This window comes from Heterodontus francisci, chromosome 42, assembly GCF_036365525.1.
Source record: "Heterodontus francisci isolate sHetFra1 chromosome 42, sHetFra1.hap1, whole genome shotgun sequence".
In the NCBI taxonomy this organism is placed as follows: domain Eukaryota; kingdom Metazoa; phylum Chordata; class Chondrichthyes; order Heterodontiformes; family Heterodontidae; genus Heterodontus; species Heterodontus francisci.
The window spans coordinates 17,542,693-17,686,871 of NC_090412.1; the positions used below are offsets into that span (position 1 = coordinate 17,542,693).

The 144,179-nt window shown below is 40.9% G+C and overlaps 3 protein-coding genes across 5 annotated transcripts in view; all 3 read left to right on the forward strand.

The window, feature by feature from the left end:
* The first annotated feature begins 31,718 nt into the window (after positions 1–31,718).
* On the forward strand, positions 31,719–87,220 carry ercc6 (excision repair cross-complementation group 6). 3 transcript variants are annotated; one of them, XM_068020679.1, is made up of 21 exons: positions 31,719–31,854; positions 33,406–33,840; positions 34,983–35,103; positions 35,678–35,783; positions 36,624–37,323; positions 51,963–52,097; positions 53,028–53,186; positions 53,947–54,082; positions 55,748–55,918; positions 62,271–62,447; positions 63,822–63,938; positions 70,599–70,694; positions 71,126–71,344; positions 71,988–72,098; positions 72,269–72,388; positions 73,156–73,250; positions 74,765–74,910; positions 77,879–78,682; positions 79,413–79,614; positions 79,894–79,972; positions 82,593–87,220. In XM_068020679.1, the coding sequence occupies exons 2-21, from the start codon at positions 33,416–33,418 to the stop codon at positions 83,007–83,009; spliced, it is 4,536 nt and encodes a 1,511-aa protein (XP_067876780.1). In that variant the 5' UTR covers positions 31,719–31,854; positions 33,406–33,415; the 3' UTR covers positions 83,010–87,220. The 3 variants fall into 3 exon arrangements, with proteins under 3 accessions (XP_067876780.1, XP_067876779.1, XP_067876778.1); XM_068020678.1 differs by having other exon boundaries at positions 31,719–31,850; XM_068020677.1 differs by having other exon boundaries at positions 31,719–31,818.
* On the forward strand, positions 86,557–98,420 carry LOC137355366 (bone morphogenetic protein 2-like). Its single transcript, XM_068020359.1, has 8 exons — positions 86,557–86,685; positions 93,880–93,956; positions 94,325–94,400; positions 95,644–95,917; positions 96,448–96,575; positions 96,721–96,840; positions 97,355–97,487; positions 97,969–98,420. Exons 1-8 carry the CDS (start codon positions 86,557–86,559, stop codon positions 98,418–98,420), a joined length of 1,389 nt encoding a protein of 462 aa, XP_067876460.1.
* A 38,857-nt stretch (positions 98,421–137,277) lies between these two features.
* Positions 137,278–144,179, forward strand: part of drgx (dorsal root ganglia homeobox) — a 10,803-nt gene continuing 3,901 nt past the window's right edge. Inside the window, exons 1-5 of the mRNA XM_068020329.1 lie at positions 137,278–137,333; positions 138,768–138,855; positions 139,307–139,408; positions 141,381–141,553; positions 141,680–141,792. Of these exons, the coding sequence (XP_067876430.1) occupies positions 137,278–137,333; positions 138,768–138,855; positions 139,307–139,408; positions 141,381–141,553; positions 141,680–141,792 (532 nt within the window). The remainder of the gene's footprint in view (positions 137,334–138,767; positions 138,856–139,306; positions 139,409–141,380; positions 141,554–141,679; positions 141,793–144,179) is intronic.

A 144,179-nucleotide genomic window follows, 5' to 3' on the forward strand; every position in this document is an offset into this window, starting at 1 on the left:
GAAGATGCAATGTTTCCCACGTTCTCAGTTGGCCAATATTTCCTGTCCCCTGTCCCTGTTAATCAATCTCAGTTGCCAAGATAAATGAATAAAGAAAGAAATTCAGAGCTGACATGTCTGTTAAGAGCACAGGACCACCTAGATCCAGATCTGTGAGGCCCACCTCCCCTGCAGTGTGATTAAATCAACATGTGTCAAAGCTTAAGTACCAACTTAGAGCCATGACCGAAAATGTTAACCTCATAGCAATTACAGAGCAGGTACAGACTGGTCTGAGCATCACCTGGTCACTTAGTCCCGATCTGGACTAATAAGATGCAATGATATCACTCACTTAAACAAATTTATTCTGTAGGCGCGGTTTAAGTTTTACACTTAACTGCGGCTTGAATAAGTTATGATCATATCAGCCACAGGTTAAGTAGAACATGCATTTGCTGCATGGTTCTATTCAGGCTTCCATAACGTAGTTTTATCCACCGCTTTCTTGTGATGATTATAAATCTAGAATAAATTGTAACTGGTACTGGTGACCTCAGCTTCTGAAGAGTCCTTTATTTAAAACAGAAAGAACAACCTTTGCATTTATATAGCACCTTTCACATCCCTCCCCAAAGTGCTTCACAGACAATGAAGTACTTTTGAAGCGTAGTCGCTGTTGTAATGTAGAGAAACGCGGGAGCCAAATTTTGCAGAGCAAGGTCCCAAAAGCAGTAATGAAATTATTTACCAAATAATCTGTTTTAGTGATGTTGGTTGAATGATAAATGTTGGTTGGGACTCTTTGTGGGGCCTGGAGGAGTAGAGAGAATGTGACTACTTCCCCTGCCTCCAACACCACTCTTTGCTCCCACACGAACCTCCCAAGACCCTCTCTCCTACCTTAATGAGATATAACGCATTATAGAAACCAAATATTTCTGTATTGGTTTCAATATAAGATTCCCAACCTGAAACCATCACATTTTAACGAATTACTAGTCTTAGCAGAAAAGTTACAATGAGAAAATGAGAATGACAATCAGAGGATGAAAAAAAGAGGAAAGTTGACGGGGTGGAAGGGGAACGGTCGGGGATGTAAAAGAGAGACAAGTGGGATGATTTCTGACAGAGGCAGCAGAATCATTGGACCACCCCATATAGGAATTGTCTCTGTCATTAGTACTCTGCCTGGCCTCTTCTTCTAGAAGCCCTGGAACTTAAAAGATCTCACACTCTTTTGTCAATCAAACTCTATCACAGAGGTGTCTGCAAAGCTGCACCCTTTCTGCAGCGAGCAAATCTAATGTATAACTATACTAACGGGTGAGGGGGTTGGGGGGTGCAGCTGTAATTCTACTGGGGAAAGGTGTGTACTGTGGGGAGGTGACCTGACTAAAAGGGTGAGATTATTGGAAATCTCACAAGTGGCCATTTGGAATAACCGAATTTCAGGTTCTCTTCAATATAATGTTCAGGGAGATCTTTAACCTTGGAATTGTGCAACAATAAAAACAGATTGCCTTTCATGTAGCAAAACATCACAGAAGCATTAGCAGACAAAATATGACACGAACCACATAAGGGGATGTTAGGGTAGATGACCAATAGCTTGGTCAAAGCAGTAGATTTTAAAGAAAGTCATAAAGGAGAAGAGAGAGGTAGAGAGGCAGAGAGGTATAGGGAGGGAACTCTAGTGCTTAGGGTTTAGGCAGGGGAAAACCAATCACCTCAGTCACACTGTAATGGTGGGAAGTGTGCCTGTAATTTCCTGATAAGTGCTTTTGCTGGGCTAGGTTGCATACCAAGAACGTACAACTGGAAAATCAGACCCATTATGTTTATAGAGTCCAAATGAAAGGAGGCTGATTTAAAATTAGAAGTGTCATAATGTTGTGAATTAACTGATAGTCAAATGAATGAGTATGCAAGTATTTAATTCACAACAAGAGTCAGTCAACTCTTCAAGTTCATGAGTTGAAGTTGCACTGTCCTAATTTTGGACAGCATACACGGATTGACACACCTTACATGGCTTTTAACAATTCTCATGAAGGCAGGGGCTCCCAAGAAATGAATGAATGGCAAAGGCAGTGATCAGGTGCACACTTTAATTTATCAAAGTGAGTGTTTTCTTGCAACTCAAAGAACTTTGTGCTGTAGATTGTAGAAGCAGGAAATGGCAACTTATTGGTTCAAGCAATTGTTCCAGAGCACTTGCTTTCCTTGCAGAGATTTGACAAACAGGGACAATTTGGAGCTGCAATGAAAATACCAAAGAGTGTATTTTACAGTTCCCATCTAACAGTAGTTGGGTCAGGCAGGTTAGCTCGGCAGCTGGAGCCAGGGTCAGGTCTCAGAAAGCGGGGCGTGCAGCACAGCAGAGGTCAGGTCTCCCAACAGGGCCCTGTTTGACAGTGGAAGTAAGGGTCAAGTCTGAGAGCAGGGCCAGGTCAGATCTAAGAGCAACTTAGGTTTAAGAACATTTCAGGCAGCCATTGACAAAACAACAACAATTGTACACTGTAAATGGATGTGCTACTAGTTCAGCAGGTTGCTGACGTGGGAGTTTGCTGTGCTCAAATTAACCACTGCATTTTCTACATTACAACAGTAACTACATTTCAAAAAGGTATTTAATTGGTTGTAAAGTGCTTTAAAGTGCTGCAAAGCCCTGCGAGGCACTATATAAACACAGTTTATTTCTTTGTATTTTCTGAGCTTTCGTACTAACCCAGTTCATCCTCATTACCATTTTGATGCAGTTTTATAGAATGTAAATACACCTGTCTGCTACTATGCATGTTCCTAAATTAGCGATCCTTAGCAAAGATATCCTTTACAATGCAATTGAATGCCTTCTGTTTATCTTTGGATCTGTGGCACAATAATTCAGTTTACTTAGAGATGGCTGTTTTGGAAATGAACCAAGAGCCCTTCATTCCATTTAAGCCTGCAGTTAACTCCTTCACATGACATTCTTTGGCATAGACTTGGTTTGTATGTTTGGGTGCTGCAGCTAATCTCTATTTGTTCAGAAGTTGCATCAGCTAAACTTTACACCCCTTTTAACAGTCACAACCTAGAGGCTACTGTCTGTCATATTAGAAGGCTAGAGCAGGTTACAGAAGGAATGCCTAGACTCACCATCACGACTTGATATTTTGAAGCTTTCTTTTGGCTGCGTGAAGTAGTTGAGGGGGGCTAGAACAAGGAGCAATAGATACAAGATTAAATGTAAGAAACTTACCAGAGAGCCAGAGAACTTACTTTATTTCCAGGTTTCATGTTGAGTGAGAAACCATGTCAACATCCAAAAATAGATTGAATAAAGGGACAAAAGTGATATGGGAACTGGGCAAGTAAATGTGAGTCGGACTATAAACTCATATATGGGGTAAAGGTTAACGTGGATTGGTTAGACTGAAAAGCTGATTTCCGCATTGCAAACAGAGGAATGTCATACAATGTGTTATTGGTGTTTGCTGTTATTGCTGACAGTAGCGTCAAGGCTACAGAGAATAATATCAGCGGTTTTAAGTTTACCAAACATTAATGTATTTTTCTTTTTTTGCACCTTGTTGCAGTAAGTGACTATGGAAGCAGTAACAGCAACAGTTGTGGAAGGAGTTTGGTTTGCTGGCACCTTTCATATGAGACAGATTTTCCAGGAGACAGCAGCAAGAGTAGCTGCCTCACAAACGGGCACTGAAGGAAATTAAATGGCAACAGCAGAAATGGGACTTAATTTTCATATTCCCATCTTACTTCAAGCATGGTGTTGCTAGGGTGAAATTTTAATTTAGTTTAGGAGGTAGCACTAGTTACGGTGATATGTATATCAGTGAAATAGGGGTATGTGGTACAGTTGCTGCTACATTTGGGTAGGTGAGAGATAACAAGGAAATGTACAATTCCTACATTGCAACAGTGACTACACTTCAACAGTACTTCATTGGTTGAAAAGTGCTTTGCGACCTTCTGAGATCATGCAAGGTGCTATATAAATGCAAGTTCTATTGGGAACCATGGTATCTTATATATTTTTAATTGTTCATGTAGTACACAGCGATTGAGATAATGGCCCTTACCCACAAGTAAAGGCTACATTTCACACAGACTAGCTATAAAATGTTGACAAACATTTCACACTGACTTAAAAAAGACAGTATTTCAAAAAGTCAATTGGCTAAAACATATTGTACAGCTTTCGGTTTTTAGGTCTTTTGCCCAAGTATTCTCTTTCCCTCCCTTGTGTTACAATTTATCATGGATCAAACACAATTATTATGACAGGGAGTTTCCACCATGAAAGGTATTATGATTATGTAATTATTTTTCCCTCCTAGATTTGACCATCTTGGGATGTTGAGTGGGCCAAGAATTTTACAATACTATTTATAAATGAGCACCAGATGCTGAGAAATTCCATACAAATGCCGCAGGTGAAGTTAGAAAAGTGACTCACAATGCAAGAGTTGGAGAGAAAATATCAAAGAGAGTGCAAAGTTACCAAAAAGAATTGGTAACCAATACAGGAGGTGTCTTCGGGGTCACAAGATGGGGTGTCTGAGAGAAGCCCAGAAAAATATCTAATTTGGGATCACACTTCACAGCTAAGGAGTGAGCCTTGGCTCTGTGACAGCACTCTTGTCTCTGAGTCAGAAAGTTGTGGATTCAAATCCCAGACTTGAATGCAGAACCTAGGCTGACACATCTGTGGGGTACTGAGCAAAGTGTGCCACTCTTTGAGAAGAGACGTCAAACGGAGGCCCCGTCTTTCCTCTCAGGTGGACATAAAAGATTGCATGACACGATTGGAAGAAGAGCAGGGGAGTTCTCCCCAGTGGCTTGACCAATATTGATCCCTCAATCATCATCATTAAATAAATTATCTGGTCATTAACTCTTAATGCTTGTGGGAGATTGCGGTGTAAAACTGGCTGCTGCGTTTCCTCCATTTCAGCTGCAACTTCACTCCAAAGGTACTGTTGTGATATTGCTTTAAAGGAATATGAAAACAGTGAGTGTGTATCATCACTGCAGGAAGTGATGTCATACAGCATGTGACACAGGAGTAGGAGAAGTGCTGATCCCATGTAAGATGAGCATGTAGCACTCTCCTGTAAACTTGTATATAGTATTGTGAGTCTTCAATAAAAACTAACCCAAAGTATTTGTTACCATCCATCAGTGTGTGATTTAAGTTTGTGTGAAGAACCCAGTAGCACAACAACCAATTTTACACAGCAATCTCCCACAAGCATTAATGAGTTAATGACCAGATAATTTATTTAATTGGTTTTAAAGCACTTTGGAGATCCTGCGGTCATGAAAGACGCTGTATAAATAGAAATCATTCTTCTTTTTGCCACTTCTCGGAGAAAAAGACATTGGGGATGATATAGTAATCAAAATCAATGCTATTTCCCAAGTAGAAAGGGGCACTCAGCAAAGCCAAGAAAAGTTTAGCTATATCTAGAAATAGGTTGAGTAAAAGTTGGCCATCACATCATGAATTTCCCCTCCATCACAGCACTCCTCATCTGACTTCCAACACTCTAACTCAGTCTATGTGACAGGCAGCAGAATCTCAGCTCCAAAGCAGATGGGAAATGTGAAAAAGGCCTCTCCAAAAATAAAAACATCTTGAGATGCCAAGACTGGAACACTGGGCTTCTCTTCCAGCAGGTCCCTGGACATCAAAGAGGAAAGATCTGAGGCTGAGCGTTCCAATTTGGCTGTGATTCAGGGAGCCATTCAGTCTGGAATGGAAACCACCTAAGTCACCATCCAGACGTGAATAGACTCTGTAGTCAGTATCTCAGCACCTTTGTGAATATTAGTGCTTCTTTCAATATAATTTCTAAAATTTCTGTTTATTTATTAACCAGAAATATTTGATATCAATATGCTCATAAGCCCTATCAGTTGATAATTTTGTTGTAATATTCTAAAAAGCTTAATTTGTAGAAAGAAAGATTTGCATTTACATAGTGCCTTTCACAATCTCAGGTCATCACAGAGCGCTTTACAGCCAATCAAATGCCCTTGAAGTGTAGTTAATGTAGGAAACACAACAGCCAGTTTGTGCACAGCAAGCCCCCGTAAACAGTAATGTGATCACAACTAGGTAATCTGTTTTTCTTAGTGATGTTAATTGAAGAATAAATATTGGCGAGGACACCAGGGCTAACGCTGCTGTGATTTTTCAAATAGTGCCATGGAATCTTTTATATCCACTGGGAGAGAGCAAACAGGGCCTTAGTTTAACATCTCATCTGAAAGACGGCACCTCCGACAGTGTAGCGCTCCTTCAGTATGGCACTGAAGTGTCAACCTAGAGTTTTATGCTCAGATCTATGAAGTGTGACCTGAACCCACAACCTTCCAACTCAGAAATAAGATGAATACCGGCTGAGCCACAGCTGACACACACACACACACACACGCACACACACACAGAGTGTTTTATGTATTTACTAAACCCCAACCTCTGAAAAAATGTCCAAAGGTTACTGTCTGTGATATTAGGGGACTTTACACATGAGGGGCAGTTTACCAACATTGTGCTCCAGACAGGGAACATCTGGAAGAGAATATCGGAAACGTTTGGCAAATCATGGCTGCACCGGAATTTCCAATATGGACTTCTGATGGGAGAGATTCCCCATGGGGAGTGTGAAGTTGAAAATTACCTGTTTGGTGTGAATATTCCTCTAACAGAGGAGTCAACTACAACTGAAATAGTGGACAGAAGAATGTCAAGTGAAGGCTTTAGGCATTTTACCACTGATATCACAAATGATCATTGTTAATTTATGGGATTTGTGTTTTGTTGTTGTTAGGTTCGGGATTGTTCTGCTAGGGATGGAACATTTCATTCACTTTGGTTACCCAATGCCGGCCTCAGGCACTCCCAGGCTATGTATAGTTCATGTACAGAGCAACATTGCCAATTTGTGTTGAACTATGATGTTGGGGACTAGGTTGAAGCTCCCCAAATTAACTAGATTAATATTATGGCACAAGCCTCATAAAACCAACTGACAAATTTATCCCATCAATCTTGGCTTGATTCATATCTTGGTCCCAGAGATCACCAGGGAACATGCTCAGTCGCTGCACCAAGCAATACTCCTATCAAACTACAGGGGCAGGATTTTCACCTCGATATGGGGGCAAGCAGGGAGGCAGTGGGCAGTAATTTTACACCGGCACCATCTTGCACCCGAACCATTTTGCTGGAGGCCGGATTGGGGACAGAATGACTACCTGCGGCGGTAGCTACTTAAGCTAATTTAAAGGCCAATTAAGGCCAATTAGCAGAGGCCGAGTGGAGCACAGCAGCTGCCTGGAGGCAGCCTTATGACGGCACTCCAGGATACCTTTGAGGGCCCTCCTCCACCTGCATACCTGGCCACAGTCGTAGTTCTCCCTGCACACTGGTGGCCCGACAGCTGAGGCCATTTTTTTTTACTGTAAAGGTTGCTGAGGGAGAGCCTCAATGTGGAGGAACCCTCTCTCTCCCTTACCTGCAATGGCAGGCTGCAGCTTCTTCCTTGCTGGAGGGCTGCCCATTGGCCTTACAGCTTCGAGAGCCCCCCACTGCCCTTAATTAGATGGCGAGCATGCCCTCTGGCCACTAATTGGCCAATTCAGGGAAAATCATTGTCGGGTGCATGCTCCCAACACAGTGCAGGGTCGTGACCCCCTTTTGACCCTGACGTCGGGGTCCTGACCCAAAACCAAAATCCTACCCAGGTATTTTGTTGGTGTTTAATACCTTTGAAAGAGTGTCAGTGTAGCTCCAAGTCACCAACAACTTGCATCAATAGAATGTCCTTAACACAGTAAAGGTGCTTCACAGAAGTGTTATCAAACAGAATTTGACATTTAGCCATGTAAGGAGGTACTGGGGTAGGTGACCAAATGTTTGATCAAAGAGATAGATTTTAAGGAGTGTCTTAAAGGAGGAAAGAGAGGTAGAGAGATGGAGAGGTTTAAGGAGGGATTGTGGAGCTAGGGCCTTGGCAGCTGAAAGCACATCAGGGGGTGTTCAAGAGGCCAGAACTGGAGTAGCGTAGATATTTCATACGATGTAGGGCTGGATGATGTTACAGAGCTAGGGAGGGGCAAGGCCGTGGAGGGGTTTGAAAACTAAGGTGAGAGTTGTCTTCAGAAGATTGTAGATTCAAACTCCGCTCGAAGAGCTGAGCACAGTTAAGGTCAACATGTCATTATGGCCCTAAGAGAGTCTGCATTATAAAATTACATTTCAGATTGGACTTTAAACAGAGGCTCCCTTTGCCTTTTTAGGTGAATTTAAAAGATTAAATAGCATTGTTTAAGAAGAGCAGGGAGTTTGTCTGTTGTCCTTGTTTGATTTTGTGTAAGATTCTAGCTGATACCTTGTCTTACTAATTAATAGGTCTGAGAGTCTAGTGTCACCAACTTTAATATTTTATTAAGAAATATAAATTGTGTCATATATTTGTACATCAATCATAGTAACCATGCAAGTCTCTCACGTCCCAGTAACTCAGGTCACCTCAGATAGAATCTTGGTCTCTTAAGTTTGAGCTGCTTCTTCACACCAGGATGTTCTCACCTTTTATACTCTTCAGTGAGCAATCTATGTCAACTGACAGATCGTTGACTTCATACTTGGTTACAGCACAGAATAACTGTAACTTAACCATTTGTTATCTATGCTTCACAAGGACACATTCCTTGGTACCTAACAGCCTTCAATTGCTTGTTTTCAGTAATTTTCTCATTATCTTTAAACTAATTTGCCAACTATTAATCATAGCTATAAATGTCACATATGATACATGTTATAATCTAATCTATTTTGTCACGCACTGTGGCTTAAACTTTTATTGTGGTTAATACCAGACACAGCCCTGTCCTTTTCCTTATCTCATTTAAAGATTTCCAGTTATCTGACCACAAAGACTGCCTTATCAGTGTTCGCAATGCAAAGGACCTAATGCTTGCTTCAGGTGTGGGTAAAGAATGCTTCTTGTTTGTCCTTACCCAATATGGCAGGTGGCACATTTACGCTCAGACGTGTGTGCACGCTTCCTGCCCGCCATTTTGGGGACGAAGGAGGCCGCAGAAATGGGTGCTGGAACCTCGTCCTTTCATAAAAAAACAGCTTCTGTTTTCTTCATACATATTATGCCAGCTGTTGCATGCCAATGTATTTAGCCATGTTAATATAAATTAGCCTTGTGATATGATTACCCCACAAAACCTGAAGTCCTGGACTACTATCTTCTCATTTACTGTGTACAACTTAACTGGTGTATTTGTATAAGTAATAATAGAGACTATAAGTCAAAAGTAATTCATTTTGGCTGAAGTGCTTTGTGAAGATGTGATAAGGTGTTTTATAAATGCAACATTGGGATGTTCTATAGATGCGATAAGTGCTATATCGGTGGTTGAAGTTTCAGTAGGGGACTACTTTGGGAATAGTGATCACAATTCCGTAAGCTTTAAAATACTCATGGACAAAGACGAGAGTGGTCCTAAAGGAAGAGTGCTAAATTGGGGGAAGGCCAACTATACCAAAATTCGGCAGGAGCTGGGGAATGTAGATTGGGAGCAGCTGTTTGAAGGTAAATCCACATGTGATATGTGGGAGGCTTTTAAAGAGAGGTTGATTAGCGTGCAGGAGAGACATGTTCCTGTGAAAATGAGGGATAGAAATGGCAAGATTAGGGAACCATGGATGACAGGTGAAATTGTGAGACTAGCTAAGAGGAAAAAGGAAGCATACATAAGGTCTAGGTGGCTGAAGAAAGACGAAGCTTTGAAAGAATATCGGGAATGTAGGACCAATCTGAAACGAGGAATTAAGAGGGCTAAAAGGGGTCATGAAATATCTTTAGCAAACAGGGTTAAGGAAAATCCCAAAGCCTTTTATTCATATATAAGGAGCAAGAGGGTAACTAGAGAAAGGATTGGCTCACTCAAGGACAAAGGAGGAAAGTTATGCGTGGAGTCAGAGAAAATGGGTCAGATTCTAAACGAGTACTTTGCATCGGTATTCACCGAGGAGAGGGACATGAAGGATGTTGAGGTTAGGAACAGATGTTTGATTACTCTAGGTCAAGTCAGCATAAGGAGGGAGGAAGTGTTGGGTATTCTAAAAGGCATTAAGGTGGACAAGTCCCCAGGTCCGGTTGGGATCTATCCCAGGTTACTGTGGGAAGCGAGAGAGGAAATAGCTGGGGCCTTAACAGATATCTTTGCAGCATCCTTAAACACGGGTGAGGTCCCGGAGGACTGGAGAATTGCTAATGTTGTCCCCTTGTTTAAGAAGGGTAGCAGGGATAATCCAGGTAATTATAGACCGGTGAGCCTGACGTCAGTGGTAGGGAAGCTGCTGGAGAAGTTACTGAGGGATAGGATCTATTCCCATTTGGAAGAAAATGGGCTTATCAGTGATAGGCAACATGGTTTTGTGCAGGGAAGGTCATGTCTTACCAACTTAATAGAATTCTTTGAGGAAGTGACAAAGTTGATTGATGAGGGAAGGGCTGTAGATGTCATATACATGGACTTCAGTAAGGCGTTTGATAAGGTTCCCCATGGTAGGCTGATGGAGAAAGTAAAGGCGCATGGGGTCCAAGGTGTACTAGCTAGATGGATAAAGAACTGGCTGGGCAACAGGAGACAGAGAGTAGCAGTGGAAGGGAGTTTCTCAAAATGGAGACGTGTGACCAGTGGTGTTCCACAGGGATCCGTGCTGGGACCACTGTTGTTTGTGATATACATAAATGATTTGGAGGAAAGTATAGGTGGTCTGATTAGCAAGTTTGCAGACGACACTAAGATTGGTGGAGTAGCAGATAGTGAAGGGGACTGTCAGAGAATACAGCAGAATATAGATAGACTGGAGAGTTGGGCAGAGAAATGGCAGATGGAGTACAATCAGGGCAAATGCGAGGTGATGCATTTTGGAAGATCCAATTCAAGAGTGAACTATACAGTAAATGGAAAAGTCCTGGGGAAAATTGATGTACAGAGAGATTTGGGTGTTCAAGTCCATTGTTCCCTGAAGGTGGCAACGCAGGTCAATAGAGTGGTCAAGAAGGCATACGGCATGCTTTCCTTCATCGGACGGGGTATTGACTACAAGAGTTGGCAGGTCATGTTACAGTTGTATAGGATTTTGGTTCGGCCACATTTGGAATACTGCATGCAGTTCTGGTCGCCACATTACCAAAAGGATGTGGATGCTTTGGAGACGGTGCAGAGGAGGTTCACCAGGATGTTGCCTGGTATGGAGGGCACTAGCTATGAAGAGAGGTTGAGTAGATTAGGATTATTTTCATTAGAAAGACGGAGGTTGTGGGGGGACCTGATTGAGGTGTACAAAATCATGAGAGGTATAGACAGGTTGGATAGCAAGAAGCTTTTTCCCAGAGTGGGGGATTCAATTACTAGGGGTCACGAGTTCAAAGTGAAAGGGGAAAAGTTTAGGGGGGATATGCGTGGAAAGTTCTTTACGCAGAGGGTGGTGGGTGCCTGGAACGCGTTGCCAGTGGAGGTGGTAGACGCGGGCACGATAGCGTCTTTTAAGATGTATCTAGACAGATACATGAATGGGCAGGAAGTAAAGAGATACAGACCCTTAGAAAATAGGCGTCATGTTTAGATAGAGGATCTGAATCGGCGCAGGCTTGGAGGGCCGAAGGGCCTGTTCCTGTGCTGTAATTTTCTTTGTTCTTTGTTCTTATATAAATGCAGGTTTGCTTTTTCACTTTTGCTGGTTGCAGAGATATTAATAATAGTGCTAACAGGCTTACAGCCCATTACACATGGTTAGTTGACCCATGAATACTAACACATTTGTAATAAATGTCCCTTGTAGACTTCTTATTTGATATGAACTGTGGAAAACCAGATGCTATTCTTCTCAAACTTTGAATAGTCCCAGTACAGTGTTCACACATGCCAAAACTCCACATCCTCTCATTCCTCAAGTTGAAGTCCATCAACAAAAAGCAGCTGTGTGAATCCTAGCCTTTTGCAAGCTACAACAGAGCTCTTATATTCTGGGATGCAGTAGTTTTGCAGCAGCTCCTGATATGATGATCACTGGGTTAGAAACCAGGCAGCTAGGACTGCTTATGTCTTCTGACTTCACAAGCAGGCAAAATGGCAATGGATATGGTCTTTCTCCTAAGAGCAATAGGCAAGACCTCATTAAATACTCTGTGAGGAAATATCAGGATGGGGGAGTTATTGGAGGGAATTGAAAACTGGTTGGGTGCTTTATCCTTGCAGAAGCCCAGGTTAATTTACTTCCTCTACCACAATTCTGGGCCCACTGCTTTTCTTCGCAATAGGCTCGAGGGGCTGAATGGCCTAATCCTCTTCCTATGTTCCAATCCCAAGAATTCTTCTTGGATTTCATGCTGCTGTTTCCATGGCGTAAAACTTAAAGGTACACTGCATATTATATTCCAGAAAGCCAGTTAGTGAAGGATAGAACTGGAGCCAATCTTTGCACACTTTTATAATCATTTATTTACAGAGATACACATTACAAACATGCGCTTCCTCGCTCAACCACAGTTCCAATCTGTTCCTTTTCATTGGGCACAGATGAATCTGCAGTTAATGCCCATAACCTGAATACAATTAAATACAATTAATGTACATTTAACACTGCAGACTTGCCACTGATTTTTTGTGTTTTATGTAAGTGGAATTGAAGCCCAAGATCAACCATGATCGTATTGAATTGCGGTGCAGGCTCGATGGGCCATATGGTCTACTTCTGCTCCTATTTCCTGTGTTCAAGCCACACATATTTGCATGCTGCCAAAAATGACTTCAGCCCAGTAATCAGTTTATGAATAGCACTAAGCACTTTCCCTCCATAAATAAAAAAATAATATGTTTATATTTGTATTTAAATATGTTTATATTTATATTCATTACTATGAACAACCATATAAACAGTAGCAATTTTTCATATGTTTCAGCAGCAACTATACTTCACATTGGTTGTCAAGTGCTTTGGGATGTCCTGAGGTTGTGAAGGAAACAACATAAATCCAAGTCTTACTTTCAAATTTTTGAAAGGTTGTGCCATTATTCAAGTTCAGAGAGAGGACTAAATAAAAGTCCTAAATTTAGCTAATTTACTTTTGGCGACACCAAGCACTGCTTCAAAGATATTTGGTAAAGAGTGAAATAATTTCCGAAGAAGCATAGAATCATGGAATGATACAGCAGAGTAAAGCTATTTAACCCAGCGTGCCTGTTCCAGCTCTTTGAAGGCACTCTCCAATTAGTCCCATTCTCCTGTCCTTCCCTATAGACTTGGAAATTTTCCCCTTCAAGTATTTATCCAATTCCCTTTTGAAAGTTATTGTTGAATCTAATTCCACCATCCCTTCAGGCAATGCATTCCAGATTTTAACAACTCACTGTTTAAAAAAAAACTCTCCTCAACTCGCCTCTGGTTCTTTTAGCAATTACCTTAATTACATAAAGCTTTATATAATTTTGGCTTTATAAAAGCCTTCATCTTAAACAGATGGATGCCCCCATATTACACACAGCGATTTGTTCGTGTGTCTAGCAATGCTATGTCACAAAACACAAGTACATATTTCTCTGGGTATAGTAGTTGAGGAAAATACGATGAAGGGGATCTTCTGCTCTCTGGTTTGGTGCATCTGTGGTGGGAAGACGGAATTTCTACCTGACTACACAAGTCCCTTATCCTTTGAGGAGGTGATATGTCTACCATAGGATCATACACATTTTGGAAGCGTGCTCCCAGGTGTCTCAGATTTTTTTTTTTTATTTCCAAAATATACTTTATTCATAAAAATCTGTAAAAATTACATTGCCAAACAGTTTCCAAACAGCACCAAAAAATACAAACATTGCAAGGGAGATCAGTTTCCTTCAATACTGTCATGAGTTTCTTCCCAACCCTTCCGTTTCACATTTGTCATGTCAATTACAGTTTTACATTTACAGCAATTGAGAATATTAACGATACAGTTCGAGGGGTTTCCCATGGATCCAGCCCCTCAGTCCAGCTTGGTGGGGGAACCTTACACTGTGGTCTTTCCCCATTGAGCCTTTGCATGCGGCTGCCCCAAGCTTTAGTGCGTCCCTCAGCACGTAGTCCTGGACCTTGGAATGTGCCAGTCTGCAACATTCGGTGGTGGACAACTCTTTGCGCTGGAAGACCAGCAAGTTTCGGGCAGACCAAAGGGCGTCTTTCACCGAATTGATAGTCCTCCAGCAGCAGTTGATGTTTGTCTCGGTGTGCGTCCCTGGGAACAGCCCGTAGAGCACAGACTCCTGTGTTACAGAGCTGCTTGGGATGAACCTTGACAAAAACCACTGCATCTCTTTCCACACCTGCTTTGCAAAGGCACATTCCAGGAGGAGGTGGGTGACCGTCTCTTCCCCACCACAGCCAACGCGGGGGCACTGTGCGGAGGGGGCGAGACTTCGGGTGTGCATGAAGGATCTGACGGGGAGGGCCCTTCTCACCACCAGCCAAGCTACGTCTTGGTGCTTGTTTGAAAGTTCTGGTGATGAGGCATTCCGCCAAATGACTTTGACGGTCTGCTCGGGGAACCATCCGACAGGATCCACCGTTTCCTTTTCCCGTAGGGCCTTGAGGACATTCCGTGCAGACCACTGCCTGATGGACCGGTGGTCAAAGGTGTTTTCCCGCAGAAACTGCTCCACGAAGGATAGGTGGTACGGCGCCGCCCAACTGCATGGTGCGTTCCGCGGCAATGTGACCAGGCCCATCCTTCGCAACACCGGGGACAGATAGAACCTCAGCACGTAGTGACACTTGGAGTTTGCGTACTGGGGATCTACACATAGCTTGATGCAGCCGCACACGAAGGTGGTCATCAGGATGAGGGCCACGTTGGGTACATTTTTCCCGCCCATGTCCAGAGATTTGAACATCGTGTCCCTCCGGACCCGGTCCATTTTAGATCCCCAGACGAAGCGGAAAATGGCTCGGGTGACTGCCACGGCGCAGGAGTGGGGTATGGGCCAGACCTGCGCCACGTAGAGCAACAACGTGAGCGCCTCGCACCTGATGACCAGGTTCTTACCCACAATGGAGAGAGATCGCTGCCCCCACATGCCCAACTTTTGTCGTACCTTGGCTACTCGCTCCTCCCATGTTTTGGTGCACGCCCCGGCCCTTCCGAACCATATCCCCAGCACCTTCAGGTAATCTGACCTGACGGTGAAGGGGACAAAGGATCGGTTAGCCCAGTTCCCAAAGAACATGGCCTCGCTCTTGCCGTGGTTAACTTTGGCTCCCGAGGCCAGTTCGAACTGGTCGCAGATGCTCATCAGTCTGCGCACGGACACCGGATCCGAGCAGAAGACGGCGACGTCATCCATGTACAGGGAGGTTTTGACCTGAGTGCCTTCGCTGCCTGGGATTGTCACCCCTCTTATGCTCGCATCCTTCCTAATAGACTCAGCAAAGGGTTCAATACAGCAAACAAACAAGACCGGGGACAGAGGGCAGCCCTGCCTGACTCCAGATTTGATCGGGAAACTTTCCGATTCCCATCCGTTGATTGAGACTGCGCTACTGATGTTTGTGTAGAGCAGTTGGATCCAATTGCAGATTCCCTCCCCAAACCCCATTTTGGAAAGCACGCCCATCATGTAGGTGTGCGATATCCTGTCAAAAGCCTTCTCCTGGTCCAGGCTGATGAGGCAGGTGTCCACCCTCCTGTCCCGTACGTAGGCGATCGTATCCCTGAGTAGCGCGAGACTATCAGAGATCTTCCTGCCGGGTACAGTACAGGTCTGATCGGGGTGAATCACCAACTCCAGAGCAGACTTGACTCGACTGGCTATGACTTTGGACAGAATCTTGTAGTCAACATTAAGCAGTGAGATGGGCCGCCAATTTCTGATTTCTGCCCTCTCCCCCTTCTGCTTGTAAATGAGGGTGATGATGCCTTTTCTCATGGATTCTGACATGCTGCCGGCCAGGAGCATACTCTCGTATACTTCCAGCAGGTCCCAGGTGTCTCAGATGGGTGATTGGGGGATGAGCTTTGCTCCAGCAGGCCTCAGTTTGGCTGCAGTTCGGCCTGTGCAAGGCAACATCTGGAGAGTGCTTGTATAGTTCCTGGCTGACCAACAATTTTCTGGGCCTCAACCACCAACCTTAGAACAATGGTCACTGAGACATAAAAAGGTGTCCCTTGTATCCAGCATTCAAATGGCGCAAATAGAGGGAAATATGTTCACAGGGATAATTCCTCATTTGCATGCCAATATAGGGGTGGGCCTACTGTATGATGCTCAGTCCAGGAGCAGTAAGTGCAGGAGACACGCAGCAGGATGGGGGAACATGGTAGAGCATATCACTAATCTTCCAGCCCTACTTGCACCCAATCAAACAAAAAAGAAATCAGCAAAAGGCCAAGGAGGGCCAATTTAATTATTTTCCAGGAACCAATCAAAAGTATGTTATGTCACAGACTCTGGGAAGATCTCGTAAGTACTTTTTGAGATACATTCAATAGAAATGCATGGTCCTCTACTGCTTCCATCCCCATTACCCTCACCCACCTTTCAAGACATAATTTGCTTTTTGCTTCTTTTGTTTGCCTTGTCAACCCATCTAATTTCACGGACTTACATCTTTAGGTGTTCACTGAGGTTCTGTGGCAGAGGAAGAACTGCTTCATCTGTCAGCAACTAGTCAACTTCATCCTTTGAATCAGACTTTCCTCCAGGGTCTCAAATCAGTGACTGAGGTTTGTGTCTTAATCAGTTGCACCACCTTGCCTTAAGTCATGGTTACTGCATCTATGGATGGTGGTGTTCTCAAACTGCAATAGGCAACACAATGTAACTTGACCATAGCATGGTTTATTTCACATGTGTGTACACTTCATATATTCTGGGCATATAATTACTTTACTTTGCAGCTCTAAGCTGGTTTTTGAAATGTGACCTATTGAAAGAAAGCTAACTACATCCAGGTGTTATATCCAGCATTATCTAAATTAAGTTACACACTACAAATCATTTTGCTTAGAATAAACTTCATATTAATTGATGGCAAAGGTGAATTTATTGGCCTTTTATCACCGAGGAATTGTATAGAAATTCCTCCTAAATATTTATTTGATCTGTCAGCAGTTATCTTATATTTATGCCCTTTTTATGAAGCCAATCACAAGTGGAAAGTCTCTCCACGTTCACCTTCTCAAATCCCTTCAGGATGTTAAAAGTGTCTGTGAAGTCTTCTCTTGGTCTTCTCTTTTCTGAATCTTTTCTGAGGAAGGGTAGGGGTGAGGGGCCTGACTAGGAGACCATACTTTGAACCTCACATTGAGGAAGAATAGGCTAGGCTTGCACAGCACTCAATGAGGTGGAGGGGAGAGGGAGGCAGACTGTGCTATGCAGATCGGAGAAAGTGTTTTTGGTTATGGACTGGGTGTGAGGGATAAAAAAAAACAGCTTAGGGGAATAAGCACAATTCCTTAATGTTAGACGTAGACTGTAACAGCAACCTTGGCATTACTTCCGAAGGAAGACAGGTAAAGCTAGGTATGCATGTTGAAGCTGACCACATGCTCCTGGATGATACCCTGAGCGATGGAATGTAAGTATTGAAGAGGAAGGACTAAGGATGGAGGAGATACACTGGAAGTAATGTGTCATCTTTGTTGTGACAGGTATGATTGGAGGCAGTGGAGAGTAGTGCCATGGACTGCAGAGGATGATCCCCAGGAGCCCTTGGCTAAATCCTCCCATTAGTTGATTATTAAATAACTGTTTACACAGATCTAAGTCTGTGCTAGGTGGATAGCAGGAACCACGAGCTCCTCATTATCAAAATGGTAAGCCATGCAACCCACTCTAGTCATACTCCTAACCACAGCATATCCCACAGAAAGGTGGCTCCTCCAGTTGGAGGCATGAAGCTTCAGCAGCAGCTGTTTGCCTGACTACGATGCAATAATGATAGTTACTGAACCTTAGATATATCAATGTGTACTCTCATACCTTCAATTACACATTGTCCCGAGTTGCAAACATCACAAGCTTAACATGCACTGCAGCTACACTTCTGATTGCAATGAATTTGAGTCATAAATCTGTCACAGTGGGACTGAAGCTTTTCCTTGAATTGGATAAAATCCTTCGTTTGATTATCATTGTGAATTAATATTAAAACGCAACCTTGGGGATATGAATCTTACTCTTTAAAGAGGAGAAAAACAAATTCTTTAAGTTACTGAAACAGTGAATCTCTGGACAAATATTATGAAATCCAAAGTGGTTCTCAAAACACCTTAAGGTACTCATTAGGAGAAACATGGGCACAACAGGAATGATGAATGGAAAAAAATAGGTTGTAATACACTGTCATAAAGACAAAGCGGACTGAGCAGCTGAGATAGGTCAAGAGTAGATCTGTTAGGCCATTAGGGTTGAGTTTATCTTTCTTAGCAGAGGTGGTGGAGGTTTAGTTGTTCCTTTAACTGCAATCAAATCCTTGTTGGGGAAGTCATAGTCCTTTATATCCATTCTGTTCTCATACTTCAGGGAGAATAAAACTGCCAGACAACACAATACAACTCACTTTAATTCTCCTTGCTAACATTGCACACCAGGCATTAATTGCCACGCACCCAACGTTATTACTGAATATCTGCAACATAATGAGCGGCATCTCTGAGCATTTACTTCTTTCTCCTTCCACGCGACCACAGACTGAACTGCGGACATTCAATTTTGTCAAGAATGACATATGGAGGAGAATGTGAAGATCACTGATTAATCATGATTATTCATATGTGCCTTAATTGTCTCTTTAAGATTTGCCAAGAACATTCATTTCTACTAAGTTGGGAACAACACAGCGATCAGTGCCTCTTGGGCAATGAATTTTCAAGCTAATACCTCCTTGGCCCCCTGCATTAATTTCTCTCAAGTTACCCCAAGGGGCCGATATGTTAAAGCGTCACTTTTCCAGTCATGAAGAAGTTGTTTTTCTCCTCTTTAAATGAGAGTAAACAAATTATTTTTAATCATTCTTAACCTGTTAAATTGTTTTCCGAAGCAAATGTGGTAAATATGCTCCTCTTTCACTTTTTCAGATTTAAATGGTGATTTATTTCTCCAGGTAGTTCCAACAAAGGTAGAACCCATCATTTTGTCACAAGCAATTTGATGGGAAGCTAGCACAATTTGGTGCAGCTCTGAAGAGAGTTTATCTTAGCAGCACTGAATTTCATTTAAAGGAATATAGTCTTGTCAACATAGAGACAGCCGATTCAACCATCTCCTCATCCATTTGTATGGGGTGTTTTCTCTGATTTTTTTTTATTGTTGGGAGCACAAATGCTCCATATGCTCATTGATTAGTTTTAATTAAACCCCTCACATTCATACAATCATGCACTAATTAACAGGATGCCAAACACAACTCAGAGGCTTTGCTGAGAGAGGAACTTCAGCTTGCCAAATGGTGAGATTTTATAAGGTGCAGACTCTAATGCTGTTAGATGCTAGTAAGCTATCTTTATTAGTGGGTGTCTCTGGGGATAACTGTTCATTTTCAGTCATGTTTTTTTCTACAGTCACTAACTCCCCCTAGTGTTACTATCAAGAATATTGATAGTTTTGACGGCAGTACAGAAAATACATTTTTCCATCTAGGGGAAGCAACATATAGGATCATTTCTCTGTAAAAATCAAGAGTACAAACTGTGTTATTAACATCAGTTAAGTCGCATGAAGTTTTGCGTCAGACGGTGTTTGAGTTTAATACGGAAACATGGTAATTAACCACACTTAGGATTAATAAAGAACTCTTAATAAAACAGCAGGGTCCTGAGACATTTTCTAATCTGAATTATGCTAATCATTATCCACTCAGATGTCTCTAACTTGGTTCAGAGCAGATCAGTTAAGAATGTGGAACTCGCTAACACAGGAAGTGGTTGAGGTGAAAAGTATAGATGCTAGGGAAGCGAGATAAGCACACAAGGGAGGAAGGAATGGGATATGATGATAGACTGAGATTAAGAAGGGTAGGAGGAGGATCATGTGGAGCATGAACACTGTCCTAGACCAGTTGGGCTGAATAGCTAATAGTACTTGGTAACTTTGTAACAAGAGACTAGGAATTAGACATTGCCCTCATCACCATGGTAGTTTGAAATTTTTAGAATAAATCTGAAAACAAAATATTGATACCAGTAAAAGTGATCGGATTGTTGTAAAAACCCAACTGGTTCACGAATGTCCTTTAGGGAAAGAAATCGGTCATCTTTACCCAGTCTGCTACTTCCTACACCCCCAACATGATTGACTCTTACCTACCCTCTGAAGTAGTCTAGTAACCACTCGTTTGTACCCAAAATGCTATCAGGGGTTCAGTAAGAAGGTGCAACAACACCTTCGCAGGGATAACTGGGAATGGGCAATCAATGACATACATTCTGAGAATTAAGAAAAAAATTACTTTTTTTTAATAAAAGGGCAGCATCCATTCCTGAGTTCCTTACACTTGGTGAAGTAAAAGAAAGAACTTGCACCTACATAGTGAATTTCATATCCTCAGAATATCCCCAGGTGCTTTGCAGCTAACAAATTGTTTCTGAGGAGTAGTCATCATTGTTTTGTAGGCAAATGTGACTGCCAATTTGCACACAAAAGCACCCACAAAGAGAATATTAGACACGTGATGAATTGGTCTATTTTGGCGATGTTAATTGAGGGATAAATGCTGGCCAGGGTAGCAGGACAACTCCGCTGATCTTCTTCAAATAATGCCATGAGCAAGCAGATGGGATCTCAGTTTAACACCTCACCAGAAGAAGGATTCCTGACAATGCAGCACTCTCTCCGTATTGTATTAAAATGTCAGCCTAGATTGTGTACTTAAGTCCTGCACTGAGTCTTGAACCCACAACCTAGTTACTGATGTATTAGCTCATTCTAGGTTTGTTAATAATACTTCCAGCAAAACCTTTCTGTTACTGGTCACTGAATTCTGAGCAACTGGTTTAAGCATGAGTACAATAAATTACCATAATTATGTATTAATCTAATAATAAACAACACTACAGCTATTTAATGTTGGAAATTTGGTGAGAACCTTGAGGAATGACAAATGTTGTTCTAAAATGGCAGCTACTGGACACCAGTACAAAGTACCCTTCTCTGATGCAGCCCCTCAAATATTTACAACAAACATTACAGATTACAGAGGACAGTTTTGAGTGTTCATCAGTATGACAGCACCAATGTGAAGATGGTGAGCATCTATTGGCCGTGAATGGTTTTGAGTGATTGTTGAATTCAGAGCCAGTATCCAGTATAGGACACTGTTAAATAACCTTAGTGAGGTCAGAGTGTAAATGACATTTTATGTGTCTAGCTTCAGGTAGTGAGCAAAACAAAGCATAGGCTGTTCCTTCTGTGCCTTGATGGCATGTAATACTGAAAATGTACATGAAAACTACATGATCCTTGCATTGGTTCCAATGGCTATTTAGAAGGGGAAGCTAGACAGGATTTTGTTGCTAATGATGGGCTGTAAGATAAGGAGAAGTGCAGAGAAACAACCATGTTGTTTCAGACACAACAGTAAGGCTCGATGAATACATAACAAGCAATTGTTCTTAATTAAAAGCAAAATATTGCGGATGCTGGAAATCTGAAATAAAAACAAGAAATGCTGATAATACTCAGCAGGTCTGGCAGCATCTGTGGAGAGAGAAGCAGAGTTAACGTCTCGGGTCAGTGACCCTTCTTCGGAATTTCGGCAATTGTTCTTGTTCCCTCTGCAGGAGAGGCTGCCTTTCAATTAAAAGTAAAGCAAACATATTGGAGATGACCTAGGGCCACCAGCATCCATGAACATTATAGGGGTTGATGGCCTTGGATAGTGTGGGTGAGCCAGATGTTGAAGGATGGCACAAACCATTAGTTTGGTGCATGCTCGAACGTACATCACAACTGGGAGATAATCAAACATATGCTGAGCACCAGTGGTGAAAATTATTTAAGTTGTAATCATTTGGAGCAACCTCTGTATATATTAATACCGAGCTCCCTTTAGTTTACATAGAAATGCTGGAATGCAAAGATGCTGCAAAAGGATCTTCCACTGGCAATGCTTCATCACATCCTACGGTGATCACATCACATCCTGCAAGAATTAACACAGAGATGAACACTCATTAGCTGCAGGTTGTGATATTGGAAAAGAATTTCCAAATGAGTTACTGGCTCACCAGTGTCCTCACTAAATATGATGCTGCACCCTATGAAGCGTGCAGCAGATCACAAGTTTGTTGTGAGATTCCTTCTTCAGGTATGAGGATCAAAAACTCTCTTGTAACATCTCGAAACTTGGCTTGGTGACTGTTTCAGTCCTTACTTGTGCCGCGTTCTAAATGACCAAAGGTCACAGACTGAAATCTGAATTCATAGAATTGAAAAGCAGAGATGACAATCTAACCCAAATTCAGAATATTGCGACCAAAACTAAACTTGAAGTGAAAGAGAGCTTGAAATCAGGATCCAGTAATCAGGGTTAAATTGCACATCCAAATTCAAATCCAATTGTTTGTCTTAATCTTCAAATCCTAATCTTGGATTAAACATGATTTAGTCTGTTAACAATGCAATATCAGTTGAATGGTTACACAACCAGTAAGAGAACATTTGGAGGACCAAAGTAGGATGATGAATCACTTGTGGAATATATGCATATGCTTGTGACAGCATTGTCCTTTCACCTATCCGGAGAGATGGAATGAGAGTCTGCTGCCTCTGACAATTGTGAAGCATCCTAAGTGAAATTAATTGGGGCACGTTCAGCCATAACCATGATCTATTACTCTTATGTACCTGAGGTGCACTGCGGCCTTGAAAGGTGCAATGTTAATAGGAATTCATGGTGCAGTTTAGTCATTCCTGTTAAACGTTGGATAGCAGAAAATGTATTTCACTGACTTTACTCTTACACTTACGTATGTAACATTCATCACATTTTATTTTGTGTTAAATAATGTTCATGCTCTTGCTGGGATGCAGCAGTTTTTTTCTCACCGTCACTGAATTACTTTTAATTGGGGTTACCAACTCTGTTCAAAAAGCAGACAGAAGAGTTTAGGGATTTGTTAGAATTATGCTAGGGATGAGGGACTTCAGTTATGTAGAGAGACTAGAGAAACTGGAATTGTTCTCCTTACAGCAGAGAAGGTTAAGGGGAGATTTAATAGAGTTGTTCAAAATTACTAAGAGTTTTGAGCGGGTAGATAGGGCGAAACTGTTTTCACTGGCAAGATGGTCAATAACCAAAGGACACAGATTTCAGATAATGGCAAAAGAACCAAGGAAAAGATGAGGAGAAATGTTTTTATGTAGCGAGTTGTTATGATCTGAAATGGGCTGAATGAAAGAGTGGTGGAAGTGGATTCAATAGTAATTTCAAAAGGGAATTAGATAAATACTTGAAAAGAAAAAATTGTCAGGGCTATGGGAAAGAGCTGGAGAGTGGAACTAATTGGATAGCTCTTTCAAAGAGGTCTTTGAGCTTTTTTATAGGCTCAAATGATGTCATAACTGTTAAGCATTTCACCGTTAATATTGTCAACACTAATTTCTAGTTAGTACTGTCAAAATCTTACTTACTTTTGAAAATGGCTGTGATTAATTAAAAACCAAATAGTTACAAGTGGAATAGACACCAGTGTTTGTCACAATTATTTGTTTTGTAAAATATACGACATCCAGAAGATTTTCCAGTATCGTCTTCATGTTTTTCTGTCAACATAACTTCAATGTAGGTCTATGGATCAGTAAATGGCTAAATGTAATAGGAGTCATAATTCCCACTTCATTTGTTTCTGATGACTAGCTATCATTTAAAAAAATCTTATATCTCCATGCACTTCCTGTCTACAAAATCCTACAGGTTGAATTGTATTCAATAACAGTCTGTAACCTCAGAAAGAGGCCAAGATGGATTATTCACTCGGCACTTCTGGCTGAAGATGGTTGCAAATGCTTCAGCCTTGTCTTTTGCACTGACGAGCTAGACACCACCATCAATGAGGAAAGGAATGTTTGTGGACCATTCTCCTCCTGTCAGTTGTTCAATTGTCTGCCACTATTCACAACTAGATGTAACAGGATTAGCTTTGTCTAGAAAGTCCCTCACTCTACCGTTACCATCAAGCCAGGGTACCAACCCTGGTTCAATGAAGAGTATAGGAATACATGCCAGGAGCAGCACCAGGCATATGTACAAATTAGATGCCAACATCAAGCTACAACACAGGATGAATTTCTCCTTATTTATTCTAACAAAACTATTCATGATTTTGAACACCTCTATCAACTTTCCTCTTGACCTTCTCTGCTCTAAGGAGTACAACCCCGGCTTCTCCAGTTTCTTCACATGACTGAAGTCCCTTATCCCTGATACCATTCTAGTAAACCTCTTCTGTGCCCTCTCCAAGACCTTGACGTCCTTTCTAAAGGGTGATGCCCAGAATCGAACACTCCAGCTGAGGACTTGGAGCTGGGACTGAGAGTCCCAATATTTGGTGATGGCAACACATGTGAAACTAACCTATTTTTTACTGATTAATATTGCAGGGTAGTTTCATGAAAAGAGGGCTGGGCTTGGGAAGTGGTCTTGGCGATGTTGGCACATGGGGCGGCACAGTGGCGCAGTGGTTAGCACTGCAGCCTCACAGCTGCAGGGACCTGGGTTCGATTCTGGGTACTGCCTGTGTGGAGTTTGCAAGTTCTCCCTGTGTCTGCGTGGGTTTTCTCCGGGTGCTCCGGTTTCCTCCCACAAGCCAAAAGACTTGCAGGTTGGTAGGTAAATTGGCCATTATAACTTGTCACTAGTATAGGTAGGTGGTAGGAAAATATAGGGACAGGTGGGGATGTTTGGTAGGAATATGGGATTAGTGTAGGATTAGTATAAATGGGTGGTTGATGGTCGGCACAGACTCGGTGGGCCGAAGGGCCTGTTTCAGTGCTGTATCTCTAATCTAAAATCTAATCATGATCATTGCCTGCTCACCTGGCCCTCACTCTTACCTTAAACCAAGTTCCTTTGCTCAATACATTAAATGCAGCTGAAAAGAATTGGCAAATTTGGGTATAAATGGAGACATCTAAATATGTCAAAGTTGCTGAGGCTGATATAAGTTGGGGGAGGGAGAATACTGTTTGTGGAGCTCGGCAGACTAGGGTTGAAAATGGAAAATGTGATGATTGATATTCAAGAGTGTTCCTTGACTTTATTCTCACACCTGGGAATATTCAATCTCCTTGAGGGAAAATTCTATATAAATTGATTAGGGTTGATGACAGATTAGGCTCTATGTGATCTGTACAAGGCATGGACTTGATGGATGAAATTATATTTTCTTGTTCCATGCTTTCTTAAGGTCTACAAGGAAGTAAGAAGAGCTTAACAAGAGGTAGAAATGAAATCTGAACACATGTGCCAAAAGATAGATCTTAAACGTATGTTGGCTAATGCATTTTTTCCCCGATATTTCACAATGTATTTTGCTTTAGTAAGAAGACTAGCAGTTCCTTTTTTTCATGCAACATTTATCATTAAATATACACGAAAAACAATGTTTGTTTTGTGGGAAATAATGGATACCTGAGGTGGTTGTATGGAGAATAATAGTTAATTGATCACAAGTTGCTAATGTCAAGAGAAGTTTATACAGACATGATTGGATTATGACAACAAAACTTGGGCAGTTTATAACTATCGTCTGCATTCCCAGAATGGCATTATGTTCCGCCTCTGGATTCACTGCTTTGAGCTTGCTGGGTTGATTTTAATATGGTTTCGGACCTGCTACTTTGTGCTGGCAGCAACTGTCAGTGCTGAGGCTGATAGTCAAAGTGCTTCCTATTATTGAGCCATAATGGCATCCACTCTACTGAAAAATTAACGACAGTGAGCCATTCAGTACAGATTTACTGAGTGATAATCAGCATATAACTACCAGGGTATAATAGGGTCAGTATATATTGCAACACAATGATCAGGTTTGAGAAGCTTGAGTGACTTAAACCACAAGAGTCCAGGTAGTTTAGAACTGTGATATGAACCTTTAAATCTATTCTTTAAAAACTATTTCCTGCAGTGGACATTATAAGGTGGCTTAATTGAATTCTTTGGGTGCACAAAGTGACTTTCAGTTTCACTGATGGCGAAGCACATGTGTTATTGTCCAATGGCACCCACATGATAAAGTGAGGACAATGACATGATTGCTACAATTTTACCAGCTAAAAATAATACTCAATTACAGGGAAATAAGATTAAGTGTGGGTGTTGATCTTTGTTGTCAAGTTTACAGATTCTTTCCTAATTTCCAAATCTAGTTATTCAACAACTGGCAATCTGATTTTATTTTACGCCAATTTTCTCATCTCCCTCCCACTAGATTGCATTAATTCTCTCAGATCGGCTTTATTTTATAGCTTCACTTTAATACATTTCACTACCCAGTTTTCATTACTTCTCACGGCTCAGTTTTATTTTATTTTACAGCCTAATTTTACAGCATTTCAATGACTGATTTAATTACATTCCATCGCCCGATTTATATATTTCATAACCCAATTTTATTACTTCTTACACAGTCTGTTTCTGATTGCATCACATTCACATGAATTATTCCAAATGCTGGATGACCCAAAATTGCTAAAATTAAACCTCACTTGTAGTTGAAGTAAAGCAGTTTGGTGCACTGACTTCTTTTTTATTTATTCATTTGTAGCTTGTGCATGTCACTGGCAAGACCAGCATTTATTGTCCATCCCTCATTACTCTCGAGAAACACATTGAAACATATAAGATTCTGAGAGGGTGTGACAGGGTAGATGTTGAGAGGCTGTTTCCCCCTGGCTGGAGTGTCGAGAACCAGGGGTCGCCTTCCCAGGATAAGGGAACGATCATTTCGAGATGAGGAGGAATTTCTTCACTCAGAAGGTTGTGAATCTTTGGAATTCTTCACTCCAAATTCTTGTAGATGCTCAGCCGATGAGTATATTCAAGACAGAGATATATACATTTTTGGACTCTGAGGGAATCAAGAAACATGGGGATCGGGCAGGAAAGTGGAGTTGAGGCCAAGGTAATCCATGATCTTATTAAATGGTGGAGCAGCCTTGAGGAGCCATATGACCTACTCCTACTCCTATTTCTTATGTTCTTATGAGAAGGTGATGGTGAGCCACCTTGTTAAACCTTTGCAGTCTGTGTGGTGAAGGTACTCCCACAGTGTTGTTTGGTAGCGAGTTCCAGGATTTTGACCCAGCAGCGATGAAGGAATGGTGATATAGTTCCAAGTCAAGATGGAGTGTGACTTTGAGGGGAACTTGCAGGTGGTGCTGTTCCCATGTGCCTGCTGCCCTTGTCCTTTGTGAGTCTGGAAGGTGCAGTCAAAGCAGCCATGGTGTGTTGCATCCTGCAGATGGTATAAACTGCAGCCACAATGCGCCAATGGTGGAGGGAGAGAATGTTTAAGATGGTAATTGAGGTGCTGATAATTATCAAATCTGGCATATGTGTTGATTATAAATTTGTATCAAAACAGTTCAACTGGGCACATCTCATTTGCTAGTTGTGGGACCTTGCTGTGCATAAATTGGCAGCTGTATTTGCCTTCATAACCATAGTGACTATATCACGAAAGTAACTCAATGGCTCTGTAGTGCTTTTTGGTATCCTGAGGATGAATAGGATCAATTATATCATTCCAATCTTTCAAACTTTATTATAAGATATATTTACTAAAGAGTGTCAATTGTGGTTCAGTGGGTAGCATGTTTGTCTCTGAGTCAGAAGGTTGAGTTCAAGTCCCACTCCAGAAACTTAACCACAAAACCTAGTCCAGCACTCTACTGCAGCACTGAGGGAGTGCTACATTGTCAGAGATGCTGTCTTTTGAATTAGATGTTAAACGGAGGCCTGCCTGCCTGCTCGGGTGGACGCAAAAGATCACACAGCATTATTTTTAAGAAGAGCAGGGGAGTTGTTCCAACGTCCTGGCCAGCATTTATCTTTGAAATGGTATCCGTAAAACAGATTAAGTGATCATTTATCATATTGCTGTTTGTGGGAGCTTGCTGTGTGTAAATTGGCTGATGTATTTCTATGTTACAACAGTGATTACACTCCAAAAGTACGCCCTTGGTGGTAAAGCACTTTAGGATGGCCTGTGTTCATGAAAGACATTATAGAAATGCAAGTTTCTCTTTCTTGAACACCCTCGTCTGTATAGTTCAGTACCACGCTGTGCTTTGCAGTTATCCATTGAGTCTTTGTGGAGCTTGTGTTGAGTATCTTAAAGCTGTGAAAAAGAAGAGAACTTAGTAAATGTCACCAAAGGATGTAGAATCATAAAAAATACCCCTTACTGGGCTTGTACTGCTCTGTAAACCCTCCACAGAACCGACTCAGTGCTGTCAGGTAAAGCATCCACTATTAACTTACTTGCACTTTCATTTAATAAGAGTTATGAATATATTTCAAAATTGAGATAGAGACTGTTCCTTGAAGCTTCTGTATTACAATATTAATTAATGCAAGACTATCTCCTCTCCTGTAATGAACCAGTTGAAGCATTCGGTCCAATGGTGAAGTCATTAAGATAATAAACACCTGATTATTGATTATGTGGCTGACCTGGGGAAGTCTATCAATTTCTACAAAATAGATAAAATCTACCTCCCGCCAAACAACCACATCCAAATTTTCCAAAATGTCTAGTTTGCAATCAACAGAAATAGTGTTGGTCACACCTTATAAAACCTGATCGATGGAAGGGGTGTAAGTTTCAACAAGTGACAATAGAGGGCAGCAGAATGTCAATCGTTATCTTGCAGTTGACATAATTGTGCTGAGGTATTTTCCACTGAGTGGACTGAGTAACAGTTACACAGAAGGTTAAAGAAAATAACGATAATGTTTGCTGCTTTCCACTCAAATAAAATAAGAGTTATGAAGACAGGCGAAACTGATGAGAAATAAATTCCTTATATGGTCTTTAGAATTGTAGAATCTCACTCTATTGTGCGTTAATGCTACAAGAGAATAATGGTGAACGCTGCCTCACTGAATTCCTTCGAAATGATTTCTCCTTTTTCCCCCCTGATCAGCCTGGATTTTTACAATGTATTCTTTTGCCTCTTGCAGGAGAGTATATGGCTCTAAGCAGGTGGGGGGTGCAGAAGGCATCAAATCTGTGGGACCAGTAGGTCTTTTTTGTCTACAATTTTCATATGTAGAAGATGTAATTAGCTACCAAATTGTGTAGATGTGTGAGTGCAGGGAGGATTGTTTTAATGATGTCTGCATTGGTTAGAAACATGACAGGAATCAGAGGGACACACGGAGATTGGGAATGAAAAGCATTAACGTAAAAATTTGCACTGAATTTTACAGCATCCTACACATCCCATCAGCATGTCCTGCTGTTTTTTTCTCCCGCATGTACTTTCCTCTCAAAGGCACCTATGCTATCAAAAGACTGCGAATGGCTGACAGCAAGGCCAACAGAGAACAGCTGATGAGAAATGTGGAAATCGGGAATGCACAACACCATGACCAATTAAAAGCCTAGCAAAACATATTCTAGGGTAAGTATGTGACGGGTTAAAAATAAAAGATTAAATAAAATATATTTAGAGGAGGCCAATGTTCCCTCTTATGCTGCAGTGGTGTGCGGCCACGCAAAAATCTTGAATGTAGCAATAAACAGGCCGCGCATTTTAACAAAAATTAGAGGGAATATTAGTAGAGACTCTGTCAGAACAATAGGGGAGTTCGAGAAGTGTCAATACAGTGTAGGCAGATAATATTTAAAGTAATACCTAAATTGCCTTAGGGAGACTTGCAGCAAATAAGTAAGAGCAGCAGAGAGTATCAGAGCAAGTTAGCGGCAAACACAAAGATGAAACGCCAGTGGAAGGACAGTCGATACCGACAGGGAAAGAGGATAATGACTGTGAAAGGGAACTAGTCATCGTTAGCAGCAAGAATAAGTGTTGGAGATAGCGGTGGTTTAGCGATCCAGCAATCCCAGAGGAAAGCAGTGCTCCTAGGGAGTGCATCTCAGGAAATGGATGGAGCATTACCGGTTGGGTGCCTGCGACTTCCTGAGATGCAAACACTGCTTTCAGCCTGGAACACCAAATGTGCCATTTACCCTAATATTTACAAAATGGATAAAGACTGTATAGTGAAGATCTATATACAGACTTATGAGCAACACCATATCTGTGAGTTAATTGTGCCAAGGTCAATAAACTAGTACAGCTGATCTGAGGAAATGTGCCACAGATATAACAAACATTTTCTTTATTTGGAATTTTTGGTGATTTTGCATTCAACAAGAAGCATGGAACATCATTCCTTTACATTTTGGATACCCAATGTCAGGATCAAGCATAAACGAGGCCAAATCCAAAGTAACCTTCCCAAGAGTTTATTCTGATAATCAGCCTTAACCCAGAAGATGACTCCCCTACCTCCTGCACCAGTTGGAAATTTTCCTCTTCCTCTGTTAATTATATCTGCCATCGGAGAGTACAGGGTTTATTCCCAATTTATGTTGGATTATGAGCAGTTTGGTGCTGTGAGTTTATGAACTGAGTATAGATTCCTCAAACCCAATGTAAAGGGGATCTTCAGAGTGATCATAGAAGGGAGACTTTTCAGCTGCCTGCCTCAGGATGGGGCTGGGCGGCGGGTGTAGAAAATTATGTGGGGCTTCTATTATGGTATGTTGTGTAATTCTTTGTGACATACTGAGAAAGATCATTAGTGTCGGGTTGGCAATGGGTTACCTACCCCACCCAGTCCTGGCCACAGGACGTCTATGATTGCATGGTTGCCAACCCAGGTTGGAGGTATTCCTGGAGGTTTCATCCTCTTATCTCCTGCCTGCAACTGCCCCACCGGGCATGTCCATCTTCACAGAACCTCGCATGCCCACACCAACTGAAAAATGAATAAACTCTTTATTAGCCAATTGGATGATTCCTGTCAAGCAGTCAAACAGCCTTTTTCTCCATCTCCACTATTTTTATAACGAGTAAGCAACAGTGTTCAAAGTGAATGAAAATAAAACAATTCTTAATGCCCTAACAATTCTACTCTCCTGTTGCATGCAGCAAAATCCAGGTGATTGATCTTCAATTCCTGGTAACTCCAGGGCAATCCTGAAGAGCTGGTAAAGCTACTGTGAACCGATGTAGTTTATAAAGGGAGAGGAACAAACATTTCAGCGCCCTATTTTTAAATGTCCTTGTCATAAGATTAGGATGGTCAACATTAGGAGTCAGTTTTCTTACAAAGAGTAAGAAAGGCTGAAATCTAATTTACACAAATAGAGATTTGTTTACCAGTGAAGTACATCAAAATAAATCATATTTTTAAATCGAATGAATAGTTTTTTTTACATTCTATTGAGTGACATTGTGGACAGATCTGAATCCAGCTGGAGGAGATATCTCCGGCCCAGAACAATGTCAATGTTTGTTCACTGTGGATTGTCCTCCCGTCCTGCAGGTGTCGCTGTGGTTGCGGATTGTCCTCCCGTCCTGCAGGTGTCGCTGTGGTTGCGGATTGTCCTCCCATCCTGCAGGTGTCGCTGTGTTGGGAGGGCCGCTGCTTCTTGTGTAACGCTGTCGTTCGCTGGGCCGGCCTGGATAAGGCTTGTGTGGAGCTGTGGACCGGGACCTTGCGGGAATTCGTATCTTTCCCGGGTGAGGACAGTCGACACCCGGGCGAGGGATTGGTGGGTGAGGTGCCCGCGAACAGCGAGCGAAGCAGAAGCCGGGATCCCTGTCCGGGCACCGGACCAGGTGCAGCTGTAAACATGGACCAGTCTGGATCAAGAAAATAAACCTGGTTAAACATGGGCCAGTCTAGGTTCAGTTATTAAACTGGACTAAACAGGGACCAATCTGGGTTCAGAAAATAAACCTGGTTAAACATGGATCAGTCTGGGTTCAGAAGAAAAACTGAGTTAAACATGGCCTGAGCACTGTTATGCAGCAGGGTTAAACAAGTACAGGGATTTTGTTTCCATTTCAGATCCCCAGCCTTTGCAGATTGATTCCTTTTTGCTTGTCTACAAATTAAACTGTTTTGAGTATAGGTAATGTGTGTGGAAATGTGTTTCCTTTGGTTAAAGCTTTAAAAACTTTGAGAACAATACCTTTGGGGCATTCATAAAACTATATTTGTAAAGATGATTTAACGAATGTATTGGTAAACATTGATTTCAAAGCTTTGATTTAAATGGTCATAAACTGTATTCAGATATGGACCACAGTTCTTGCACTGACTATAGTGCACTGTGATGCTCACAATATCTTTAAGATAATGTAAACAGAAAACTCGGGTCTGGCAGCATCTGTGGAGATAGAAATAGAGTTGATGTTTCAGGTTGATGACCTTTCATCAGAACTGGGGAAAATAGCTTTGGGAGGATATTTTCCACGCTAGGTCACTGAGCACTTCAGACAATATGGCAATTTGCTGTGGAGTATCACAAATGTTCCAAATATTTTATTTTTGAAGAGAGACTAAATGCAAGATGTTTTTAAGCAGTTAAATAACCACTTGTGAGTTGTGATCTGGAAATCACTGGGTTTGTATTAAGTTGCTTTCTGATATGAGCCAGCCGCCATTTGGGAAAACAGTTTTCTCATGCTTGAAAACTCTTAAATCAGTTATGCTTTGTGTTTTAATCAAAGGCTTAATTATATGAACACTTGTATTGAATGCAAGGATTACAATATTCAAAAATAGATAGAAAAATATCTTTTCTTTTGTGGCTATGGATTGTTGCTAGTGGTTTATCTCAAAGGGCAACTCAATCGATAGCTGGGGTTATGGGAATAGGTTGAAGAGGGAATGTTTACATGGGAAAAGAGAAGTCTGTAGGGGGATGTCTTACAGAAGTATTAACTCTAAAGAGCACAGAGAAAATAAATATAAATGTATTTAACATAACCACAGAGTCGACACAAAAGTTTAAACTTAGAAACAGCACTTTAGATTTAATGACTTTACATGGAGGGTGGTGAATTTATGGCATGAGCTGTCAGTGCGGGGAGTGAAGGCCAATTGTCCCAGTGAATTGAAGAGATTGGATAAGGACCTGGAGCAAAAGCTACAGCGGTGTGAAAGAGATGGGGTATGATATTTCCCAGACACAGGGACAGGCCAGACGACCACAGTCAATTCCTGTCTTGTACATTTTGATCTTGTATGCAGTTTGATTGTTGTAAACTTTGTAACCTGCACTAATGTCATGCAATTCACTCTGTATTTCCTGTTGATAGATTGTGTAAAATGCCTGCAGAAGGACCCCCTTCAGTTGATTTTTCGGCAGACTGCCACAGTGCAGGTGTGGCAGCTGATGCCATCTCATCTGCTGCAGTGTCTCTTCGAGAAAATGGATTTCCTGCTAATTGTCTGGATGCTTCTGCTGGTTCAGACACCTCTGACAGCCGACCATCCTCATCCGCTACTTTCCTCCTTCCTGCCGACGTGAGGAGTGCTCAGAAAGTTCTCCAGATTGACCGGCAGCAGATCCAGGCTGTGGAACAGAGTGCCCAGGCTTTGGAGCTGCGAGGTCTCGGCGTAGATGTCTACGACCAGGATGTGCTGGAGCAAGGAGTTCTACAGCAAGTGGACAGAGCTATTAATGAAGCCAGCCAGGAAGCCAAGAGAGCAGAGGCAGAGAAAGAGTACCATTCTGTTTTAGATGACCTGAGGTACTGAAGATTTTACATGATACTGGAATAAAATAATTTGATTTAACAGTTTCTGATTAAGATTTTCATTGTTTACTATCACCTATGTGCACAATTGAAATTAAAGTAGCCTTTGTATTTATGAGATATATTGCACACTAAGATTATAAATCAGGACACTTTAATAACCTCTTTACATTGCATTGGACATGATGGGCCCCAATATTTCTGGCTCTAGAGGACACTGGCCGTGCAGTTTGGGGGATGGCTGGAACTGGGCTGAGACTCCTTTCCTTGTGTTTCTGCCACAGAAAATTCTGCAGCAGTATTGCTGTTGACGCCTCCCGCTGTAGGCACATCTGAAGCAGTGGCAGAATTGAAAGGATGATGGTGCTCCCACCTGTTAGACCTGCACGTGTGGCAGGAATCAGATCTGAGCAGCAGCGGGACCCGAAGAAGCTGCAATTGCTGGCTTCCTATGGGAATCGCTCTGTGATCTGTTGCCAATGGAACAATGCAAACCATGCGTCGAAATTTCAGAACTACTTTTGGGCAGAATGGAGCACCAAGGTGTCGCTGGGATTTTCCTACCTGCCCCCACAATTGGCACACAAACCCCAGGAATGTCAGAAATGGTAAGGGTGCCTGCCACTCGTAGGTCAGGAACCAGACACCAGGATGGGAGCAGAGCCAGCTGGTGGGCAGGTGTATCACCCCACTTTAAGTGGAGGCAGAGATCCCCTGGGGCTTTTGGGGTAGACATTTTCTGTCCAATTTAATGCCACAATAACAGTCGTAGAAGCAAATTCTACTAGTCCAAATGAGAAGTAGGCCTTGCTAGGATGCTGGATAAGCAAAATGATATGGAACTGATCAAGATGTAGTTCAGTGTTTCAGAATTCAATGATGGGATTGTGAGTTAAGCTGCATAAACCAATTTTACTGCAGTTATAAATTGAAGTCTTCCATCCTCAATTGTCTACAACTCTCAATAATCGACTCTTCATTTGTTGAGCATTGGTCTCCATGGATTCATTGTTCACTGCCGTTCTGATGGAATTCATTTAGCAGTAAACGAAAGTACATAGATCATGAACGTTTGCTGATACAAAGCATTTCTATTTTGTGAAACGCGAGTTATTCATGTTTACCTTTTGGTTTAGGTCCGCTACGGCATGTCTGAAGCATACAAATAAGATAATTGAGCAGTTAGCTCCTCATGCTGCTACAAATAAAGACGTGAACAGGAAGCTGGAATCGGTGAAAAGACAGAAAGAAAACAAGGTGCTGCCCTTCTCTGCTTCCCATAACATTCTGGACATCATGATTCTTTGAGGATTTCAATATTTTCTTGAGATGGAAAATGATATTGCATTATTTTTATTCAAAAGTTCCCCCGCCCAACTTTTATTTTTCATTCGTGGGATGTGGGTTGCACTGACCAGACCAGCATTGGTCTCAGTGGCTTGCTGGGCCATTTTGGAGGGCATTTAAGAGTGAACCACATTGCTGCGGATCTGGAGTTACATATAAGACAAACCAGGTAAGGACGGCAGGTTTCCTTCCCTAAAGGGAAAGCTTTCACAACTGTCTGGTCGTTGCACGGTCACTAATAAGGCAACAGCCTAAATAGTGATAAGAAAGCAACATACTCTGTGCGTTCAGAGCATCTAAACAAGCAATATATTTATATATAGGGCCTGCCCAATCACCATATGTTCTCAGCGTGTTTAGTACCTGTTTTCAACTGACTGAGGTTTTTTGAAGAGCCTTGTTTTGGGGGGTTGGGGGTGGTGGGTGGGGTGTGTGAATACTATCCTTTCAGTTGGTTTACTTCTATTTTGTTCCTGTTTATAAGGAGAAGCAGTTGAAGAAGATAAGTGCCAAACAGAAACGCCTCCAGGCAGTGCTCAGTGGTGCCGACGTTCAGAAGCTTGAAGCTGAATTTGAATCTGACGATGAAGGTAAAGTGAAGGCCAGTCTCGATGCTTAAATTTAATCGCCCTGTTATAAAGTTTTTCACCTATCAATTGTTCATCAGATCTGCTAGCTTTTTTTAATGGGTCGATGAGTTGTGCCATTGACCTTTAAACCCAATGCAGATATGACATTTAACCCTTTGCAATTGCTTGTGGACTGCACTGTAGCTGACAAAAGCTCATTGTGATTTCAGATTTATATTAATGTCAAGGTTGATTGTTTACCACCTTGTACTTGGGAAATGTCCTGTGTTGTTGCTTGGTATTGTCTAAAATATTTGTAACATCCACTATTTTATATATATATATATGTACACATAGCAATGCTGTATTACGTAACAGAGGTCTAGGGTCTTTTGGTGGACTATGATGTTTTGAACTTGCTTATATTTATTTTGGAATTGATTTTGTCTTACTGATTTCAACAGTTAATCTCACAAATATAAAATGGTTGAAGCAATTATTGAAAAACTCCAGCAATTATGCTAAAATACTTGTTTAAAAAATAGCATAAAACAAAAATATAATGTATTTATGAACTGCTAATTGGAAGTGGCTGTGCAAGACTGAAATGGGGAATGCAGCCCAAAGATTTTGCATCAATATATCCACATTTACAGATGAAATGCCTACATGAAGTGCAAACAATTCTTCCTCAACTGTAAACAGTTGAAAGTATCCCTCGTGCAGTTTATTTGATATTGTAGTTGATACTTTTTAATGTCATAAAATCACATTCCTATATGTACTGTACAGGAAATGTTACCGTCAAAAGCAAGTAAATTCCTGTTGGATTTGATGGTATCCTGTTGATCTATTTGACAGAACCAGGTCCTTCATCATTAGGAAGTATGTTAATGCCAGCGCAGGAGACGGAATGGGAGCATTTAATCCGTACGGGACAGATGACACCTTTTGGCACTAAAATACCTCAGAAAGAAACAAAAAAGGAACCTCGCAAGATCATGCTGAATGATGCATCAGACTTTGAGAAGTATCTGGCTGATCAGGCAAAGATGTCTGCAATACGGAGAAAATCTTTTACTAAAGGAACCAAGAGGAAAGCAGCAGCTGCAAATCAGGACAAAGCTGAGACTTCACTTGGCAAAGATCAAAATCCAAAAGGTGGCCGCAAGAAAAATGGCACCATGTCAAGAACGGACCGAAAACTGAAAAAACATTTGCAGAAACTGCAGAGCAAAGCTCTTGAGATTAAATTTAAAGCAAGAGTTCCAGCGGAGAAGATCTCCCTGCAAGGGCCAGCGAGAGGGCAAGAAGACAAAGGTTCGGACAGTGGAGAGTCACTCTACGTGCCTGATGAGGAGTTGCTCGACCCAGATGAAATCATGGACAGCGATGATGAACTACTGGATAACAGAAGGTTTAAGAAAATACAACAGAAAAGGCAAAAACCGAACCACTTGGATGAAGATTTCTCACCAAGCTCAGGAGATGATGAATCAAGACACAGAATAAGAGTGCACAAAGATGATGGAAATGAGGCGCTATATAGGAAAAGATTAAGGTAAATAAATTTTATGATGAAAGAACTATTCCAGCAAATAGATTTCAGAATTAAATGTTGATCTAATGGCTGAAATGATTGATTAAATATGTGAATATATTAAAGAGAAGCAAATTGGGGGAACAATTTCAATCTAAAGGACTCCCCCGATCCCAAATACAGATTATGGATAAAGCCTGAGATATCTGTTAATATTTCTGTGATAAATTTATGTTGCTAAGTCATTTATCCATTACTTTTTTTTGTGTGACATCCACTGTCAATATCTCATTTCCTGTTGATGTATTTGAGTTGACAAACTCTGTTAGATCTCCATTTTCCTGTGGCCAAAATAACTTGAACCCATTCAATTGATGGTATAACTTGACCCAAATGGTGACTCGTCGACAGAAACGTTACAGTTACGAAAAAGGGGTTTATTATTTCTCATATCTAGTGAGGAGAAATTCCTTGCTTTTGAGAATTGTGAGGCAGACAACTGGCCAGCCAGAACTAAATCATTTTGCTAATGTTCTGTGATAGTAACCATGATTCAGTTAAGCATGTATCTGAATCCTTCCTTATCCCAGCTATCTATGCTGACATTTCCAACAGCAGTAAGCATTATGTGTCAGCTGCCATTATATTCAAGGTATGTGAAATTTCTCCTTCAATGTTTGATAGGTTAGTTTTTTTTTCACCCCCGAATAAAGGTGTTTCCTCCCACACCCACAGTGTTCTGCCTCTTTAAAGAATCATAAAAATTATATTAGTCTGTTATAAAAATGAATTTCCTCATTTGCAGGATGTTAATGTTACATTAAATGCATTTCAGCATATATTTTAGCACTCAGTACATATATCTTGTGTACCACTCGTAATCTGAGACAAAACGCATGCATCTAGATAATGCTGGTATCTGCAGTGTCACTGGTCTTCTGTTGAATATGATTCCTAGGCAGATTTCCAGTGGCAGAGGATTAAGTTATGAGGAAAGACTGGAAAAACTTGAGCTTTTCAGCCTGGAAAGGAAGCATTTATGAAGTAATTTTATAGGGATATATGAGAGATTGGGAGTAGTAAACCCGGAATATTACTTTAAAGTGTGAGAGTAGGGCAATAGACACAGAAGTTGAAACAAGTGAAAGGTAAATTTAGGATTGATCTGAGTAGTTTGAGACATGATGTGGCTTTCCAGCGCTGGGTCTTCCTCACGTCCCATCTGGGTCTGTTCTAGACTGATTAATAGAGATTTTCTGCTATGATCAGTCAACAGTTGCATCATCTGACTACCAGGATGCTAGGAGGCAAATTAGATGGTCCGTGGTCTTTCCTCATCTCGCAATCTCTTATGTTCCTATTTGGAAATTCTCCACGTGATTGAATAACATGTGGAACGGACTTGCAGATAAAGCAGTACATGTGAAAACCCTGGAATTGCTTAAACAATAAGAGGGACTGTAGGCCTTTTTGGATGGTTGAATTAAAAAGGGCTGATCCAACTTCCTTATCCTCAATTATCTTGTGAGCTTGTGAATGCCATGTTCCAGAGGTGCCCGGATGTGAGAGCCTTTACTAGGCAAAATGAATAATAATGCCTGGCTTGCCATGCCACTAACTGTTTCATACTTGACTTTCCTTTAGGCCAAAGTCATCATGTGTCACAGTTCAATGTTGCCAAAATAGACTTTTTTGTTTGTTTAAATGGACGTGAATAAAATATGCAGATTAAAATCGATGTCAGACGGTTTCCAGTTATAGTTGCCATTACTCTCATCAACTGTGGCAAACTCCTTCCTTATTGTAGATGCATTCGAAGGATGAAATTAAAGTTCTAAAGTCAAGATTCTGAGTGAATATACTGGAAACCTATAATGGATAACCAGCCACAACATTGATATTGAATGAACACTTTCTTCATCCATTATGCTTCTGTTTACTCTGTAGCGATAATTGCAAATGCCATGTAGTAATCCTGTTGGAGAAAAAAGTGCCACTTTGTGAATTGCCCAAGATGAGAAGTTTCAAGTTTCATGTTCTGAAAGAAATTCAGATTACGTGAAAAGAAGGTTTCGCACTGAAAAAAATTCTTGCACGTACATAGATGTAGTAAATTGCTTAAATTGTAGGAATGGATTCTTGATTCAAACACTTGAAGTGGACCCTTTTTTTATTTACACTCACAATTTGAATGGGTTCCACACGAAAGGAGAGAAGCTTTTGATAGTATCACATTTTAGCAGTGACCTGGCATATGATATAATGGAGCAGTTAAAGTCACAGAAGAAACTGTAGTTACATCAGTGATTGGGTGACACAAAAAATTTTGTCTGATATTTTGGAGACATTGATCAGATCTGACTTTCTGATCCCCAAGGTACACTGCAGCGCCCCTTTAAATATCTCATGTGAAAACTTTGTACATGAAAAGTGCTGAAATGTACCTGTTTACAATTTCTCTTGCTAAAGGTTTTGAGCTAGCACAAAAAACTTGACTTTCAATTTTCAGACCAAAGAACAAAGAACAGTACAACACAGGAACAGGCCATTTGGCCCTCCAAGCCTGCGCCGATCTCGATGCCTGCCTAAACTAACACCTTCTGCACTTCCGGGGCCCATATCCCTCTATTCCCTTCCTATTCATATATTTGTCAAGATGTCTCTTAAACGTCGCTATCGTATCTGCTTCCACCACCTCCCCTGGCAGCAAGTTCCAGGCACTCACCACCCTCTGTGTAAAAAACTTGCCTTGCACATCCCCTCTAAACTTTGCCCCTCGCACCTTAAACCTATGTCCTTTGGTAACTGACTCTTCCACCCTGGGAAAAAACTTCTGACTATCCACTCTGTCCATGCCGCTCATAACTTTGTAAACCTCTATCATGTCGCCCCTCCACCTCCATCTAATAGATATCACCAGATAGCCTAATATGTTTATTTTCAGTGATACAGCAATGTGCCCATTGTTTTGGGAATTTTGCTGCTCTAATTGGCTGGAAGGAGATGCTTGTTATGTCTCTGATCCCTACTGGTTGATCCTGAGCAGGTTAAACCATGTTAGTGAGATCAGGCTCTAACTTAGATAGATTTTAAGGCTTTTTGGTGGCCATTACTTGTATAAAGTGCATAACGTGAAAAAAATTGCTGAATTATTTGACTCATTTGCGTTTTGTGGTATTTTCTGTGTGCAGTTAGCTACTGCATCTGCCTACTTAATCAGTAATTCAGAAATAATCCATTGGTTGTGAAGTGCTGTGAGATGTCTTGATATAAGGTTCCATGTAACTTGCAAGTTCTTTCTAACAATTTTTGTCTCTTAAAGATGTGCAAAAATAGGTTTTATGAGCTAAGGAAATGATCAGTGTTCTAAACCATTCAAAAATAAACTGCTGTTTCAATGAAAAGCAAAAGACTGGATGCTGGAAATCTGAGATAAAACAGAAATGCTGGAAATGCTCACCAGGTCTGGCAGTATTCGTGGAGAGAGAAAACAGAGTTCATGTTTCAGATCGATGATCTTGCATCAGAATTCTGAAACGGTAACTCTGTTTCTCTCTGCACAGATGCTGCCCAACCTGCTGAGTATTTCCAGCATTTTCTGTTTTTATTTTGTGTTCTAATAAAAGGTGAATCTCTGTAGTAACAGTTTCTGTAGTGGAGTATGGATTAAAAATTGGCATTGCGGTGGGAAGGAGGTCAGACTCTGATGAGAGTAAAGCATAAGTTTATTAGTTTGATCAAAACCCAAGATTGAATTCTAGCCATTTCCCCATTCTAGGTTACTAATTATATACGACTGGCCAAACTCCTGTGTTATACCCAGTGAGTGAAGACTAACTAGTCTTTGGGTGAATTTTGAAGAATGTGCATGACCACTGGTGGGAGAGTGTAATTACTGTGTGACAAGTTTACATAGGCATTATAACTGTAAACAGGAATTTATAATAAAAGTTAACGCAAGTGTGACAAAAAAAAATGGCAATCGGAACTGAGGATTTGTGAACAGGAGGTGCACTCACACATAAGATTTTTAATATATTTGAAGTATAGATTTGGATGCTTTTTAATGTGAAATGTAAGTTCACTTTAAAGCCCATCCGACAACAGCAGACACTCGCAACATGAGCAGCTGCTCATTCTGATTCAAAGCTTGTGGCTAAAATATTAGACAACAGATATAATTACCTGAGATTTTTTATAAGTAAATGACAGCACTTTGCAAGAGTATAATGTCCACTTCCCTGAAACTCTTGGCAATATGTTAAAATAAGGGGTGCAAAAGATGACATTTTGCTGCTGCTGTGAAATATCACTGTACAAGAATGAAGCAAGCTTATAAGAGCCCATGATACATAGCTTTCACAACTCAGCAAAGTAATAGACAAAGCCAAACTCTAAATGTAACATGCAAGCAATATAATGTGGTAAGTGGAGCTACATTGGAAGTCTGTTGGTGAATACTGTCAGTCTTAATAAAATGTATGGTTTTAACTGTTACTTTGCTTTGTCTTTCATGTATTCTAATTAAGACACTGTTTATCCTGTTAAAAGCACACTAAGGCAAGGGATGCAATGGGTTAGAAATGGGTTTCAGTTTTAACTTTTCAAGTAATTTTGAAAGTTTACTTATAATGTTGTGATTACAGTCTACCCGTTAATTCAGAGATATTTTAGCTGAAAAAATTCAGTTGTTAAAGAAATTAAAGAATTTGAATAAAAGTGGTCTCTTCAGACTACTAGAAAAGATTGGATGCCCACCTAAGCTACTAAGTATCATCACCTCATTCCATGACAATATGAAAGGCACAATTCAACATGGTGGCTCCTCCTCAGAGCCCTTTCCTATCCTGAGTGGCGTGAAACAGGGCTATGTTCTCGCACCCACACTTTTTGAGATTTTCTTCTCCCTGCTGCTTTCACATGCGTTCAAGTCCTCTGAAGAAGGAATTTTCCTCCACACAAGATCAGGGGGCAGGTTGTTCAACCTTGCCCGTCTAAGAGCGAAGTCCAAAGTACGGAAAGTCCTCATCAGGGAACTCCTCTTTGCAGACGATGCTGCTTTAACATCTCACACTGAAGAGTGCCTGCAGAGTCTCATCGACAGGTTTACGGCTGCCTGCAATGAATTTGGCCTAACCATCAGCCTCAAGAAAACAAACATCATGGGGCAGGATGTCAGAAATGCTCCATCCATCAATATTGGCGACCACGCTCTGGAAGTGGTTCAAGAGTTCACCTACCTAGGCTCAACTATCACCAGTAACCTGTCTCTAGATGCAGAAATCAACAAGCGCATGGGAAAGGCTTCCACTGCTATGTCCAGACTGGCCAAGAGAGTGTGGGAAAATGGCGCACTGACACGGAACACAAAAGTCCGAGTGTATCAGGCCTGTGTCCTCAGTACCTTGCTCTATGGCAGCGAGGCCTGGACAACGTATGTCAGCCAAGAGCGACGTCTCAATTCATTCCATCTTCGCTGCCTCCGGAGAATACTTGGCATCAGGTGGCAGGACCGTAACTCCAACACAGAAGTCCTCGAGGCGGCCAACATCCCCAGCTTGTACACACTACTGAGTCAGCGGCGCTTGAGATGGCTTGGCCATGTGAGCCGCATGGAAGATGGCAGGATCCCCAAAGACACATTGTACAGCGAGCTCGCCACTGGTATCAGACCCACCGGCCGTCCATGTCTCCGCTATAAAGACGTCTGCAAACGCGACATGAAATCCTGTGACATTGATCACAAGTCGTGGGAGTCAGTTGCCAGCGTTCGCCAGAGCTGGCGGGCAGCCATAAAGACGGGGCTAAAATGTGGCGAGTCGAAGAGACTTAGTAGGTGGCAGGAAAAAAGACAGAGGCGCAAGGGGAGAGCCAACTGTGCAACAGCCCCGACAAACAAATTTCTCTGCAGCACCTGTGGAAGAGCCTGTCACTCTAGAATTGGCCTTCATAGCCACTCCAGGCACTGCTTCACAAACCACTGACCACCTCCAGGCGCGTATCCATTGTCTCTCGAGACAAGGAGGCCCAAAAGAAAAGAAAGAAGAAAGAAGGCAAGGGATGCAATGGGTTAGAAATGGGTTTCAGTTTTAACTTTTCAAGTAATTTTGAAAGTTTACTTATAATGTTGTGATTACAGTCTACCCGTTAATTCAGAGATATTTTTGCTGAAAAAATTCAGTTGTTAAAGAAATTAAAGAATTTGAATAAAACAGTACAAGATGATTTTGTTGCACAACTTCAACCAGAATTGGCAATTTGAATTAAGCAACTTTGAATTAAGAGGAGTACATTTGCTATATTATAATCACTTGATAAATTCTATTTATTACTGAATTTTTTTAAACCTGGAGCTGAGAAAGAATATCGATTATCATTTGTAGGCTAAATTTCAAAATTTAAATTATCTTCATACATAGAATGGACATTAAATAAAAACATTGGTATCCATTTTAAATAAAAGTTTCTGTCTTCAGTAACTGAGAGAGAAATAAAAGTTTTTAACCTTCCCAAGAAACTGAATACCATATAAATTAACTCAGAAGCTTGTGAATCTGTCCAAAACAAATGTTTTTCAAACTTCCCTGAATGGGCGACCTCTTGTAAATATCGGCACATTCCAAAAGACTGTGTCAGGCACCCAAAGCAAAACAGTACCATCACTGCAATAGTATACAACAATCAGAAATAATGTGTTAACTAAGCAAACAGAAATCCGAATTCTTCAGAGATTGCGCTTGTAAATTTGGAAATCTGACAACTCCCAAGATGCTGGTCCCCAGTTTGTAACCCTCTGATCTAAAGTCCTGCCGTGTGTTTTAAGGTTTCTATCAATTGTTTGAAATCACTGTTTTTGAAAGCTAAAGTATATGATTGGTTATGTAGTTACCATACTGATGCAACATCACATTTCTGATAGCCATTGAAATGCCATTTGGATTTCCGCCTAGTTCAGCTGCCTCTTCAGGTTACGAGCGGCATGACAACAATAGGAGCTGCGTTTTTTGAAAGGAAGTATCAAATCTGGGTGACATTTGGTGGAGGTCTGCAGTTTGAAAAAGGAATTTTATCTTAGGCAGCAGTGGCTTCTAGTGGCAGAGCACACACAGTGCGTCGAGCAGTCTTCCTGTCCAGAGTGTGCTTATTGAGCACTGAGTGCATCTTTAGTTATGGATAAATGATAGCTCATGCCAATAATGATCACAATGAATGTTGACTATTATTTGTATAAAATAGCTACAAAAGACTATAATTTATGATTCTGAGCAATTTTTAATCATTTTTAAGCAGAATTGTTATGGAAGTTGCATTCTCACTTCTGCTAGAACTTTGCGTTTAAAGCAGCTGGCTTTTCTACCGTATTGTTTATAGAAAAGAGAAGCTTTGCCTTTTAAGTAGAAAACATAATAAGTTAATTAAGGTTGTGCCTGCTTTCCCCGAGCACTGTATACAGCTGGATATGATCCCATCATATCTCTGATTGCAGCTGGACCTAGATCAGCACAGAAACAGGCACGATTGAATGAACTGAGGGATGTTCTGCAACAAACATATAAACAATTTATAAGTAATAGCTTTACAACGGATACTGACATATATCGAGTTAAAAGCGCACAAAGTTGTTTTGGCCATGTATTATTTCCATTTCCATGAATTATTAAATTCAGGGTTATTCATGTCTTTTGACACTGTGCAGCATTTGATGCAGAGATGGATTTTGTTATTGAATACACTGTGAGGGCCAGATTTAACTTTGTGAATATCATATGGTTATACTGATTGAAATCCCCAAATCACATTTGCTGTTCTTGCAACAAGAAGTTTGATTTTCCCCATATACTGACAGAAGCCAAACAGCAATACTGTTAATATACATAATATGCCATTGGTGTGCATGGGTATGCGACCTTACCTATATGGCATATTGTATATATTCCATTAATATGTGTCCATGTTACAGCATCTTCCTTTAGAAGTGGACTGAACTTTTATCAACCAAATGGGGTAGAACTGATTCAAACAAAAAGCAGGTTATTACTTAGTTGTAAGAACAGGTTGAAGCAGTGTTCAAAGATTCTCTGCTGCCTTGAAAGTGTTAAAATGCTGAATCTCTGTCACAAGAAACTAGCTGCAACCCTTGTTTTGTCCATGAGAAAAGCTTTGGTTATGTTCTAAGGCAGGTATGAGTTTTAGGTCTTTCAAGCTTCTGCATTTTCCCAAGTGGCTAATTTAATCCACGTTTTCAGCTTTCTGATTTTTTGTAATGTATATTTTTATTTGAAGTTTAATTTTTACTTCACAAACGAATTACGCTGCAAGTGTTTGTGAAGGCATAAAATTAGTGAGGGTGCACGTTTGTTAAAATGGCCGAACTGGGAATTGGACAAGGGAGGTTATCTTAAACATTTTGTACGCACCTTTAATTTCTTACTCAAGTGTATAATTAGCTTTATCAATCTTAATTTGCTAGATAATGCCAGCACCAATAAATGCTTGTGTTATGACAGTTAAGACACATCAATTAAACCCACTCAGTTATGCCATAAAAGTAAGATGATGCACCATTTGCATTGAATATCCTAAGATACTGAATTAGAGAAGTCAGTTGAGAATGCTCTGTTGTTTTAAATGGATGAGATACTGCCTAAACACACTAGCAATATTAAAAACACAGTATGGAGCCAGCAAATGTAACACTTAAGAAATCAAATTCCATTTCTTATTATCCTTTTATAGTGGAGCAGTTTCTGCTTATGAATGTTAGAATATTATGTTCTAAAAGGAAAAGAAAATGCAAATGAAACTGCCTTCACTGCTCTGAAGTCAACCCTTATTGGTCTTCCAGGACTATAAAAGTGTTTCGTACCACTTGTATAAAAAAAAATACAAGCTCTGTTTGCTTCTTCATTACGGTCAGTAACAAAGTATTGTAGAGTGCAATTATACTTCTTAAAAATCTGAGTGGCAGACTTATTTCCTACCTATTTGTGATTAGCTCCTCATTGCTGCAGCTCACAGCCCTTTTACTTTCTTCAGCTGAGAGTGTATCATAGTCCATTTGTAAATAGTTTCACTTCAGAATGTAGGTGCTGTACCTCGAGTATGAGACTGCTCCTTCTTTGCTTCTCTCTGCCAATACAGCAAGTCCGCAATCCTGAGGACGGGTGAGGCTTTCACTGTACAAAGATGGGATATATTAGAAACAAAAGGCACCAATAGGCTCCAGAAACTCATTCCATTTTTAATAGATCAATGCCATATATTGACTTTCTCGCAATATACTCGATCACCACACGCACCCCAGAAATGCATCTAATTGTCTCTTTCACTCGGGGTGAGTATTCAGGGTTGGGATTTGTATTTTTTTTAAATTAATTCATGGGATGTAGATGTCACTGGCAAGGCCAGCATTTATTTCCCATCCCTAACACCCCACCTTGGAAAGGTGGTGGTGAGCTGCCTTCATGAACCTCTGCAGTCCGTGTGGTGTGGGTACTCCCATGGTGCTGTTAGGTAGGGAGTTCCAGGATTTTAATGAAGTACCGATGAAGGAACAGCAATATATTTCCAAATTAGGATGGTGTGTAACTTGGAAGGGAACTTGCAGATGGTAGTGTTCCCCTGTGTCTCCTGCCTTTTGCCTTCTAGATGATAGAGGCCGCGGGTTTGGGAGGTGCTGTCAAAGAAGCCTTGGCGAGTTGCTGCATTGCATCTTGTAGACAATACACACTGCTGCCACTGTGCACTGTTGGTGGAGGAAGTGAATGTTTAAGGTGTTTGGTGGCATGCCACTCAAGCAGGCTGCTTGCCCTGGATGATGTTGACCTTCTTGAGTATTGTTGGATCTGCACTCATCCAGGCAGGTGGCGAGTTCCATCACACTCCTAACTTGCGCCTTATAGATGGTGGAAAGAATTTGGAGAGTTAAGAGGTGAGTCACTTGCCACAGAATACTCAGCTGCTTGTAGCCACAGTATTTATGTAACTGGTCCAGTTCAGTTTCTGGTCAATCATTACCCTCAGGTTGTTGATGGCGGGGGATTTGGTGATGGTAATGCTGTTAAGAGTCAAAGGGAGATGTTTCAACTCTCTTTGGACATGGCCATTGCTTGGCACTTGATTGGTGTGAATGTTACTTGCCACTCATCAGCCCAAGCCTGAATGGTCTCCAGGTCTTATTATATGCAGGCATGAACTGTCTCATTATCTGAGGAGTTATGAATGGAACTGAACACTGTGCAATCATCAAGAACATCCCTACTTCTGACTTTATGGTGAAGGGAAGGTCATTAATGAAGCAGCTGAAGATGATTGGGCCTAGAACTGCCCTGAGGAACTCCTGCAGTGATGAAATGATTGGGCTCCAACAACCGCAACCATCTTCCTTTCATAGAGTCATAGAGAGATACAGCACTGAAACAGGCCCTTCAGCCCACCGAGTCTGTGCCGACCAACAACCACCCATTTATACTAATCCTACATTAATCACATATTCCCTACCACATCCCCACCATTCTCCTACCACCTACCTACACTGGGGCAGTTTACAATGGCCAATTTACCTTTGTGTAGTTATGACTCCAGCCAGTGGAGAGTTTTCCCCCTGTTTCACATTAACTTTAATTTTGCTAGGGCTCCTTGATGCCACACTCAGTCAAATGCTGCCTTGATATCAAAGGCAGTCATTCTTGCCTCACCTCTGGAATTCAGCTCCTTTGTCCGTGTTTAAACCAAGGTTGTAATGAGGCATGGAGCCAAGTGGTCCTGGCGGGATCCAAACTGAACATCCATGAGCAGATTATTGGTTAGTAGTTCTGCTTGATAGCACTGTCAACAACATCTTCCATCACGATGACTGATGATTGAAAGTAGCACAGGACATACCTGGGTTATTTTTGGGTACATGTCAATGTTGCCGTACTGGAACAGCTTAGCTATGGGTGTGGCTAGTTCTGGAGCACAAATCTTCAGCACTACAGCCAGAATGTTATCGGGCCCGTAGCCTTTGCTATACCAGGTTCATTCAGCCATTTCTTGATATCACATGGAGTGAATTGAATTAGATGAAGATTGGCATCTGTGATGCTGGGGAACCTCAGGAGGAGGCTGAGATGGATCATCCATTCGCCACCTCTGGCTGAAGATGATTGCAATCGTTTCAACCTTACCTTTTGCACTCGTGTGCTAGACTCCGCCATCATTGAGGATCACTGCACCATGTCTGGTAGTTCTGTCCTGTGGGTGGGGCAGCACATATCCAGGGGTGATGATGGAGGAATATGGGACATTGACTGAAAGGTACAATTCTGTAAGCATGACTGCGTCAGGCTGTTGCTTGATTAGTCTGGGACAGTTCTCCCAATTTTGGCCCAAGTCCCCACATGTTTGTGAGGAGAACTGTGTAGGGTTGACTGGGCTGGGTGTGCTTTTGTCGTGTCCGATGCCTACATTAACGGCTGGTGGTCCGTTGGGTTTTCTTATTGTTTCTTGTAGCAGTTGGATGCAACTGAGTGGCTGGCTAGGCCATTTCACCATCACCAGGCAGAAAATAATCAGCATATGAATTAAGCATTCTACTTCCAAGAGACATGAAGGTCACACGAATTTTATGAAATTATTACGATATACCTTTGCAAAGCCTTACTCTTGTCAATGTATTGTAGTAAAAACAGGTGTAAAGGACAAATGTTAGTTGACTAATTGGAAGTTGACATATTTACTGGTGTCCTTTGTGACCAGGTAAGCAATACTGTTTGAGTCAGAAATGCCATTTAAAACACTATCTGCATATGGAACATGTCCAGGGACATCCTTTCTACTGTAGTCAGAAAGCTCTGTTGTTACTTAGTTTTAAATCTTCTTTGCCACCCTCTCATGAAAGCCCTCTTTTGGGTATGGCTCCTTTTCTGTCGGCAGAAACCCGTTTCAGATGTTTTCTCTTGGGCTGTTCTTTTCCAGCATTTTCTGCCTTTAGCAGCGCTACACCTCTCTCATTGTTCTGATGTTTTCTCCCATTCACATTTTACTATGTCCCATCCCATTTTCAGACTTCCCTTTTTTGTCTTTCTAAAACCTATCACAGCCTGACTGAGGAACTTTGCCTATCACCCATTATTTTTCATCTTTTTCTCACTTTGAGTTTGCAGAGCATTAACCCATCAGCTCTCGCTTTGTAATATTGGTGTCATTGACTATGACCTTCACCTGCCTGCTCGCGTTACTTTCATCAGTTTGATAAAGGTCTCGCCCATCTTTTTCTCAAAACACTAGTGTGTCTTCTCCCTCTTTAGTTGCTGACAGGATTACCATCTGTTTTCTACCATATTCTGTTTTGGATGCAGGTTTCCATAATTCATGATTTCTCCACCTATTATTTTTGTTTGTAAATTAAATTTATAGCATCAACCATAACTAGTTGATTACACACTGAGAGCACACTTTTCTCTGATGCCCAGCTGACACAAGCCAGAGATGAAAAGGTGACAAAGCCCGTCCCCTTTTCCATATTATAAACATAACTTGATATGAGGAGTATCAAGCTCTCCATGGTTCAGAGCTGTTTAAATGATCTGTAATGATACATTGTTTAGTCCTTGGACCAGGTCTGTGATAACTTAAAGCATTCTCTTTGATTAGAATGGCCTTTCCTGGCTGATGGAGATTGTAGCTGGAGGCTAACAAAATTGGGACAACTGCTGTTTTTTTTCATGGGTCAAAGAATTCATAATTGTTAAGTCCTAGACAGGAGAAAAACTCAGATCAAGCTTAGTAGAACCACTACTAGATAACTAGCTCTAAATCCATCCTTCACCCATCTATCCATTTTATCTATCTAGGTCTGAACAATTTCTGAATCCTTTTTTTTAAACATTTGATTTTGAGACCTCTCTTCAGGTGCCAGCTCTTGGTCTACTTTAATAAATTTACACAGCTGTCATTCCACAGGTTAGGTGGATTGAGATTGCTATTCTCAGCCTTTCACGCCGTCTTAATTCTAACTATTGTGTTGCATTCTGTGAATCTGAATTCAGTTGTTTTAAGTTCTCTACATTCTGTTTATGATGGATGCCTTTTTAAAAAAAAAATCAGTCTACATAGTTGCTACTGTACTTGATTATTTCTTGCACTAATGGTGTAAATCTAATGTGGCTTTGTGTTCAGTGTGTGATTTTTTGTTTTATTAGTACTGCCCCAGTGATTTTGAAGATGCCATCAGCTATATGTTTCTCCACTGTAGCTCTGTTCCTTTGTGCTTACCTTTGCATTTTACCTGTCAATTGTTCTTCCTGGCTGTCAGTTTTCTCCTCCTGTTGTACTTAGCTCTACATGCATTGTGTCCCCATGTTACTGTCATGTAAGTCTCTCCTGTGTTATTTCACATCCATCATACTTGATTTCTGTACTATTGAATTTTCATAAGCTTTGATCATAAGGTATTACCTCATTAAAACAATTGAAAATTGCATAGCCCCCAATTCTTAATTTATGGGTTTCGTATAATGCCTTTCTCCACAAATCTTCAGTGTCACACGCAGTAATCTTAAACGAAAAGGAGAAAGTAAAGTAGGAGGGTTAATTCAGTGTAATCATCCTTGCCCATCACCCCACCACCACCATCCCCAGTGACGCATAGTGTAAGTGAAGTCAAAATAAATCTGCTTTCGGCAGGAGTGCATCTTTCTGTTTCAACAGTGAGAAATCATTTTGGGTTTCCATCTCCAGCAGGGAGCAGCAGAATCTGCTCTAGGAAAATCATGCAGATTTTGGGATGCCAAGGTACACAACAGTTTGTTCAGTGCTGTCTGTAAATTTCTTTTAGAGCCTTTGCAAGGCTGTAGAGACACAACTTGTTGCTCAGGTTTCTTCTCAGATGCCCATATGTGTAGTGCTTTGTCTATCATCGTTTCCTGTTTGTAGATATTTAAAAAGATTTTCTGACAATACTCAGAGGGAAGCCCCGAAGTCATGAGTAAAAAAAATTGCATATCTGTTAAAATAGTACTGTTAGCATTTTGTGCAGCCTAACTTTGGAATAGATCATCTCTAATTATTAGGACATTGTGAGCTTTGAAATGCAGCTAGCAATGGAAGTGTCCTTTAAACCACAGTAGAAGCTGCGTAGAACTATGCAACAATTTTTTTTTTGATGGTGGAAATAGTTTTTAGTTGTGTAACAGTAAGTGTCTTCATTTACAAAAGGATTGAGTTAGCAGTGATCCGTCCATGTGAATGTTAATCTCCTGTTAGAAAAAAGAAGGAAAGACTTGCATTTGTACAGTGCCTTTCATGACCTCAGGACATCCCAACGCACTTTGCAGCCAGTGAAGTGTTTTTGAAGTGTAGTCACTGTTATAGGAAACTTGGCAGCCAATTTGTGTACAGCGAGCTCCAACAAACAGCAGTGTGATAATGGCTTAATAATTTTAGTGATGTGGTTGAGGGATGAATATTGCTCAATAAAACAAAACTGCCCATGAAACTTTGGAGGAGCCATGGTTAGCTGCTTATCCCCCAGTCTGGTGAGGATGAAGGATGGGATTGTTATTTTGAAGTTGCCCTTTTAGCAGCGCGTGACATGCCGTGAACTGAAAACGGCATTGCTATACTGTTAGATTCCACATTATATCAATGTTAACATGACATAACTGGTCATCATATAGGAAATGGAAAAGGAAGCGGCTGCTGGAAAAGGAAAAGCGTCGAGCTAATGGCGAAGATGCTGCGTCTGATGAAAGCGATGCAGAATTTGATGAGGGATTCAAGGTGCCAGGCTTCTTTTGGAGAAAACTATACAAGTATGTAAAGGCATAAAAAGGATGACTCTCACATTTATATATCCCTGGAGGCAATGCTGTAATAGAAATTAAGTTGGGGGAGGGGGTTGGTGGGGGTTTTGGTATGCATCTTTCCAGAACTGGAAATGCCTCCTCACATGGCAAGTTCTTTCTCTGTCTCTGGTTAAGCACCAGCTGGTGCAAAAGTAAACAATGCCACCAGGCTGATCTCTTGGCTAACATGGGAATGTATTAAGTTATGCCTAACAAACAAATTGTTAAAACGTGCAGACTGCATGTTTTCTTAGTGGGAGTTATAGAGCCGGTGATGTTAAATTTTATCTGGTTAATTGGTTTGAATATCCATTTAGTTCCTATTGGCTTTTGTCAAGTGCTGAGACAAACTGATGCATAACTTCAATCTTAGGGTGGGCAATTTTCAATATTATCATTTTGTGTCACTGTGGCAGACTTCTGTATTTTCCTCGCCCATTTTATTGACCACTAAAACAACAATAATCATTTCTATGTGGAATAGAAATGGATCATACAAAGTTGGCAAATTAGTTGAAAAATTCAATGCCCACTTTTAAAATATGTTAAGAAAGCTATAGTTTGGAGAAATATATATTCATAGAACATTGCGGGATTAGTGATTTAATTTCAGATATTAGCCAAACTAACTATTAAATTGAAATAATAAAGAACAAAGAATGCTCTATAATGTGTTCTGTGAAATTAATTGCACTTTCAAGCCTTTTTTTATTTTGAAAAATTATGTTTTGTCTCACTGCACCAATTATTGCAATGTAATTTAAATATTGCTAAGGTAGGGCAGGCTTGAAGCATGTTTTTGAATTGAAGTGGAGATTGTACAACAGTTAACGATTCATTTATGAATGCTTTCCATTATGTTTTGTTAAAAAACAAATCTTTCTTTGCTGCTCCCAGGTTTCAACAGACAGGTGTTCGGTGGCTGTGGGAATTGCACTGCCAGCAGGCAGGGGGAATTCTGGGAGATGAGATGGGACTAGGCAAGACCATCCAGATAATTGCTTTCTTGGCAGGACTGAGCTACAGCAAGATAAGGACACGAGGCTCAAATTACAGGCAAGTGCCCCTCTGCAGACTGTCAGTCTGTGTAGCTCAATTAATATTTCATCAGTTGTATTACTGTTGTAGGAGGGACTCGTGAATTTTTAATGACATTTCAATTACAATATTCCTTTAATTCTTTTAGTAGGACCATCAAAGGGAATTTTTACGAGATGTAGGAGCTGAAGGGCAAGAGAAATTAAACATGTAACACGTTTAATGAAAGGCAAAACATTGAAACTTCACTTTACAGAACAGAAACATGTGATGCCATGGGTCGATAAGCTGCATAAGGTTACCCTGCGCAGTAGGGTTTGTTTGCAAACTCACTTATGCCTCAATATCGATAGTTTGTATAAACAGAATTTTAAATTGCGTATATAAATAGTTAGCTTAGTTTATTAAATCTTGCATAAAATCTCCTTTGGCAGCACACCATGTCCACAGCTTTTACACAGTAATGAATATCTTTGGATGCTGTCAGTCAGTACTTAAAAAGACTACTTTACTGCCCCCGCAGACTTGCACCTCGTTGTTTTTCTTCTGCAAGCTGTTGGTTTACGTAAGGATACGACTCAGTTGTGCCCTGGAGAACCCCAGGGTCCTTTCCAGAGCAATGACCTTTGTCTGTATCAGAGTCTAGTGATATTTACAGTTGCGTGTGACCATCAAGTAAATAAGGCCTATCCTAATTGCTTTTTGAAAAGTTGTCATGTTGAATTACTGAAATATGAACTTATTAAAGTTGATGACTCGTATTTTTTTTCCTTTTAAGATATGAGGGCTTGGGACCTGTAGTTATTGTTTGCCCAGCAACAGTGATGCACCAGTGGGTTAAAGAATTCCACAAGTGGTGGCCACCATTCAGAGTGGCAGTTCTTCATGAGACAGGTTCCTTCACCAGCAGGAAGGTTGGTATCTTGGGAGGCTGGGATCACGATAGTGTTTAGTTCCAGGCAACAAAATGTTTTTGAGATGCTTGTGAATGTAGGAAAATTGTTGCCCAATTTTAATAAGAATATTAATGGTAACCATTTCATACAAAGTGATAGAGATTGATTAATATTGATGAAATGCATAATCTTATCCTGGCCCCAGACATGTTGATGTTAGTCAGGTTATGAATGTATTTACAAAACCAAAATACTGCCGATGCTGGAAATACTTGGCAGGTCAGGCTGCAGTTGTGGAGGGAGAAGCAGAGTTAATGTTTCAGGCTGATGACCTTTTGTCAAAAGCCTGTAAATTTTGTGCTTCTGACATGTAGTCCTCTATATTCGTTGTCTAAGATAGGTTTACTTCCACGTCATCCATATCTTGTATTCTTTTGAAAACGTGCCTCACATCTTCCCCCTTTCTTCTTTTGCCCGGGGAAAACAAGTTCGATCATTTGAGCTTTCTTCATGCTGTTGTCCCCTAAGGCCTGGAATTGGCCTGGTCACTATTTTCCAAATTCTTTTTAATGCTTCTATATTCAGGTGATGACTTACTATGTCTTCTGAACACATTTGTCAGATTACTGCCTTGTAATCATTCCCAGCTATGCATTATGTTACATTTAAGTCGTATTTGACCTGGCAGAAAAATCAACAGAACTTTTTCTGCAGGAAGACTGTTTGAACAGTTCATTTCTTTAGAACTATTTCTATTTTGGTGTTGTTGCCTACAATGACTTAAATATAGAAGCCAGCTATTATTCGGTGGACAATGAAATCTGAGTTTTGTAAATAACATGATCTAACCCTGTCTATGCATATGTGTACATGTGGATCATCTCCCATCATATGCCAATGCGATTGATTTTAATGATGAATGACTAGAATGAGGTTATGTGCTGAGAGTAGTGTGTTAATCATATCTTTCTAAACAATCCTTGAAATAAAATCCATTTTCCATTTTGATGGAAAATAGTTTCCAGCTTTAAAGGATTTAGCAATGCAGAAAAAGAAACAAAAGGATTGTTTTATTTGTTGCATACATTATTAAGAGGCTGACAAAGACCAGTCTCTTTTTTACTTTGACATGGAGCTTCCTCACTCATGTTTTTTTCCCCTTGTCAGCACAAGACATTGTTTATTTAAAATTTTGCTTGAAGGAAGTTTAAATTAATTACAGGTTCAGCAATTCATGACTGTGAACCTCCTATGCTCTGTTTGCTGTGAATGGCCTTCAAGTGCCTGCGTTTAAGCCCTGTTTTGTTGGTACCTGACAGTGTGATTTATGGCTGTTGTTTTCTAACAGTCCACAATTTGCCCTCTAGGAGGGATTGGTCTCCAGAGCATCAATAACAACAGCAGCACTTTCACAAAATGTCTTTTAATGATAGCAGAACTGTGTTCATCGAGTTAGGCTAATTGCAGACGTCCCTTATTAATTGCAAAAACTGGGAGAGGTTACATATTTTACAAGCACTTAATTTGAAATCGCGGGAGATGATTTGAGGATTACATCTGCTGCTGGAGGTCTTGGTATACTTTATAATGATTTTTGTGATCATTGTGTTCATACAAAACAGTGAGAATTACATATATGTGTATCTCATTGTAATCGCAGCACAATGTATTTTGGTTTTGCAGGAGAGGCTCATTCGAGAAATTGCAGCATGTGATGGTATTCTGATCACCTCTTATTCCTACGTCCGAATTATGCAAGAGTCCATTGCACACTACAACTGGCATTATGTAATTCTAGATGAAGGGCACAAAATCCGAAACCCAAATGCTGCGATTACTGTTGCGTGTAAACAGGTATCCTAGTAATATTTTTTCCTTATCTTCTCATTTGTTCTTAGAGAGTGGGTAGCAAGGATGAGACCAGATTTGCTGCTCATTCCTAGGTGATTGTGTTTACAACTAAATGACTCACCAAGCCACTTCAGATGCCACTAAGAGTCAATCACATCATGTTGATTACAGTGACAGGTTGGCCAAACCAGGTAGACTTAGGCTGGTTCTTTAACCAAGATGTCATGAGGACTCCTAAATGCCATTCCACAGGGAGGCAAATTTCTGTGGGCTGTCTAAGTGTATGTGCCTCCTACTGGCCAGCTGCCGAGTGATTATGAAATAAACTTGGAGTTAGATTGTTGCCTGACTTCTTGGTTATGTGAGATGGAGTAAGCATAAAAGCTTCAGTCAATATTAAACTGACAAAACTTAGATATATATAGTGCTGTTATTGTCGAAGGTGTCCCAAGGTGTTTTACAAGGCAGGAAGAATAAAAATAAGTAAATAGAAGGACTGGTTACTGATCCATGGTGGGAGAGTTAGGAGGGCATGATTGAAAGCTTAGTCAAAAAGATGGGTTTTCAAGTTTCTAAATGTGGAGTGCGAGTTGACGTAGTTTAGGGAGGGATTTCCAGAGAGTAGGGCTGAGGCAGCTTATTGTGACTTGGGCTGAAGGGAGGAGGGGATATACAAAAGATGAGATTTGTGGCACTGAAAGATGCAGCAGGGGATATGAAGCTAGAAGAAGTTGCACACGGTGGTTGGGCGGAAACAATAGAATGATTTGACTCTGAGGACACAGATTTTAAATTCAGTGCATTGTGGGATGGGACATCACTATAGATCATTGATGGGATAGTGGATGAGTGGAACTTAAGTGTCGGATCAGAAACAGGCAGCTGAGTTTAGGACGAGTTGGAAGTTATGGAGAATGGCAGGTGAATTGACATTGAGGAAGTCAATTCTAGAGATCAGGAAAGCATGGATAAGGGTCTCATTGGTGGTGGTAAGATGAGGGCAAAGGCAGGCAATGTTAATGAAGGTGAAAGCCAGCGTTTTGGCAACCAATAGGGTGTGGTGTTTAAAGCTCAGCCTTGGGTGTAACAGGAAACTGAGGTTTTGCACGACCTGATTCATTAAATTTGCAATTCAGAAGTGGCTTGAGTGTACATTGATAGAGAGTTATTGAAATGTTACACAAAAAATATTCTTTCCTGCACTGTAGATATATTTAATTTTCAAAGTTACCCTGGATGTCTGTTCAAGTTATTTTTGGTGGCTATGCTTAACTTCTCTGAGCAACATGTAATATTTTCGATTTGACGTGGAGTCTAAACACCGATCACCAATGGAAATCTTTACATATAACACTCCTTCTTTACAAAGGGAACATAAAACCTGACTGTAAAAGTTTCTATAAAAAGAGAGAAAGATTGATGTGAATATTGTGTGCCGTTTTGGTCTCCTTATCTGAGGTCCCTATAGTCAGAAACAGGGGAATTTAGTATGGGTAATAAAGAAATGGCTGACCAACTAAATGCATACTTTGGTTCACAAAGGAAGACACAAATATCGTACCAGAAATGTTGGGGAGCACAGGGTTTAATGAGAGGGAGGAACTGAAGGAAATTAGTATTAGTAGATAAATGGTGTTGGAGAAATTGATGGGATTGAAGGCCGATAAGTCCCCATGACCTGATGATCTGCATCCCAGAGTACTTAAGGAAGTGGCCCTAGAAAGAGTGGATGCATTGGTGGTCATCGTCCAAGATTCTATAGACTCTGGGAACAGTTCCTACAGATTGGAGGGTAGCTAATGTAACCCCACTATTTAAAAAGGGAGGTAGAGGGAAAACCGGGAATTATTGACCAGTCAGCCTGACGTCGGTAGTGGGGAAAATTCTAGAGTCCATTATCAAAGATTTTATAGCAGAGCACTTAGAGAACAGCGGTAGAATCAGACAGTCAGCATGGATTTACGAAAGGGAAATCATGCTTGACAAATCTACTAGAATTCTTCGAGGATGTAACTAATAGAGTTGATGAGGGGGAGACAGTAGATGTGGTTTATTTGGACTTTCAGAAGGCTTTCGACAAAGTCCTACATTAGAGATTAGCCTGTAAAATTAAAGTGCATGGGATTGGGGGTAGTGTATTGCAATGGATAGAAAATTGGTTGGCAGACAGGAAACAAAGAGTAGGAATAAACGGGTCTTTTTCCGAATGGCAGGCAGTGACTAGTGGGGTACCGCAGGGATCGGTGCTAGGACCCCAGCTATTCACAATATATATTAATGATTTAGATGAGGGAACTAAATGTAATATCTCCAGTTTTGCAGATGACGCAAAACTGGGTGGGAGGGTGAGTTGTGAGGAGGATGCAGAGAGGCTTCAGGGTGATTTGAACAAGTTGAGTGAGTGGGCTAATGCATGGCAGATGCAGTATAATATGGATAAATGTGAGGTTATCCACTTTGGTAGCAAAAACAGGAAGGCAGATTATTATCTGAACGGCTATAAACTGAGGGAGGGGAATTTGCAGCGAGACCTGGGTGTTCTCATACACCAGTCGCTGAAGGTAAGCATGTGGGTCAACTGGCGGTAAAAAAGGCAAATGGTATATTGGCCTTCATAGTGAGAGAATTCGAGTACAGGAGCAAGGATGTCTTGCTGCAATTATACAGGGCCTTGGTGAGGCCACACCTGGAATATTGTGTGCAGTTTTGGTCTCCTTGTCTGAGGAAGGATGTTCTTGCTATAGAGGGCGTGCAGCGAACGTTTACCAGACTGATTCCTGGGATGACGGGACTGACGTATGAGGAGAGATTGAGTCGGTTAGGATTATATTCGCTGGAGTTCAGAAGAGTGAGGGGGGATCTCATAGAAACCTATAAAATTCTAACAGGACTTGACAGGTCGATGCAGGAAGGATGTTCCCGATGGTGGGGGAGTCCAGAACCAGGGGTCATAGTCTAAGGATACGGGGTAAACCTTTTCAGGACAGAGAGTAGTGAGCCTGTGGAATTCGCTACCACAGAAAGCAGTTGAGGCCAAAACATTGTATGTTTTCAAGAAGGAGTTAGATATAGCTCTTGGGGTGAAAGGGATCAAAGGGTAGGGGGGGAAAGCAGGAACGGGTTACTGAGTTAGATGATCAGCCATGATCATAATGAATGGCGGAGCAGTCTCGAAGGGCCAAATGGCCTACTCCTCCTATTTTCTATGTTTCTATATTCAAAAGCGTTCATTAAAAAGTTCATTCACCTATATGTTGCACAGCAGAGTTTTGCACCTATTTTGTAAGTTTATATGTGATAGAATCATTTTGGGATCCATTTGCATTTTTAAAAAGTTCACATACATTTGGCCCACTTTTCACTGTAACCTGTAAAGTTTTATATTAATTTTCAGTAACCTCCTCAATGGATAGTTCCTAGTAATTGATTTTTATCTTTTCAGCCACACGTTGAATGTTTCAAGTAGATGATTATGATGTAACAGTTGATGGTAGTTAGCTGTGTGGGAATTTTTGGGGACAAGGGAATAGTATTTGACTTAATGAACCTGCTCTTTTTGGGTCCTGTTTGCGAGAGATTTTAGATTTCTATCACTGCTGCTGACACCCAGCAATTTCAAGAAGCCGGCCACTGACATAACAAAACTTTATTTCAGAAATAAAAACAGAAAATGCTGGCAACATTCAGCAGGTCAGGCAGCATCTGTGGAGAGAAAAACAAGAGTTAGCGTTTCAAGTCAATGACCTTTCATCAGAACTGGTTTAGTCAGGATTGCAGTATTTTGCTTTTTTATTTCAGAAATATTTACAGCCTTTCTAGCCAGTAGTGCCTTGACTTTTCATGAGAGCCAATTATCTAGATAAAGAAACATTTACAAAAAGATAAATTAAATTGATCGGAAAGAAAAGTGAATGCTTACTAAAGTTAGTCACAACTTTTTATAATAGTTTGATATTTAAAAGATGGTGAGATCCATTCAAAGTCATTGTTTGCAAATGGATAAGTCTTATTACATACCATTATTTGTTCTATCTCTCTGAAAAGTATCCTTGTGAACTTAATTTTGGCACTGCTTTATTGAATCATAATAGCTTTTAATGTAGATAAATATTTAAAGAGATTTATGTAATGTGAGTTTCACAATGATCTTGCACTTAAGCAAATAGTATGCATTAACAGCACTAAGAATAGCAAAAATTAAAATGTACAGTCACGAAATTTCTGTATTGCAGTGCTATAAATTTCATTATTCGATGGAGAGCTTTAAGCAGTGGTGCAAAGCAAACCAACACAAGAAGTTTCTTTTGAACAGGAAGGTATCACCTGCAATATCAGTGTTGGGTAGCCATATCTCTTTAGGAACTGGCTTTGAGTTTATAATTAAGCACACAATAGAAACAGGAGTAGACCAAACGGCCCCACGAGCCTACTGCGTCTTTCAGTGAGATCATGGCTGACCTTCTACATCAGCTCCACTTTCCCACATCCCTTGATTCCCTCAGTCCCCAAGAATCTATCAGTTTCCGTATTGAATACGCTTAGCGATTGAGTATCCACAGCACTCTCAGGTAAAGAATTCCAAAATTTAACTCATAGCTGAACTCAAACCTGATCTGGTACAGGGACATTGCCCATTATCAAGTCCATAATAAAAAATTCTTGGTTGGATTCCAGTACATTAAAACTGTCCCATTTGGAACCCTTCCATGCAGAATAACTGGATTTCCAGTGTTCAGGGGGAAGGGGATGTGGGGGTGGGAGGGGGGATAGCGTGGGAGGAGGCAGGTGTGTATGTGTATTTTTCTTTTGTTGACATGGTTTTTTGAGGGTTATTATGGCATATGGGTACTCCAGTTTGTGTTGCAAAGCTGGTAAAGTTTAAAAATGCAGTATACTGAAGGAAACCTTGAATATTTTGGAAAAAGTATTTTGGGATTAGTTAAGATAAGTACATACAAAAACAAGTGCTTTCATTTTTATAATGCCTTTATCATCGAAGAATGCCCCAAAGTACGTCTTGGAGCCAAGAGAAAAATGAATGCTGAACTAAAGAAAGTGAGATTAAGAATAATTACCAAAAGACTAAGAACATAACATAAGAAATAGGAGCAGGACATTCAGCCCCTTGAGCCTTCTCCTGCATTCAATAACAATATGGCTGATCTAATCTTCACTTCATCTCTACTTTCCTGCCTGTTCCCCATAAGGAAGTGGGTTCTGAGGAGTCCTAAGAAGGATAGAGTAAAGTGGAGAAGCAGAGGGTTTTAGAGTGGGCATTCCAGAGCATGAGGCCTAGAACATACAAATTAGGAGCAGGAGTAGGCCACTTGGCCCTTCGCGCCTGCTCCGCCATTCAATAAGATTGTGGCTGATCTGATTGTAACCTCGACTCCACATTCTCTCCTACCTCCAATAACCTTTCACTCCCTTGCTTATCAAGATTCTATCTACCTCTGCTTTAAAAATATTTAAAGACTCTGCTTCCACTGCCTTTTGAGGAAGAGAATTCCAGAGACTCATGACCCTGTGAGAGAAAATATTTCTCCTCATCTCTCTCTTAAATGGGCGGTCCCTTATTTTAAACCATGACCCCTAGTTCTAGATTCTCCCACTAGGGGAAACATCCTTTCCATATCCACCCTATCAAGACCCCTCAGGATTTTATATGTTTCGATTAAGTTGCCTCTTTACTAAACTCCAGCAGACACAAGCCTAGCCTGTCCAATCTTTCCTCATAAGACAACCTGCCCATTCCAGGCATTAGTCTAGTAAACCTTCTCTGAACTGCTTCCAATGCATTTACATCTTTCCTTAAATAAGGAGATGAATACTGTACACAGTACCCCAGATGTGGTCTCACAAATGCTCTGTATAACTGAAGCATAACCTCCCTACTTTTGTATTCAATTCCTCTCGCAATAAACGATTACATTCTATGAGCTTTCTTAATTACTTGCTGAACCTGCATACTAACCTTTTGCGATTCATGCACTAGGACACCCAGATCCCTCTGCATCTCAGAGCTCTGCAGTCTCTCACCATTTAGATAACATGCTTTTTTATTCTTCCTGCCAAAATGGACAATTTCACATTTTCCCCTATGATATTCCATTTGCCAGATCTTTGCCCACTCACTTAACCTATCTCTATCCCTTTGTAGCCTCCTTATGTCCTCTTTACAATTTGCTTTCCTATCTATCTTTGTGTCAGAAGGCTGGAGAGACTAATGGGTGAAGAAAGGGAGAATGCACAAAACAAAGTCAAACGTGCATATTGCATGAACAGCAGTTCTAGACTTGAGGGCATTCTGGAGAGATGTGGCGATTTCATAAAAAATTTTTTATTCTGTTTGCAGTTTCGCACTCCACATCGTATTATCCTGTCTGGCTCACCGATGCAGAATAATCTGAAGGAGCTCTGGTCCTTGTTTGACTTTGTTTTTCCAGGAAAGCTAGGAATATTGCAAGTCTTTATGGAACAGTTTTCTGTCCCTATCACAATGGGAGGCTATCAAAATGCCTCCCCTGTTCAGGTATGAGACAGACAAAATGGTACTTTGTAAATAATATAATGGATAAAAAAAGTAAGGTGGGCTCATGGTTTGGGTATTTCGGTTGCTGGCCACCCTGCTGTGTTGTTGCAACCTTTTCTGTTTCAGATTTTCAACATAATGGAAAGGAATCATGCTATTAACTCACGCATGACTTTTCGGTGCTGCACAGGGTAGTAGAAGTGGAAAAATACACACACAAGAAAAAGTTGAGGCTTGAAAAAGAAAGGGGAAAAGAGAAACAGTGGTGGAAGTACCCCTATCAAATTGGAAACAAGGGGCGGGATGGGAAGGATGGTAGATGGGTTGCTTTTACTCGCGCACAACAATATTGGTGCTTAAATGGCTACTGAAGAATCCCCATGCTGAAATGTTGACCACCTGTTTTCTTTCCATTACAGTAGATTTTTAAATATTGTTGAGAATGTGCAGCTTTTTCTTTTAACCTTGCCAGTGTTTTAGTCATTTTATCTACATTGATGTTGTATTTTGTTTTGGTATGGTATTTTTTGTTTGAGTAATAAAAATATTGTTTATGTTAATACTCTTGAGTTAATTGAGTAGGTGGTTGAATCATGTGTTCTAATACCTGCCCTTTTGGTACAACTGATCCATTACTTTGCCATATGTTCTTTAAACTAAAAACAACCTTCTGTTTGTGTGATGATCTTTTCTCTTCCTTAAGCCTGCTTCTGTAGTATCAAGTGGGCACTAATCGTTCTGTATTGTGTAGCCTCCTGCAGGTTTTCGTTTGATCTTAGACCACTCAGATTAGTGATAAATGGCATTTGGGCTGATATAGGATTAGACACAGAGATAACATACCATGATGAAAGGGCCATTTCCCTGAGGGTGAGAGTTGCACAGCTAATAAAACTTCCATTTTGTGTCCTCCTGAGAGCTCTGAACTATATTCTATTATTGAGTCGAAGCCATTATGCGTAGAACCAAACATTAGTACAATGGAGCACTGGCAGCATTAAGAATTAAATATAAAAGCCACATTTGCCACTAGAAGTATCAGTACTGCTTGAAGATTATTATAGTTAATAGTAATATTGCAGTATTAATTACCTGACCTGCATTTTTAAAATTTAATTTGGCCAAATAAACATACAAGAGACCGTATTGAGCTATATTTGTTTCTGTTATTGTGCCTCATAAAATGTCTTAATGATGTGTTTTTAAAATGAATTTACTTGCATATTATGTCAAAAGACTCTGTTAAGTGGTGAGTTAGGTATTCTTAAAGCACATTTTTGTTTTAACTACTCTTTGTAAATGTGCCCCAGCTGGTTTATTATTATTGTGACCTGCATATGTATCCTTCTAAAAGTTATTCTAAAATGTTCTCAGGTGCAAACCGCCTATAAGTGTGCTTGTGTTTTACGGGACACCATAAATCCATATTTGCTGAGACGAATAAAAGCAGATGTAAAAATGAATCTGGCATTACCAGACAAGAATGAACAGGTGAGTAAAGCATGGGAGTTTTATGCCTTAAAGTAAATTTCTGCTGGAGCGCCCCGAGTTTAGTTATCCAAGTATTGTCATTTTGTAACATAATGAACGTCCTCTGCATTCCTACTCTTTCATAGTGCTCTACCCCATTGTCCGGAAACAGAAATTTCCTGCTCTTAACAGGGGGTGCTGGCCAATTATTGTGCCCAATTATTACATTGGTTCAGATTATTTGACAGCACAGTACAGGGAATGCACCTGGGATCTTGCTGATTTGTTAAGACTCACTGCCACAATTTATGTAAGCAATTACCCACTGAGTTATTGAGATTTCAGAATTAAAAAGTTGATTATTTTTGCATCACTTTTGGGGTATAGTAGTAATGGCTGCACCATCTTAATTTTAAAGTTAACAGGTAATCCAACTTGAAAGAACTGTTGTTCACGATGGTGGCTGAGGTAGATGATGGCTGGTTTTCTTTTAAAAAAAAACAGATGAACAAAACATTTAGGAGGAATAACCTCCAGAACTTCGTTGGTCCTGCTTTCTTAGAGCCTGGTGTGACAGTAGCTGCATTAAATATTTAAGTGCCATCATGAGGCACAGCAGGGGAAATGATTGCAAAATAACAAAAGATTTCTGTGCTCCAAAAATAAAAGCACTTCACATCTGCGAGCACAGATGTTGATTGTGTTTTTAAAATTGTGCCCTGTGAATATTTGATTGCCTGTATAGTTTAAGGCTGAATTAAAGACGGAATGCATCGTTTTTAATTTTATCCCAATAACTTTAATGACCCTTTTTTGTAATTGCTATTAATTCTTTAATTAGCAGCCTATCTTGTAGTTCAGTATCAAACACGCTGCACACGCAAACAGTAAACTGTAAGAATTGTGCAGTCTAATATTTTTGGACTTTCTTTTTAAGAATTGGCAATAATGTATCCCAGCAAAGTTGTTTGTGATTAGTGAAAAAGCAGAAGCTAAAGACCGAACTAATCACAAAGTGGAAAGTTCATCAATAATGCACAACACTTCATTCAGTGATGCTGTTGCATTATACTATGGCTATAACATTCATCATCACTTCATAAAAAGATATAAATATTTCCTGAAGTATGTTGTGCGTTCCTGTTGGGCTAGTAATCCAGAAGCCTAGACTAATAATCCAGATCTCATCATGGAAGTTTCAGAATATAAATTCAGTTTTAAAAATAATTTAAAAGAGCTGGTTTCAGTCAAAGTGGCCACAAAACTGTTAGGTTGTTATAAAAACCCAGCTGGTTCATTACTGTCCTTTAGGGAAGGACCAGCCAACTTGATTGACTCTTAACTCACTTCTGAAGTGGCCTTGCAAGCCACTCTGTTGTATCACCACCTCCTCAGGGCAACTTGGGATAGGCAATAAATGTTGGCCTTGCCAGTGATGCCCACATTCCAAGAATCAATTTTTAAAAAGTGTCATCCAATCACATTGTAAATTAATAGTCCTGAATTGCATTTAGTTATTTCTAGTATTGGCTGCCTGTATGCTTATAGCAATTTGTTGAAGGATTTAAGTATATATTGTAGATTGTGAAGAATTGGGGCGGAGGACCAGTTGTGGGTTTTGGAGGAGTGGGGAGAAGAGTCCAAATATATTACCAACTATACCAGGAATTTTACCATGCAGTTGGTAATGTTTTATGAAATAGTTAGAAGAATGCACTGCATTGAAGATCCCCAAATCTTGGTGCAGGATGCTTTTCATTTAATGGTTTTGCAGCATTTTCTCTCTTGTTCCCCTATTCTACAGAGACAAAGGAAGGCTCCACCTTTTAGTCAGTTTGCTATCCAGTGAGCCCGAGCCCTGGGAGAGGGCTCGGGGCAGAACTTAAACATTAATATTTCAAAGATTGAATGGGCGGACATCTGTTCTACTCCATATTGCTAACTGCAGTTTGCTTTAAAAAAAAGTTACAACTCCACCAGATTTGCTTTGTGTTTGAAAAGCTTCATGGGTAATATTCAGTGGTCCCCCAAGACTATCAGCAGGTGCATGGCTTATAAACTGAGTAAACAAGCCCTAGCTTGTCTCAGTGTTGGAGGATAATTCACCATGTGATTAACATAATTGCTCTTTCTTCTTCTGTAGTGGATCCACTGAATTATTTTCTGAGTCTACAGGTTAATATCCTATTGATCGGCCAGTGCATTGGCTTTTCGATCATCTGTTTGCAACCTGCAGCTGATTCCTGTAGCATCATGGAGAATGGTGCAGTCGGAGAGGATTCTGTACTGCCCAAATGAACAAAGAAAATTTCCTTGGGCTTTGGATCCCACTCCTCCCCATTCCCATCCTTTCCTGGTCTATTCTTAAAACCTATTTCAGGAGTTAGTATACACATAGTGTGGTTATGGTATTCTGGATTTATGGGAGGATTGATGACAGTGGGAATATTGGGGATCTCATCACTTTGCTCCATTGCATTGATCTTGGGTTTTTCTTCTGTTCTTTTGTTAGTTCTTCATACAATTGGATACATTCAGAGTGATCTGGAATTAAGATTACAGTCACCACAACTTAATTGGGATCATCCTGAATACCTTGCTGTCTATTGCATGTTATTCACTATTTATTGGAAAGTTAGCATTTTATTTATGCATAACCAGAAAAATAAAGTTAAGATAAAAGTTTTATGAGTATATTATGGGCAAGAGGATAACCATGGAAAGAGTAGGGCCCATTAGGGACCAAAGAGGCAATGTGTGTGTAGAGCCAGAGGACGTAGGTGAGGTTTTAACTGATTACTTTTCATCTGTGTTCACTATAGAGAAGGACGATGTAGGTGTAGAGATCAGGGAGGGAGGGGGGGGGGGGGGGGCTATGATATACCTGAACAAATTAGCACTGAAAGGGAGGAGGTATTAGCGATTTTAGCAGGCTTAAAAGTGGATAAATCTTCAGGCCCAGATGAGATGTATCCCAGGTGAGGCAAGGGAGAAGATAGCAAGGGGCCTGACACAATTTTTTTCAAATCCTCTCTGGCCACAGGAGAGGTGCCAGAGGACTGGAGGACAGCGAAAGTGGTACCATTATTCAAGAAGGGTAGCAGGGATAAGCTAGGTAATTACAGGCCAGTGACTCCAACATCATCTTCTTTGGCCTCCTTGTCTCGGGGGACAATGGGTAAGCGCCTGCAGGTGGTCAGTGGTTTGTGGAGCAGCGCCTGGAGTGGCTGTAAAGGCCAATACTAGAGTGACAGACTCTTCCACAGGTGCTGCAGATAAAATTGGTTGTCAGGGCTGTTTCGTAGTTGGCTCTCCCCTTGCGCTTCTGTCTTTTTTCCTGCCAACTGCTACGTCTCTTCGACTCGCCACACTGTAGCCACGCCTTTATGGCTGCCCGCCAGGTCTGGCGATCGCTGGCAACTGACTCCCACGACTTGTGATCAATGTCACAGGACTTCATGTCGCGTTTGCAGACGCCTTCAAAGCAGAGACATGGACGGCCGGTGGGTCTGATACCAGCGAGCTTGCTGTACAATGTGTCCTTGGGGATCCTGCCATCTTGCATGCGGCTCACATGGCCAAGCCATATCTCGCGCCGCTGACTCAGTAGGGTGTATAAGCTGGGGATGTTGGCCGCCTCGAGGACTTCTGTGTTGGAGATACGGTCCTGCCACCTGATGCCAAGGATTCTCCGGAGGCAGCGAAGATGGAATGAATTGAGACGTCGCTCTTGGCTGACATACGTTGTCCAGGCCTCGCTGACGTAGAGCAAGGTACTGAGGACACAGGCTTGATACACGCGGACTTTTGTGTTCCGTGTCAGTGCGCCATTTTCCCACACTCTCTTGGCCAGTCTGGACATAGCAGTGGAAGCCTTTCCCATGCGCTTGTTGATTTCTGCATCGAGAGACAGGTTACTGGTGATAGTTGAGCCTAGGTAGGTGAACTCTTGAACCACTTCCAGAGCGTGGTCGCTGATATTGATTGATGGAGCATTACTGACGTCCTGTCCCATGATGTTCATTTTCTTGAGGCTGATGGTTAGGCCAAATTCATTGCAGGCAGCCGCAAACCTGTCGATGAGATTCTGCAGACACTCTTCAGTGTGAGATGTTAATGCAGCATCGTCAGCAAAGAGGAGTTCCCTGATGAGGACTTTCCGTACTTTGGTCTTCGTTCTTAGACGGGCAAGGTTGAACAACCTGCCACTTGATCTTGCGTGGAGGAAAATTCCTTCTTCTGAAGACTTGAACGCGTGTGAGAGCAGCAGGGAGAAGAAGATCCCAAACAGTGTGGGTGCGAGAACAAAGCCCTGTTTCACGCCACTCAGGATTGGAAAGGGGTCTGGTGAGGTGCCGCTATGCTGAATTGTGCCTTTCATATCCTCATGGAATGAGGTGATGATACTTAGTAGCTTTGGTGGACATCCGATCTTTTCTAGTAGTCTGAAGTGACCACGTCTGCTGACGAGGTCAGAGGCTTTGGTGAGATCAATGAAAGCAACATAGAGGGGCATCTGTTGTTCGCGGCATTTCTCCTGTAGCTGACGAAGGGAGAACAGCATGTCAATGGTCGATCTCTGTTCAAAAGCCACACTGTGACTCAGGGTAGACACGCTCGGCCAGCTTCTGGAGCCTGTTTAAAGCGACTCGAGCGAAGTCTTTCCCCACTATGCTGAGCTCTAACATCAGTGGTAGGGAAACTATTGGAAAAAATTCTGAGGGACAGGATTAATCTCCACTTGGAGAGGCAGGGATTAATCAAGGATAGTCAGCATGATTTTGTCGGGGGAGATCATGTCTTGATCAACAAACTTGATTTGAATTTTTCAAGGAGGTGACTAGATGTGTAGATGAGGGTAAAGCAGTTGACGTAGTCTACATGGACTTCAATAAGGCTTTTGATGAGGTCCTGCATGGAAGGTTGGTCAAGAAGGTAAGAGCCCATGGGATTCAGGGCAAATTGGATCCAAAATTGGCTTAGCAGCAGGAGGCAGAGGGTGATGGTTGAGGGTTGTTTTTGCGAGTGGAAGCCTGTGACCAGTGGTGTACCACAGGGATCGGTGCTGGGACCCTTGCTGTTTGTAGTGTACATTAATGATTTAGACGTGAATATAGGAGGTATGATCAGTAAGTTTACAGATGACACGAAAATTGGTGGTGATGTAAGTAGTGAAGAGGAAAGCCTTAGATTACAGGACAATATAGATGGGCTGGTAAGATGGGCAGAGCAGTGGCAAATGGAATTTAATCCTGAGACGTGTGAGGTGATGCATTTTGGGCTAACAAGGCAAGGGAATACACAATGGATGGTAGGACCCTAGGACGTACAGAGGGTCAGAAGGACCTTGGTGTACTTATCCATAGATCACTGAAGGCAGCAGCACAGATAGATAAGGTGGTTAGGAAGGCAGATGGGATACTTGCCTTTATTAGCCGAGGCATAGAAGAGAAGAGCAGGGAGGTTATGATGGAGCTGTATAAAACGCTAGTTAGGCCACACATGGAGTACAGTGTACAATTCTGGTCACCACACTATAGGAAGGATGTGATTGCCCTGGAGAGAGTGCAGAGGAGATTCACCAGGATGTTGTCTGGGCTGGAGCATTTCAGCTATGAAGAGAGACTGGATAGGCTAGGATTGTTTTCCTTCGAGCAGAGAAGGCTGAGGGGAGACCTGATTGAGGTATACAAAGTTATCAGGGGCATAGATAGGGTAGATAGGAAGAAACTTTTTCCCTTGGCAGAGGGGTCAGTAACCAGGGGGCATAGATTTAAGGTAAGGGGCAGGAGGTTTAGAGGGGATTTGAGGGAAAAAAAATTTCACTCAGAGGGTGGTTGGAATCTGAAACACACTGCCTGAAGGGGTGTTTGAGGCAGGAACCCTCACAAAATTTAAGAATTATTTAGATAAGCACTTGAAATGCCAAAGCATACAAGGCTACGGGCCAAGTGCTGGAAAATCGGATTAGAATAGATAGATGCTGGATAGCTGGCACAGGCTCGATGGGCTGAAGGGCCTGTTTCTGTGCTGTATAACTCTATGACTCTTTAAAAAAAAAACTTTTCCAGTATACTGTCTGCTTCTCTCGATTTGATTTGTTTGCTTTTCCAAAAGTGGAGTCTCGGGAAAATAAACCTTTTAAGGGTGGGAGAAACCACAAGCAAAACAAAAAGAGGACTATCTACTGTAAAACTGACCTAAAATCCATTTCTTGTGTTATGTTAGTTATGTAATTAACTGAATTAATTTTGTTCGTAAATCTTGTTGGTTTAACACAGCCGAAGAGGCATTCCGATTGATGAATGTGATTTAAATGGTTTAGCATTAAGTTGTCTGATCAGTAGGGCATCTCTGGCTGATTTGAAAGGCACTGGTCATACCGATTATTTTTCATTGAGCATATAGAAGCTCTGAGTGTTGCACTTAGTTCTGAATTTGTGTTGCTTGTCTTTTGAATTTGTTAATAGAATGCTAACATTAAAGGTAAATTAGGTTTCGGACTGAACGATTGTATTTCCAGTCTGTACCTTATTTGTTGCATGAAGAAATTAAAGTAGTTAACAAAAAATTGGTGTATGTCATGGAGACTTTTATGCTAAAATATTAACCCCAAATTATAGTGTTGTCCTAATGAACACTCTGAAGAAAACTACAAACTGACTGAAACCTCTTTTGTAGGTGCTGTTTTGTCGTTTAACAGAAGAACAACGTGAAGTCTACCAAAACTTTTTAGATTCCAAGGAGGTCTATCAGATTCTAAACAGAGAAATGCAGGTCTGGTATTGCTGCTATTATATATTCAACAAGGAAGCTTGCTTCTACTTAAGGGAAGTGGGGGTAAGAATAGTGAGCTTCCCCTTTTGTCTACTGCTGAAGCAATGACAGGCTCCTCTTTAGTTTTAATGTGAATCCATGAGTGCTACAGAGGATAACAAATGGAGCTTCAAGTGTTTGGTAAATAATTAAGGAGTTCCATTCAGTGCTGTGACGTACAAACTGCTTATTATCAGCATTGGACACATGTGTAATCCAAACACATTGCATCTACCCACTCTCACACTCCAATATTGTGTATCGAGGTCTCTTGCGCACATGTTCTTGTGTCCTTACGTAGACACATTAATGTTTAGATAGCAGAGAAAATAGTCAAGATGTTGATCAGTCTCTCTTCCCGTCTTCCTCTCCCCCACACCTCCCAAACATAGGTATTCTCTGGCCTGATAGCTCTCAGGAAGATCTGCAATCACCCCGACTTGTTTTCCGGCGGTCCCAAGATCATGAAGGGAGTACCTGATGACCAGCTGACTGAAGCAGAGCACTTTGGGTATTGGAAGCGGTCTGGAAAGATGATCGTAGTTGATGCCTTGCTAAAGCTGTGGTACAAACAAGGACATCGGGTGCTGCTTTTTTCTCAATCCCGACAGGTCAGCAGGTTAAACAGAGATACTAGGATGTTTTGACAATTATGTATGGCAGAACAAACTCACTTATTAACGCTTCTTCCCAAATGTCAGGTATCCATTACACTTGTTGTTTTGATCCTACTTTAAAATCCAATCCCCCACTATCTTTGGTTCATATTACATATAGTTGAAGATCATCCTTTCTCCTCCACCTTTTGGTAGAAATTGTACCTTTTATAGACTCTTTAAATAATGCATAGTTAGATTTCGTGTGTCAGGACTTGATATTTTTTAAATATTAGCCAAAGACTTTGCACATATAGCAGTGTAAGAGTTGACAGAATGCCAGGTATTGTTGAGTTTTGGCACATTTTCAGCTTGGATTTAACTGATCAATATTCAGATTCCTGTCATTTCATTTGGGTTTAGAATGAAAGCAGGTTTAAGATTAAAAACCATCTTGTACATTTACCATATTGCTGTCATTACAATATACTCTCCAGACTTCTTTCCAAGTTGCAAATAATGGATTTGTATTTTGCTTTCAATATACATGGCAAATTTAGAGCTGATACTATATTAAAAATGTGCGTGATGTTAAAATCCTTAAAGATATACATGCGCGAACCAGCTAAACACACTTTTTTCCCCTTCTATTTTCTAGATGTTGGACATCTTGGAGGTGTTTGTACGAAATCTAGGCTATTCTTATTTTAAGATGGACGGAACAACTACAATTGGTTCTAGACAGCCACTCATTTCTAGATACAATGAGGTAAAAACTTCATAAAAACATTACTTATGCTTGTTTCTATGCTGCGTTAATGCTTTTTGTTCATGCTGCTTGTTAATGCATTCCAAGCTTGCATTTGCTTTTTTGATAAAGAATTGTACATTTTTTGTAAAACAATTTTTAAAAAACAAAAATCTGTTCTCATGTTATAGAATTCCTCTGTATTTGTCTTCCTCCTTACCACGAGAGTTGGTGGTTTGGGAGTTAACTTGACAGGAGCAAACCGAGTTATTATCTACGACCCTGACTGGAACCCAAGTACTGACACACAGGTGGGCCCTTTTCACTTTGTGTCAAAGCAAACAGCATTGAATCGTTGCTGTGCTTTCATCTCTCATCTGTAGTCAACATAATGCCACAAACATGCATGTGCATTTAGGGCAGTTATTAAGCAATTATGTTATTCACAAGTGCAAGCTGTGTGTGTCACATTGAGAGCAGCTAAGATCTGCAGTCTGTGCATTTTATTACCTCATGTACTCTGGAGGCGTTTCTGTTTTCAATTGTTCTGGTTGGGACAGAGAATGTGATAGATTTCATGCCTGAGAAAGAACAGTGCATATTGAAATAATCTGAATTGCTTTGAAATGTCTAACCCAATGCTGACACTAAACAGCTCACTTTGTGCTGCTGTTAAGAGTATTCTGGAATAAAATGTCTACAAGTTCGGCCGATTCACATGTGGCTGGGTGTATGCAGTATGGTTGTTCAGCTGTCAGCAATTACAGCAAGTATAAAGCTTGTAGAAAACTTAATTAAAAACTGCTGGAATTCTAGCAATATGACTGCTTTGTGCAGGTGGGGCTGTAACAAATTTATACTAAACAATAATGTGAGTAAACCTTTGCCCTACTTGTAGAATGTTTCCCTGCAATAAAGGCTCATCGCTTCAGCAATAAACATGTATAACTTGGAACTGTAACTGTTTAAAGAAATGAATTGTGCTTGCACTTTCCATGTTAGACATTTGATTCTGAAGTGCTTTGCTCAGTGGTGGGGAAGCTGGTGGATGATGATCACTAAATGCTCATTTTTTTAGGCCCGAGAGCGAGCCTGGAGAATAGGCCAAAAGAAACAAGTTACTATTTACAGGTTACTGACAGCCGGATCGATTGAAGAAAAGATCTACCACAGGTCTGTCCGAAACTGGGAACATTTATTCGTGACTTGTCCTGTCATATTAAGCTTTGGAAATTGTCGGTTGATTTTGTCGACATTGTAATAGCCCAGGACCATTTTGTTTTATTTTTAATGGTTTAGTCGGCAGAAACATTTTAATTTCACACTAGGTGACCACTAAGACATTGACTTTCAATTTTGCCTCGAGTACTCTTCAGTTATAAGTACAATTGTATTTTTCTGCATTCATCCATGTCAAGATGTAAAAGATTAACACGAGTGCAAGAAAAATGAGAACACGTTAGAAGTGCTTGGCAAATAAATCAGTATCCAAAAGAGAAGGGCAGATTAATATTTCAGTTGGAACCCTGAAAAGCAACCCTGAAAGACGAGTGATGCTATAGCTCTGGATTGGAACTCTTCACCTTGCAGGGATGATCTGACATCAAGCAGAGTTGGGTTTCCAATATGCCTGAGCCTAGCCTTATGAGAGTGACAGTTTTTCATGGCCCCATGTCAGCCATCCTGTAGCACTTCTCAGTGACATGACCAATTAATGCTGAATTAGGAGTAGTTTTGAGTTGTGCGTCCAAGCTCACTGGCAACTAAGTTAAGTCTGGTCTAACACATTTAACTTATGACCCTTAAAAACATTAATCTAGGCTTTATATGATGCCAAGTTCCATATGTGAAAGGCCTAAATTTTTACTCACTGCACCTACCAGTCCCTTTCACTGGACGTTCTGATTGAAGAATCCCATTTGAAACATTAACCTATCTTTTTCTTTCCGATTCCAGCTGTAAATGTCCAATATTTCTGTTTGTCGGCAACCCTCCTTCATTATTTGCACTTTACAGTTTGGTTACCTTCATGTAAAATTCAGACTAAGTGCAGAAAAGTTCAGTTTATGGAAATTAATGAATAATAATCCAGTGAGTGATGTGGGACCAGATAAGGCAATGGTGCTATTCGCGATATGTTTTTGCGTAACCCATCATTAACAAGTTTGTCTTACTTACACAACGTTTCTTAGTAGAACTGATCACACTAAATAATGGGAGAAATGAACACCTGCTGGAAAACCCCATCCCTCTACCCCCACCCCATCACCACCACAATACAATTTAAAATGTAACGTTTATAAAAGAGACCATGTTAAATTGGTGGTAGACGACTACTTTTTGTGAGCACCGTGGGAAATTGAAATTTCCTGCATGTAATTATTTAGTAATATGCTACATATTTAAGCATTTTTGTCTGAGATTAATATGTTAGCATTGGGAGATGAAACATTTTTAAAATGCAATAAATTCACACTAGTGTATGGTTCATGAGTTGTGGAGAGGTTATATGATTACATTTAAAATGCATGTTAGTTTGTTCTAGAGCAATATAGTTCCTAAGAAAACTGCAGTATAACTAAGATGTGATTTTAATTTTTTTTATTGCTAAATTAATTAGAGGAAGTTGTAAATCTTCTCATATGTGATTTCTTTAAATGAATTATGTAATTCTCACTTCATTACAGGCAAATTTTCAAGCAGTTCCTGACTAATCGAGTATTGAAGGATCCAAAGCAGAGACGATTTTTCAAATCTAATGATCTTACTGAGCTTTTCACGTTAAGCAGTCCAGATGATCCTCAGGGAACAGAAACAAGTGCAATTTTTGCAGGTATTATCCTATTTAAAGTTAATGAACAGAATCCAGTGCATTGTCAAGTGGAGTGCCAGGACTGTAATTTACCATACTTGCTGTCCCTCGTCTTCTTTTAGAGAAGAATGTGCTTGGTGAATCCACATGCAGAGCTAAAGAAAGAACAAAAGAGCTTGCGTTTACATAGTCCCTTTCCTGACCTCAGGATGTCTCAAAGCACTTTACAGCCAATGTAATACTTTTCAAGTGCAGTCACTGTTATAATGTAGGGAACACGGCAATCAATTTACGCATAGCAAGGACAAATAGCAATGTGATAGTGGCTGGACAATCTGTTTTTAGGTGTTGAGGGATAAATAATAGTGCCATGGGATCTTTTACATCCACCTGAGAGGGCAGATTGAGCTTCAGTTTAACATGTTCTCTGAAAGACAGCCCCTCTGACAGTGCAACACTTCCGCAGTACTGCACTAGAATGTCAGTCTAGATTTTGTGTTCATGTCTCTGGAGTGGGACTTGAACCCCTAACCTTCTGATTCCGAGGCGAGAGTGCTACTACTGGCATGGATAGTGTTGACTTTTGAGTTGCGACTTGTTAATTTGCTCCAAGAGTTGGTGGGTGATGGGGCCAAAGTGATGTGTTTGATGGGAGGGATGTGGGGTAATTGAAGGGAACTAAACAATCAGTTAAGGAAACAGGGTGACCCCAGCAGCAGGTTTCAGATGGCAGAAATTGTTGTCAGGATTATTGTAGGTTTGCTCAGAAAGAAAGAGCTTGTATTTACATTCTGCATTTCCTGCTCTCAGAATGTCCCAAATCATTTTACAGCCAGAGAATTAGTTTTGAACTTTTTTATTCGTTCCGGGGGGATGTGGGCGTCACTGGCTAGGCCAGCATTTATTGCCCATCCCTAATTGCCCTCGAGAAGGTGGTGGGGAGCTGCCTTCTTGAACCACTGCAGTCCTTGGGGTGTAGGTACACCAACAGTGCTGTTAGGAAGGGAGGTCCAGGATTTTGACCCAGCAACACTGAAGGAACAGCAATATAGTTCTAACTCGGGATAGTATGTGGCTTGGAAGGGAACTTGCAAGTAATGGTATTCCCATGTATCTGTTGCCCTTGTCCTTCTAGGTGGTAGAGGTTGTGGGTTTGGGAGGTACTGTCGAAGGAGCCTTGGTGAATTGCTGCAGTGCATCTTGTAGATGGTACACACATGCTGCCACCGTGTGTCAGGAGGGAGTGAATGTTGAAGGTGGTGGATGGGGTGCCAATCAAGCAGGCTGCTTTGTCCAGGATAATGTCAAGTTTCTTGAGTGTTGTTGGAGCTGCACTCATCTGGGCAAGTGAAGAGTATTCCATCACACTCCTGACTTGTGCCTCATAGACAGGCATTGGAAAGACAGGAGGTGAGTTACTCGCCACAGAATTCCCAGCCTCTGACCTACTCTTGTAGCCACAGTATTTATGTGGCTGGTCCAGTTCAGTTTCTGGTCAATGGTGACCCCCAGGATGTTGATGGTGGGAGATTCAGCAATGGTAATGCCATTGAACATCAAGGGGAGGTTGGATTCTCTCTTGTTGGAAGTGGTCATTGCCTGGCACTTGTGTGGCACGAATAGCACTTGTGTGGCATGAATATTACTTGCCACTTATAATCCCCTAGCCTGTATGTTGTCTAGGTGTTGCTGCATATGGACATGGGCTGCTTCAGTATCTGAGGAGTTGTGAATGGTGCTGAACATTGTGCAATCATCAGCGAACATCCCCACTTCTGACCTTATGATGAGGGAAGGTCATTGATGAAGCAACTGAAGATGGTTGGGCCTAGGACACTACCCTGAGGAACTGCTGCAGTGATGTCCTGGGACTTAGATGATTGACCTCCAAAACCACAACCATCTTCCTTTGTGCTGGTCTGATTCCAACTAGCGGAGAGTTTTCCCCCGATTCCCATTGACTCCAGTTTTGCTAGGGCTCCTTGATGCCATACTCAGTCAAATGCTGCCTTGATATCAAGGGCAGTCACTCTCACCTCACCTCTGGAGTTCAGCTCTTTTGTCCATGTTTGGACCAAGGCTGTAATGAGGTCAGGAGCTGAGTGGCCCTGGCAGAACCCAAACAGCATCAGTGAGCAGGTTATTGCTGAGCAAGTGCTGCTTGATAGTACTGTCGATGACCCCTTCCATCGCTTTGCTAATGATCGGGAGTAGACTGATAGGGCGGCAATTGGTCGGGTTGGATTTGCCTTGTTTTTTATGCACAAGACATACCTGGGCAATTTTTCACATTGCCAGGTAGATGCCAGTGTTGTAGCTGCACTGGAACAGCTTGACTAGGGGTGTGGCTAGTTCTGGAGCACAAGTCTTCAGTACTATTGCCGGAATGTTGTTACGGACTATAGCCTTTGCAGTATCCAGTGCCTTCAAATATTTCTTTATATCACTTGGAGTGAATTAGATTGGCTGAAGACTGGGGTCTGTGATGCTGGGGACCTCAGGAGGAGACCGAGATGGATCATCCACTCGGCGCTTCTGGCTGAAGATGGATACAAATGCCTTCAGCCTTATCTTTTGCACTGATATGCTGGGCTCCCCCATTGTTGAGGATGGGAATGTTTATGAGCCTCCTCCTCCTGTCAGTTGTTTAATTGTCCACCAACATTCACAACTGGATGTGGCAGGACTGCAGAGCTTAGATCTGATCCGTTGGTTGTGGTATTGCTTAGCCCTGTCTATTGAATTTCGCTTCCGCTGTTTGACATGCACGTAGTCCTGTGTTGTAGCATCACCAGGCTGATACCTCATCTTTAGGTATGCCTAGTGCTGCTCCTGGCATGCCCTCCTGCACTCTTCATTGATTACACTTAATTTGATTGCATAGTGTACTTGCATAGACTTGTACGAATGCATATCTGAAATATTGTAAATAGTATTTTATATAACATGCTCTTCATTAATTGCAGTACATATCTTTGTTCTCGTTTAGGCACAGGTTCAGATGTTCATGTGCCTACCACTCGCAGAAAGAAAACTAGGAAAATCTCCGATTTGCCACAGAAGAGAAATGGCTCTCCATCAGATCAAGACTCCACAAAGCATTTCAAATTACCACCTGATTTGTCTTCAGAGAAAAGCCAGTCAGAAAGACTTTCTATTAGCCCACTAAATGAAATGAAAGAGAACAATGTTTTTGGCAGTTGTGAAACTGTTACTCAGGTAAAACTAGAAATGAAAGGTACTGAATTTCCAACTAGTTCAGAGACAGAATATCGTGGCTTGGATATTAACTCTGGCAGTGGTCAGCCCAACAATTCTGTGCATATGGAAGCTGAAAACAATTTTAATAATGCAGAATGTAAAACTTCGATGGACTCTGCATCCATCAATAAAGATGGCCCATGTGATCAGCACCACAAACTAGGACAAACTGAACTGGAGGAGGACAGAAAACACTGTGCTTTGAATTCAGAAAGATTGCAAAATACAGCTGACACTCCCTCAGTTGAAACTGGCAAGAGTCATAAACTTCATCATAAACACCAGTCTAAAACGAAACATCAGATAACTGAGGGTGAGCAGAATGGTGCTGTTTCATTCTACAGACATAAAGAAAAGCACAAGCACAGAAAACATAAACGCCACAAAGATGCTTATTTTGAAGGCGAGCGCATTTCCCACTTGGTAAAGAGGCAGAAAATGAAAAAGGGGGAATGTGAGGAAGAACAGAAAGAGAAAAAGATCTGCAGGCAGAGTGATGATTATGTGTTGGAAAAGCTCTTCAAAAAGTCTGGTAATTCTGTACTTATATTTATTGTGACTGTATTTATATTTTTGTAAGAATATTTTTGGTGTTTTAATAAATGTAATAATGTCGGCCGCCCAAGGGCAAGGCAGGGAGCAAGCGGCCGAGGGGTGACGGGAGCGAGTGGCTGAGAGGAGGGAAGCAGCGAGGCCTGGAGCAAGCTGCCGGGGTTGGGGGTGGGGTAGTGGGGAGCGAGCGACCGAGGGGAGGAAGCGGTGAGACAGGAGTGAGTGGCTGAGGGATGGTAGTGTCAAGGTGGAGAGCAAGCGGCAAAGAGAAGCACGCTGGCAGGACGGAGTGGGGTATTGTTGGGGGTGGGATGGAGGCGGCCTTCGCAGCCATTGAGCAGATTTGGGTTTAATTTGTTTTTGTGATAAATTGAGCAGTGCCATCTTTATTACTGGCAGCTGCCTGAGACGTCACAGACAGTGACGTCTCAGTGGATGAGGCTGCATTTGTGCATATGCCAATACTGCGCCACCTAGTGGTTGCATTGTCAGCAAATGCAGCCATTGTAAGAGAGCGCACCTTTATTCAATCTTTATTTTTATCATTATATCATTTAATTTCATGTATTAGAAGTTGATAATAGTGGGAGGCTAAACAAGTCATAAATAGCAATGCACTGTCCAGCTTAATTCACAACATAAATGCAGTAAAGTTGATTGCCGTTGTGGAAGTAATGTTGAAATTTGGTGCTGTTTTCTGGTTCATAAAGGAATCCACAGTGTGATGAAGCATGATGTTATTATGGAGTCATCCAGCCCTGATTATGTCTTAGTCGAAGCAGAAGCTAATCGAGTTGCTCAGGAGGCTTTGAAAGCACTGAAGGCCTCAAGACAACGTTGCCTGGGTGTCTCTTCTGGCATGCCATCCAGGATTGGTGGCAGTCAGCTGTCAGCAGCAGCAACTGGCATAAAGTAAGATATTGGCAGTAGTATTTTTATACAGAAAGTTTTGCAGTTTTTACTTAGTTTAACCTTTTTTTCAATTTAAAAAATTGTTCTCAGAAGGTGGGACCTATGCAATTTAAAGTACAGTGTAACATTCCTGTGTAAACAGTGTTTTTATGAACTGAAAATGTAATGTGATGGATTCCAAGTGAATCTAGTAACATAACAAGAGAGCCTAATGCAGGCTAGCATTTTGAAAATGTATGTTGGAAGTTCAAAATCTTGTACCATTTTGTCATGTCCTAGGCCGAGATTTGGTCAGAAGAAAAACCCACTGCTTCCAACTTGCAGCCCTTCTTCCAAATCCACTCCAGAAAAATGCAAGGTATAGTTGACATGATTTTAACTAATGGCTTAACAATAAAGAATAATAGAATGCTTGCAAGTTATTACAAGGATGTTAATTAATTGAGCACTGAGGTAGTGTGAAACTCAAGTAATTTATAACTATCACTTTAACCAGTGCTCGTTGTCCCACTGTGCAATTGATGGTTGTTGTTCGAGGCCTGCTTTAGGTCAGGAAAAAGAACCCAACCGAACCAGAGCGGACCTGAGCCCAGTCCGACCCGGCCCGAGTCCCTCCGATTTCGCCCCAAGCCTGACCCGACCCAAACCCGCCACTACTCGACCCGACCTGACCATCCCTTTACTTACCTTCCGACTGGGAAGCTCCACGAAGCTGCAGCGCATGCGCGATGATGTCATAGTGACGTCACTCGCAGACTCAGTTTCGTACCGGACCCCCAGCTCAGGTAAGTTTTTAATTTTAATACTTACCAGCAGAGCACTTACCGTGTGTGTCTAGCCCGACCCGATGTGACCTGGACTCGGCCCGACCTGACCTGAGCCCGAAATCCGGCCCCAGAAAATGGGCATGGCCCGTCCCGACCTGAACCCAACACATGTCGTTGGGTCCCGTTGCGTTCGGGTCGGGTAGCAGGCCTCTAGTTGTTATGACTTGAGTAGCCACCCTGGCTAATGATGGCTGTAGCCAAGTATTCAAGGATATTATAGACATTGGACTCAAAGCAACACATGAAACTCAATTTGTAGAAGCATACTACTGTAAAATTTGTAATGTACAAAAATCACTGGCAAGTTTTTTAAAAAAACACAAATTAAACACTGTTATGGTCACATAATAAAAAGTAAAAGAAGCATTTTCAGAATCTTCCGCAAGCAATTGTTTGCTTTTCTGCTATTCTACTTTGTCCTATAGATTTTGTTAAAGATCAAAGGAAAGGGACTAAGGTTATTCCCCATCTCACATATTAACAGTACCATTCTGGCATATCAACCATCCTGAAGACTTGCCTCTTTCCCTTCCTGGACTGACAATCTTGGCATTCAGCTCCACTCAGACTTTGGTGTGTCAGCTGTACAAATGAAGGAAACCACATAAACCCCCAAGATACTGTCACCCAAGACCATTTGTTGCATTCAGTTCTGAAGTAAAGCGTGAAACCCCACAATATATCTATCATCAGAACCACTTGCACCTCAAAAACATTACCCAGTCCCTACTTTGTCACCCTTTACTTCTTGGCTTGGCCTCTGTATTCATTCTGCTTGTTTGTGGCATGCCTTGGAATTTTTTTTAAAATCAAAGGCAATTATATAAATGTAAATTTTTCTGGTTTTGGACCCACAAGCTTTAAGTTCCTATTTGGAAAACATTGGTGATTTAGCCCTAGGGTAAATCTGAATGATTTCTATGCTGTAGGGACAGAGGCATCTTACTTCAGATTGACTATAGATGCAGAATTTCTATACCCATGGCTAACCTGTATTGAAGTGTTAAGAAAGAATATTGCTTCCATTAAATGAGTGTAGTTACTGATATCACACTGGTGCTGGAACTATTTTTGTATCTGACCCATAACTTGCAGTGTCTTGTTGGACATCTGACGACTAGTGTGTTAACTGGTCAGCTGTATTTCAGCTATGCCACTGAGTAGTATGTGGGAACCCATTGAAGCTATTGAATAAACATACTTGAGCTTGCAATTCAAGCTAGCAAGTTTGAATAATAAAAAAAAAACTTGAGCTACCTTAGTTATGACGAGTAGAAGGCCAGGATATCCAAGTCAGTAGCTTGAAGTAGCCAGTCTACCTTCACCAAACACTGCTGGTTTGATTTAAATTCTAATTTAGCTATTAGAAACAGGCTATTTGATTAAACTGATCATGATTAGGGCGGTGCAGTGGTCAGCACCGCAGCCTCACAGCTCCAGCAACCCGGGTTCGGTTCTGGATACTACCTGAGCGGAGTTTGCAAGTTCTCCCTGTGACTGCGTGGGTTTCCGCCGGGTGCTCCGGTTTCCTCCCACAGCCAAAGACTTGCAGTTTGGTAGGTAAATTGGACATTGTAAATTGCCCCTAGTGTAGGTAGGTGATAGGAGAATTGAGGGAAGGTGGGGATGTGGTAGGGAATATGGGATTAATGTAGGATTAGTATAAATGGGTGGTTGTTGGTCTGCACAGACTCAGTGGGCCGAAGTGCCTGTTTCAGTGCTGTACCTCTCTATGACTCTATGTTGTATTTTGCTGTGTTATGCAGCAGAGTGTAAAGTTGCAACAACATTAAATGTTGGGCCGCTGGACGTTGCTGGTACACACCTGGAAGGTCAGTGATCAAAGTTTTTAATCATGATGTGAGCTGTATCTTTACTAATACGGATACAATATTTTCTGGATTTTGAATAAAGTCTTGGGTAGTGAGTCACTAGAAGTAAATAATGTGCACCAACTTAATATTTTATATCAGAAATGAGACTCAATTTCTTAACTTTTGTGATAGCTGCTGCAGGGGTTGAGAAAGATCGGACTCGTTTTTTTTTAAATGTAGGTTTTGCTCCACATGATATCTTTCCTTAACCACCAAGAGTGCCGTGAATTATTTGGACGAGATGATCCATTATTTTGATTTACTTTTTTCTGCTTAGGATGCTGCTGTCATTGAAAAGGACAAAGCTGCCAAATCTCATTTCAGTGGAGTTGCAACAGAAGAGGAGGCGAGTCGTGTGCTTCCATCATCTTACTCACTGCTGGCCAAAATGCGAGCGCGGAATCACCTGACTTTCTTTCAAAGGCTTGAAAGCGATGAGAGCTCTGAGCCCGCAGTGGTGCCCCCTCCTATTCCAACCGAGCACGATGACCTGTTAGTGGAAATGCGGAACTTCATTGCATTCCAGGCTAGTAGCGATGGGCAAGCCACGACTTCAGAGTTGTTGCAAGAGTTCCAGTCCAAGTTATCAGCTGCACAGACGGTTGTTTTTCGAGAACTTCTTAGGAACTTGTGCACTTTCCACAGAAGCGCATCTGGGGACGGAATCTGGAAACTGAAACCAGAATTTCGGTGAACATTCCTGGTGGTGCTGCTAATCATGTCAGCTGTGTGACTGAGCTCTTGGTTTAATTGCTGCTAAGGAACATTATAATATTAATAATAAAAGTTCAGTTATCCAAGTAAATTTTAAAAAGGTTAAACAAAAAAAGACTTGAGAAGATACAATACTATTTTCAGTTTGCTCCCGTGCACGGGTAACATTTCATACTGAAGAAATTACTTGAAATGTGTACTTTTTAGTCAATGGTAAAGACTTAAAAGAAAGATTTTAAACTATTGTTGAGTTTTTTTGGAGATTTAATGTTGAGAAAGTGTTGCTATCTACCTCATACATGGAAAAATGACCTTGAAAACAGCAGTGTTTAAAGTTTAAATCTGTGATTTCAATGCACTTAACTACTTCCATTAATTTAAAATCACTATTTAATTTCGATCCCTAGATATTTGAAAAGCTCTGCTTTTTAATCATCTGCTTTCTTTGGAAACAAACCTGTTTGCTGGTATGGAGAGTGTTTAATATAATTCAACTATTAATTATTATTAATTGATGATGCCATTGTAAATAATAACAAAGAGCTGGATGCATACAAACAGCTCAATAAACCAAAAGTAGATTTTTTAAAATGTGTTTAAAATGTCTTTTCAATAGATTAAATTTGTTTTAAGGGAATAGATGAATGTAATCAGAATGTGTTTTCAAATTACAAAGACACTGGACCATCCAATAAAAACAACACTTGTTTTGGTTGTATGCTATAGAAAAATCCACTTTAAGGCAATAAGATTTAATGCAATGCCAGTATGCATTTTGTGTTAATTCTTCATGTACAATTGCTCCACTGTCTCTACTCCACCATGGTGTTACATTGTTAAATGTGCACTCCATCTAAGCTGTTTAATTTTTTTTCACAGTTCATGCTGGCATAGTATGAAAATTTGCTGACCCCAATATTATGCTATTCTGAGATCCCAGTAGCAACATGGGAAAAAGGAAGAGCTTGAATTTTTGTAGCATTTTATCACATCCTCAGGATATTTGAAAATGCTTTCCAACCAGTGATATTGCATAAGCAAACACATCAGCCAATGTAGTATTAGGAAGAGTCCACTCACGTAACATGAATCAATGGCCAGAAAATTTGTTTTTGATGGTGTTGATGAAGAACGGAATGTTGCCAGAACACTGGGAGAACTTCCTGCACTTTGAATGGTATCTTGAGGGCTTTTGCGTCCACTTGAGCAGGCAGGTAGGACCTAGGGTTTAATGTCTCAACACTTCTGATAGTACAGCACACTCTCGATACTGCAGTGCAGTGCCATGAGCTAAAAGTCTGTAGTGAGGCTTGAACCACAATCTGCTGATTCAGGCAGAAGTGTTACTAACTGAGCAAGCTAGTTCAGAATATTTAGTTTGTTAAGAAAATTTTTATTTGAAATGCAAAACCTGGTTTACATTAAAAATGAAAGCTGGCATCAAATATTGTCAGTTCATTCCATTTCTCCAGACAGTGTCATCAAAAATGATCTCTCGTTTTTTTCACTTTTTGAGTGGGTTTAAAAAAATACTTGTCTTTATTGTTTCACTGTTGCTCAGAACTTACTTCACTTATGTATAGTGATTAAATTAGGATTTGAACTCCTTATATTGACTGACAACGATGAAACCTCATCCTATACTTGTGATTCAGTGCTCCAATCTCTTCCAAGCTGCTTTATGAATTTAGTTCTTCCTCCTTGTGAAGGGTATTTTAAAGCTGAATTCTGGAAACAATTAAGTGGCAGCATTCAGAGCATATTGAGATTTAAACTTCCCTTTGTGTTGGTCAAAATTTTCATTGCAGATTTAAGTTATTTCAAACCTTTTTTCCTCTGGTGAAGTCGGCTGTCGCCCAGATAATTTAATCCACAGTTCCATACTGAGTATCCTCAATTTGTTTTAGTATTCTTTGACTTAAAATGAAAAGTTAGATAACACAAATCATGACCTACTCCAATAACATAGTTGTGCAAATCAAAATATTTGTGGACCTAGGTTGCTAATCCATAAGAGAGAGAGAGGTGAAATTCCTCCTGTCAGTAATTTTGGTTTAAAAAAAAGGTAGAGTACAAAATGGAACCTCCCATTTTGTAATTACAGCAACTTTTTCATATCAGCAGGATTGGTTGCCCCAGCTACGCACATTCAACATCCCAACAAATGTTGACGCTGACTCCAAATGCTATTAAGGTTTGTGCAAAACAAGCTAATACTTTCAATATGAATTTCTGTTGTGCATTTTTGACAGAATAGGATTTGAACAAGTATTTGACTCCTTTTGTTGACTGGCAACAATGAAAACTTATCTTATGCTTGTGCTTCAGTGCTCCAATCTCTTCCAAGCTGCTTTATGAATTTAGTTCTACCTCCCTGCTAAGGGTATTTTAAAGCTGAATTCTGAAACCGTTAACAGGCAGCTCACACAGCATATTGAGATTTAAACTCCCCTTTGTCTGGTTCTTAATTATTATTTACAATAGTATTAATTATCAACTATTAATAGTCATTAATTGGATTACGTTAGATAAAAACTCCCCAGAGTAGCAAACAGATGGTTTGCAAAGAATTGGATGATGAAAAAGTGAAAATTTTCTAATACCTTCGGATCAAAATTAAATATAGTGATTTTCATGGAATAGAAGCAGTTAAGTGCATTGAAATTACAGATTTAAACTTGACACACTGCAGTTTTCCATATGTGAGGTAGGGAACAACACTTATAGATTGCACCAGAGTCGAAGAAGAGGTTGTAATTTGATCATTGTTCATGATGAGATTGTTGGCTATTTATTTGTTTTACGTTTTAAGCTTCAGGGTCTTTTCTAACTGACTATTGTATGTTGTTAAACACATTCCCTCTTATATTCCTTCACCTCATCATTTGTTACTCCAAATCCTTCATTACCTCTCTGTCGTACTCCTTTTTTTGCTATACCAAAATGACCTGAATTTGTCCATTTGCTCTAAATTGAACAACTGAAGAATATCAGAGACAATGATTTTGGGGCTTTTTGGATTAAAGATGTAGCTATGAAGGGTGCAGTGCCCTCTAGATTAAAATAATTCCCTGATGTAATAATTAAGCCGTGCTGCCAGCGGATCAGAGCTCCAGGTTAATCAAAAAGCTGAAATCTAAATTTGTCGCTGTTGGTATTAACGCGGTAATATATCAATGAAAAGTTTTTTTTCTTTGCACATTTTAATGGCATTTTCAAAGCATTAAAATGCTGAAATAGAAAGCTGTTTTCTGTCATTTTTGGCAAGGGAAGTTTCATGTGACACCAACCTTCAAAGGTTTGTGGGAGAACTCATTGCAGTAGTCTGAATTGAAATGTCTATATGAAGTTAATATGTTACACAACGTGCGTTTTATATAATGCCTTTAATGTAGAAAATGCCTGAAGGTGTATTGTGGAGGTGGTGAGAGCGAGGAAGAAAAAAAGCAAATAGAAATAGGTAAGGGAACAGATATTGAACTATAAGGCGAAAGAATAGGTGGGTGACCAAAAGCTTGATTGAAAAGATGGGTTTTGAGGTGGCAGCAAAGGAGACTGATTCAGAAAATGCTTCAGTTTTAACAGTGTGGCTTATTAAGAGGTTGCTCTATGCTGCCACCAAGAAAGGCAAGAATACCATATCGAAACATATTTCTGTAAATTTAGAATATTATATGGACAGAATTTTTTAACCCTCTTTCCCCCACCCACAAATGGGATTTCATGAAATCACTGCACTCCTTTATGCGTGAATTGAATTAAAATTAATTTTCTGTACTTATAATTGAGGGGAAATATGTTTATCATTACAACAATGCATTTAAAATATTTTCATATTGCTTTCCCAGTGCATTTAATAATTATAATTTCCATTAGCATTATTATACAGGACAACACCAGTTACTGCCCTAAATATTAGAAACTAGAGCATCTGTCTGTGTCTGAATAAAGTTTGTCCAGTCTAGAATGATTAACACAAAATTCATTTCAAATACAAAGGGAAATATTTTCAAATGAAATCTAATTTTAAAAATTCTTCCTATGTTGATACCTTTTGGTTTCCTGTACAGTATAATTAATAGGTTATGGCTGTGACATTTGAATGCTGCCTGCTAGAAGATGTCTACTTTAAAGCATTTTTGTTACATAGATTAACTGCTAATTAGCCTCAAAAGGTTGGCATTAAAGTGTTTGTTGAATAAAATCATTTGAAGTGTGAAGTTTTTTTTTTAAGAATCTGAAACAATTTCCTTCAGAAGAAACGAGCCCTATTTATATAATGCCTTCAACAAAGAAAATGTCCCAATCCAATTAATGGTGGTGGGAAAGGGAGGAAAAGATAAAATAGGAATAGATAAGAGAGCAAACACCAAACTGAAGGGCAGGATGGCCAAAATCTTGGTTGAAATTGTTAGGACCAAGACGGGTGTAATGCACTGTTAATTTAGTCCCGCTACTCCACAGGTCACAGCATATTAGTAAAGTTTCCCACCTACTGGAAATTAGACAAATTAAACACCATATTCATTCCCCAGAATAAAGCACACCAAATCAGGTTTCTTTAAACAATAACAACTTAACTACTAATAAACCAATTTTAAACAATAGAGATAAATCTATATGTGTGATCAGATTTTATAGCTTATTCTTCCTAACCCTCATGCACACACACATTCAAAAACCAACTGTTAACCTGTTTTAAAAGATGGGTTTAAGTTAGAACTCATTCTTCGGAATAATAAAATAACTGGGTTGTAACTTATGGTAAAATGTTTCCAAATTGGTGAGATATCCCAGAGTCGAATAGTCAGATGCCATTCGAAGTTTCCAGGGGAAATTAATGAACAGTCTGTGGTGGATAGGCGTTTAATGCAATTCGTCAACAGTAGGCATCACACAGTTCTCCCAGCAAAAACAAGCTGTAGCAGCAGGTCTACTTGGATTTCTAAGCGGCAGTCCAACAGTAGAAACTTTCTTAAGATTTCAAGAGCTTCCAAAAATACAACAATACAGCAGGACTCACACTTGAGGTAGAGATTTTCCAGAGACTGGGGATGAATTTCCACAATTCAGGCTTCCTTTCAGCAAAGGAGCCTTTCTCCAAAGTGGTGATTCTGCACAGAGTGTTGTAACTCCTCTTCCTGAATCTTTTCTCTCCAGGCATAAACAACAACAAGGGCTTTGGCTCCCATACCTTCGATTTGCAATTCCTTCAAAGTTCTTTTAAATTAATGAGATTAGAATTTCTCTTGATACAGGAATTATTTTTCAAGAGCAGCAAACTGGTCTTTTGATTTCTTTCAGAGAGTGTTCTCTTTCTCTGGTCTCTAGAACAGGTTCCATCCAAAACTGGTCTTTTCTTGCAAATGAGAAACTAAAAACTCCCCAGCAGCCAGTCATGTGGCAGTCATTTCTCTCTGCTGCTTGGCTTGGAAAAACAGATTGCCCCACCCAGTTCAGCATTCACTGTACCCAGAGAAATCCTTTTCTCAGTCTTAAAACTGATAGGTGTTTGCCTTTTATTTTTTTTTTAAAAAAGCACTTGTAACAAAATTCAGTTCTGAGGCGGTCTTTAATAGAATTTTCAGGGCCCACCCGAAATCGGGAATGGAGGTAGGGTGGCTGCGGAAATACTGGCGCCAGGCAGCATGTCAATTTCAAGGCGCTGATCCCAATGGTGGCAATATTCATCAGGGCGGAGGAAGGGTGGGATACAGATCCTGCTGTCCTCCCAACTGAGTCCAATTAAACTTGTTAAAAAGCTAAACTTGTAATTTCTAAAGGGGTAGACAGCTTACCTGCACCTTCAGAAACTGAGCAGTTGAAGGCAGGTGAGTAAAGAGTGAGCAGCTAGCCATGGCTGACCCAGGGCATTACCCTGGCCCCATAAGTCAGTGGGGTAAGGGGGACTGTGCACTTAGTAAGGGGATGCCCATGGTGCTGTGCAGGCAGCAGGGAGAGTGGACACAGTGCCAGGGCTTTGAATGGGTTCTAGATGGCAATGGGGCCACAACTATAAGATTTTGAACCCATAGACTCATAGAAAGTTTAAGGCACAGAATAGAGGCCACTTGGCCCGTCGTGTCTGTGCTGGCTGAAAAACGATCCACCTATTCTAATCCCACCTTACAGCATTTGGTCCATAGCCTTGCAGCTTACGGCACTTGAGGTGCATATCCAGACTCCTTTTGAATGAGTTAAGGGTCTGTCTCAACTACCCTTTCAGGCAGTGAGTTCCAGACCATCACCACCCGCTGGGTGAAAAAGTTTTTCCTCATCTCCCCTCTAATTTTTCCACCAATCACTTTAAATCTATGTCCCCTCATCACTAACCTGTCTGTTAAGGTAAATAGACCCTTCACCTCTCTCTATCCAAGCCCCTCAAAATTTTGTACATTTCAATCAGATCTCCTCTCAGCCTTCTCTGGTCCAAGGAGAACAACCCCAGCCTATCCAATCTTTCCTCATAGCTGCATTTTTCCAGTCCTGGCAACATCATTGTAAATCTCCTCTGTACCCTCTCCAGTGCAATTGCATCCTTTCTGTAATGAGGTGACCAGAACTGCACACAGTCCTCAAGTTGTGGCCTAACTAATGAGTTACACAATTCCAGCATAACCTCCCTGCTGTTATATTCTATACCTCGGCTCATAAAGGAAAGGATTCCATATGCCTTCTTAAGCCCAATGGTGATGAGGGGCAACACTCTCCAGAGGAAAGGCAGAACCCCAAGCATCTGGAGGGTGCAGGAGAAGAAAGAAGGGCAGGAAGGGAACGGAGACCAAATACTCAACACAGGATCAATCACAAAAGACGGGGCTACATGGAGATAACTGAGGACCAGTGGCACAGGAAACTGCAATTCTCCAGGCAGATGGTCACAAACATCAGTGCCCTAATTGCAGAAGACCTCACACTTCACAGCACTGGTCACCGTCCCCTGCCAGTAGCCATCAAAGTCACTGTGACCTTGAAGGGCAGAGGGCAGTGGGTTTCACCTCCATTGTTGGATTCCCCCAGGTGCAGGGTATTATCAATTATACCCACGTGGGCATCAAGGCACCCACTGGCCAGCCAATGAGATCCATCAACAGGAAGGTCCTCGACGTCCAAATGCTCTGTGACCACAAGAGCTTCCTCCATGTGTGTGCTTGCTTTTCTGGCAGCTGCCATGACTCCTTAACCTTCCACCAGTCCAGGCTGCTCCAGATTTTCTCTCCAATGTGTGTGGATGGATCCCAGGGGGCAAGTGAAATTCCTTGAGATAGCTACTGACCCCTCTATGGGAGACCCAGACAGAGGCACAGGGGCGATACAGCCAATGCCACCTGCTCAGTAGGGCTTCCAGTGCCTGGACCGCTTGAGTGGTGCCCTCCAATACCTTCCTGCGAGGGTCTGAGTTATTGGTCTGCTGCACTCTCCGTAACACGGCCCTCCTGAGAGATATGGATCTTGAGGATGGTGAGGCCCTGGAAGGAGGCAGCTCATCGGTGGAGGAGGAGGAATTGCAGGCGGAAGGAGATAATGCTGAACAGAGAGGTGTTCCTGCTGCACATTGAGGTGGCCTCTTCCTGCCACCCTCCAGGAAGAGGACTTTCCTTCTCTCCCTCATGGCCTCCAGTGTTAGATCCAGGTCGGCATCAATGAAGCGAGGGTCTGCCCTGCCCTGGATGCCAGGCCTTCGGCTCCCCTGTGACATCTTGTTTCCCACTGGTGCTGTGGAAAGCTGATCTCTCCCTCCAGACAGCAGGCAGCCTCTGATGGCTACCATTGGATATCTAAATGAGTCATGAACTTCATCTGACTTGCCTTTGTTCCCGCTCCCACTGGCTCTAAGTGGACAGGGGACATGTCTCCATATCAATTAAGGGCTAATCCCTGTGAAAATCTGAACTTTAATCAGTTTCCCACTGGAGGTGACTTTCTGACACAAAAACAGACCTGGCTCCTGTTTCCTGCCTCGATGATAAAAATTCAGCCCAGGGAGTTTACAGGTGAAATCCCAGAAAATAACACTGAACCAGTTGAGCTCTCTGCTACCAATGGTGGGAGTGAAGACTGGACAGAATGCACAAAAAGCCAGAGTCAGAGGACTGAAGGGTGCAAGGGGATCTAAGTCAAGCTTGCAGCAAAGCAATGAGGGGATTTGAAGGCAAGGGTTTTAAATTGAATGTATTAGGACTGGAAGCCAATCTAGATCCGTGAAGATTGGGGTAAGTGGGACTTTGTGAGTGCCAGGGATACAGCCTAATGAATTTTTGACCAGTTGGAGATTATGAAATGTGGAGAATGGGTGATCAGTGAGAAGGATATTAGAGAAATCTAAATCTAGGCTGGCATAAGGAAGGCTGATTAGGGAGGAGGGAAGGAGAAAAAGAGGGGCCGGTGTTTAGAGAGGGAACGAGCTGAAAGTTCTGCCAGTGATGGTGCAGGAGAGGAGATGCAGAAAATGTAAAGTCAGAGGACATGGGAGGGGTTGCTAGGCTGATGGAGGATGAGGTGAAGCCAGGGAGAAATTTGTAGATGATAATGAGTATTTTAAATTAGTGCTTGGAGGAGCAGGGAGCCATTCTGGGTGGAGTTTCAGGTCAGAAGAAGGAGCTTGCATTTCTTCCTTTTCTATTTTGGAAGGTGTTGCTTGGGAGGATGAGAAGGAGGGCGCTAGAGAAATCTAGTATGGAGGTGAGGACCAGGTTTGACAGCATCTGTGCAGAGAGAAACAGAGTTAACATTTCAGGCCCGTGACTTTTCAGGGTTCTGGAAAAGAGGTCTGATGAAGGGCATCGAGCTGAGATATTAACTCTGCTTCTTTCGCCACAGGGACTGCCAGATCTGCTGAGTATTTCCAGCATTTTCCGTTTTTTTATTTCAGATTTCCAGCATCTGCAGTATTTTGCTTTTGCATGGAGGTGGGGCTCATGGTCAGGCTGTCACTGGAGTAGAGAAGCTGAAGTAGAGCCAGTGGGAGGCAATGATGTTGAGGTGGAAGTCTGCAGGCTGGGTGATGGGGGTTTGAAGCTCAGCTCTGAGTCCAACGGGACACCGAGGCTGTGAATAGTCTGACAGCGTGGGTGAGCAATCAGGGACATGATTGGCAAGAATGTACCTTTCTGGTAAACCCATAACTAAACAAGAACAACGGTGGCCCTTTTTGTATATATATATAAAGTTTAATATTCTTATCCCTTTACTGACAAATACACTTCTTTAATTGGCAGGGTTCCGAGCAGTAAGTTGAATGTAGGCTGGTCACGGGACCTCAAGTTTATTTGCATAAATACCAGAAGCATACATTCATTTCTAAGGTCCCGTGCTCCTCGTTTCACTGATATCGATCGATTTCAGGAATGAACGCGACCCGAAAGCCAAATCGAACTGAACGTTTGATAAAGTGCACATTGTCAGTCTCCAGTCTGCATCGTATAAAAACCACAACAAAGTCAATACAGAAAAACAGCCCGACCTTGATTTTGAAACTCTCAGTCATTTACAATCCAAACTATCTGCTGGGTCCTGCAACAGAATAGATGCATTAATATCAATCCATGTAATTACATTTTGCTGAACTACCTTCTACTTATCAATTACATTTTACTTATTACACCGCCAAGATCTAACCTTTAAATGCTTCTGGAAACCTAGGAGATAGATGAGGAATTGGATTAGATAACTATGTCAGCGGAATTGTTATGTACTAATGAAAAACAACAACAACACGCCTATGAGGCTCTTCCTAGGCTTACCCCATGAGAATGTACTAATGAAAATATAGGCCTTTATTACTCTCCCCACACCACATACATATTAAATAATGCTTTATAATCATATAATGGGCCCTTTAGTTAATGAATCTGTTCTGATGGAAAAGTTGGAACACAAAATTAAATTTGCTTTACTTTGGCTTTTGAATTTACACATCAAATGATTTTAACACTGAAAAAATAGACATAAGTAGAAATTTATCACAGTTTAAGTTGCTCTGGAGTTTGAAAATATGCATCGACTCTCTAGGCAAACATGAAACAGCATCGCGACTGAGTGAAAATAACCTTTAAAGGAAACCAGACACAAGTTAAAAAAGTAATCCCTGGTGTAATTAATTTACTTCTATTTTAACATCGTCCTTGTTTTTTTAAACGATTTTATTTTTTAGGTAAAGTAAACATTTGATAAATGGAACGCCAGAGGTATTTTAGGGTAGTTTGGATCATTTCCCAATCAATAATTATCCGATTGATTTGCTCAGAGTTCCCCTTTATCTCCAGAAACATCAACAAAAAAACTCTTGTCCCTAAAAATAAGATTCAGCTTCATCGGACAGTGATTGGTTTTGTTTTGTTTGCTAATCTGTAAAATAAACCTTTTTTTCTTAATATCTGATTGCATTTTTTTTTCCAATGTGTTTTTTTTCAAATAAAAAAGCCCTCAAGTTTACCATCAGAGCTGTATTTATTTTGTCTAATCTCACATTCTTCTTCTTTTGTCTCTATGTTTGAGATCTTCCTGATGATTTTGCCTCGAATATGAGAATTTTTACAAAGAAATAGGCCGAAATGGTATATTTTCTTAGAGAAAAATAAAGTGGGTCTTTTCACATTCCTATTTATCTCCACATGCTGTTACAGAACGTGCTAAGCCTACAACTCGTGTTCGGATGCAGTTGTCACTCGGGAGAAATAACTAGACATAATTCCAAATGCCTCGCGGAAGAGTTAACGTAATTTGTCACAGATCTCTCACTTTGACCCCTCATTATCCTTTCAGCTATTTTTTGGTCTGCACTGTAAATTCTCACCCCTCACCACATACATAATAAATAATGCTTTATAATCACATAATTGGTCCTTTAGTTAATGATTCTGCCACAATGCTGTGAAAGTACAACTGTGTGGATTTTTGCATTGAAAAATACTTTTGTAAAGGCAAGGTAACTTTTCTCTGCATAAGGAAAATGCATTCACTTTCCGAACTAAGAATAATGGTGTTTCTTTTGCTTCCCTCAGATCTGTTTAAATAATGATTGAATGAATTGGGCTGAATGGAATCCAGGGCTTGAGTACAGCGGATCTTCTAAATCTGATCACCAAGAAATATTGATGAGCAACTCACTCAGTTTCATCATGTAAGTTACTTCCTGACCAATGCAAGCACTAGGATCGGAACCATCTTGGTAAAACTGACTTAAAATTACAGATTTTCGCCCCCCGAAAGCTAGGTTGAAAAAAAAAAGACAACAAACAACACGTTTTCATTTGCGTCAATGATCAGCCTCTTTCGTTTGCTTTCTCTCACAAGACTGGGCTGGCAGCTCACAGACAACACTGCCAGTTTCCCTGGGAAACGAGATGAACAGCTAATAACCAGGGCATGTGTATCCAAACAGGAAAAGTGTAACAGCCTTTGACAATTAAACCAACCATTTACATTGATCATTTTCGTCGTGTACAATTCATGACAGATCATTAGTGTAACAGTTTGCTACAACACTGTAATAGCTTTTTACATATAATATCTGGCCTGGGTACAATAAGACCCGTACAGCTTGAAATAAAGTTGCAAACACAGTATTGAGCACATTTCTATGTTGCAAAGGTAAGCACAAAGCTAATTAAAATTTTGTGCATCTTTTTAATGTAAAATAATACCTCAACACAAAACGTGCGTTAAAGACACACTGTATTGAAGCATGTCTCATCTCCAGAAATGGAAGTTGTAACAATTTGCAAAAGGAACAGACATGTAATAATTGGGCACTAAATTCAACACAGCTCCTACGAGAAAGGAACCTTGCATTGTTTTTCTGCAGGACAAGTATTCGATAAATACTGTACATGTATTTTGAAAATTGGGAAAGTTCATATGCAGGAAAACACATTTACTGAAACAGGTTGCAACCAGGGACTTTACTCCAACTAGTCTCATCCACTTCTGTCCCACTCTGAGTTCAAAATCTGATGCCATGTTTTTAAATAAGTTGGACAAGAAAATCAACGTCTGAATTAATAGCTTCTTATCGGGGAACTTTTAGTTCCCAGAAGGCAAAGCTAAATCAACAGAACTAAGTGTCTTGGTAATAATGTGAAAGACTAACGAAACGGGAGATTGATTTGAACAACACCGGTAACATAGCAGAAGTAAAGGTCACTGTTCAAGACACACAGACTGGCCGCTGAGATTTTGCGAAATGAATTGTGCTGGGTTAACAAAACTTTCTAAAGATCCAATATTGAAATTCTAATCTGGACAAATTCCGATTGTCTCTGTGTTATTAAAAAAAAGGGCTCCAAAGTCCCTTAGTACATCAACAATAATGTAATAAATTAATAGTGTTTATTCAAAGCTACCGGAGCTCTTTCATGTTTAGTTAATTTCTCCAATGTCGTCAAAATACTGAACAATTTGATTTACAACGCATTGCTCCTACACACTAAGGCTTTATAGGGAGCTGACTGGTGTCGCTCCTCGTGTATCTGCGGGTGAAGATGTTAACCATCGCTCTGAAACTGAAGCGCGCTGCGATGTCTTTCAGAAAGGCTGGGGTGCAGCATTTGTCTCTGAATTCCCCGGAACAGCGGCCTGTGCAACCCCCAAGGATGTTAGCACGCTTTACTTAGCACTGGGCTGCATTGCTCTCACCGCTCTCCATTCTCTCGTTCGGGGCGCCAGTGGAGAAGAAGGGAGAAGCGATCGAGGATAGGGTCGTCTCGGAGGCTATCCAGAGGTTGCATGAGGTGCTTGAGATTGGCGAGTTGCCACAGAAAGCTGGTCCGCGCAGGAGACCTCCGCAGTACATGCTGGATCTCTTTAACTCGGTTGCAGATGTCAATGGCATAACCAAAACTCCGGGATTGTTGGAAGGAGATGTCGTGCGAAGTTTTGTGGATAAAGGTTTGTAAAATACACAATGTTAAAAAAAAGTGATAATCAAAGTTACTATCCCACAACTACAAATTCAGATCAGTTTCATTAATAGAGAACACAATTCCTGATGTAGAAAGTGTAATGAGTAATTAGATTGTGGAAAGGATTTTAAAATAATTTGGGGACTTTTAATTTCACTGTAAGTTGAAACGTGGGTGAATACGCGTGAGCGATATATTTCCAAATTGGGCAATAAAGTGGATCTTCTGCAAAATGTAAGAACCTGCATTTGAAATGTTTCTCTTTTATTTTAATGCAGGTAAGTGGCTTGTGTATATTTGGGCGATGTCACACTAGTTAGGTGCTGCTGGGATGCATATCTGAAACAACAGCCCTTAAATATAAACATCTGGCCACCAGTACTTCAAAAAAAAAACTTAGTGTACAGCGTGACACTAAAGGTAATTTTCAAATGAATTGTTGTATGAAAGTAGGGGAAGGACAGTGACTGCCTCAGGTAGATGCACTGATACAGAAATGTCTTTCTTTTCTTCTAGTTCATGGTGACCAGAGCTACTTTTATTTCAATGTCACTTCGGTTGGAAAGGACGAACAGCTCCTCAAAGCTGAGCTGAGGCTCTTTAAGTTAAAAGAACAATCTCAGCACACTCCTCACTTGTGCAGGGTGAGCGCTTTCACTCTCTGGCTATTTCTCTTCTGGTCAGCTTAACCATCTTAATAATACATTGTATCCCGATTGGCAGCACTGAGTGGGCGGCGTTTGCTTCAAGCTAACAGTTCCATGTCTGTTTTTGTTTCCAATTCACAAGGTCGATCTGTGCGAGTTACTGGACGGCACCGGAGTTCACGCCAGCCTGATTTCATCCAAAACTATCCCTCTGTACAGCGAAGGTTGGGAAGTATTCACTGTCACTCAGACAGTAAGTACAGTAAGTTGGGATCAGCACTGTGTAGGGTTCCTTTATAATTAACTTTCATTGTCTCGAAATATTATTGAAATCACTACACACCACAGAACTCCTGATAGCCAGGGGAACATATGTCTACTGCAAGAATTGATCCAGCGTCCTATAGTGCTGTCTATTTATAAATTAGGCATGCTATATACAATTATTATCCGATTTAACTCATTGAGCACGCACGATTAATACAGTTCAAAAAAACAAATCCACTTATTCCTCCCCTGAATTTTATTTATCTCATTTTAACCATCAATTGATGTGTTTTGAATAAAACGTTTGAGACAATTTGCCTCTGCACCTTCTCAGCTCTTGTAGAATCCCAAGTGTTAATGTTATCTCCACTGGGACTTAACAAGGCCCAATCTTTGTACTGGGGATCTGGAGTGGAAAACTTTTTTTTTTCTGTAGCACTGTGCAGGGGCATCAATAATTGGTACTGACAGACAGGGCTGATCTGTTGAACTTTTACCAGGTGTGGAAGTGGGTTAAGAATAGTAGCTCAAACTACGGATTCATGATCATCACCAGCATCCCGGCCGGAAACTCGTTGGAATTGAGCCCTGTCATATTCGCGAAGAGTGGCGACCACGGATGCTCTTCACGGATGACAGAAGGCGAGGGACCCCTGCGAACTCCAGGGCACCTATTTTAACAGGTGAAGGGCCAGTTCAATCATGGTGTTACACTGAGTATTTCAGGCTCACTTTGAGATGATAACATTCTCGATTAAAGCATGTGGCCACTTGCACAAGAGTTTTCAAAGTTTTTTTTTTGACAGGGGCTACATGCCCCATTTCAATGTTTAGCACCTCGATCATTGCCAGGTGAATTACATTGACATTAATAATATTTAGCTGTGTTTATTTTTGTAGTCAGCAGCTATTTGCGTTTAAAATGGTAATTTGTTCATGGATCGTGATAAATGTTTAATACAGGGAGCTTTGTTCTCTCTCTAAATACTGAATCAGTTCAGAACTAGGGAACTAAGCATAATGGCTCTTGGCCGTCCAGATTACTGGCCCTCCTAGTATTGTATATGTTTTTGTGTGTGATGTGGAGATGTTGTAATAAAGCCAATGGTTCTTGTTTATTCAGAAGACAACATATTACCAAAGGAGAAGAAGCTGGTTGTTTCAACAATGCCAGGTGAAAATGCAATTCATTCTTTAGCCCAAGTAGCCAGAAGCAGAAGAAGGAGAGCTGTTCCTGTCCTCACCGCGGGTCTCCTCCTACCCTACCAGAAACACTCTCTATACGTTGACTTCGAGCAGATCGGCTGGTCCTCATGGATCATTTCCCCGAGGGGCTACAGCGCCTATTACTGCAAAGGGTCCTGTCCATTCCCTTTGGGACAAGGCTTTCGCGCCACCAATCACGCCGCCGTACAGTCCATAGTCAATGGGCTGAAACTTTCCAAAGAGGTGGGAACCCCGTGCTGTGTCCCAGACGCCTTCCATTCCATAAACCTTCTCTATTTTGACAATGAGGAGAACGTAGTGCTGAAGCAGTATGATGACATGGTCGCTGTTAGTTGTGGATGTCACTGACTGAACGCTTTGTCTCCCGTTAACCATTCTGGCACTGTGGGGAAGGTATTAACTACATGGCAGCCGTTATATTAGTACATAAAGTTGGCTACATTGGGGATATTCTTTGGATAGGGAATAAATATTGATGGGATTAGATTGCGTTGATCTTTTAAATGTTGTTTTTGCATACATAACTCCAGCTTCAAGTTTCATTAATTTGGCTACAGTGTGTTTTAGGACTCCCTGAGAAGCTATATAAATGGAAGTTTTTGCTTTCAACCAAAGTGAAGTGTGTCAAGTTATTGCACTGTTAATTAGCTGAATACATCCACAACATAATTTATCATTACCTGCACACACAGCTCAGAATTGATTGTTAGTAATGAAATGGCTGAATAGGTTTACTTGGTTGCCTCATTCGTCATATGAAAACTTAATTCTTTATAATGTTAATTAACATAGCATGTAACTTAAGCGTGATTATTCTGATATTACTGGGAAACTATCTCTGCTCTCAAATTGTGATTGCATTCGCATAAGGGTATGTATTGAATGTGAATGATGAAAGACAGTTAAACACCATCTGGTTCAGTCCAAGGACTGTGTGTAACAGTCAGGTATGCGGGCTGAGCTCCAAGTTTGATTATTCTTACGGAGATAATTTTAACAAGTTAGAGAGCAGAGATATTTTCTCTCACAATTAGCAGTCGAGATGAAATTGACTCAGTTTCGAAAATAATGCATTTATATTTTGGTCGCCCACTTATATTTTCCCAATAAACTTTAGCAAATATATCTTCTGTAAAGAGAAACCTGATAATTAAACTCACAATATGTTTGGCCCTTGTCCTTTTGCTACATTCTGATAGGGTGCAGCCCGAATAAAATATGCAACAATTCTGACGTTCTCTGTAATTAAAAATATGCACCACAACTAGCTTTACTGAACTTGTGGAAATCAAATGATCGCTCACAACAATGTATGATCAAATATATTGATACAATACTATATTTCCCTATTCCACTGCACAACTGTTACGTTAAAACACAACTATTAATGTATAAATGATTGCATACTTCGGTATAGAACGAATTCGCTTGTTACTCATAGTTCATCAGCAAACTATTCACAGGTACAGTTCAAAAACTTGTGGGATTGCATTGTTTCTCCTAGTTACACGCAAATATGTAGCTAGTGGGATTTATTGGAAATAGTGGATTGGCGTTGCTGAATTTTCACAGAGAATTTCCAGTTCTTGAGATAATTAATTACTTCTGCAGCCAGTTCTGTCTTAGATTTTAGCAACCTAACTTGCAAACACTTACATGTGTGATATGCACATCCTAGAACTTCAGTGAGGAATGAAAATTCACACCTATTAAGAAGGCATGATGATGTAGGATAGCCTAATGTTCTAAAGCTGACTTGTTGGACGATCAACACACATCAGGGAAGCTGGCCACACTATAAACTCAAGGGAATGAGAGAGTCGATTACTGGCAGAATGTCAGGCATCTCAACTGGAGCTAACATTTCCTTTTCCAGCAATAATATTGTGGATTGAGATTGTCAATTAACAGCATAACTTCTGTAAGAGGGGCATATTCTTGTGGATGGTGATCGAATCGAAAGTAACAAATTGAAGTGGTGTCAGAGAATAAACCAAAGAACCTTGAGCTTCTATTTGGACACCTTGGATGACTTCATGAACCAACATGCTTATTTTCCAGGAGTGAAAGAAGTTAGAATTAATATTAATTTGGGTTGGGCATAATGGTTTATCATTGCATTAAAGCTCAGATAATCATAGCATATCTCCATTAACTGACACTTCAGTGAAATACTGCTGCCCTTCACATGCAACATTAAGCTGAAGCCCCAGCTGCCTGATCAAATTATCGAGGTGGACATTAAAGTTTGAAAGACAAGTAGGGAGATCTCTCGATGCCCAGGTCATTTTCCTTTCTTAACTAATAGCACCAGAAAAAATTGGCCATTCATCTAATTTGTTGCTCCTGGAACCTTGATTTTCTGCCACATATATCTGCACAACACTTCAGAAAATAATTCATTGGATATAAAATGTTTTGGGATGTCTAGAGTGATGTGCTAAGGTTCTATATAAATGCAAGCTCTTTCTTGCAATTATAGTAACAAATTACCTTTTAATAAGATGTTGCAAATCTTTATTGAGTTCCTTGCAATTACTAATTGAATGAAGCAATATCTCTCAGGAACAAAATACTGCAGTAAAGCTTTTGAAAAGTTTTAGAACCTGACATTGAATAATGTAATAGTCAATCCAACAATAATGGTCTCGACAGCGGAAGCATATTTGATAATATGAATTCCAAACTGTGAGTTTGTTTTCAACCTGTGATATTTACACCTCTTCAATGCTTGTGGTGTGCTGAGCAGGTAAGAAGCTATCTTCAGAGCCTCTCATTGGGTAATAATCTGTTAAAAGAGTTTTCTAAGGATGTAGAAAGGCCCGGAAAATTTTCTGAATCATTTGAGGCAGCTTCAGAAATGTGGATTCGTGATTGGAGAATACAAATAGTTAACTGAAACTAAGTTTAACCATGCTTCTAAGAAAATAAGGTAGAAAATAATTTCTAGCTTACTCCGGTTGCCTTATTGGTTATTAATCAGTTTAGCATCTGATTGATTCTTTCACATTTCTGTATTGCCTTAGCAACAAGGAAGCATTTCTTTGCTTTTCTGTTGAATTAAGTTTCCTACATTAAAGGTACAATAAATATAGCTTATAATTAATATAACGTGCATAAATGCAAGTTATTACTGTTATTAAATTAAGGTGTCCATTTCCTTAGTGAATGCTTTAAATGAAGTTAGTGCTCACTGTGTTAATGTGGCAACCTCTTGATTTCATAGTTTCATAATTATATTCCTTAGTTTGCGTTTAACTTGTGAACTTGTTAGTTTATAATCTCCTAGTTACGTACTTGTCATCTGACAATTGAAGCAATGAAGGACAATGTAGGCCTTTTAAGTTATAGCTCTTTTAAGTAACGCCTAGATACTCTAACCTGCAGATTGGATCCTGATGATTGAGTGAGGCCTGATTTATTTTTGTTAGTAGTTGCCTGAAAAAGCACATAGTAAGAATTAGTTTTGCTATTGTGTTCTGAAATATGCTGTATTGGTTCATTTTCACTAAGGAATTCAGTGACGGGAGTCTTTGTGATTTTTAAGGTATATTTAAACCACACATTTAACAATATTAGCATCTTGGGAGGGAAGTGAACAAAAAATAAATCTGGAGCTTAAGAAAGTACTTTGTGTGATCCAGTCTAATTTCCATGATTGTCCGCTATTGTCAAATCTGACTACATCAAAGATTGCCGATAAACTGGACTAGCAGATACTCTGGAACTTAAAATGAAGACTTAGCCAATACTACAGCCATAAATATAATTGATTTATATGAGTTCACTGTTCTTTTATGAAGATCCAGAGTGAACTTGCTACACAACTGTTTCTATTACAGGATAAAAGCTAATTCCTTGTCCAATTACACCCCTTCAAAATGTGGCATTAAGACTAGTTCTCGGTTTGTGACTGTCTTAAAAACATTAAAAAAATAGAAACAGGACTACAGCCCCTCAAGCCTGCTCTGCCATTCAATTGATCATGGCTGATCTTCCACTTCAACTCCACTTTCCTGCCCTATCCCCATATCCCTTAGTGTCTAAAAATCTAACCATCTCAGTCTTGAATATACTCAATGACTGAGCATCCACAGCCCGCTGTGGTAGAGATTTCTAAAGAATCATGACTGATGTGATGGAAGATAACTCCCAGTACAGGCCTAGATTAGAGATGCTTTTTGCAATATAAGATTATTGTGACTAAATCAGCTTCTGATGATCACACTTACTGATTGGGAGAAACGGGGTTTCTTTTACCTTGTCAAAGAGATAAGGAATATCTGGCATCTAAGGGGGGACGAAGATTGAGCCCTATGCTGGTGACAGGGTTGTGAATCAATTATTTTATGAGAAGCATCGTTCTAGGACTTAATTAGAATAGATTAATAATTTGACAGGGAATTAATATATCATCAAAATTCTCTTTGGACCGTTTGTAACTTGGATATAAGCCTTCTAACTTTGTAAATCTGGCAAACGATAAATGTATATCACAAAATTGAAGAACTTCTAGATTTATAAAGTGAGGATTGAGAGCTACGTCCTCTCAGAGAGACATTCCTTTGGGATGGATGCCTACTATTAAGATTTATCTATTTTACAATCAAATGCTATGCCAAAATATGATGACTTTGTATCACTTTTTCTGTGCAGTTAATTCCTAATTTGTTTTGGATGGTGCCTTGTAATCAAGAAAAAGAGGCAAAACTACTATAGTGGGTTAAGTTGAAAATAATCCATTGTGACTTTATTTCATTCAACTTCATCTCCATCTTTATCCCTGAAGGTTTTGGCTTTTACTGTGTGTCAGCATGAAACAATGCATTCCAGTATCCACTACTTACAAGCAAAATACTGCAGATGCTGGAAATATGAAACAAAAACAGAAAAAAAAAAACTTGCATTTATATAGTACTTTCACAACCACCGGACATCTCAAAGTACTTTACAGCCAATGAAGCACAGTCACTGTTGTAATATAGGAAACGCAGCAGCTAAGTTGTGCACAGCAAACTCCCACATACAGCAGTGTGATAATGACCAGATAATCTGTTTATTTTGTGTGATGTTGGTTGAGTGATAAATATAAACCAGGACACCGGGGATGACTCCCCTTATGCCATGGGATCTTTTACATTTACCCAAGCAAGCAGATTAAAGGCCTGCTACCCAACCTGAACCCGATGGGACCCGATGACATGAGTTGGGTTCAGGTCGGGTCGGGTCGCACTTCCGGGTCCAGGATTCGGGTTCGGGTCGGGTTGGGCTGGATCGGACACGCTCTATCACCACCTCAAGTAAGTGACTGTAATGTTAATTTACTTTTTGGACTTTAAAGGTGGTTTTGTTACAGTTATTTTAAGCTTGTGCAGGTAAGGAACAAAGTGACAAATGGAAGGTAAGTTAACTGATGGTCGGGTCTGGTCGGGCGTGGGAAATGGAAGGACTTGGGCCAGGTTGGGCTCAGATGGGGTTCTGTTGGATCTCATTTGCAGACCTGAGCAGGCCTTTAAAGCAGATGGGGCCTTGGTTTTAATGTCTCATGCAAGAGACAGCACTTCTGACAGTGCAGCACTCCCTCAGTACTGCACTGGAGTGTCAACCTTGATTTTTGTGTTCAAGCCCTGGAATGGGACTTGAACCTAGAAACTTGTGATTCAGAGGCAAGACTGCTACCAACTTAATCACAGCCAACAGAAAATGCTGCAGATACTCAGTAGGTCAGGCAGCATCTGTGGAGAGAGAAACGGAGTTAACGTTTCTGTTCGATGACCTTCCACCTTTGGCAGGTGTCTGTTAAGAATAGCAGCATCCTGAACCATTGTTTCTTTTGACGCCCTGGATAGAACAAAATGTTATTGAGGAAGCTTATGTGTAGTCTTGTCCATGAAATTAAATTTATACAGAATATCCTAAGCAAGTAGCAGATGCTCTCTTACATGATACTAGTACATCCTCTGTTTTGGTTTCTATCAATTATCACCCTACTTCCTCTCTCCTGAAAGAAGTACAGTATTAAAGCTGCTTGTCTGTTCTGGTTCCTCAACCAAGTAGTTATTCTGATGCATAAGCCTGGAGCATGAGTGTAGTAGATTATCTTTCCCATAAGGACCATCAGAGATAATATCTAATGACCTGGATTTTGCAGTAGGAATAACAGTGATGCTATCAGTGCTCACTGTTATTATGGAATAAACTGAACAGCAACTTCTGGCATCTGCATATGTGCAGAGAAACATGGAAAACTAGAACTTTCAGTCCAAATTGATTTGCTTCTCCGCCGGTACCTCACCGAGAGACTGACCATTAAAAGGCACAAAATTGTGATGTTGTGGTATTTACCTACTAGATACCTGCTAAACATGCCAGAGAAAGTTAGAGTTTGACCATTCTAGTCTAAGTGAATTTTGAATGGTGTGACAAGTCTTAATTACTACCAAAGAACCTCTCTGGTGCTGAAATTTTACTTTTACAAATGTGGAGTCTCATTCCTTCAGATTTTAATTATTATTGGAAATTTAAAAAAAAATTAAAAATGTTTTTGTTTATTTTTCTTTCTATCAATGTTATCTCTCTCTTAATCCCATCTTTCTCTCCCTCTCTTTATTTTGCTTTCTCAACATGATTTTACATTGAATTAGATATTCCAATTAACACATCCTGTATTGGACTCTGCAGGTGCTAAATTGGATAGCCCCTGAAAACTGACACAGGATCACAACAAGTAATTAACCCTTACCCATTGATTGCAATGCAGGCAACTTCATGCTGTCTGCTCATTTGAATGACCTTGCGTCCAGCCAGAGCTGTTCATTAGTTGGTTGCATAAGCAAGGGCCAATATCATCGTGGCTAGCACCCCTTAAAGCTAGTCTGCACTGCTTAAAGGAGTGGTGCATTGTGACTGGAGCAGGTGCTGGGAATTGTGCTTGAAGAGAGTCTGACCTAGAAAAGAGTGAGGAATGACATAATTGGGGAAAGAGTGGGTGCCAAGGTTTTCAGGTGCTGCACTGAAGGTGTTGGTGGAGCAGGTGGAAAGAAGGGGAGACGTCCTGTATCTGCAGGAGGCAAAGAGGCCTTCAAACTACAGGACCAATAGGATGTTGGAGCAGATGTCATGGAGGTCAATGCCAGAAGTCAAGCCTCAAGGATGTGGATGCAGTGCCAAGAAAGTTCAATGATCTCACATAAGTGGCCAAGGTCAGATGACATATCCTACCCAACTGCACAACTAGCCTCAGACATTGCTCAATTCATCACCCTTCATCATTCATCTACCAACAATCTCTATCAATCAGGACTGTTACCTAATGTTCACATGATTCACCTTACGCATTTAGCTGCAAGCCTCACACCCATATTTCACAGGTTGCACGCAATGTTAGCTATTAATTTTGACAGTCATATCAGCCAAGCAGATAGTACAACATTCACTGACACACTTCCCCATCTCTTGCAGGACAAGGTGGTGCACAACTAGGGGCAGCAGGAGCTAACCAGACGGGGCCAGGTATGCCCTAACCGTCATGGAGGAGACAGTGCTGGTTATTATTGGGATGCCCATTGCTGAAGCCCTGGTCAATGGTGGGGCTGAAACTATTGAAGATAAGGATATCCTCATGACTAATCCTTTTTCTCACAACCCACCTCCTCCTCATCCCACACTCTCTTTTAATTTACAACATGAAGATGCTGTAAGCACTCACTTCTTATTTTCCCCTCCGCCCACACCACAACCTTACCCTTTTCATTGGCCTGTATGATTCACTGCCTATGGTCACACACCAGCTGAATGTTGAGCGAATGGAAACCCTTTTGGTTCTGGTATAGGGCAGAGTTGACATGTGACACCTGAAAAGCAATGTGGGCAAATTCAATGGTACCCTGCACCTGGGAGAACCCTGGAAAAGCTGCATGCTCACTCCACCTGCTTGGCTCTGCAAGAAATAATGAAGTGTAGTTAGCTCTCATTGAATAGAGAGCCTCAGTGAGCTCCCTTACGCAGCAAACAGCAAGATGTTGCAAATATCTCTAGCTCCAGTGTGGAAGGAGCCATGTTGATAAAAGTTCATTGTCATAGTCACCTTCACAGCGACTGACAATGTGGTTCTTGCCCTCCTCTGAGGTTGCAGTTGTGCATGCAGCAGGTGGCAGATTTCAGTGAGGCCATCCTTACTGAAGCATAGACGTCTCATGCATTGTTCCTCGCTGAGGTTCAGGTAGGAGTATTTCTCCCTGGGTGGATATGGCCTCCTGCCAAGAGCCCTTCGCCCCCTCCTCATCCTCCCTCTTCCACCAGCTTGCCCTGCTCTGTGTGGCCTCTGTTCATTCTCCAACTCACAATGTATTCCAAGGAGAATGCTTACTGCTGCACCCACGCCTGGGAGCAACTGCTTTGTGCAAAAGCCTTGAAGTCAATAAAATGTTTTTTAGCATCTGCCACACCACTTCCTGTAGACTTTTGCAACTTGAAGCAACTATAGAAAGCACCAACCACTTGTAGAATCATAGCAACAGCAGGAGGAAATCAACCAGCAACTAACTTGTAAGTAGTTCATGTTCCCGTTAAAAAGTGCTGGTGGGGGGATCCTTCCTGCTGCTGAACGTGTGTTCAGCTGTGCGAGATTGAAGAGGTGTTAGAGTGTTGTGCTCCAAAAAGCATCAGAATCTGCCTGCCCTGCATACTTTCGGCAGACTTTCACTGTGTACGTGCTAAAGTCCTCCTCAGTTTGTTGTCAGGCGTGACTCGCCCTACAAGTGTGCGCGCACAGACAGAGCTGCAGGGGCACTCGTAGTGTCCAAAAATCAGGTGCTAACAAGTCCAATTTCTCATTCTGCTGGTCTCAGTAAGGATTCTACAATCTTATTGGTTGAAGAGACACGGTGTTGCTTGCCCTGCTCACACAGGTCCTATAGAGGGCACCATGCTGAAATAAATCTATAATTACCAAAAATTGCTGCACAAACTCCCACAGAAAGTCTGTGGGTGGCTGTAAGTGTAATGAATGGTGATCGTTATTCATTCACTGCTGGCCACAAAATACAGGCCATTGTGTTCCCGCTCAATATCCACACATACACTTCTCTGCAGTGCTTTCTAAACATGATTCAGAAATCTACCAAACCCGCGATCTCTACCAACTAGAAGGACAAGTGCAGCAAATGCATGGGAACACCACCAAGTTCCCCTCCAAGTCACACACCATCCTGACTTGGAACTAAATTGCCATTCCTTCACTGGCGCTGGGTCAAAATCCTGGAACTCCCTTCCTAACAGCACTGTGGGTGTACCTACCTCACACGGACTGCAGCGGCTCAAGAGGCAGCTCACCACCACCTTCTCAAGGGCAATTAGGGATGGCTAATACCCTACTGGCTCCCCAAAGCCTCTCCTCCATCTACAAGGCACAAGTCAGGAGAGTGATGGAATACTCTCCACTTGCCTTGGTTGAGTGCAGCTCCAACAACACTCAAAAAGCTCAACACCATCCAGGACAAAGCAATGTGCTTGACTGGCAGCCCATTCACCACCTTAAACATTCACTCCCTCTACTACCAGTGCACAATGGCAGCAGTTTGTACTATCTACAAGATGCATGACAGTAACTCATTAAGGATCCTTCAAGAGGAGCCTTCCAAATCGACGAAGCAACACCTCGAAAAACAAAGGCAGCAAGCAAATGGGAACACCACCACTGCAAGTTCCCCTCCAAGTCACACATTATCCTGACTTTGAAATAGTTCCTTCATCATTGTTGAGTCATAATCCTAGAACTCCTTACCTAAGAGCACAGTGGGACTACCTACACTACAGGGACTGAAGGGGTTCAAGAAGGTGACTCATTGCCACCTTCTTAAGGGCAATTTGGGATAGGCAATAAATACTGGTCTTGCCAGTGATGCTCACAGTCCATGAATGAATTAAAAAATATATTGGGCAGGCATATAACAGACGAATGATGCAATACCGGCCATATTGCGGTACTGCTCAAGACAGGTATCTACCCCATAGTGTCCCAGTATTCTTTGGCTGTGAACACAAAGCTGATGAAGGAACTCCAAAAATATTTGTCACAAAGAATTAATTAGGTCATTTTAATTGCATAGTACAGACAGTTTGGTGATGGTCTATTTACTAGCTCTCATCAGCTACCTAATTATAGATAGACGGTTATCCTGTCTGAAAGCTGTTGTGAGGCACAAAGAACATAAGAAATGTCAAGGATATGTAAAGCCATTAGGCTCATCCAACCTTATCTCTCATACTCTAACTCTCCCGTTATATCATCCAACTGCATTTTCAATGTTGCTAATGTTTTCATTTCTCCTATCACGCTGGCAGATTGTTCTGAACATTTATCATTCTTTGAGCATAGGAGTTCTTCCTAATTTCTGTTCTTATTCATCTAAATAATTTGTCTCTTACTTTCCCGACTTACTTTGAGATTGTCTTTTGCATTTGAGCTTACTAATATCATTTCAGAATTTTATTCCTCAATGACCAAAGAACTTTGAACTGACTTCTGCCTGGAAAAACATTATTCAAGGTAGACATTGACTTATGGGATAGGATTTTGGGTTTTGGGGTCAGGATCCTGACATTAGGGTCAAATGGCACAAAGTTGGGAGCAGTCACCTGATAATGATTTTCCCTGAATTAGCCAATTAGAAGGCATGCTCACCATCCAATTAAGGATGGTGGGGATTGGTGACGCGATGGTCTCGAAGTTGGAGGACCAATAGGTGGCCCTCCAGCATGGAAGGAGCTGCAGCCTGTCTTTGCGGGTAAGTAATAGAGAGGGCGCCTCCATCATGAGGTGCCCTCTCAGCAACTTTTAGAACTTTTGAATTAAAAAGTGGCCACAGCCGCCAGGCCGCCATTGTAGAGGAGGAGCCTGCAGCGCAACTGGGGCCAGGTAGGCAGGGACAGCCTCAAGATCTGCCTGGAGTGCAGGCCTCCAGTCGGCCTCTGATAATTGGCCTTTAACCTACCTTAATTGGCTACCCGCTGCTTGCGGGCGGGTAGTCCTTCCAGCCCCGATCCCGCTTCGGGACAATGGCCAAGGGCCGGGATGATGCTGGCAAACTAGCTGGTGGTGTGAAATTACGCACCCATCTGCCTCTGTTCTTGCCCCCATATCAGGGTGAAAATTCAGCCCTTGGGCTTCATCTAGATGTTGGGGATGATCTGAATGATACTGCAATCATGATCCTGAACCCTTTTTGCAATTGATATCAATAGATCAGTGGGCAGTAAGTAAGTCTCAATCAGACATCAGACAGATATCATACTGAAGAGACCTTCCAAGTGGCATTGATTATGCTCCTGTCCCCAGAGTCAGTGGAGTTGAGGCCACTTATTCAGTTCATCTGTCACAAGATGGGGAAACTTTCCACAGTCTTGTCCTTTTCATGCTTTTAAACAGAATCAGATAAGGGAGACACATCAGGCCCCACCTCAGCAGGCTCATTGTACAACATAGAAGATTTTGCAGAATGCACAGCATTTCCATCAACATCTGTAAAGAAAGAAATGCAAAGCCTTAAATTTCAAGTGAGACTCTTTCTGATATTGAGTTTGCATTTAAGATTTTAACCCATCCTTTTCCTTTTTCAACTGCTGATTGGTCTGTTTCCTATTTCTGGCTTTATCTGTTTTTGTTTAAATTTTTCATCATTCACAGTTTTTCTGTTCACTTTTTATTGGGCAGGATTTTGTGGTCAGCAGTGAACGAACGGTGCCAGCTGTTTCTTACATTTTGCACTCGCCCATAGACCTTTTCACTGGAAGTTCCAGTCAGACAACCATCCAAACAGTGCAGTGCCCTCTGTGAACAGTGCAAACAACTGTGTATCTCCTTAATCAATCAGATTAAAGAATTGCTAATGAGTAGCAGAGAGTCTGAATTAGGAAGTCGCAGTTAGAATACTGATTTCAAGGTCAAATCAGGTACAGAAAGTGAAATAAAGAGAGGGAAAGAGTGTGTATTAAGAGAAAGAGAGATAAAAGAGACATAAAGAAAAAGTTTTAAAACGTTATTTAAATTTAAATCTTTCAAATCCACAACAATGATTAAAACCTGAAGCAATGAGACTTCACACTTATTAAAGTTAATTTTCAGTGCCAGAGAAGTTGTTTGGCAATAATTAAATGAGTGCTTACTCATTGGTCAAGCCCTAATTTTTTTCTGGCGAGTTTAGTTTGTATGTCTCAGGTAAGTACGACACACTGCTCAATTTATTTGAATGGTGAATATCTCGGCAAGACACAATTATTGCACTGCTTTTGGAAGACTAGGGCATCTCAGAGAGCAAGATCCTGATTTCCACATTAACTGCACATGTACGATCACCAGAAGTTGCTGTCTGATTTCTACATAAATAACGGTGAGCTCTGTTAGTGAAATCCCATTGTGTTGGATATAGAGCTGGCCAGTAAGAGGCAATGCATGAAGAAGGCTCATTAGATCACACAGATGGATTCAAAGAATGGCAATAACAGTGACATTGGATCCTAAATTAATGAACTATGAATAAAGGCAAAGGGAAATAAATCTATTCTTATTTCAGAAAAGGACAGAAAGAGGGGCAAGTAAACATGATTTAAATTCTAAACATTGCGGAATCAAGGGAGGATGTAGAAAAGGACTATTTGTTAAATCAGAAGATAACTATGGAGCAATTAGAAGCTAAGGAAACTTTGAACTAACCATAATTCAAGTAATTACTTTGTACTTGTGATTGTTATTCATCACAGGAATCAATCTAGTGAACCTTCACTGCACCAGCTCCAAGGCAACTATTTCTGTCCTCAGATAAGGAGACTAAAACTGGGCACAGTACTCCAGATGTAGTCTCACCAAAGCCCTGTACAATTGTAACAAGACTTCCTTACTCTTGTGCAATGACATAAAGATTAACAAAGTACAAATATGAATTATTATATGGATAAACAGTTAACAAAAAGTACCTATGACTTAAGACTAGGCACTACAACTATAATGTATAAAAAGGATAAGCTAGACCAATGTTCTAAACCCAGGCAGACGTTAGTCCCAGGTGGCAAAGTTAGGTCAGAAAGAATAATTATGATCTGGTGTAAGTTAAGCAAGAGCAGCAGAGACAGGGACAGCTGGGTAGAAAACACAGGATTGAACTCTGTGATGAAATTGGAGAATTCCAGCATTTTGTGAAAGATTTCTGCAATATTTAGAGTTACAATGGAAGCTTGGAGACAAATTGTCTGGAAAACTCAGGTCAGGTTGTTTGATCTGAAAATTAGTCAGGATATAGAGGTTTTGTTCTTGATCTTTATCAAATTATATATGCCAAAGCAGGTGTGTGAGACTGGGATGCTCTGGAAACACTTGCCCAACAACATCATTATGTCTTTGATCAGCATGATTACAGAACTCTGACTTCAGAGGCCTTTAAGGACAGGGGAATTACTTTTGGCTAGAAATCCAAATTTATGCATTAGAAATTTGTGTTATCCATGCGCCGCATTGAAGTTCTAAGAGAGACTGTTATCCAAAAGTTTTGATGCTTGTACAACTGTGTAAGAATTATGTGCCAAAAAGATATTTTAAACACTTGTGGACTGATTCTATTTCAATTGTCTTTATTGTAGTTATTAGTCTCTTGCTCTATCATACTGTTCTACTTATTATTCATATCTATTTATTTTAATTTATCCTTAGAGCTTGCCATCTATCCAACCTCGACAACAATGTGTCTCTTCCATTTACTCCATTGTGCAGCAACACGTGTATGTCTTTCTACTGATTTCAAGTGGCATCTGTATACAATTAGACTGCAACATGAATCTTTTATTTATTTTTGGAACTGAAATGAGTTTAGACAGGAACTTTATTCAGATACTTTTTAAGGCAGATTTCTCTATCTATCCTTACGACATTTTTGGGTGACTGTTAAAATTGTGATATCTTTGCAGAAGTGGAGAGGACACAGAGGAATGCTGTAATCAGCACCATCAATCTTTTAGTCTGTGTTCATAAAATTTATCAAATGATTTGAAAGTGGCAGGACACAAAGAAAAAAGTGACTTCTAGGTTTAACTGCTGATATTGTCAAAATCCAGTTTACAAATGACAGAATGAGACACTGTCAATAAATTTGGTATCTAGCAGGTTATGATTGGGAAGTTTAAGTATGATAGAAGCAGCCTCTGATGGGATGGGATTATTGAAAACAAGTAGAAAATAACATAAAATGACAGTAAAGTAAAATGTAATTGTCATAGGTTGTAAACCATCGTGCAATTACTTTAATAAGCTATGTAAATGCTACAGAAAGAGATTCAACAAAGTTAGAAGAAATCATTAATTTTGTTTTATTGCATCCAATGCTACCATTCATTTTTCTTCTATAAAAGTCAAATTTCTCTGTCTAACCTGTGTGACTGGATGCTTTGAAAGGTCGATATCCTGAAAGATCAACTTTAAATCAGTTTTATTGTGGTTGATCCTCAGTTTAATATGATGTAGTACATGAAATATGTAACTGCTTAAAATAGTGGCAAGCCCATTAATTTATCAATTGGTGATGTTCCTCATATATAGTGAATTATTCAAACAAACATTAACTCCAAATGTAAGAAGTCAGATTACTGGCCATGAAGAATTTGGACATCCTGCCTCCATGGTGATTTCTAACCCTTCTTTTATACATAAATGCTATGGTTTCTTACATGAGACTATTACCAGATAGAAAAGTGCTCAAAAATAGCCTTACATTCCTGATACAAGAGGTATCAAAATTAATGTTTTGAAACTTTTATTAGAATGCGTGATGTGCAAATCTACATCTCAAAAGAGCTACAAGATGGGGAAGGGGTGGGCAAAAACTTGTGGTTGAAAAATGACTAATTCTAATACTTGCATTGAACAATTGTCCTTAATCCTTTTGTTCAATCTTTTGCAAATGCAATGATCTGTAGGTACATCTTAGTATCTCTTCTGGAAGTGGGACTTGTTGATAAGTTCTTGCTGCTTGAAGTGGCTCTTGCTGAAGATAAGAGAGTCTTGTCACATTCAGTTCCATACGTTCATGTAAAAATATGAAAGGAACTCTGCATATTTCCTGTCTAATGTTCCAAAACTCAACATTTTTAAAAGTAGCTCATGTGGTATTGTTGCTTTTATAGAACGCCTATTCACCTTGCTTGTTGGTTGTTCAATTATTACCGGATTACATTTCAGGATGCACTCAACCAATCTTGGTTTGGACAGGTGTTGACCTTGTGTAGGTCCTACATAACAGTTTGACTGAACATACTCATTATTTTGCCATATAAAACCAGATAATTGCATTATACTTCTGACTTGTGACCAGCAATTTTCCATGTCTAAATTACAGTTGAACTGTGAAAGCATTTGATTTTTCAAATTCTTTCGTGGACATTGACAATATTTGAGACCATTCCAATGATGCCTTTGTATAGCACCATGAACTACTTATATCGTAGGAGAGTAGAGTACAATGAAAACTTTGCCAAAATTTCTGGAAGATGATATTTGGCTTTTTAAATAAGATCCAGAACACTACCATTGTCCTTAGAGCAAACTACTTCCTTTTGAACCACAGTTGAAGTCTTGTTAGCATAAATAACTCATTCTTTTTGGGCAACAAATTCAACTTAGATTAAATGAACAGTATAGCTGAGAAACATTTGATTTGATTGCTATGATATTGTTACGACCAAGTGAGAAAGGGGCCAAGTCAAACAATGGGGGTCCCTCTCAGCCTTCACCTGGTCTTACCGTAACAAGGTTTAATTTTAAATACACCATGGTTTTAGCTCCCCCTTGGTGAATCCTTGTTCACTACTTTCCAATTATAAGGCAAAGAAACCAGCACAAACAGGTTTTCTTAGGTTTAAAGAAGAAAGGTTCAAATTTATTAAACTTAAACTGTAATTCGGTTAACACCTACAATTACACGATGTGCCCATGCCAGCATACATACGCGATACACACATGCAGATAGAGACAGAACAGAGCAGAAGAAATAAAGTGGAAAGGTTTGAGGTGATCTCTGAAGAGGGTTTTTGTTATGGTTTTTCGAGCTCACTGTAGAGTCCTTGATTGTAGGTAGATCTTCTTAAACCTTGTTCGCTGTAGGAGACGTTTCTCTCCTGGGGATTCATGCGTCTTCAGTGCATTTGGAGTTTCATGAGAAAAAGATGGGAGCAGACAGGAGAGGCTGTGGCAAGCCAGCCAGGAGAGGTCCTTTCAGTCCAGGAGCAAACAGACACTCTGAGTTCAAACTGTTTGTACAATTCAGAAAAGCCCAGGTTGCCAAACAGGTTAGTCATGTGACTAACTGGTCTGACCACGTCTGTTTGTGGATTCTCTGGTCTTAGCCAACCCTGGAATGTCTCTTCTTACATACAATACCTGGTGCTCAAAGTCCATTGTGGGTTAAATTGGAGAAGGGAATAGCTTCCAGCCAAGGGCCTGGTGATTTTTTAAACAAGTCCTTTCTTCACTTCAGCAACAGTTTGAAATGTAATGTCCATATGGCGAAATTAATTTGCCTCATTCTTAGCAGGTGGGAGTCTAGCATGACAATATTTTCAGACCAAATTTATGCTTCATAAATTTATACCATAACAATCAAATGCAATGGTAGGTATTAATGGAAATGATGTAATGCTAGTCTAGTTTATTCGAATTACTTTTGTGTTGTTGTGATTGATTTTGGAACCACACCTATGTGTTAATATATTCAGACAGACACTCGATGCATGTAGATATGCATCAATTGTGAGTGCAATAGTGAAGTGTTTGACAGTAATTGACTCCTTGCAGCACCTTGCCCCTCTACCACTGTTGCATCTACAGTACTGTTTGACTTAGTCTGACTTTTTCACCATGAAATGTATTTTTTACAGATTTTTATGAATAAAGTATATTTTGGAAATTTAAAAAAGCCTTTGATCCTATCCTGGGGCGTGCACCAAAACCTGGAAGGAGCGAGTAGCCAGGATGCACCATAAGCTGAGCTCCCCCCACCAAGCTGAACTGAGGGGCTGGATCCATGGAAAACCTCTCGAACTGCATCTGGAAAATATTTGTTTGCAGTAAAATGTACATGGCATGTAAAATGAAATGGAAGGGTTGTGAGGCAACTCACTCCTGTATTGAAGGAAACTGATCTCCTTTGCACTCTTTGTATTGTTTGACTTGGTGATGTTTGGAACTGTTTTGTAATGTATTTTTTTCAGAGATTTTTATGAATAAAGTATATTTTGGAAATAAAAAAAAGACTTTTTCACTATGAAAAGTGATTCATCTGGCTAGTCACATCTTATCATCTAGCATTAAATGCTGGTTAAATTTCTGCACTATTTTTTGGTACCAGCTTGCAGGAACAGTGGGGTTTGACCTGTATCTCTATAACAACTTTCTAATCTCCAACCACTTCTTCTATTACAGGGATAACTATTCTGTTTTCTGGCCTGTACAAATTCCTGGTTTTCAGAAATAACTAACTGGGGTAATGTCCTAGACTACCAGTGGAAGAATTTTGGGGACATTGTGTACTAGTGCTCCTGTGGCCTACTATACTCTCTGTGGATACCTTGCTCAACCAATCACCAAGATATGGAGATAATGGTAGGCCATTATCTTTTATGGGATGTCACTACTAACATGTGCATGAAAGCTTCCTATGGTGGGCATAGGCTGGTTGAGAGCTTCTTGATTTTGTAGCATGTTTCTACTACAGTGAAATCTGAAGCAATTCATAAAATCATAGAATAGTGCACCAAAGAAAGAGGCTATTTGGCCCATTGAAGAGAAATCCAGTTAGTCCCACTACCCATTCTTTTCCCATATCCCTGCAGTTTTTCTCCTTCAAGTATTTATCCAATTCCCTTTTGAAGACTACTGTTGATTTTGAATCCAGCAACCTATCAGGCAGTGTATTCCAAATACTAATAATTTGTTGCATTCAAAAAGCTTTTCCTTATGTCACCTCTGGTTCTTTTGCCAATCACCTTAAATCAGTTTCCTCTCATTATTGACCCTTCAGGCATTAGAAACAGTTTCACTTTATCTAAATCCTTCATGGTTTTAAACACCTCTATCAAAACTCGTCTTAGCTTTCTCTGCTTTAAGGAGAACAGCCCCAGCTTCTCCACTCTATCCACATAACTGCAGTCCCTCATCCCTGGAGTAATTCTAGTAAATATATTCTGTACTCGCTCCAAAGCCTTCACATCCTTCCTAAAATGTAATGCCCAGAATTAGACAAAGTACTCCAACGGGGGCCGAACTAGCATTTTTACAGGTTTAACATAAATTCCTGGCTTTCATACTCTACAGCTCTATTTATAAAGCCCAGGATCCCTGTGCGTTATAACAGTATGCATAGTCTCTCATTGTTCCTACTAAAAAGTATCACGTCATACATCTCTGCATTGAATTTCATCTGCCATGTGTCCATCCATTCTCCCAGTCTGTCTGTTTTCTTGAAATCTATTACTATCTTCCTCACTTATTACTACAGTTCCAAGTTTTGTTATATTATGAAATTATGCCCTGTACCCCAAGTTTAAATAATTCTGTAAATGAAAAACAGCAGTATTACGGAACTTGAGGAATGCTGTTGTATACCTCCCTCCATCTGAAAAACATCCATTCAGCACAACTCTCTGTTTTCTATCCCTTAAACAATTTTGTATCCGTGCTGCTACTGTCCCTTTTATCCCCTAGGCTTCAATTTTGTTGACAAGACGAAAATGTGGTGCTTTATCAAACACCTTTTGTAAGTCCATATGCACAACATCAACTGCACTGCCCTCATCCACCCTCTCTGTTACCTCATCAAAAACTCAATCAAGTTAGTCAAACATGATTTACTCAAAAAAAATCCATACTGACTCTCCTTTATTAGTCCATGTTTGTCCAAGTGGCTGTTAATTTTCTCCTGGACTGTTGTTTCTAAAGGCTTCCCCACCCTTGACATTAAATCGACTGGCCGGCCTGTAATCGGCGGGTTTTCTGAAGTTCTCTTGGATTGGGAAGCCAAGTGGATTTTCTTGACATTTGTTACGCATTTCAGACATCAGTCTTCTGGGCTGAAGACCTGGCGTTTGATTACGGAGAGAACGTGAAAGAGAGAGAAAGAGAGAGGGAGAGACTAAGTCTCTTTTCATTAACTGCTTGCTTAGGAATTTGCTGAGGTCCCATAAGAGTCAAGCTCATTGGCTTTGATTGAATTGCTAAAATATTTTCATTTAATTCAAGTAAATCAGCAATAAAACATTTGCCAGTGCTCTGGGCTGTTATTCCATTCTACTTTAGAAGTTTTAATCCATAAAACCTTTGAGAGTATCGTTGAAAGTGCATAACAACTCAAGGATTCCAAAATTGGAGCTTACAATAGGCCATAGGCCAGAAGTACATAAATAAAAAGATTTATGAGGGCAATTATCTATTTGTGTTGTACTGCATTAAAATACGCTTGGGGATGGTGGGGGTGGGGGGAGGGGTGAGTAATGGCAATATTTGGGCTACTCCTAGGGTTGTGGTCATATAGGGCCTGCCTGCACTGCACATCTTTGATGCTGATAGACACATTAAGAAGAGTAAAGAGTGACCAAAATGATTGTAATCAAGGAGGCTGGGGGAATGGGGAAACTTGTGCACAAAAGGCTAAACTTGCTTTTATTAGAGAAAAGAAGACTGATTATGGACATCATACAGATGTTTAAAATAATGAAAGGTATGATAAGGTTGAAGTTAACAAGTTATTTAAATTGTACAAAGAGCATGGGACTGGAGGACACAAATATACATTTCATAAGTAAGGTCAAATTTTTTTTTTAAAGTTCTTTGTTCCCCCAAATGAATATGGACACAGGGACTAGAGTCCTAGAGATTGTAACTTATGCAGGGTCAATCAATACCTTCAAAAGAGACCTGGATTGATGTCTGTTGAGAGGAGAGTTTAAGGTTATAGATATATAAATAGTGTGATCTTCCCCCCCCCAGAATTACTAAGAGAAGTATTGTGTTGCTTAAAGGAGGGAATGAACAGGTGATGTGTGAGGAATCCTGAATAGAATAATCATATATGGACTTGAGATAGCGTGGAATTGATGGGTTGAGTGGCTTTTACTTACCCAAACTTTATATTCTTACCCAAACTTTATATTCTTACCCAAACTTTATATTCTTATGTAACAATAATAATCCCTCTAAAGGATGATTTCCTTCCAGGGCACTAAAATACTTAGGTGCCCAAAGGAACCATCCTGTAATGTTAATATAAACTTGCATCAATATTAGGAGCAAAAGCTTCCTTCTTCCCTTATTTTAAACAAAGGTTGCAATATGCAGCAAACTCACTGCAATTCAAAGAGCTCTTGATCAATAGCTTGGATCCACTAATTGTTGCAAATCCCATGAGAAAAGAACAAACCTAAAACACAATCACTGATATTTAAACATAAATTATTACTATATATTGGATATAATGATGGAGAAATCTGACTTCTGTAGAATGGTAATGTGATCTAAAAAGTGGGGGAAGGGTAAAACAAAGAAAATTAGGAGGAAGGCGTCTTTGAAACAATCAGGTATAAATGGAATTGTATGCATAGAATTTCTAAGTGGACGGCAATTTCTCCTTTTGTTAAAAATCTGTCAGTCCTACCAGAGTTCCTGTGTTGTAGTATCCTGTACCTAATAACCATAGCTTTGACATCATGCTCACTAGAGAAAACAAGCACTTTCTGGAAAATTAGATAATGGTCGCAAGCCATTGAGTTATTTATGATGCATCTTATAAATGCTTTCTTGGCTAATACTTGTTTTCTTAAACTTTGTTGTAATTTGCAAGATGTGTTTATCATCCATTACAAATCTGACAGATTAGATAAATAAAACTCTCAAGCATCTCCTGTATTACCCAATAGAGCTGATTGGGAGCAGGAGCTGTAATGTACATACGGTTTGCCAAAGCTTTCTTCAGAGGTTCATACAATATTTAATGTTGAGTCTTGAAGGAGGTTAAGAAAGATGTGCTGCAATGTATGTTACCTCTTTGAGAGTTAACAGTAATGTTCCAATCATCCTAGAGAAAAAAACCCATTGGAAATGGGAAGGAGAGATAGGCTCCAAAATTCCCATCTGTTTGACTGCTAATCTTCCCATCTTCCCTTTCTGGGTTGTAAAAATCCATCCTTCCTTCCTTACTTTACCTGAAAATCTGTATTTTTGAGGTTCTGGTGTTTTTGGAAGCATTAGGGTCTCATTTAGGATCATCAAATACAGATAAGGAAATTAAAAAAAAAACTTTTTTCCAACTAGTGCTTCCAAGACAGATACATGATTTGAGGAATTCCTAAAGGAAGAGGCCTCCTTGTCCCAAATCCTTCCATTACAGTTGTCCTTGCAGAAGACGTGACTCTGAAATTGGTAAAGCATTCTATAATTTCAAGGAACCCTTAGCTTTCCTCCTTGTCTTTTTCCATTGAAGTTGAAGCAATGTTTTCTATGTTTAAAGATATAACAGTACTGCAGAATATCAGATTGTGTCTGATTGGGGAAACATGTTGTTGCAGTCCACACAGAATTTGCAACTTTTATGATTTAATATAAATTGATTTCAAACATCAATATTTGCTTTTGCTCATTCCCTTCTGTACCAAACATGTTATTAAAATAATAGTTGAGTAACTAGATGACATTGTAAGCTAGCAGGGTATGCTTTCATCTCTGGAACATGGGATCAAATTCTGCTCAGGTGGATGAGATAAATATCTTCCATAGATGTCAGGATTGTACAAGAATTGAGTTTAGGCAGTTGAAACACATTTCCCAATTGGCATGAGTCCTCAAGCAACCCATAGTTCACCACAAAGAGCTACTAAATTATCTCTGTCTCAGAGAAAGTAGCTGTTTTATGAAGGAAAAAATTTAAACTGGTGGGCAATTGATTATTCTTCCTAGGTTGAGAACAGATCAGAAGGAGCTTTATTCTATAATTGATCTATGTCAATTTTGAGTTGGAAATGTTTCCTACTGTTAGTGTCAGCACTGACATCTCACATGGATGTACATAAGCAAAAACAAATCATCAAAAATACAGTGAAAGGAGATGAATTTCCTTGATGTTTTCAGTGCATTCACAGTGCAGTATATTTGGCATCCTTCCATCTACCAAAGATGATGGACACACAGCTAACAATCCAAGTAGGTGGGGGATCTTCTCTTGGTGCTGTTGTCTGTGAAGGCCAATCCTTGGAAGGCAGGTTCTGCCACAAGTGCCACGCGTGAAGCTGCCAAGTGACGCTGTGAGTTGTTGTTTTTGACGTTGGCACCTGTTGCCAAGCTGCTGTAGCAACTGGTCATCGTGGTAGTGTACACCAGTCCACAAGATGTGTCATTTCCCTCTTTCACCAGCCAGTGACTCCCAGGTGCAATAGTCAACATTTGGGGCCTTCATGTCATGCTTGCAAGCATCCTTGAAGCGGAGCTTTGGGCGCTGCACTGGTCATCTGGCCCCGGCTACCTCACCAAACAGAAGGTCCTTGGTTCTGCGACCATTGTCCATCCTGCGCACGTGTCTGATTCACAAAAGCCGCCTCTGTTTGATTAGTACCAACACACTTGGGAGCTCTGCCTTTGAGAGGACTGTCACATTTGTGAGTTTTTCCTGCCAGTATATACCCTTAATGTACCGTAGACAGCGAAGATGGAAATTATTGAGCCTCTTTTCCTGGTAGCTGTAAGTCAACCATGTTTCACAGCCATACAGCAAGGTGCTGAGAACACAGGCCTTGTAAGCCATGTGCTCGGTCCTAAGGGTCAGCTTGGTGTTAGCCCATGTGTGTTTCACGAGTCAGCCAGAGGTGGCAGCTGCTTTCCCTATGTGTGTATCGAGCTCTGCATCAAAGGACACATTGTCTGTTACTGTGGACCCAAGTTAGCAGAATTTACTAACCACTTCCAGCGGGGTGTTATTTAATGGGTTCAGGGGCAGAGATGCAACACCTTATCCCATGACCATGGTTTTCTTGATGCTTATAGTCAAGGAGAACAAGTTACATGCATAGGAGAGACAGCCCGTGAGTCTTTGTAGCTGAATTTCCATGTGAGCAAATAGCGTAGCATCATTAGCATAGAAGACTTCTCTGATCAGGACATGATGTGTTTTTGTCTTTGCTTTCAGTCTTGATAGATTGGAGAGCTTGCCATCTGACCTAGTGTGCAGGTAGACTCCTTCCATATCTGCAGGGAAGGCAAAGGTCAGAAGCATAGAGAAGATGCCAAACAGAGTGGAGGCTAGGACACAACCCTGCTTCACTCCATTCTTCACGCTGAAACTGTCGGAAATGGAGACATCAAACTGTACAGTGCAGTGCATTTTGTCAGGGAAGGAACAGATGAGACTGAGGAGCTTTGGTGGACAGACAATTTTTCCCCAAATCTTGTAGAATCCTGCTCTGCTGATAGTGTTGAATGCCTAAGTAAGATTTACAAAAGTAAGGTAAAGGAGAAGGTAATGTCCACAGTAGATCTGCTGGCACAGAAACCATGCTGTGTTTCTCTGTACACTTGGTCTGCAAGTAAATGCTGTCCAAACAGCACAGGAATTTTTTCAGACACAAAAATCAGGTGGAATTTGTTTCTGCTAGATTTTTGCCATGTGCATTTTTTCAGCTGTCCTGTGATCTGCTGGCTGAGACCAAGTAGCACAGACACTTCAAGTTTCCTTGTTTTACTCCCCTGCTGCAACTTAGACTGAGGTTTACGAGTTGCAGCAGCTACCAGGACCAGTGAGTCCAAATAATCTGGAGAATTTGTACAGGAACTTCTGCAGCTGAGGAATAATTTTTTTTGTTGCCATGCTGTCTATCTAGGCCGTGGGCAAATCTTTGCACGTACACATCTATCGGCATTGCAGCTGTCTCAGAAGCAGCTATCACAGTCTCTATGGTCACATCATAGTATGCCATCATCATGGAAGAGGAAGAATAGCAACGAAGGAACAAAGGAGATCTGGGTAGCATTTAAAAAGGATGCAGGCTACCTGATATTAACCCCCATGGAATGTACAGGCAACGAAGGCCATATGAGAACCGTTCCGAGGAATTGTGTATAAAAAGACTGCTTTGCCAATGGGGCAAGCTCTGTCACATACTCCAGGAAAACCTGTGGCTTCACTCATGTCTCCGCACATTGAATCCCCTGTTGCTGTGTTGGTAACAACTATGCTCAACATTTATACCTTCTGGACAATATTTTGATAGGGTCATTTCAGGCAGCCAGGACAATCTGTGCAATAGCAGCCAGACAGCAGTATGGACGTGCATCGATCAGGTCACTGATGCCTTTTACAGGAGAGCTGAGGAATTTATTGCCTTTGGCATTGTAGCATGGCAGGAGAGAGGTAGGGCAATCCTCTTTACATGGCTACAAGAGAAAAGTCTCTCCTGTGTTCCACCCTATTACAGGCCTTCCCTTTTGTTCTTTTTCCCACCCTCCCCCATTTCATCTGCTCAAAAGCTTCTTACATTTCCAACTTTTCCATGTTCTGATGACAGGTCATTGACCTGAAACATTAACACTATTTCTCTCTCTCTGCAGATGCTGCCAGACCTGCTGAGTATTCCCAGCATTTTCTGTCTCTTTACAAGGTTGCTGGCTTCCTCCAGGTCCAGGATAAAATTAATGACACACACATTGTGTTCCCAAAACATCTGCTCAACTGCATCAATGTGAGGAGAGTTGTGTATATCATGTGTGACAACATGCAGAAGATCCTCCATGTCAAGGACCAGTGCTGGAATTTGTCACAATGTCTTCCTACTTAGAAATTCAGCCCTCCATTCAGGGAAGAAAATCACATCAAGAAATAACTCTTGGGTGTCAGAGCCTACCCCTTATTCCTTGGTTAATGACCCCAGTAAGACCTGAGCAGTAGCAGAGGAGCACTATAATGAGTCAAATGTCTCTATGAGATTGATCATCACAAGGACCATCAGTCTTAAAGACACATTTTCACTGTTTGGATAGTCAGGAAGTGCTCTGCAGTATACTCCAGATCTGGTGCCATGAATAGTTATAGCCTGTTGTTCCCTTCACAACTTTGTCATTCAAGGAGGGCTTGGTATAGCATAGCGCCATTGGATCCTGAACTGCATCTGCTGAGGCAGTAGAGCACATTTTATCTGTTAAGTCTTTTCTGCGTTTCTTTGTTTGCCAGTGCCTTACCTCATTTCTCTCCACTTCCCAATGAAGGAACGTTCCCTCAATTCAACGCCCATCACATAACATAACAACACATCAGCCCACTTTGCCCCAAAATAAACGTGCCAACAATAATCACCTTAGAAATAAATCAGTACCAAATAAGTGGACACTTTTCAGTGTGACAGTAACTTGAATAGCAAAATGCCGTCAGTGCACATTTGCCTTCGATACAGTGAAGTCCAAAGTGAACACCAGCCAACCTACTCTTTCCTAACACAATGCTTCCATGGGTGCCTAAGCATGTCTATTTTAATGCTGAGGGCCAGAATCACAGGACGCAGTTGGCTCCTGATGCTCTAGAAAAGGATCATGGCACTGTGGCCCTTGTCTCATGGCAACTTTTTTTTTATTCTTTGATGGGATGTGGGTGTCGCTTGCAAGGCCAGCATTTGTTGCCCATCCTTAATTGCCCTTGACAATTGAGTGGCTTGCTAGGCCATTTCAGAGGGCAGTTAAGAGTCAACCACATTGCTTAGGGGCTGGAGTTACATGTAGGCCAGACCAGGTAAGGACAGCAGATTTCCTTCCCTAGAGGACATTAGTGAACGAGATTGGTTTTTATGACAAGCAATGATAGTTTCATGGCACCAGTACTAAGAATAGCTTTCAATTCCAGATTTTTCTTAAGCAATCAAATTAATTAATTGAATTTAAATTCCACCAGCTGCTGTGGTGGGATTTGAACCCATGTCCCCAAGGAATTCGCCTGGGTCTCTGGATTACTAGTTTAGTGACATTGCCACTCTGCCACCATCTCCCCAGGAAGATGGGCCATCTGTTGGCACGTCTCACATTATTTGATGTAATAGTCTGAGGAGGAAGGATGGAGGCATGGTATGTGCTGATCACCTAAAGATTAGTTGTGCCAATGTTTCTTTTAGAGGCATGGTATGTGCTGGTGACCCAGGTGGCCAAGGAAGAAAAGGGAGTACATCCTTGCCTGTCCCACTAAGGTCACTGAACTTCTTGCAGCACGAGTTGACAGTTCTGAGGAAATAAAGTTGTCACTTCCCCTCAGATGGCACAAGTGACATTCCAAGCAGTTTTGCTGGCATGGATACCTAGAAGTCTGTGCTTCTTTAATTTAGTTTCCTCAAGGAGGGCATGTAGGTCCGAGTATGAAAAATTCTACAATCTTCTCTGCCTAGGTGCTATGCCCTGATCCCTTGTGTGGCCGTTCATTCAGAGGATCCTATCGCAGACATTCTTGAAAAGTATGATAAAAAAAGATCCATGAAACAAGTAGTGAAATTATCTGAGAGTCAAGTGAGTGAGCCTAGCACTGTTGCTTCCTTATCTGGTTGCCATAGTCTGTTGCTGTAGCGTGGAGGCTGAACTACCTTGTTATTGTGGGATTGACGTTAATGACTACTTCAATGAGAATGCAAGTGAGCTGACCAAGGAAACTTTTGTATCACTACCTCTTCTAACATCTAACAGGCAAAAAGTCCTTTTTAATGGCCTAACAATGGAACAACTTGTTAAATTCCAGAAAGCTTGTTATGGAAGGATAATGTTGGAGCCTATCTTTACTCAGTTTTACATTTATTGTACAGCGTAAAGAGGATTACAAACAAGTAACACCTCACTCAAAACCTCCCCCAGTCTCAGTAAGTGTTTCCTTATCAGTGCTCAAGTAAGACCCCCAATGAATACCCACCTGCATATACTTAAACAATTGATAAACAATTGACACAACTCACCACACGGGAATTCTCCTCCCAGAAAATTTTGATCCTATCATTGCTGCAAATTAGAAATAAAGCTGGTTAGGGTGTATTTTACTGCATCAATAGGGCACATGGGTGTGAGTTACTGTTGAAGAATTCAGGATCTTTAGTGTTCTGTCGGAGGCAGAGCTAATTAATTCTTCTGACGGAAATGTTAACTAACTGAAAAAGAAGTGTTTGTGAAGCTCTTGATTTGATTGTGTTATGGGAAGTAACCTTTGCTTTTTAGCAACTATTACAGTAGGTTCTGGGCTCCAGTCCCACTCCAGGGTTTGAGCAGAAAAATCTAGATTCCCCCTCCAGTGATGTATTGAGAGAGTGCTGCACTGTCTGAGGTGCCATCTTTTAGACTGAGGCCTGACTGTCCTCTCAAATGGATGTAAAAGATGGCAATATTTCGAAGAAAAGGGGAGTTATCCTCTGTGTCCTGGTCAATATTTATCTCTCAATCAACATCACAAAAACAGATGAAATGGACATTAACACATTTCTGTTCGTGTGAACTTGCTGTGCATAAATTGGCTGCTGCGTTTCCTACACTACAACAGTGACTAAGTGACTACACTTCAGAAGTACTTCACCGTCTGTAAAGTGTTTTGGAATGTCCTGAGGTTATGAAAGATGCTATTCTCTTTGGCCTCCTTATCTCAAGAGACAATGGATATGCACCTGGAGCTGGTCAGTGGTTTGTGAAGCAACGCCTGGAGTGGCTATAAAGGCCAATTCTAGAGTGACAGGCTCTTCCACAGGTGCTGCAGAGAAATTTGTTTGTCGGGGCTGTTACACAGTTGGCTCTCCCCTTGCGCCTCTGTCTTTTTTCCTGCCAACTACTAAGTCTCTTCGACTTGCCACATTTTAGCCCCGTCTTTATGGCTGCCCGCCAGCTCTGGCGGACGCTGGCAACTGACTCCCATGACTTGTGATCAATGTCACAGGATTTCATGTCGCGTTTGCAGACGTCTTTAAAGTGGAGACATGGATGGCCGATGGGTCTGATACCAGTGGCGAGCTCGCTGTACAATGTGTCTTTGGGGGTCCTGCCATCTTCCATGCGGCTCACATGGCCAAGCCATCTCAAGCGCCGCTGACTCAGTAGTGTGTATAAGCTGGGGATGTTGGCCGCCTCGAGGACTTCTGTGTTGGAGATACGGTCCTGCCACCTGATGCCAAAGTATTTTCCGGAGGCAGCGAAGATGGAATGAATTGAGACGTCGCTCTTGGCTGACATACGTTGTCCAGGCCTCGCTGCCATCGAGCAAGGTACTGAGGACACAGGCTTGATACACTCGGACTTTTGTGTTCCGTGTCAGTGCGCCATTTTCCCACACTGTCTTGGCCAGTCTGGACATAGCAGTGGAAGCCTTTCCCATGCGCTTGTTGATTTCTGCATCTGGAGACAGGTTACTGGTGATAGTTGAGCCTAGGTAGGTGAACTCTTGAACCACTTCCAGAGCGTGGTCGCCAATATTAATGGATGGAGCATTTCTGACGTCCTGCCCCATGATGTTCATTTTCTTGAGGCTGATGGTTAGGCCAAATTCATTGCAGGCAGCCGCAAACCTGTCGATGAGACTCTGCAGGCACTCTTCAGCGTGAGATGTTAAAGCAGCATCGTCAGCAAAGAGGAGTTCCCTGATGAGGACTTTCCGTACTTTGGATTTCGCTCTTAGACGGGCAAGGTTGAACAACCTGCCCCCTGATCTTGTGTGGAGGAAAATTCCTTCTTCAGAGGACTTGAACGCATGTGAAAGCAGCAGGGAGAAGAAAATCCCAAAAAGTGCGGGTGCGAGAACACAGCCCTGTTTCACGTCATTCAGGATAGGAAAGGGCTCTGATGAGGAGCCACCATGTTGAATTGTGCCTTTCATATTGTCATGGAATGAGGTGATGATACTTAGTAGCTTTGGTGGGCATCCGATCTTTTCTAGTAGTCTGAAGAGTCCACGTCTGCTGACGAGGTCAAAGGCTTTGGTGAGATCAATGAAAGCAACGTAGAGGGGCATCTGTTGTTCACGGCATTTCTCCTGTATCTGACGAAGGGAGAACAGCATGTCAACGGTCGATCTCTCTGCACGAAAGCCACATTGTGCCTCAGGGTAGACGCGCTCGGCCAGCTTCTGGAGCCTGTTTAGAGCGACTCGGGCAAAGACTTTCCCCACGATGCTGAGCAGGGAGATTCCACGGTAGTTGTTGCAGTCACCGCGGTCACCTTTGTTTTTATAGAGGGTGATGATGTTGGCATCGCGCATGTCCTGGGGTACTGCTCCCTCGTCCCAGCACAGGCATAGCAGTTCATGTAGTGCTGAGAGTATAGCAGGCTTGGCACTCTTGATTATTTCAGGGGTAATGCTGTCCTTCCCAGGGGCTTTTCCGCTGGCTAGAGAATCAATGGCATCACTGAGTTCCGATTTGGTTGGCTGTATGTCCAGCTCATCCATGACTGGCAGAGACTGGGCTGCATTGAGGGCAGTCTCAGTGACAACATTCTCCCTGGAGTACAGGTCTAGGTAGTGTTCAACCCAGCGGTCCATTTGTTTGCGTTGGTCAGTGATTGTGTCCCCTGATTTAGATTTGAGGGGGGCGATCTTCTTGATGGTTGGCCCAAGAGCTCTCTTAATGCCATCATACATTCCTCTGATGTTTCTGGTGTCTGAGGCCAGCTAAATATGACTGCATAGGTGTTGCCAGTAGTCGTTTGTGCAGCGCCTGGCTGTTCTTCGCGCAGTTCTTCTGGCTGCTTTAAGTGCTGCGGATGTTAACTCGCTGGGGGCTTTCTTGTAGTTCAACAGTGCAATGCGCTGCGCGGCTATGACAGGTTCCAGACTGAAACCAGTCTGCATTTCTCTTCGCACTTTTGCCGTAGGTGGTCAAAGCTGACTCATAGATGGCGTCTCTGATGTGGGCCCACTTGGTCTCAGCATCCCCTGTGGGAGTGTTTTGAAGGGCTGACACACGGGAATTTAGAAATTTTTGTAACAGCTGTGGGTAAGAAATTCTGCTCGTGCTGATGCGCGGGCGGCCCTTCTGCTTGGAATGATGCAACTTCTTTGGTCTGAGTCTAACCTTGCTGCACACCAGGGAGTGGTCGGTGTCGCAGTCCGCACTGTGGAAGCTGCGTGTGATTTGAACACTGTTTAAGGCGGCTCGCCTTGTGACAATGAGGTCTAGCTGGTGCCAACGACGCGATCTTGGGTGCCTCCATGAAACCTGATGACAGGGTTTAGTGTGAAAGAACGAGTTGGTGATGCAGAGGTTATGATAGGTACACAACTCAAGCAGTCTTTGCCCGTTTTCATTCATCCTTCCAACGCCATAGCGCCCAAGGCAGGAGGGCCATGAGTCATGGTCGGCCCCAACCCTGGCATTAAAGTCCCCCAGCAGGAATAGGTGTTCGGTGTTGGGGATGCTGCTAATGATGCTATGGAGTTCCTCGTAGAACTGATCTTTAGCTTCAGGTGGGGAGCAGAGTGTTGGAGCATAGATGCTGAGTAGGTGTACTGGACCAGAGGTGGTGAGCAGTCGGATGGACAGTATGCGTTCCGAGCCATTTGAGGGAGGCTCTATCATGCTGAACAAGGGGTTTCTGATGGCGAAGCCCACTCCGTGCTGTCTTGGTTCTTCAGGATCCCTGCCCTGCCAGAAGAAGGTGTAGCCTTGCTCTGCTAGAGATCCACTCACGGGGAGGCGAGTTTCCTGAAGTGCTGCAATGTCTACATTGAGTCTGCTGAGCTTGAAAGGTGCTATATAAATACAAATATAAATCCTTTTTACAATGAATTATCCTTCCAAAATTATGATCTCTTTATTGGTGTCCTGTTCCTACTAATGCTGATAAGGATTCTAGAATGCGTACTATAGTAGCACAATATGAAAAAGCATTACTGCTGTGGTGTTACAATAGTGATGATAATGTGGGTGTGTCTATATCAATGAGCTGACTTTAATATGAATTATTATTGGAACACATCCATAAAATGAAAAAGTACGCAGCAAAGGAAAAATGTGGAGAACATTAAAAAGGAAAAAAATAGATCAAGTTTTTCTTTTAAAAACTTACTTTCATTTCATAAATGGGAGGAAAAGAGTGAGACCTCACTACTGATGTGCACTAGTCCAACTTGTTATTAATTTTTTTATGATGGAAGTAAGCTTAGAAATGCCTCAGCAGAGAAATCTGTGCAGCACAACCTATGTCCATTTGACTGACTAATAAATTAGTTAAGAGAAACTCTTTGCACAGTTTCAAAGGAGGACAATGTACAGTCATTATACAGTTATTATCTAGTATCCATTTAGTTGAAAATGAGTTGAATATATCTTTACTGTTAATTAAATTAATAAATTATCTTTTGAAGTATTTTCTACCTCGCACACATTTAAAGACCACATGCAAATTTATTATTAAGAAATAATATCCTTTTGATGAAATCCTGAATATTTTTTTTCCATTTCTTGACTGACATTTCTAATTGTAATTTTGTTCGTGTCTGTCTGTTCTTCTGGGATTTAGCTTTTTGTGAAGGGAAATTATGCTAAGAAAGCCAGACTTCATTCAGTTCTGCACACAAAGTACATTCTTGCCCCTTCTTCTTTGAACCTCAGTTTTCCATTCCCCATTCATGATTGGGCCAAATTTTTAGAAATTAGCAACACAGCCTCAGTTGTTTGAATCGAATGGTTTAAAACAGCATTTTTCTCTCATGGACACAGTGCACACTTTAGTTATGCTCTTTTGACATTAAGTTATTTATTCCTGTAGTAACCAAGGAGTGTAACAAAGCTTTAAATCATGAAAAATAAGATGGACATAAGTTCATTTTTCAAAGACAATGATTTGATTAGTAATATCCATAATTAATTATGCATGAATGGATGTGCTGTTGTATATCACCAAACTGGGAATATCCTGGGTAGGTCAAGAATGAGGTCAAGGTCTTTTCTGCCCATTTGTATCCTTTGTTTGGCAATGTAAACACCCTATTATTGTTGATTCTTAACATTATTTTCTGCCTGCAACACTTTCTCTCCATGTCATGGCATGTTAGTTATTCCAATACAACTACTAATAGTTAATTATCAAAGATAGCCACAACTCAGATCACCTTTCCTCAATCTGTAACACTATCCAGTCAACCTGTTTTAAGGTAGAAATGGCAACATATGTTTTTGACCATCATTCTCAGTGGTGTCCATGCCTAGCTGATAGGGACCACTTTGAGTGAAGGGAAAATAAATTACATAATGCGTTTGCTTTGGTCAAGATAACATGCGCTCCTTCTGTGTAAACTTAACTTAGTAGCTTTCTGAGGACCTAGCAAGAATGTATCTGGTTTGAGACACTGCAGTGGTAGGCAGCACTGAGATCTGTGAAAACAAACATTTTCAGCAATTAGCCGCTAATTACCTGGTGCACATTTTTCCATTTTTTAGTCACTTCCCTTTGGCTCCATACTGCCCTACACTCACAGCAGAAACATAAACATGTATCAGTAAAACACTTCTTTCTACATCTCCCAACATAAATAAGTTAGTCAGTTGGAGGAATTCTTCCATTACTTGAAACGGATGAACTATCATTTCATTCCATCATGGAAATGGTCATTTAAATGTTCAACACATTACTAACATTCTAAGCTGGATTCCAGTAATATGATTTATAGCTTACAGTCAGATTATTTCTGGCCCAGTCCCTACATCCAAACATTTGGGCAGCAGTCCATGAAGTCATAACAGCCATGAATGGCCTTCCAGTCCTTATGGATGCAGCTCCATGCTTGTTGGATTTGCCTTCACTGTTGTACCCATCCACACCAGGTATGTTAGAGTAACTCTCACAACTATTTGCAATATGGGGCATCTGTGCAGAAGTAGAACTTTGCCACATATGGGGTTGTTGGTGACCTTAATCCATAGAGGATTGGAAGTTTCTGTCTCTCGTGTACAACATCACATCATGAGGGCCTGTAAAAGAGTGATTCATCCAAACATCCTGCCACTTCCCAAGATGTATATACAAAACATATTCTGAAAAGAGTACTTTCATCCCTTATTTTTTAATCCCCTGTTGAATGAGCCTATATTTATTGTTTGCTCTATATCTTGTTGTATCTTAGCACTTCTATCTTAGCTCTATCTGAAAATAAACTTTCCTGTACACATTGGTTTAATGGTCTGTTATTTTACACATTTTGAAGGAGCCAAGATCACACAGTAAGCATCCCATGTAATCTTCAACGTTCAATACCATGATGATAAACTAATTTTTAATTCCATGCCATTTTATCCCACAACACTTACAAAGATGTAAATTTTAGTACACAGGAAACTGCTTTTGAAAAAATGCTTTTTCTGCCATGAGCATAAAAGAGAACAATTGGAAGAAACTCTGGATGTAACTTATTAAGATCAAAACTCCAATTAAGACTGTTCAAATGATTTGGTTTGAACTTTCTTAAACTGTTGGTAGGGTTGCAGTTACAGTGCAGCCATTAGTCTCACACCAGTATCTGTGGAATGCAATATGCAATTATACCTCACCTTAAAACCTATAACATCTCTCCTTTGCCTAGTTCTAATTAAAGGTCTTTGACCTGAAGCGTTAACTCTGTTTCTCTTTCCACAGATGCTGAGTACTTGCTGAGTATTTCCAGCATTTTCTGTTTTTATACTCCACATTAGGTCGATTGCAAATGAGCTTTGCATACATGTGATTGGATATCTGTTCAGAGCCCGACTCCCCATTCCCCAGATGCTAATGTTAAGCTAGCACAGATGATAATGTTTACTTTCTATTCACACAAAAACCAGCAAAAAAAAAGCATGTATGTCATTTACAAATTGCTTATGTGATCCAAAGGATTGTTTGGGTGCTTTTTAAAATGCAATTTCTCTCTAGACTGCAGTTATTCTGTACCTGGTGCAAATTATTGTGAGATGGCCTGATTGAGGGGATCTCGAACTCCCTAACATTAGTACACAAGAATGAAATTCAGAATTCAGTTGTACAGCTGTTTTGGCAATGGTAGGCATCGGATATTGTTGTGTATTAACACGGAAGCAACTGCAGCCCATGTTCCAGTATGTGCCAGCAATTTCACCTTCAAATCCCACAGAATTGTGCCCACAATCTAAAGGACTGCTTCAATTTTGGAACTGCCATCCTCAGAATGAGATCAAGCCTGTTCAAGTGGATGCAAACAAAATCTCAAACATTATTTTTGAAAAGCAGGGCTCTGTTCACCCCACCTCCCCTCAATCAACACTGCCAAGACAGAAAAACTACATGCAGATTAACTGGTCATTTATCTCAGTGTGACATTTGGGATCTTGCTGTGCTCCCATGATTAGCTACACAGCGATCCTGACTGCAATGAAAATCATTCATCTTACATGTGGAACCTTGGGACATGTTTGTAAGATGTGATAAGGTAATATTCTAATGCAGAGTCCTCCACTTTAGAAGAGGAAACCTTCAACCAAGAACTCTACAATATTCTACAAAGCCATTAGAGAACTGTAAACATTTATGTGCATTCAGCCTTTATTCTATCACTCAAAACCTAAACATCAATGATAATCCCTGACACAATGTTTGAAATACTGTCAAGTGAAATACACTTGTGCACAAAAGCAGTAGCCAGCTCCTAGAAAACATACGTTAAAGCATCAGAGCACATTAGACACACTGGAAATAAAGATTCAATTTAACTCGTACTGCTGCGACTTAACTCCGAGCTACAGGAGTTGTCTGGGTGTTTTAAGTTTGCGAAGCCTACAAAACTAGACACGTTAAAATGAGTAGAAGTAATGGGTTCCACCTGCACTATACTGGGGAATTGATCATAACAGATCCATGAAAGGTTTGGCCTGCAGTGTTGTCTTTCAATAAACTTGATTCACTTCAATTGCCCAGAAGAGTGTTGTGTAGACACTTATGCTTATTGAAATTCGGCATTGTATTCTGTATTACTTTAATATGATCAGAAAGCGCATGTTTGGGTTGCTTTAAATAAAGCGATGCAGATGAAAATGCTTTTCCATAATTCTGAACCCATTTTCACTTCACCTGGAAGTTAGTAAATCTGAAAATATGTACAGAAACTGGTGCGCGTGAAAGGGAATCTATAATTGGATTCTAAAGTATCTTTCGACAGGGAATGCCAATCCCTGGATTGAGATTTCAACTCCTGTGTGCTATTCTTGGAACAAAGTGTTTTTGTTTGCTTTATTCAAATGTTACCACAAAGATCGACAATGGTGGCACCAACTCACCATACGAAGGCGAAGTGGAGTAACCTGCAGTCGATTCGTCAGTGAAATTGTGTTGTGATCTGTAACTTCAGTGGTTGTCTCAATTGAAAGCAACGTCTGCATTTTATTATGCAGAGCTGCGGTCATTTAAACATTTGAAGCATTTTTTTTTTGCTACATGGTTTACTTAATGTACTTCAGCATTGTCAAACCGCCACGTTGTGCAGTCTTATTTTCCAGTCATCTTTAAAAGACAGGTGATGTCATTGTGAATCACTTAGCATTCTGTCAGGCAGCCAAAGCGCTGATTCACTGCGGGCTTTTCCAACTAAATTGCAGGTAATGTGCACGCTCAGAAATGTGTTCTTTCTCCAAGCTTTTCCCTGATCCCTGAGAATTAGATTTATGGAATTTTAATTATTGGAAAGTTTTGCAAATTTTAAAAAAAAATGACCTGGAGAGAATGCAGAGTACTAATTTTGCTTTAGGCACATCAGTACAAGCTTTGTGAGTGGAAACCCAGACCGGAATAAGACATGGACCGAATTTCACCACTAGGGGCTTTAGGTTTGCGTTTGAGTTCGTTCCATTAACAGCGGCAGCGTTGTTTCATTATTTCACACTTCCAAGGAAACACATGATCTATTCACTAGAACAGAAGTGAACTACCGAATCAACACGCCACAGTAATCGTTTATATTTATGTCTTGTGAACATAGCCATAAAGCTTCAATATTATTAAAACAACTCAATAACACAAATTAATTTCAAAATTGAGTTTGATAGATTTTTGTTAGGCAAGGGGTTACAGAAACCAAGATGGGTAAATGGAGTTAGGATACAGATCAGACCTGAGCTAATTGGATAGATTCGAGGGGCTGAATTGCCCACTCCTGTTCCCATGAGACAGTCTACGCTGAGTTGGTGGCAGAACAGAATGTAAATGCTTTCAAAGTACCTGATGCGATTAACCATCAAACAGTGTTTGCGGAATCGTCTTTCTGACATACTATTTAAATATAATTAACTCTTGAAACCATTCCTGTGATCCATATCAGCGGTTTTCTAGCCGATCAGCATGTTCTGGGATGAATTATTACTGTCGGGCGGACATGTATTCCCAAGCTTTGATTTAAAGCCTAAGAATGGGAATAAAAGTCGCCACACAATGCGCCGAGATAATTGGATGGAGTCTACCCGTTTTTATTTAGTTCGCAGGAACGGCAGAAACTGCAGTGCAAATCTGACCCCAGTTCATCCAACTTTGGCTCTTGGCAGTAATTGGAGAATGAAGATGACGCACCGCATTTGTGTGGCGAGGGATAAGCTATATTGCAAATGTCAAGGAAACCCTGGGTTGCCACTGATGTCAACGATGCTCATTCAGCAGAGCTCGACAGTCCATTAGCACCGGGAAGAGACCTAGCTTTCTTGAACATGCTCAATCCTCACTAAAAAAATAACTAAAGCCAGTTTATATCTGAAAGGAGGAAAATGGCGTAACGTTAATGGGCACAGTAAAATTACTGATATGTTCAGAATCCATCACAATCATATTATTTTAACTGTCAAAAGTTCTCTTTCCATGCTAGGTCCCCTGAAGTTGCAATTTATCACCTTGCAGCTGATGACTGTGGTGTAATTCAAAACTTTGCGCTTCTATTTCGTAATTTAATATCAATAGTCACATTTTGCGAAGCACGCAAGTCCGGGCTCTTCATATTGGAAAGTTGGCAGGAATGTGTCATTTCACTGCCCCGCACTGGCTAATCAGAACAATTCTAATACTGTGCTAACTGTCTTCGCGACAAAAGCAACAGAGGATTTATTCGCCCAGGTTAACTGCTGATCCGTGTACTCCATGCCAATTAACATTATGAGTCTGGAGGGCACCGACAATAAGGAGGTTAAGAAGAAATTAAAGCCAGTCACCTTGACTAATATGCCATTTACGTGGAGGGTATAAAAAAAAAACTGTGAGGGAGGCTAGCTTTTCCAAAACAAAAGGACCTTGCACCGAAATTAAGTATCGGGACAATTTCGGTGCCTATTGCATAACGCGCAACTTTTGCACAACACACCCTACACCTGATATCAAGAGACATTTTATTTTCCCGGCTGCCTTATTAAAATGAGTGTATCATGGCCAAAATAATAAAATCATGCGTTTTGTTTGAGGGACAATTGATCATTTTTGTTGTCACCAGCGGAGATAGTCTGCAGATAGCAGGGCACAAAATAGTGCTGAACTTACACCTCGTCTGCTGGAGTGCAGGACACTGAGAGAAATGAGGCCAGCAGACAATTCATGCCCTGACGAGTGTGTATTCCGGAAAGCTCGAATCATTATTATTATTTAATTATCACTTCCTAAATGAAACATCATTTTCTTCGTTAGACCAGTAAAATTGAGCTGTAAATCATGCTATACTTCTCCTTAAAGCTCGCTGATTGGTAAGTCAATAATAGCGTGGATTAGGTGAAGATTCATGAACGGATATAGACCAAACCCATCGTTGTACTGCCTACGGGCCACGAGGAGGCTGGGCACTGTATTGCACTTTTCCGACAGTGAGCTATAAAATAAATAACTTGATTCTTCTATTTGTGTACCATAAGCCTTAAAATACATACGGGCGAGACAAAGAGGGGAGGAGAAATCACTTATCAACAGTTGTCTGACTTGCATCTTATAGGCTCTCTATCTGAGCATCTTGCAGAGGTCATAAAGCAACTTTATTTCCACTGGTGCATAAATTAATTACACGCATTTAATAACCAAAATATCATTACACTCCCCGCATAATATCATAAAGCCTTTACGCTAGGGAAACACTTAATAGTGCAATAGGCCATAACAGGCTAATATCCTTGTGTAATGCTATTACAGAAGCAATTATGCACCATTATACTTGCTTTTTATTGCAGTTTATGTGATGCAGCCCAATCCCGCGCCCTGACTTGAAAATTTCAGCGAGTACTTAAAGCGTAATTTGCAGGAGGCAGAAAACCGCGAGCTGTCTGCACTTGGCCTCTAATGCGTTTCAGAAATAAATGTTTAGCGTCCCCTTGTACATCATTTACGAAGGAAAGCGGCATAAATCGATATACCCCTTGCTGGGAGCAAAATCAAAATCCGGTGCTATGACAGCGAGCGAACTAACGCCTGGTGCGCCGTGTGGGACCTCCAGCAGCCGGTCGCCAAAGCGTAATATTGTGTAATTGTGCATCGATGTTGCATATGAAACTAGTTCGGAGCAATCAGTACGAGGCATCAAAAATATTTGGTTTCATCTTCTCTTGAAGGGAAGATGTTGCAACGCGAGAGCGAGTGAGAGTAAGTATGCGGATATGTACAACGAGCGCAGGATATTTAGGAATTTTTTTGCGTTGTGTTTCAGATGACAGAAAAGTCTGCTCTGTTTGCTGAAAAATGACGTTCCGGACCACGTGCGCATTTTGGCACAACCCAAGGGACCTATCCAAGTTACTCACAGAAGACAACGCTGGAAATAATTAGATTAAGGCCAATTATGCGTGAGATTATAAAGGCAAGTTGCTGAGAGGCTGAGCATGTAGCGGACCGATAAAGACATCTGGTCACTTTGCGCGCTGAGGGTTGGACAATCTCTGCCAGGAAGAGCTGAAACCTCCTCCAAAAGCCACATACATCCTCATTTATTTGCTTAGCGTCAGTTTAGACCCAGGTACGGAGCAGTTAACATTTTGTCTTCTCTCTATTGCAGCAGAAACAGCATATGCCCGATGTCGAACTGCGTGGCGCGTTTTCTTTTATCTCTCGCTCCAGCGATGTAACTTTAGCGGTGTTTCGCGTGAAAAGAAAAAAAAAACAGCTGAAGGTATTCTTCCTTTTTTCCTTCTTCTTCAGACACACAACACATTTCCCCAGCCTCCTGGTGTTGCCGATTCCATGATGTTCTACTTCCACTGTCCTCCGCAGTTAGACGGGGAGTGTTGTCGGACAAATTCGTGTAAGTACGTTTAGATATAAATCTACCACGTCTGTTTCCATCTAAACTCCAGTCTTACATATGCATGGAATTTATAATATATCACATACATGTGCACACTTGGGTAAATACATAAATATACATTTATGCACGTCTCCATTATATATATATATATATATATATGAACCCAGGTGACGAAAAGCATTTAAGTAAGCATGTTAAATGTCCCAGTAACCATAATCTGCCTACAACATGATTCATTTTTAAACATTATTTAAACCACAAAGCTGGGTCGCGCCTTAAGGCAATCGAACTTTTCATATCTCCATATTTCTGTACGGATTTCTCTGTTTCATTCGATATCGGAATTGCTTGCGTCCTCTGTAAACCAGGACTGTAACTGTGTAAAACTACACACTGCATTAGATCAGTTGATTCAATTCAATATACCTTTCATCTATCAACAATCGCCGAATATTGCAGTTTATATCCGTTTATTAACACGTATTATGAATAGATTATGGAATTGTACCATAATCAGGTCCCATGTAAAACTGACTTGGCGTTTCTTATGGTTTAAATCATTTCTGTATTTTACAGAATAATTGACACGCCCTATAACGTAATGACCAATATACATTTAAGCCGAGTGCTGTACTCAGGCCATGTTCTGATATGTTTCGGTACTAGTACTGTGTAGGAGAGGGCCGGTCCCAGCAGCATTTTGCCACCTGCTTCTCCCCACCCCCCCCCCCCCCCCCCCTTCAACCTCAGTAGATACAAAAAAAAACCTTCATTTTTGCCTGAGGGTTAAAGTAGGCTTTTAGCATCGCAGATGTTTGATGTCATGCTTCTAATCAACGCTTTAAAACGTGGCCACGCTCCTCCCTTCGCCAAAAGGTCTGCATGAATCTTTTATGCTGTTTTGCAAACAAATTATAAACGGGGGGTGGTCAGAGGGGAAAATAGACCCATTGGAAATCATCAGCCTCAATGTATGGCTCGACTTTCGTGTGCCAGAGTTCCTAAAGGTTACGAAGATTTATCAGGAATTGGAGGTCAAATCAAAAGGGGCAAAATATTGAGATTTTCTGGATTTGCTTTGAAATAAGTAGCGTTTTTCCCAGTTAGTAACTAACCCACTCCAATACCAGGGGATGGTTATATTTTGGTGGAATACCGTCCTTATAAAGACTGTAATTCAGGCTAAATATTGAACTGATACTGCTGACACATTCACTGACCTGTTTGTAATGTAGTTTCTATTGGAGCTACAGCTAGTTGGAATCTAATGGTTCAAACATTGGAATTATAAATATTTTTAAAGTGAATCTTGCTTTCTCTTAGGAGAAAGCGCAAGATGCTTTACTTTTTTAAAAAGCTGATGAAACAACTTCTAATTTTCCAAGCCATAAAATACTTCTCTTTGCATTTTCTCAGTGAATTCCGGCAGTTTTGGCGGCCACAGCGCCAGCGATTTCGACGATGGTTTCCTCCGGAGAAAACAACGTCGGAACAGGACAACATTTACCCTTCAGCAGGTTTGCCCTGCTCCCATAGACTTTACCGTGAACTCGGTCCGCTTAAAGTGCAAATCAAACGCTGCAATAATATCAAGGAGGCCCGCGCGAGTTTGCCCCCCATTGAACCTACTTTTACATCTCGTGAAGTGCTCATTATCAGTCAGTGTAATACGAAAATGTAACAACGCATGTTTCACCGGGCTTTTTATTAGCTTTAGACTAGAAGCAGTCCCGCCTGAGAGCAAATATGATTAGCATCAAAATCTGACCATTTGCAAAGTGTACGAGCGAATTTGATGAGACTTTTGCAGATTGCCCCTCTACATTGCAGCAAATTCAGAATCACGACTGTTTGCGATTTTACTGATGTGTGTGTGTGTATATATATATATATATATGATTCGTTTTTCAAAAGATGCATTCTCTCTCTCTCACCCCCCCCACCCCCCCACCCCTTTCCCCCCTTTAGTTAGAAGCTTTAGAAGCCGTTTTTGCACAGACGCATTACCCAGACGTATTCACCAGGGAAGAGCTTGCAATGAAGATAAATCTCACTGAAGCGAGAGTTCAGGTAAATCATCTTTTAAAAAAGAGCTGGGCGCTCAGACTTTGCGCTACTGTCAGTGTAAAGTGCATATTTGGCTGGAGATAAAACAAATGAAAGACTATCTGTCATTTATGTGATGCACTTTAATAACGTCAACATAATGTGGAATATTAGATTAGGTTGATTAATCGGTCATTCATAATTAACTAGTGATAATGTTCTACACTAATTTGTCCGTGTCTCTAAGGCACTAAATTACATCAATGCACATCCATTTCCTTGCCTTGAAAAAAAAAAGCTTCAAACTACCTCTTAAAAATTGGAGCCCAAGCTGATTTTCACGTTAAGCAGGAAACTGCGCTGCAAATCCAGTTACTAACTCTCTGGCTGCATATATTTTAACACAAAGGCCTGGCATGTTGATTTGCACTTTTTTTTAAAACCCCCATTTTTAATAAGAACTTGCTCTCTCTCACACACACGCATTTATGAACCCTTTCAGATTTGCTCTGGGTGAGATCTATGTGCGAATGCAATTATAAACATTATAATAGTTTGACTTTAGTCCCTCTGGGTCATAGCGCTATCGTTTAAAACCCAATAAATGTAGCGAGATAATGGAATTCATTGCTCTAAATTAGGGATTGTAAACATATTATTCTTCCCTAAACGGATTAAAGGATCGTGCTTATTAAATCTCGACATGAATCGGCGTTCACACGGAGGCGTATTATCATTTTCGAATGGAATCCTGGTTTAGATATGGTTTGAGTGCTCACTCAACGTCGCCTGCTCCCCGACTGCCTAAGAAGAAACTGCAAATTAAGATAAATGTAGCAATTAGGGAGCATTCAGGACGGGCAGATCACGACTTGGTGCTGGAAGGTGCAAGGGTGAGATAGCAAATGGAGACAATTATCCTCCAAACACTGCAGAATCATCCTTTGCATCGTCTTTTTTTAAAGACAGAAGGAAAGCTACCGAAAAACAAAGCCACACACACAAAAAAAAAATGCTGTGCGGTATCAGTAGGCCACTAAAATATGATTAATGCGTTAGAAAGCCAAGCCTTAATCGAAGCTGATGTTGTCAAACAATCACTAAATAGGAAATAAACGACTTCATCATGCATGTTACTCAGTAGCAGGCTAACTGTCACTGGAAAGTCATTAAAATATGATAATGAAAAATTGCTCAATTAAATGTTGTTATAGCCAACGACCTTCATTCAATTATGATGCAAGAAGTTGTCGGCAATCTGGTCCACACTTAACTGACCCAAGTTTACATGATTATAAAGTCATTAATATCTTTGTGAAGCTCACTGCACTTTAAATCGCACACATATATGGGGGGTTGGGGAGGTCTGCCCTTAGCCCTGTGGGATCTGGGCAAATTTAGGGAAAACAGATTAAATTAACGCTTATAAATCTGATATGTATTTATTGCTTTTTGATAGGACGTGTACCTAGTGGCTATTAACAGAACGCTATCAGCTTTCCCGGTGTACTCTATTGTAAGTTGCGCAACATTTAAAAGCGAAACAGTCAAGGATTTCCTGATGGCCTGAAATCAGGAGTGAGTGTTTGGGAGTGGGATGAAGATTACTGAATTGGGTTCAAATGTCTGATGACATGAATGGGTTAATTAGAAAGGAGGCAGAAAGCATTGGTACTTACCATTTTACACGTTCATTAGTTACCAGTGTCATATTGAGAACACATTGTCAAACAACATTGCAAACAGTCACTAGAAAGACATGACGCCGCTGTACTCTGCAGCTAGTGCAATTTTTTTAAAAAAGAAAAATACTAAGTTTAGGGTAGGTGCTAAATAACTGATACACTCGCCATGAGAATTTGTTCCACAATAAAACTCTGATTATTAAAGTCGTGTTGGGGGAATAAACAGGTTGTATTTACATTGAAGCAAAAACAAAAGCAGGACGGGGTCATGAGTGATCGAGATTGAGTTTGATTGAACATTGACTTGGCAGGTGTGGTTCCAAAACCGGAGGGCGAAATGGAGGAAGACAGAAAGAGGGAATTCCGATCAAGAAGGAGTGAAAGAAATTGCAGCAGACGGGTCGCCGCCCATGAGAAACTTAAACTCCCCCTCGCAAATGGAGCAGAACAGGAACAAGAAAGAATCGTTGGAAATGCAACAGAAGTAAGTGGGAGAGGGAGGAGTGGGGGGGGGGGGGGGGGGGGGGGGAATCAACTTATCACAAATACTTGTGTGTGCAGATAAATGTTGATTTCAAAATCGTCCCGTTAACTTCGGTTTGCTTTTCAGTCTCAGCAGGACGGTGGCTCCAACAGCTCCTTTCTTCCCTTCCTGCTTGCCCACTACTCTCCTCAACACTGCCACTTATGCCCAAGCTCTAACCCAAGTTGCAACGTTAAAAGGTGAGTTCTGCTTTTCTTCATTTTCCCCCTGTTTGCAGCCCAGTTGGTAATTACCAGGCAGCAATTGACATCTCCCATTGGAGAACTAGAGGTGACATTAAACTTTAATCGAATGAAAGAAACTTTAGAAACAGACGCAAACACCAAAATTTGAACCAAACTCTTATGTAAAGAGGAAAAATCCCATGACGGAGCCCCCATTCAATACTGATAGAACAGGCCAATTTGGTACAGCAAATACACGAATCCCCAGTGAAGGGTGCAGATTTTCAGCATATCATAGTGTGAAAGAAGGCCAATACTTTCCTCATAGATGAGTGCGCGTTTAACCTGCCCTTATTTCTCTTTTTGTCCTTGATGTACTGAGCTGCTTGAGCAAAACACTTCCTTGTCTGAAAGCCCAGAAGTAAACACAATAAGTTATGTCAAGTTTTCTTCTCAATTAAATCTGTCAACGATAAAGGGGCGATCTGATGTTATCTTTGAGTATTTATATACCGGGCCCTGGTGATGTGATATAATACGATGTGGTTGGCATTTTCCCCGTCTTCAGCAGAACATTAATTGCACCCTTAAGGTTGGAAAGGAATTTCTTCCGACGTTCTTTAAGGCAAATTTGTGAAAGAGCGCAGAAACTGAATCAAATAATATAAACTGAGAAAACAGGAAGTGTAACTGCCTGGCAGAGTGAGAGAAGAACTGAGATTGTAATTTACCAAATAAAATAGAAACGCTTCATCATTCCGATTATACAATAGCGATAATAAACGACAATACAATGTTTTCTTCCCTCCCCCTCTGTCACATCTGTTGTTTTCCCCATCGAGGCCCCGAACATCACATCATCCATTTGGAGTTTAAAAAAAAATTGATCTCTGATTCAATCGTTACTGTTGTGATAAACACACAACCTGTTCACAGTTGCCCTAAAAACAAACATCGTACGTGACATTAGGACGCGGTGGGATTTTAACAGGGGCTATTAATGCAGCACCGGGTTCTATCTGTGATCCGCTGTTGTCACTTTTGAACATGAAATGCTGGTAGGGTTAACATATATTTTTAAAAAAAAATCTCGTTTGACTTGTTATTAAAACGAAGTTTGAATATGGAGAAGTGAGGCTGGAGTTGCTATAGTATATGTTGTGTTCCAGATCCACGATTACTACACTTGGTTGTATTCTGGTCTGACAAAATACGCAGAGTTAGTGATAACTAGTAGCAGTGAGGCAGCACAAATAAACTAATTGTGAATATACTTTGAGTTTGTATAAGTGTCTCTTAACTGTGGCATCTCCAAATTGACTTTGATAATAAAATAGAATAGAATTTATATTCACTTTCATAAAGTTTTTGTTACTTTATACATTGAAATATAGGAATTAACATCTACTAGAAAAGGGGAACCATTCAAAATGTACCAGCAAAATGTTTAATAGCGCTTGAATCAGAATGAACAGACATAATTTTATTTTTATAGAAGTAATGATAGCACAGGTAGAAACAATTGGTGTTATCTTGGTGTCTTGTCATCCAGCTCTGCTTAGTTGCTGCAGTGTGAATCAAACTGCAATATATTTTTCCGTTGGAATAAGTTTGACGTTGGCTTCACGTTAACTGGAAGTGACGTGTTTATAATGTAAAGATACACTGCAGACCCTGAGCCCAAAACTAGACTCAAGTACTAACAGATCTGTAATCAGTCACAGATGCTGCCACTGGAGAAATGATATACACATACATGTGTTTCTGATAACAATGTCATTGTTCTCTCCAGTTACCCATGGTAGCTAATGAACTGCTTTGTTGCAGTTACACAGTCCTCAAATGTGTGAAAAAGCAACATCTCTTCGGTTCACAATTAATAAGGAAAACTGGGAGTGGACACAGCTATTGCTATTGCTATCCAGATCACCCTGATGAAGTCTTCAGAAGTTTAAAGTGAGCCAAACCTAGCTAGGTTCTGATATCTGGAACCATATTATGATTGTCTAGTGACAAAATGAGCAAGATATCAAAAAGATAAATATTTATTTATTTAGATGTACAAACTTTTGAAAGCTGGGCTTCATACCCAGAAGTTGGACGTGGCAAGTCACAGTCAATTTAGGAGTCAATGCAATACTTTTGCGAGGTGGACCATTTTGAGGCAAAAAAATGACATTCTGTTCTGACAATTGATAATCAGAGCATGCAATGTAATCAAAACATAGGGTGGGTGTGGTGCCGCAACAGTGTTCAAAAGGCCCATATGTGTCCTTTGGAGCTGCAGCAAACAACAAGTGAACACTGAGGGAACAGCCTTATTTTTTAACACTGAGAAACCTCAGTGAAGGGGCAAATTCCCTCATGCATCAGGAGTGAAAGGAATACAAGAGAAGACAAAA

Bases quoted from the DNA above. Each gene is read 5' to 3' on its own strand.
- ercc6 (XM_068020679.1), top strand. From the start codon at position 33,416: ATGCCTGCAGAAGGACCCCCTTCAGTTGATTTTTCGGCAGACTGCCAC. The intron at 54,083-55,747 runs GTTGGTATCTTG...TTGGTTTTGCAG, and splicing joins GTTCCTTCACCAGCAGGAAG to GAGAGGCTCATTCGAGAAAT. The intron at 74,911-77,878 runs GTATTATCCTAT...GTTCTCGTTTAG, and splicing joins AACAAGTGCAATTTTTGCAG to GCACAGGTTCAGATGTTCAT.
- LOC137355366 (XM_068020359.1), top strand. From the start codon at position 86,557: ATGGGTTTTGAGGTGGCAGCAAAGGAGACTGATTCAGAAAATGCTTCA. The intron at 86,686-93,879 runs GTAAATTTAGAA...TTGGTCCTTTAG, and splicing joins CCATATCGAAACATATTTCT to TTAATGATTCTGCCACAATG. The intron at 96,576-96,720 runs GTGAGCGCTTTC...CCAATTCACAAG, and splicing joins ACACTCCTCACTTGTGCAGG to GTCGATCTGTGCGAGTTACT.